We start from the raw sequence: 141,705 nt of genomic DNA, 5'->3' as shown, positions 1-141,705 counted from the left end.
AAGCCATTGACTTTGCCTTTCATCACTTGAGATCCTTGAAACATCAGCAAAACAACGGGAGATCATCGTACATCTGCACAATCCATGTAAAATTCATGTTCGGCACAGCAGAGGCCAAAATTCAACAGCAACTGAGAAGAAACAGAACAAGATTAGGCTGCTCAAAGTGAAGGTGCTTCCTCTCCTTCTTTGTGCCAATTACAATTTTATTCTGTGACAGCTGGTATGACGGCATCTGTATGAGTTGTTCATTCTTCAGGTCACGACATCGTTACCTCTTTTCAGCGTTGTTCTTTCATGCAAAGTCAGGTTTTTCAGGGGTTGCGTTTGCAACTGCAAATAGTCTTGCAGTATTCTCTATTTAGCTATGTTAATTCCTGAGTCATTATCAAGAAACCAGTCTGTGTTGTGATACTGACCACTTAAAATCTGTTTGCTTTCTCATAATTTAGATGAAAAGGTTAATATAATATTTCCCTCCTGGTCAAGGGTTTGATTAGATTAGTTTAGCACAAACACTTGTAGCAGGAGAGGCCTGAGTAATGAGATCGGAGACCTTTTTCACAGCAGACTTTTTGACTTGCTTTAATGATGCAACTGAGCGCTCGCTGGGACAGTTCGTTATAGCCACAAATACACCGAACAGTCACCTGGGCGTTTCAGTTACAATATTTAATGGCTTAAGTTAGTTTTTTTTTGTTTGTTTTTTTAGTTAAATTTTGGCATGACACCGCCACAAATTTAGATCCACTGTCAGGTCTGTATGATGTGTTACTTGTGTAAGTACCAAAATAAAAGCAGATTTGTACTTTTAAAAAATGTAATGATCGGTTAGATGCCCTTTAGCACCTGATTAATATGATGAGAACCAATTCAAGTGTTTTTCCATGATCTACCCACATAGGTGTTTCCACTTATTGTTGCTGTTTATGCTCATTTCAGGAGTGTAGTAATGAACAGATTCATTGGTTCTCATGATCCAATTTAGTGTATTTTCTGAGCTATAGTTTTTTACTTTATTACTGAGTTCACAGCGAGATTAGAGGAAATGAGGGTAGAGAGAACGAGATGCAACAAAGGTCCTCGGATAGACTCAAACTGGGCACGCTGCAGTTCACGGTTGGTGCCTTAACCCTGGGGTTCCTCTTATCTTCATTATTCTTATTAGTACATGGAGTCTGGTGGCATGGAGGACGGTATTAGATGCATGTTTTAACCACACAGAAATCCCTTTAAGTGTTACTAAGGTGCCTCAGCCAAACAAACAATAATTAACCTTTACACTCAACTAGAAACTGCGCTTTGCCCAAATTGCGATTTGCTGTCTTAATGTTTTCACTGGGCTTATTAAATGTCATATAATGATTCACGTCTCATTAAAATTGTAGCCTTTCTGATTTTCAATTTTTAATTAGCATATTTGGTCGCCACCAGGAGTCCCAGCTGCTTCTGTATTTTGATGGGCGACACCAGCTGTCCTCTGCACATGACTCTGTCTTATACACAGAGACATGAGAAACTGAAGATTCCTGCATTATGGGCCATACAGGTTTAAATAGCAACCAAATTATTTATACAGTGGATGAAGACAGCACTGTAGCTAAGACTGTGGAACAGATTTAACTGTTACCCCACAAGTCTCTCTCATCACCTTTTGGCTCATGCAAAGTTCTCTATCTTGCTTCTTGTAAGTCTGACTGATAAAACTATAGAGTAGACTGGTTAGATAAAAGCAGAGCATTCCTTTCAGCTAATGAATTCAAGGTGCTAGACGTCCAGGGCCAGACTCGCCCACAGAGCTCAGTTTGTGCCCAGCAGGTACAGACAGTGCCATTCTCAGATGTCCCGTAGAAAATGAGTAGCCAGGAGTGTTTTAGAGACTCTAGTGAATCGGCCCGTAGAGCCGCCCAGTAGCAAAAATGCAAAAGAATATCTGTCCTTCAGTGAGAAGTGTCCTCAGTGAACAACAACACCTCTTCTTCTGGGTAAACGTCACCGAATCCAGAGAAAAAGGTGTGCTAAGATGTGTTTATCAACACAAATATGCCAAGGGCTGGGCCTCTGTCCAAGTCTCCCACTCTCTTCCTCTCTCTCTCTCTCTCTCTCACACACACACACACACACACACACATACACAAACACACGCAGCCAATACCAGCTCTGCTGTTGCAGTCCAGCTGGCACTGAGAGGGATTCTTTGATGTTGGTAGAAGCCAAAAAATCTGCTGGAATTGCATGAAGGGGAGAAGTTGTGAGCAGATCTGCCTGTAGTAAACATATTTTAGCTACTGTGCTGGAGATAATGTTGAGACATTTGGAACAAAAAGATTTAAATGACTGCAAACTTTCCTAAGATCTTTTTTGTGTCTCATTTGGACCAGCACTCGGCACAGAGCAGACTGGACACAGACTGTGTGACTGACTGATTGGCACTCAGATAAAAATGAAACATTGAGGACTTCTGTGTTTCAGCCTTGTGTTTGAACACTGAGGAAAACAATAATAGTTCCAAATTCATATTTTACCTCTGAATGACTCTTAAGGTATCCAGCGAACATTTGAAAATATTTTCAACAAGCACTGTTATTATCACTACTTGCTAATTGGTAGCAATTATCTCATAAAAAGAGATTGCCATTTGTGGGAGAAATCTGTTCATCAAATGGGCAGCATGAATGAATATTGGCTTTTTCCTCCCATTTATTCAAACACATGCGTAATAGACTGTCGAATGGGTCCCAGAACTAGTCAAGTAATTCATTAACTGTATTTTCTGAAGTGGGGCAAAGTGAAAAATAACATAAAAGCTCCAAAATCTTTATACGCAAAGACCTGAAAACAAAGAAAGATTCCTGTACATCTGTCGCTCTTTGGACATTATAATTTGAGCTCACTAGCCTCCACCGAGGCTGTAACCAGGCCTGTGTCCCATTTTCACAACACCGATTATTCTTTAGCGCTGGATCAGAATGAATCAGTGATCAAAGACCAGCTGGCTTTTCACAGTTGGAACGCGGAGCTCAATCCCACATATGAAAGAGAAGTGCTCTCTGACACCTGTTGATCAAACTGAAGAACTACAGGCACTTCTAACAAGGGCCATACATACAGTAAGAGCATCAAACAGCACAGCGCCTGATCAAACATGGCAGAAAAGATGAGTATGTGAGAATGAGAGCTTTTTTTTTTCCTTTTTTTTTTTTGGCTCAGGCAGCGATGTAGAAGTCTATTGTTGCGCAAAACCTCTTTGCTGTGAGATTTCAGTGAACAAGGTTGGTGTCCCGCCTGGATGCGAAAGGGTTAACTCTCTTAATGCGATATCTCCGTGATGCATTTCGGGTGTCCAAGGACCCGTGAATTCCTGCCCTGATAAGCTGTCAGGAGCATTGCCCTGTCTACAAATTGCATGCATGTGTGCGTGTGTGTGTGTGTGTGTGCGTGTGCGTGCATTATTATGTATGTGTGTGTAATTGAGAATTGAGAGAGAGCGGACAGCCTCAAGGTCATATGCCATTAAAAACAAGACTGCATAAATTCCGCCTAATAATTCATAATAATGACTCCCCTGTTTGTCGGTTGCTTGTTTATCCCACGTTCATTAACATGCCAGCCTCATGGTGCTCATACTGCAAAACGCCTTATGAGTGGGAGTGAGGAAGAGTGATTAGAGGGCATATGGAAATGATTATAACCTGCTGAAGTGAGAGTATCCCAGATCCACCGCACTCTCATAGAAACCCCTCATGAACGGAGAGGATTAAGTAAGTAGATTAGGAAGCAGAAGTCCTCTGTGGAGGTGTACAGTACATGTGTGTTGAGGGTGTGTGTGTGTGAGTGTGAGTGTGTGTCGTTATCTCTGCTTTGTCATGTTGAACTCTTTTGGCTCTCTCTCAGTCTCCTTGGCCGTCACTTCCTTGTTCGTGATATGAGATTCTCGCAGTGCCCTTGAGTGTGGAGCCTTGATTTTTCTAAGTCTTCAAGCCAAAAACGATCACTCTGGTCCTCCTAGTTCCTCCAAGTTCTTCCACTTTTGCTTTTACATTTATCACACATAGGCTGAAGTTATGAATTAATGCACAAATACACTTTTGAACGTCCACTGTGAAGTAAAATAAACTGAGGTATGGAGGGAGATGTCAGAAATGTCAACTTTATCAGCAAGTATTGTAAGTTCAGGAAGAGAGTGTAAAGTTACTCAAGGAACAAGATAAAGAAATACCAACTGAAGACAAAAGGAAGAGTGGAGTGTGCATATGTAGTCTGTAGTAGAGTACAACCAGCAGTAAAATAATTTGCCCACTTTTTCAGCTTTTTTAGAGGAACTCACAGACATGGTCAAGATGAAACTTGTTTTTGACCCTCTACTCGATAGCTGAAAAGACTGGTTGATTAATCAATTAGACAGTTGGCAAAAAAATGTATTGACAATAAATGTTATATTTGCTTAATCATCTTAAATCATTTAAAAATAGCACTAGCTTCTCAAATGTGAATATTTGCTTGTTTTCTGATAGTAAATTCAATATTTTGGGGTTTTTTGACTGGGTCAGAAAGACATATTATACACTAAATTATCAATTGATTATTAAAGAAAATATTAAGAGAGACTTATTAATGATGAAAATGATGAAGGTTGCAGAGTTACAGTACTTCTGTGATTAAGTAATAAAACCTTGTATTAATTACTTGACAGAAAAAATTCAAGCAATTTGATCAAACACAACTTCACAAAAAATTAGCACAGTAAGAACTAAAATAATTCATGTCTAAGAATGTAGAGTCAAATGAAATGGAGTAAACCTGAGCCGTTTGGGGCGAAGTTGCTCATACGGTAAAGTGCAGTGAGCTGCAGTGCAGAGTTACACCAAGTTCAATTACAGTTTAAGTTTGAGCTCATTTATATGACTTTGAGAGGTTGTTTTCTAAAACTCACTCACCTCTGACTAATTTGGACAAAATAATCATTTCAGCCAGAAGCTTATCAAGGAAATAATAGCAAAAAAAAAAAATTGGCTCTCAAAGAATCAACAATGAGGATTCTGCAGAGACAGCTAATTCTCCTCAGATCAAACTATCAATTGCAAATAAACAAAGAATTGTTTAAGTTTAATTTAAATTGGCAAAATTTACACTAATCTTTAAAGGAGTTTGCTTAGAGAACGATTTGTAAGTTTTGCTATTGCCAATAACATGCCATAAACAGCTGTTTACTCACCAGTCTAGAGGGAACATTGTGAGTTCAGCATCAAACTTCATTACTTTACTCGCCAAGTTTCTGTCTCCAGCGGGGGAAAGCAACAGTTTTGTTTTGTTTCTATTTCTGTCCCTTATTCTCTTCTACTGACATTAGCATGCTAACCAGCTAGCTCCAGCCCAGTCGATCTGTCTCGTCATTTTTTAATTAACTCACTAAAGCATCCAGTCTGACCTGAAGACGTATCGCTGCTCAAAGGACGTATTATAAAACCTCTTGTCTCGTGACGATCCAAGAATGGCTGAAGCTCTTGGCAAGACTGGTAAGTAAACAGCTGTTAATACCAACACTGGCTATTTAGCAACAGCAAAACTTACAGATGACTGTTAAGTTTGACAGATGGAAGGAAGTCGTTCACTGCTGAACAGCGGCTTCGGTGAAGAATAAAACAAAGGGACTCTCAGAACACACTAGGTGCCCCCGTTGCCAATTACCTCAAATGCCACACTGATGTGCGCTCGCTCTTGAACTCGCTCCCTGGAAAATGTCACTATATGTGGAAATAACAAGTAAACAGCATTTGACACCAATTGCTGCTTCCACCACTTTCAGTAATGACTGCAGGCCTGTTCTGACTCAGCCCCGATGTGTTTTACTGATGTCTGTGCTCCTTTTGTGTAATTCCATGTTGAGTTGTGTTTCATGTTGCGTTCCATTGTTTCATGATAGACTGTGCAGCGCTGTTTTTTATGCTGCGTGATGTCGTACTGTATCACGTCATCTTGGGTTGTGCTGTGTTTCTCACACTCTCCTTGTGTGCCCTGATAACCAGCGGGATGCTGACAGGTCAACAGCCTTCCACCCAGAGGTAAGAAGAACCTTGTCCCTAAAAAAGGAACCTCTAACGACGTACAGTTAGAAAGCAAGCGAAGGTGACAGCGTGGGGCACAATCCCACCTAAAGTCTGTTACGCCTTGTTCACACAGGTCTGAATGACACCTGTTCTCATCTGCTCCTCTGTTGCTCTAAAAAAAGATTTAGTCCATCTTCTACTAATGTGGAGTCGAGTCATTACTGTGTACATGTCAAGGGTTTTACACGTTCACCAGCATTTTCAAATAATTTTCTCTGCTGTGAACATAAAAGCACAAAAACAATAGCAAGGTCAAAACTGAGGAGAAAAAGTGTTTTAAAGTTCATCTGCAAGAAGTGTGGACATGGCCTTAGAGTAAAACTCTCTGATCCTGCTCGGTGTAAACATGACCTCAGTCCTCTTCAGCTGTACTCTATGTGTAGCTCATTAGGTCTGCGAATGTAATCTGAGCCACCGAAAGGAAACTGCACCAAAATGAGCAGGGAGACAGTGTCTGAAAACCAGACAAACTTGTGATGTGGTTTTCATCATGTATTTTTAATTTGTTGTCACCAATGTGACAACCAACACTTTGAAAGGTGCCGTTCTCACCTGCCTCAAGCTTAACTGAATGAGAAAGAAGTACAAAGAGACACAAAACAGCCACAAAGACAAATGGAAAAAAAAAAAAACAACCACAAAGAGTTGCTGCATGACCACAAAGATGAAAAACAAAAAAATAATGACCGCACAGAGTTCAAAAACGACCAAAAAGAGATGCAAAAAAAAAAAAAAAAAAAAATGAGGAAAGATAAATTGACCACAAAGAGAAGCAAAATGAGCCTTTCACATGTGTGTGTCCAGGGGCACATTGTCTCATAATCTGTCCAGAGCTGGAGGCTCGACCTCAAATACCAGCTCTTTATATTAAATATCAGAATACTTCAAGTTGTTTATTTGGCATTCATCTATTGCTGAATACTGAATAAAGAATGTGACTATTAATAATTTCTGTCTTTAAATGTGACTCTGAGAACATTTTCACTCTTTTTACAAATTTATTTAAAAAACTGTGCGATCCAAACAGCTAACGCTTAAAAAGCAGCAGTAATCCAACAATCAACTCAGCGCAGCTATTAGAATATTCTGTCAAGCAATTATGAAATTTTAATGTGTTGTTACTCGGATATTGAAATCGTGTCTTTATGCTTTTTTCTTGAACGTCTCCCCCTGCCCCCTGCTGCGCGTGACCTTCTAGGTGCGACGTGATGCACAGCGTGGTGGTTTGCGTGAAGACATTGGCTGATTCATAAGGCTCCGCTTGCATAAATTAGTCTCTCTTTCCCTGTCAGTGTGTTTTTTCTTCTACAGGGTTCAACCTACTGGAACTTGACACTGTGCTCGGCAGAGAGGCTGGCAAGGAATTCGAGAGTCTTGGTAAACAGCACTGGGCAGTAACCTCTCCAGGGAACTGAGCATGTGTGTGTGTGTGTGTGTGTGTGTGTGTGTGTGTGTGTGTGTGTGTGTGTTACTCAGCAGCAGTCAAAAGAAGGTGTTGCTGCTCTGTTGACATGGGTCACAGTGGCAGGGTGGAGGGGCAGGATAGGAAAGCTGTATAAATGGGGTCAGGGTCACTGACAGCAGAGGAGATTCAGCTCCGGATGTTGGTGAAACGATGCTTTACGTTTGACAAAGTGCTGTAAATGGGACGTAGGCTTGTTGTTGTGTTGTGTCATGTGATGTAAAGTGGTGTAAAAGTCCATGTGGTTTCACTGCAAAAAGGTTGTGCTGGATTTGTGTTGTTGCTGTTTTGAGCTGTTTTTCGTTCCCACTCTCCTTTTTCCCAGTTTGACAAGCCACCCTGTGAAAAGTGTTAACCAGTGGGAAAAACAAACAGAAGCATTTTCATCCATGGATATGGTTAAATGGGGCTCTTGCACCTGTTACTGCAGAATTGCAGATTTGGTTGTACCATTAGTTTCCACACACTCAGTGTTGCACTGACTGGGAATATTTTAATGGAACCAACCCACTCTCCTAACACTAACGAACTGCCTCCTACCAACAAAGTAAACTTTATTTCTGAAAGTCACACTTTTCAGAGTTACTCCCCATGTGAATTCATATTTTTATGAGTCAACATAAAAACACAGTTAGCTGCAGCGCACAGTAGGCCAGGCCACAAGTAAAAACACAGCTGCAGCAGCAGAGAGGTGTCGTCATGTGTTCTCTAACATCACCTTTGATTTCTGTCATTTTAAATGGTACATACAGTAGATCTTTTACATGCTTTTTTTTAAAAATAGAAATGGTGTTTTCTTTTAGGGATTTTTACATGCTCATTTATCAAGTGGGATGTGCTGCTGAGGTGCATGTGATACTATGGTGGATTCAGAAAGTGTTTCTCCCATCTCCACACAGGATCTTTGGAGCACAGCCAGGGTGACCATCAGGTCCTTGGACACCTCTCTTACCAAGGCCCTTTTCCCACAATTGCTCAGTTTGGCCAGGCAGACTCGCTCTCCTGGTTGTGCCATGTTTCTTTCATTTAAGAATTATGGAGGTCACTGTGCGCTTGGGAACCTTCAATGCAGCAGAATCTTTTTGTAGCCTTCCCCACATCTGTGCCTCAACACAATCCTGTCTCTGAGCTCTGCAGGCAGTTCCTTTGACCTCTTGGTTTTTGCTCTGATGTGCATTGTCACCTGAGAGACCTTATATAAACAAGTGTTTGTCTTTCCAAATCATGTCCAGTTAGCTGAATTGACCACAGGTGGACTCTGAAACATCTAAAAGATGATCAAGAGAAATTAGAGGCACATGAGCTACATTTCAAGTGTCACAGCAAAGGGTCTGAATATTTATGTCAAGGTGATATTTCAGTTTTTCCTTTTTGATAAATTTGCAAAAATTCCTAAAATTCTGTTTTCACATTGTCATTACAGCGTATTGAGTGTAGATTGATGAAGGGAGTTTTAGGGTAAGGCGGCAACAAAACAAAATTTGAAAAAGTTGTGCTCTTAGTGGCCACAGTGAAAGAGGCCACTAAGAGCACAGCAAGAAGCACAACTGAATAAAGTTACCCTGTACAACAGAGTCAACAAAAAAAACAAAACAAGCCACAACCAATGTATAAGGCTCCATCTCGCTAAAGCCAGACCAGTTTTTGGCTCCACGGTCGGACGGGGAAAGAAATTCAGCCTGGGACTTATCCTTTAGGACCGGCCTCACGATAGTCCGCCATGACCGGTCTTCCTGTATCCGTCTCATCTCCTTCTTTGGCAGAGGCCTTTTCAGATGCAGTGGAGGAAATTCTTGAAGGTCGCTTTCACCTGAAACACTGCACTGTGCCATCTCACCTGTGGGCGGTCCCACGCTCACATGCACTCACGCGCACATGTACATGCATTGATGTGCACGCTCTGCCAGACCGCCTACCAAAACATAAAACAGAGAAACTCAGATTACAACACATAGAGAGGGGTGTGACCTCTGCTCAGGACACCATTACTCCACTATATAACACACAAGATAGTTATTTTCTGCTACATTATTGTTTAAAATCTCACATACAAAACTTTTAAATAGTAGGAAGAGCACATCCTTAAATGTAAAAATGTACAGCATGCAATGGTAAATGGTCAGGAAAAAAAAGGAGCAAACCCATTGTTACGGTCCTTTAACAATTAAAACAGGGGAATTAATTGTTATTTTTATGTTTTAATGATGGAGCTAATAAGTAGCCTACTACAAGATTTAACCCTCAAAGCTATCAAACACAAAATAGCACCACCATAATTGTGAATGCAAAAAAAAAAGTTAGTCTCCACCCTTGGAAAGTGATTTATTACACACAAAAGTGAGTGACAGCGTGACTTCACCACATCACTTTTAACACCAGAGCTTTCATGATCTCCACCCACTAAACGTCACACCTCTGGGGCTCAGCTGTCAAAGGCAATTCCGCCTGTGTTTCACTGTGTTAGATCTCCCGAACAGAGAGCAGAGTCGCAATTACGGCAGCACGTGAAGGCAGCACTGCGCAGGTGGGGGGGAAAAAAAGCCCATGACATTATTTAGCCTTTTGCCTTTGGCTTAGCATGTGTTTCCCAGAGTAGTTTTTTTTTTTTTTTTTTATCTTCAACTTTGAGGAGACTCCGAGTTTTTTTTTCTTTATATACTTATTTTAATTCCGTAGTGAGTGGCCCGGTGTCACACATGGCTCCCCAGGCGGTCTGGCTCCTGGTCGCGCTGTCCGGTGTTCTGAATGTGCGCTCCTGCTGGGCTTATACCTGTCCGGCCATCTGCCGCTGCAGCGCCGACACTTTTCAGTGCAGCAGAGACACTCAGCTGGCCTCTCGGGCAGGGACAACATCCGTGTCTCGACTGTAAGTGAAACAGCTTTCTAGCTCTCGTCTGTAATCCTCCTGTGAATGATCTGTGACACTTTATTCACTACTGAACCCATCAGCGCCCTTCTGCTACTTCATGAACTTTTTTTCTTCTTCTGGGACTTATTATATCTGACTTCTCACTAAGTTACTTTTAGTCATTTTTATTATGTGACTTATCATAAATGTAATTTTGATGGATAAGCTGAAGAGACATGTTATGTATCTTTTTTTTTTTTCTTTTTTACCCTGTGTGTTAATGTGGAGTCAACAAGTTAAATTCTGGCTGTTACAGAAGGCTCACTCATCTTCCCTTGAAAGAAGTCCCCACTCATGCCTTCAAGGAGCTGATCAACATCACAATAATGTAAGTCAAATTTACAGTGGATGAATTAATGTTGCATCAAAGCTGGGGCTAAGGACACACACTGTTGATAGACACTTCATGAAACCTTGATGAAACACACAAGCAAAGGCGAATGCTGACTATTCAAAATATGTTAATTATGCATTTAATCTTATTAATACAGTTAAATGTATGTTATATGCCTGCCTTGAAATGTGACAGAATTAGGGCATGAAACGTAACCACAAGTGCATTTGAGCAACTCTAAATAAATATACATACACATTTACAGCAATATTATCAGTAATATTATCATGTGCTTTGGGTGAACTTACTGCAAACGGCACCACTGTAAGGAAATGTGATGTATTGCATAATAGGGGGAAAAAAAATTATCTTTTGAGTCTGTTGCAAATTAACTTCCAAATACAGTTATTAACACTTTCCCTGTAGCGCCGTCTATTGGCCTGTGTGTGTGTGCAGAGTATCCACAATATCCATTTTGGATGAAACAACAGAACAGTATTGAAAGTGTTCAATCAAGTAATTTATCCAAACATGTGGGAGCATATTACAGCAGCAGTAAGAAATCGAGCAGTAGTGTTTGTTTGCCACATGTACACACACCCGCCTGCCTCTCACACCTCACCACAGAAGCCTGGAGATTGTACAACATAATGAGAGTCATATTTTACAAGATTAAACAAAACATTAGTACAGTAGTGTATGATATGCTGTATGTGTATAATGAAGTGTTGTAGAATGCTGGAAGACTTTATGTCCTTTAAAAGGATTAAATATTGTAGTTTCTTATGTTATATTATTAGACACATATCTCTCGAGCTGTGAAAATGAGAAATATGTAATTTTCAGAAATCAGACTTAGAAATAAAAGTGCAGTCAGTACAAAATGATGTCCCATAATTATGAAAAAAAATTATATATACTGTATATGTATTTGTCATGACCCAATGAATTACTACTAAAGACTCCACTGTTACATCAGGTATTCACGAGATGCTCGTATCTTGACATTTGTTTATGACTCTTCATTATTTGCTGACGTAACTGCACTTATAACTGGGGTTACTGAAAAAGGCCATGTTATCTCAGTTGAAAGAAGTTTCACCCACATGCTTATGTCATCATGTTCCCAACATGTGCTATGTTTATGATGACGCATGACTGCCATTTTCTTCTTACTTTATTCTGTATTATCAGCTATTAGGTTTCATTCATTCAGCAATCAAAAAAAAAAAACGTTTCTAAATATACGTAGATGTGGCTGTTATGTATGACATAAGAATCAACAAAAAAAGTGAATTCATGGATATTCTCTGTCCAACATGATCTATTGAAAAGAAGGAAGCTGTAGAAATAAAACTGCTGTGAAACAGTGAAGGCCACGTACGTCAAAGCAAGACAGATTTCAAAGCGCAGTCGTTTCATAACCAGCTGGCTTGCGAGTCTCAGTAGCTGGACTGTTCGACAGCACAAGTGCATACACAATGCAGCGGTAAAAACTACAAATTGTCTGAGGACAGGATTACCAGACCAGAAATATCATTGCCTAAATGTAATCAGTTGTTCCTTGGTTCAAATGGCGATCAGGTCAATAAATTTCACCTAAATCCAATTACAACAGAATGAGATGTCTTACTGAAAACATACCCTCTTTTCATCTGAATTTCTGAATAATTACTTCTCATCTTTATCATGTTTACAGCTACTAAATACTCAGTCCTAAAGCCATGACATTATCCACCATTTAATTGATATACCACTAAGAGTTTGATGAGCGCATATGAAATGTTTGTTACCCTGTGGTAAAACCATTTTCAATTTGAGCTGAGTGCATTCGACTCTGTTCTGCTCCTCAGGGACGAGTCTTATCAGTCTCAGATACTCACAGTCACAGTATTTACACAGGTTTGTTTTGTTCAAATTATGTCTCCATCAAAAAGTTTAAATGAAGTTATAGATTTTTTTTTTAAATCTTTTTTAGCCTAGAGCAAGTTAACCAGTAAAACCTGTGTCAAGGTGGAATGACACAAGGAGCTGCATGTGGTTTGTCATTGATGACGCAAGCTGGAAATCACAGCGCCGCTTCATCTAGATGATCATGTGAAAAAGCTTTTCATGAGCTGTAAGTGGTAATTATGACACTATACGCAATGCAATCAGAGGAGGGGATAAAATGGAAAAAAAAAATGCAAGCAGTGCAGATGGAGTCATTTAATTGTTTCTTAGTGTGAAATGGAAGCAGAACGACATTAACCCTAAGAAAAGTGTCTGCTAATTACAGCAGAGTGGGAGTCTGAAACGATGATTACAAAAAAGAAGATGGAGAGGAGAGTCATCAGAAAACAAACTGTTCAAGGACAAATCAAGAAGTCTTGTTGACTTTGTTTGTCTCCGAAAATGTCTTTGTTCAGTACTCCTTTTTAAACGTCTTCACTTAGTCTTCTTGGCCCAGATGCATCCAAGATGTAAGTTTGGAATTTTTCCAAACATGAGGTGAAGACGTGCATGTGTGTGTGTGTGTGTGTTTGTGTGTGTGCGTGTGTTGCGCCCTAGAAGTATGAATCGTTGGCGGTGGTATTTTAATATTTCCCTTGTGGTTTGTATCCCTGTATCAATCAACTCTGCCCTATTTCTCAAAGAAAGTAAGTGAGTGTGGAAATAAATCTATAATAAGCACTTGTGTCACTCTCAATATTTGTTTGACTAAAATTGCTTATTTGCTGGCTGAATCTGAGACGTTTCAGGAGTAATTTGTTTACAGTCTCTTGTTAATCTGTTGACTGATGTGGAGCCATTTCTTTGTGTCACAGTGAGATTTCCCAGAGCGACTGCATCACACAGATACAGAGACATGCCTTCCTCTCCCTCCACAGCCTGGCGCAAATGTAAGCGACACTTACCTTCCCATCACACATCATATTCAAAGGTGATGAAAGCAATTATTCATTTGAACAGCTGCTATGTGTTCGGCATTTCATTTAAGTTCCGCAGGATTAGTCTCTCAATTACAAAGCAGCGTGTTTAATCCTTGACTTCCAGAGCGGCTGATGAATTCATGGGTTTTACTGTGTTTGTTTGTTGAAGGTGACTGACAACAATTGTTGTAATTACTGATATTTTTGCTCATTTCTGTTCCCGCAGTTCCGTGCAGAATATCAACAGTCTGAGGGCTATTGAAAAAGGGGCCTTCACCGACCTGCCCAGACTGGAATATTTGTAAGTCGTTCTGTTTTATATTATTTGTTATTATTCCCCTATTTAAACCCCTGCGATGAGCCGGTGGGTCAATCATTACAACCTCATTCTCTGAGCATCGTGCAAATGTTACTTTATATTAAATTTAGTGGCCATCCCAAATTTGTTTGTTTTTTAAAAGGCATCAGTACGTATTACAAATTTACTTGCACATTTTAGAAGCTTAATCGATTTGAATGTTTATGAGTATGGTCCCACGCTAACATGCTAAAATGAGATGATGAACATTATACCTGCCAATCATCTTCATGTTAGCATGGTGACATTAGCAGTAATGCTCAAGGCTTTAGCCTCACAGAGCTGCTGGTGTGACTGTAGACTATTAGTCTTGGTATTGTATTATTGTTTGTGTGTCTTTTCTTCACTCTGGTTGTGTTATCCTTGCTGTGTGTATTTGTATAAAGGCACATCTACTGTCTGACACTGAGAACTAGCTAAAGCTAAAAACGCTGCAGTATGTGGCACTGGTCCATGTTATGTCCCTATAGAGATAAACATCAAATTAATAGAAATGATGAGTTGAAACAAGCCCATACAGAGTATGTATGACACTGTCAGACAGGGTTGAAAAAGATATAGTGTGAACGTGGAGCTAAAAGGAGGGAAAGTGGATGTTAAGAGGTTACCAGCTGAGATAATCGGCGACTCTCTTGTGGACATTTTAAAGATTTGTCCTTAAATGCCTGTGATCATCTGTCTCTGCTGCTTGTCTTCACAGGAGCATCACTAACACAGGAATGGTAAACTTCCCAGACTTCACAACTATCTCTTCCTTGGCACCAAATGTTATCCTGTAAGTAATCCTATTTCAAAAATAGTGTGTTTCCAAACCGGATTAGTGTCTTTCTGCTTGTTGCAAAACTGCACGTTCTTCATGTTCTAACTCTTAAGTAGAACCCAGTTTTACTTTTATCTGTCAATGTCACGATGCCACCAACCCTGCTGCATAAACTGCAACTGGGTCACAGTTCATCAAACCGCTCTTTTTTATATTCCGTATGTATATACATAATTTTGTCTAACTGATAATTTAGCCAAACCGCCTGAGTGAGTGGTGAATGTTATCTCTTCCATGTGCAGAGAAATGGCAGACAACATGAGGATCGACTTCATTCCTGCCAATTCTTTCCAGGGTATCGCAGAGGAGTTTGTTGACATGTGAGTACAGGAACCAGATTCTTTTTGTTACAATATTATCGGAGCTGGGAGCAACAATTTGTCACCATTCGTTAAGAATGTTTTTTGATGTGTCTCGATATGCTTATGTAATTGAATGTTCAGTTCTGACCTTGGTGATAGGTGCGTTTGAGAGCAAACTAAAATTTATAACATTGTGTCCTTCACAGGAACCTCTTTAGAAACGGCTTCAAGGAAATTAAATCTCATGCATTCAATGGAACCAAGCTCAACACACTGTAAGCATTTTGATTATTAACATTTTTCCCTCATACAGTACTAACCTAACAACAACATAACAGGTCAATACAGTATGTTGCTGTTAAGTATGTTGTTCACAGTTAAGGCTTTTTTTTTTTTTTTTCTAATCATAAAAACTGAGTGTACCAGTAAACAAACGTTATGTAAGACTAAACAAAGATTGGATGCCCTGTTGTTTTCTTGCTCTGCCCTGTACTGCTGAATGTTGATGGGGACGAGATATGTGCAGACACCCTGCAGTCTAAAAATAATGCTCATCTTCTTCAGTGTCAAATTGAGAAAACAAAAAGCAGATGAAAAATGCTTTTGGGCACTGTTGAACAGTAACGTGTCATTTATAATTTTCTTTCATGTTGTATGGTAGCTGCAAAACTACAGTTAGGAGCGGAGGTCACTTGTGTTACAGTTGTGTGTGTGTGGTTTTTTTTATGTCTTTTGTAGAATTTTGAGAGACAACAAGTATCTCAGTTACATTCAAGAAGATGCTTTTGAAGGAGCCACAGGTCCGAGTTCTCTGTAAGTGACACTAATTCAAGTTAATAATATCAATAAAACCAAAGGAAATGTTGTGACAGTTTTCCAGGAGTCAGCTTAAAAATCAGTGGTGGAAGACCAGTTCAGATCCTTCATTTAAAGCTGCCATAGTCAATATTTTCACATTAACAGTGGATCACATGACTACTTGTATGTGAAAGGGGTCGTTCGTAGTGACAAACTTACAGTGAATTATCAACCATGTCTGCAGTTCTAGGGAGCTTTAAAGCGTCTTTCATCTAATTGTTTTGGTTTTATGGCCGACAACTTAACTGTTTTGGGTCACGCCCACTGTTTTCAACTGTGTCGTTTTAAGCCACAGCAGACACCTAATCATCGATAGACAAAGTTAGCTTCTAGCTAATGAATAGAGTGGAGCATTTAGCAGCTGAAGAGACAGATAATTTTCTCAGAAGTTGGGGGAGAACAAAACAGCCAGGAACATGGCTACAAATAAATGCTAACATCGCTACGTAGCTGTTATAATGCATGTAAAGGGAACTGATTGCTAACATGTTAGCTGCGTCATCTTAAAAGGTGATATGACAGCTGCAGTTCCTTACTTAAAGTACTACATGTCATGTCAAAGTTTTTTTTTTTTTTTTTTTTGCCTCTTAAAATAATAATAATAATAAATAATGTAGAGTAGAGATCATGACAGGAAATTACAGTTAATATTTAACATGTAAATTTCAGATTGTATGAAAGTCAAATATGACCGAGGACATTCATACATTCTCTATCTATTGTTGTTTAAATCAACAGCATTGTGGCGATCATTTGAACTGGGTCAGTGAAGCAAGATTAATATTCATAACAATGTTTATCATTTTATTGTATAAACACTAGGGCAGTGACAGTCAGTCTGTGTAAACAACCAACAAGGCAGCCAGGACTGCTGAATGCTGATTATAGCGAGCAAACAGCCAAGTCCGAGGAGCATACAGCTCACAAGGTCTCTGAGTGCAAGCAACCCCATTTTGTAGATGTGAAATTTCCTCTTATCTTGGTTATGAATTAGTGTCTGTGGTATTCACTGACATGCAAGAAATGCCAAAGGTCATCCTTTTGCTTGTGTGGGGTCCAATGTGCTACCTCTATGTAATGTCAGGTTACAAGTATCCAATCAAATGAGGGAGCAGAGTAGCTCCCAAATATTATTTTCGCTTGATGATGAAATGAATTCAGTCGTGAATGTCATTGTAATTTCGATTTCCATTCTGTGATGAAGCTTTTTTGTTGTCAATGTGCATCTCTTTAGAAAAACAGCATGATCTGCTCACTGGTTTGATGAATATGAAAACACTGTAAATTAGAGCTTGGCTGCCGCAGTCACTAGAACTCAATTAACACCTGTGGGAGGTTCAGCAGCATTTGCCTGAAGCAGCATTTGCCTGAAACAGCATTTCTTAGCGCCATCAACAAAACACCAAAATGATGGGTCCTGTCATGGGAAAACCTGGCTATGTATGCCTCCAACAGAGTTTAAATTACACATGAAATTCAAGTTGAGATAGACCAAAGCTGTTCTAGTGGCTTGTTGTAGTCCAATGCCTCATGAAAACACTATTTTATTGGTAGGTACTTCACTAATCTCCACTGAAATGTATGTCTACGTTCTCTGCGTGTGTGATTCAGGGATGTTTCCTCCACAGCTCTGAGTTCCCTCCCACCTAAAGGGTTGAGGCAGGTGCGGTTCCTGAAAGCCAGCTCTGCCTTTGCTCTGAAGAGCCTCCCTCCTCTGGAAAGCCTGGCTGAACTGGTGGAAGCCGAGCTCACGTACCCCAGCCACTGCTGTGCCTTCCACACGTGGCGTCGAAAACAAAGGTAGCCGACGACCGCTCCCAGAGATGTAACAAATCCATTCACATCTGCATAAAGAACAAAAGCTCTGTGTAATGAATGCAGATCATCAGGAGTTCGGCAATTAGCAGTTGAGTTTATTGACATTTTGTGTGGTCTAACCTTTTCCTTTCCTTTCTTATATTTATTTAAAGGGAAAGTGCCTTAAAGAACTTCACAAAGTTTTGTGATCTCAGCGAAACAGAAACGTAAGTTACTTCACTGCACACTTAGGAACTGTACAACACTTTTTTTTTTAAATTAAGACCTTATTAACATTATAAATATTTCCTCTGGACCTTCCCCTTACAAAGATATGTAATACACTCCCCAACCCTATTGAATCGATGCAATTCATTTTGGCATTAATAACTAAAAGTGTACAAAGAATTTGAGGTGTACCATAACTAGCAATTAACAAAATCATGGATGAAAGTAACAAAATGCCCCGTTTACTAAATATTATATGTATTTTTGAAGTAAGAGCTGTCACTTTATGACACATTTAACTTTATTTTAATTAGCTTTAATCACTAATAAACATCCACCTCTATTCTGTTTCTCAAACTTGTTAATGAGAAATGAACTCTAATAAGCAGACAGGATTAACATAATCCATTGATGAAAATATATATATTTTTTTAAATACAATGTTACTCTGGGATGAGAACAAGTTAAAGGGCCTTTCCCTGCTCTCCTCAAATATGTAAATTCCACGTCCCCTCACCTCAGTAATTTCCATACTGTCCCTTAAGCTGATAGTTTTTCTTGATCAATTGCTCTGCAATGTTTATGGTAATCTCAACCATCTGTATTCTTCTGCATTTAGAGAGCCCAGTGCAGACAGCCTGAATCTTATTGATGACATCAACTTTCAGTACCCAGACCTGGAATTTGATTGTCTTAAAAGCCCCTTCGTCAAGTGCACCCCAGAGCCAGATGCTTTTAACCCCTGTGAGGACCTGCTGGGCTTTCCCTTCCTGCGCTGTCTCACCTGGATAATTACAGCTTTCGCTGTAACCGGTAACCTGGCTGTTCTGGTTATCCTGCTCATAAGCCACCATAAGCTAACCATCTCCAGATTCCTCATGTGTAACCTTGCTTTTGCTGACCTGTGCATGGGGCTCTACCTGATGCTCATTGCCTTCATGGACCACTACTCCCGTCACGAGTACTACAACCACGCCACGGACTGGCAGACTGGGCCCGGGTGTGGCATAGCAGGGTTTTTGACAGTGTTTGCCAGTGAGCTATCAGTTTACACACTGACTGTGATTAGCCTTGAACGCTGGCACACCATCACCAATGCCATGCATGTCAACAAGAGACTGCGGATGCACCATGTGGCAGCCATCATGGGGGCAGGCTGGGGCTTCTCTCTGCTGGTTGCCCTGCTCCCTCTTGTGGGGGTCAGCAGTTACAGCAAAGTGAGCATCTGTCTGCCCATGGACATCAACACACTGGGCTCCCAGGTTTACGTGGTGGCTGTGCTCATTCTCAATGTTGTCGCTTTCATTGTGGTCTGTTACTGTTACATATGCATTTACCTGAGTGTTCACAACCCAGAGCACTCCACTCGTCATGGAGACACCAAGCTTGCCAAACGCATGGCTGTGCTCATTTTCACTGACTTTATATGTATGGCGCCAATTTCCTTCTTCGCCATCTCTGCAGCCCTGCGTATGCCCCTCATAACTGTGTCTCACTCAAAGATCCTACTCATCCTTTTCTATCCCATCAACTCCCTCTGCAACCCTTTCTTGTACACCATCTTCACCAGGGCTTTCAGGAAGGATGTGTGTGTGCTGCTGAGTCGCTGCAGCAGCTGCCACGCCAACGCCGACTTCTACAGGTCACAGATTCTGGCTTCACACCTCACCTGTACCCAAAAAAAGTCCGCCAGAAAACCTCACTCGCTTAGCTTCTATACCCATCACATTAAGAGGAAAGGTTGCTTTCTAAACAAGGGAACTACATGACCATCAATGTATAGAATGTTACTAGGAACATATTGGCAGCATCTGCTGTCTTGCAAAAAATGTGGCATTTCTTCAAAAATTTAGGTCAGGGTGACGAGATTGTCAGTCTTGTACGTGGTCCAGGTTATATTACAAAATGAGAATTTCATCAGTCAGGACCAAGAGACCTAAAATTGAAGACAACAGGTGCTGCATCCTCCGTTCCTCCACAGGTAATGTGGTACAAAGAAGCAGTTTCATGGAGCAGGAATGTGGAACAAATGAAACAGGCCACTTTATTTGCAAAGTTATCCTAAAGCTTATCATTGATGGTCCTTTATTAAGATCAAGCTCTATGAAACAGCAGGTGAGTAAGATGTCATTTCTAGCAGTGACATTTAGTTCTATTAAAGATCAAAAAGAGGAAAATATTTATTATTCTGACCTTATAGAGGTTGAAATTTTAAGTTTGAATATAATGAATTTTAAGTTTGAATATAATGAAGTAAATGTAAGTTTGTTGTTTTAGAGTTTTAGTGCCATCTATTGGATTGTTGTACTCAGGAGACTTAAAGACTGCAGACAGGCCGGGGCACCCACATAAACTTAATGAGAAATATTACTGCTGTTTTAAAATGTCCTGGATTTTTGCAATAAGATGTTTAATTAAAAATAAAAGTATGTTCAACTACTTCTGCCAAACATCTTTTTTCCATTTTCCCCTATTTAGAAACAGCTGTTGAGTCTTAGATCCCATAATATATAAAGAGACACTTGGCAAACCTCCACTTCTAAGGATTTGCTGGAGCTGTCACACGACACTCCACATTTTCTTTTCAAGCTGTAACTCCTTTAGCATCAAAACCACAGTCAAAAATGTAAAATCTGTTTTAGTGTGCATGCTGGCATTTATAAGCCACTGGGATCTTTTTGGTTTGAAGTATAAAAAACTACTGTAACAATGAGGCAACACTTGCTTTGTACGGGGTTGCACTAAAAGAAAAAGAGCCCACTGCAGCACAACAGTACAATTCAGTGTATTTGATACGTGATTAAAAGGGAAAACGTTACAATGCTAGAAAATCAAACAGCAGTAAACACCTTCAAAGAAACAGGTCAAATAATGTTTTGCTCTTCTAATGAAGAAATCCATTTAACAAAACATTATACAACATAAATTCATGCTGTTTGTCGCAGTAAATTGAATTCACAAGCAACACTGTAAGTAATCAGTTGTGAGATCGTAAATGACTTGCAGGATTGCTCTGATAATTGCATTACAAAAAAAAACAAAAAAACTAAAGTATCAGTGATTTTGCTCGGTGGCGTTTTAACTTCCTGCCCTGTGAGCCAAATTACACCACCAAGTGGTCTAAATGCACTAATTGTTTTTCCCTTTTAAATCATTGTTTCCCCTGTTTCAACATGATTATCTGATCTTTTCAGGAGAGCTAAAGCTCATTACCACTCAGCTTCCCCAACAGCTTTAGAGAACACGTAGTCCCTCCCTGCGTAACACATCACTCCGTCTTTCAAATGAAACTTCCAGCGGTTCTTACTGCGGTGAATCTGCAATAAAGAACATTTTACAATATTAACAGTCAGCATTCAGCACTGGGCTTTATTAAGAGGTAAATAATGGCGAGTTTAGAGCTGAAATGTTCTTACTTTGTCGTACTGGCAAACGATAACATTGTCGGTGTCAAAAAGATCGGGGATGTCCTGCTCAATCACATCATCACCTGAATTCAAAGGATCCTTATCAACACAAAGTGTTATGGGAAAACAAGCCGTTAAAATGTGCAATCAAAGAAATGCTGTTGGAAAAAAAAATCTGTGCTGCCTGCCTCTAAAGCGTGACACTCCAGAGCTTCTTCAGTGTTAAAAAAAAGTAAAACATCAGAATCTCTCTCTCACCTCTTCCTCTACATTACCGAGTTCATCTGCTCCCTCACTGTCGCTGCTGGAGGAGATGCTGTTGCCGTCACTGCTTCCATCTCCTTCCTGCAGGGCCTTTATGGCCTCTGCGTTGATTATACCCAGATAGTCGTTCTCTTCCAGGGGAACTCCATTTTCCTCCTCGATGTCAGAGTTGTCTGCAGGACCATCCAGCTGAACAATGTCCGACAGTTCACTGTAGCTGTAGCCCTGGTCCATAGCAGGAACGGCAAGAAGAAACATAACGGTTATGTGTAAGATGACAGCACAGCAGTCTGTGTAGTCAAAAATACTTTAATGGGACAAAGTTTGATTACATGAATGCTAATTTTTATCACAAATGGAAACATCCATTTCAGACGAATTAAAGGGGCATTTAGAGAGGGGTTTAGTACTGAACTTCTAAACATTGGGGGATACATGGAAATGTTGTCTTGACTTTTACCATAGGCTGTATGTAAAGATGGACGCAGCCTCTGTGACCCATAGGTTTCTGAAGAGTCGGTGTCTGACTCCCTGCTAATCTCAAAATAGGCAAAGAGGTGGGGTGTGCGTGGAGCCGGTTTGTGGCAAGCATACTCTCACCCACCTGTCACTCAAAGCTGCTGCACACCATCAATTATGCAGAACTTTAAGCATTAATAAAATTTAAACAGGTGAATTTTGTAAAAATTCCCTCCCAGTACTGTTGTCATGAAGGGGGGAATTAGCTGTAGAGACAGAAAAAACATTTTTTGTAACAGGCTGTAAACATGTTTATTTCTGTTGTGAAGTTGGGCATTTTAACATGGGAGTCTATGGGGATTGACTGGCTTCGACTCGTCAGCCTCAAGTGGGCATTTGAGGAAGTGTAGCTTTTGGTACTTGAGTGTTACTTCATTTTCCTGGAGGTTGCTGTTCGACTTTTACTTGCTAGTATGGGTAAAACTCCAAAAATACTGGATCCTAAACTTCCCACAATGCAAATGAATGTCTTTCCTTGTAGCCTCTCTATCTAATAAACACCCATGTCTTTTAAAACACACATTTTTTAACACTGGCTGAGCACCCCTTCAAGAGGGACATTTTAGGAAATACACAAATGTTTTCTTGCCGCAAGTTAGGTGAAAGGATCAATACCACTTTATGTTGATCCAGTCAATATAAAGCTAGAGCAAGCCGCTGGTGATCTTAGCTTAGCATAAAGGATTAAACTAACTGACATGTTTATTAATGAGCTTTAGAGTTGCTGGAAGGCAGATTTTATTGAAATCAGACAAAGTCAGTCTTGCTGTTTCCCCATTTCCAGTCTTTATGCTAAGCTAAGCTACCCAGCTGCTGGCTCCAGCTACACATTTAGCATACAAATATGAAAGTTGTGTCGATTTTCTCATGTAACTAAGCAGGAAAGTGAATAAGTGTATTTCCCAAATGTGTAATTATTCATTCATTCTAGTCTTTTCCTATTTCTTGTATTTGCTTAAAAAGGGAATATTCTCATTAAAATTACCCAGAGAAAAGCCACAGACTGGTCTTTAGCCTTTGCAGACACTAGTTTCCTCACCTTTTCCGCTTTCTCCCTCTCCTCCTCGATCACTTTTTTCAGGATGTCATCAATGTCTCTGGTCTTTAACTGTGCTGTCTGTGTCAAAGCCTCCTCTGTGCTGAGCTGGAAGTCTAACGCCTGACCGCTGGGTGAGGCGCTCATACTTAAGTTCACAGGTTCAGCTTGTGGACTCGGCTCATTTTCTCCCAGCGTGACCTCCGGCGATGGAGAGGGGACCCCCTGAAGCTGCGAGGTGTCAGCAGCAGCGGGAACCTGTGGCTGCTGGGGGAGGCTGTTCTCCTGACTGGGGAGTAAAGCAGTCTTTGGATGTGGCGGCTGTGAGACAGGGGGAGCTAGGAGAGGGGGTGGCTCCACCTCCTGAGGATGAATGGTATTTGTTGGGATTGCAGCTGACTGAGGGGCAGGAGCTTTCTGTGTGGAGTGAGATACAGGTTGCTGACCTGCTGGGGCCTGAGTAACCACAACAGGAACGTTGACCTTGTAAAGTTGACCTTAGTGAGGCGAAAGAGAGGAGTGAAATGTTATTTCCAACCGACGGTCCAGGCTAAAAACAGGAACAAATGTAGGCCCATAACATGTGAAGTCATGGCGTACCGGAGGCTGTTTGTAGAGTGACTCCTGCTGGTATCTGCACAGGGTAAGCTAACCCAGCAGGGAGAGAGAAGGTAGTCATCGTCTCTGAGTTGTTCTGCAATTAAACATTACGCAAAGGAGAAATATTTTTGCTATGGCAACCATCTAGCTGAGTTTATGTGGTCACTTAATATGGTGCCACTTAATATGGTGCAATTTCAAAAACGTTTTTCAGTTTTTAATTCCACATATAGAAAATTCAAGTCTTCAGTATTTTCAAATACAATATCCAGTGAAGTTCTGATATAAAAATTCTGGTGAAAACAATACCTCACACACATCTGGGCTACGAAGCATGTAATCATCAATGAATCAGACAGGTTAGTCATATGATCCAAGTGTGTAATCTAGTTTTAAAAAATCCTTGTTCAAGTCTAAATTTTTTCCCACTTTTAGTTTGGTGTCTGCAATTTACAAATTCAATTTAAGCAACCAGATTATATTATTATTATTTTACTTTGCTTTTAGATAAGAATCTGATGAAATCTGATTTTGTCGGCTCTGAAAAATTACTTCAAATCAATATTCAAAAAAGGAGGAGATATACTGTAAATGTAGATGATACTTGCCTTGACTGGGAAGCCGGGGATATTCTGACTTGCAGGGATCACAACTGATGCTGATGACAGAAACCAGATAACAGCAGGTGATACAAACACCTGAAGAATGGGCTTTCTTCTCTCTAAATCACTTCAGTTACATTAGTTTGTACCCTTTATGCACAAACTCGCACCAAAAATGTCTAAATCCAAAAAGGTAATCCGCTGTAACGTTGCACACACTGGTATATTTTCCTTTCATGGTGCATTTAAAGTGAACAGCTTTAAAATACTCTTAGTTTGACCATCTGCATTACTTGTCTTCGGATAAGTTAAAATGTATCTGAAGATGTTTAGTTTTGTTGGTAAGCAGTTGAGTTTTTCTAGCGGCACTGTGTTACCTGCCAGTTCTTGATCAGTCTGACTGTAGCTGGCGGGGAGCTGGAGCACAAAGTTGGATGAGTTAATGTTGTTTTTCCTGAAGTCTTCCATTGCTTTAGACTGCATCATCTTTGACTCCCAAAGCTGCACAGCAGAAGACACAGCAGTATGTCTCCCTGCTCTGGTGCATACTTCCTCAGTAGATGATCTAACTTTGCTGTAACTGACAACTTCAGTCAAGATGCTCATTAAAGTTTGTATGTAGCTTTTAAAAAAATATAAATAAATAAAAATAAAATAAAAAAGTTAAACAGGGTTATGTAGACTATGACTCACACGTCTTAAGTCGTCAAGAACGCAGTCTTCAAGCCCTTCATCCAAGAAGAGCTCCCTCATACTCTCAATCACATCATCAATTATGGACAAGTAGAGTTTGGCCTGCAGTCGGTTACAGAAAGTGTAAGTCAGAAGCTGTTGAGCTGCTTGTGAGGATTAAATGATCACAACCAGTCTGTTTATGTTTAATAAGCTACAAACCAAAGTCCATTCAAACATCTGCTTTTTCTATGTTGCCGACTGATGTACAAAAAACAGAATCATGCCAAAATATAACTGAGGACATTTTCTGAACATATCAAAGTCACTTTTCATTTCGGGTTACGTATAATCCGCCAGTAGACGGTAATTGTACTTTTGTAAGTACAATTTTTATTTTCAGAATAAGTCTCCCCACTCTGCATTTCCATCAATTTAAATAGTCCCAGATAAAACGTTACTGGCATAAAATATTTCTAGGCAGATTTATTGAAGCGCCAAACACTGACCACACTGAGTTTACATGTGGCGATATAGAAAGCCATCTTAGACATAATTAATAGCTTTCTGAATAAAATTTGGTTTGAAAACATGATGAATTAAACTGCACGGAGCTATTCCAAATAAACAGTTTGAGACTCACAATAAATAACCTATATCTGAAGAGAACTGTGCACAGTCATTAGGCTACTTCACGGCCTACACACAATTCAATAGTTTTGCTATTATTAGTTAGCGTGTAGCAAAACTAACTAAAAAAGCAGCGCTGCTTACCACTGGGCCTGTGTTGGTCAGCATGATTCAAGGCAGAAACAACTGCTGAAAGGTGACAATGGACTTCCATCAAATTGGACACATAACACACGAATTTAACGCTGATAAAGTCAACGTTTTGCCCGCAGCAGCTTGATAGAAAGTGCACACACAGGTGACTGTAATCAGGCTCCACAGAAAGGCGTGGCTGGAGGCGTTCACTTGTTTGGATGGAGAGTGTGTAAAAACAGCGATAGTTGGTACCGCTGCAGAGCAACTTAAATTTACCCACAGTTGAGATTTCCAATACTTTCTCATAGCAGTGAAACCTATAGAGACAAAAACACTACTAATGCTGAATATGGCTTCATGACCTTAGTGGTGGCTTATCTCAGACGTGCAGTTTCAGAGTAACTGTGGTTATCCAATCCCTCAAATATTCTTGTTCTGCAGAACCTTTCCATCTCTCCTTTTCTGGTTACTTTCAACAGAAAGGTTACACTGTTCCACATTTTTTCCACAGAGCTGGGAGCTCAGTACAGTTTCAGATCCCAGGAGTGCAGAATGCCAGGAGTTAAAAATATTTCACCCTTTACAAAACACTTCATTTTGAACTTGGCGTTCAATAGATTTGTAGCAACAGCAAGGAGCCGTGACCCCTGCTTCCTCCAAGCATCCGTTTGGCAATGCTGGCTCTCTTTCAACACTGTAGGTTGACTCCTCAGAGGAAGGATGAGAGTGCTACGGCTGAAAAGCAGCAACATGAGACACCTCTGTAGATACTGCAGTTGGAGAAACTAGCAGGCACTTAGCTGTCACATGACTATAAAGCAACTCTGGACTCAGATATAAGTTCTCCTTGAATTATAAGAAGATGAATTTAAAACATTATCCTTTGTAGGCTTCCTCAGAGCCATAACCACAGTCAATTTACAGCCACAAACAAAGCCCGCTGTGATGATCAACCAGAACAAACAACTTGAAAATCATCCAAAACCTGTCATAGTTAATCATACAATGTTTGAAACACAGTTAAACATGAAAGAAGTATTCCTTCATCACTGGGTAATAGTTTAATAAATTGGGTATAGGGTCAAGATCTCTCATTTCTGTGAGTTTGAAGTGCGTTATTGTGGTGTTTCAGCATGCGCAGTTTCTCCAGGTTTGTGTGACCACAAACAAAAGCTTTGTGTGGGAGATGTCATCCAGAGATTTTTATGCATTCTGACACTGCAGTGTTGCTTTCAGGGCAAAAATAACACAACGTACCATGCCTACATACCGTATGTATCAACCACATGCCAAAACACAATTATCATTAAGTGGTTTGGGACTTAGTTTAACGAGGTATAAACTATAAAATGTGTTTTTACTTTATCTAAAGTTTTAATAGAGTGTGTACAATAGAGCACGATACTTTATTTCAGTCTTAACAACATATGTGAAAAGGTACCAGTCACTCAGGTTTAATTCAATTTTTACTCATGATGTACATAATATCCAGCTTAAGCCAGGTACCTCATACATACAAATCATCATTTAGGGCCTTGTTCACTACAAAGCTTCACCACTCTATTTCTTTCATTCAACCTACTCACAACCCAGAGGCAGAAAGATCACATAATAAAGATTTGATTTGTTTAAATAACAATACAGTCCTCCAGAATACAACCTCGGTAGAAAGTAAAAGGTCAGCTCGAGGTAAGCAACCAAAGTAATGAGTTGTATAAATGTGAAAAAACATTAGAAAATTAATATCTCACTTTATATAAGAGTATTAACACCCTATGTTGCGCAGTCATTTCTTTTACAAGGAAAGGTTTGTGTAAAGCTGCTACTATAGTACAACTTCAAAAACCACTCCAAGCATTGGACACACTGTATTAGGCTGCAGTCAATCAGTCATATAACCGCTACTGCTGTTTCACTTTGTAAGTGCACTGTGTCTGTATTTGGCAGAAGGCAAGACAGTTACCGTTCAAAATATTAACGTTTTAACATTGTTTTGTCTGACACTTACTGATGTCACCTACCTACTGAGATTCTTAGAGCACAATATAAAACAAACAAAACAGTAATGCCACTGCCAAATAACATTTAATTTAAATGTGGAGGAGTCGTACCTAAGTGAGTCAATTTGGAAATATGTGAAGTTTAAAAATCGCAGGGCAACAACAGGGTCTGATGCTAAACATCTACTGATAATTAGTTTTCCTCAAACACAGTGAATGTTGCTCATTACTTAAGCTGTTTATCTCATGCAGCCTGTCCGGCGTACGTTTATTAAAGCTGCCAATCATTCTGGAGGGCAGTGCAGATGATGCAAATGCAAGCTTATATACAATACTCATATAAACTGTAATCTTACAATTAATAAATCTATTAAATGTAAAGTGCTAGGCAAAAAGACCATGTTAATTTTTTTGATTAGGTCTAGAATAATTCAGTCTCAGTTAAAGGATATAAAATCGGTTACCAGGCTATGTGTTATTAGATGAATTTGACACCGGATATATAAGCAGAAAAGTCCCTCGTCACCCTTGTTTTTGTTCATTTTCTCTCATCCATTTTCACTACTAAGAAGATTTTGGCAAATGTCTTGGACCAAAGAGGATAAGGTCCTCCTTAATCATCACTGTGTCATACAGCCGGACTGCCTCTGTGATTCCGTTTCAATCCATTTCTTCTCCACTTCCACCTAAAAAAAACACAACATTAGGTTACATGCACTAATAAATGAAGGTGTTTCCTCCATCTACATTAAAGCTTGTGCATGCATTGAGCACAATACTGTTATTGATGAAACATCTTACCTGACAATGATAGCGTGTCCAACTGGTCAAATGTTTCTGCGGCTGGATGTCGTTCGTGGTGCCCAGTGACTTCACCCTGGTCTGCGACACAACTGCGCCCATTATTTCACATTCCATCGTGACAAAAGGGTACCAGTCATTTGGGATCTCCTGATCAGATCCCAGCTCTAGCTTGCAGGAAAATGAATGGGGATGATCCACTGCTACAAAAAGAGAAAACAATGGTCACTTGTAGTTAGAGTGTTACTCTACTGAGTAGCAAACATACTGTGCACATGCACAAGAAGCCAAGCCAAAGAAGCTAATGAGAGCATGATATGTAAATGTGTTTACCTGTATTTTTCGCTGGCAGTCTGTCGATCCTCCACACGACGGCTGAATACACATTCTCATATTTGACAGTGCCAATTGACACCTGCATGACAGGCTGTGAATCTGCATTTCCGACAGAGCCCAAGCAGGCATTTCTGTTCATACGGGCCTTCAGTGACCTCTGTCGCAGCAAGGCCACTGTCTGTGTCACTTTGACCCAGTCGCCTGGCACCGGCACACGGATCACTACATTCTCACACAGTGGGTGCCTGTCAGACCCCCCCATGGAGGAAAGGAAGGTGGCTGACATGTTAAGAAAGGTCTGCAGCTCCACATAGGCACCTTGAACTGTGACCACAGCTTTGATTGAGAAAGGAATATCTGTGCAAGCCAGACTTGTTGTCTTGTACCGCATCAGCTCTACCCTGCAGGCGTCAGGAGGAGAGAACTTAATCAGCCGGGACCTCTGAAACTCTGTCTCATTCACACATTTGTGAAAATGGCAGTCAGCAATCTCCATCCAGAGTTCACTGCCCTCCTCGGACCCGTAGCTGGAGTCGAAGCGCAGCAGCCCGAGATCATTTAGGGCAAGAAAACAATCCCCTAGTCCGTTCAGAAAAGCCAGACAGTGAATCTGGGTGAAAGCTGTCCGCTCCACGACTCCTCCAGACTTATCCAGTTGTACCCAGATATGATCAGTGATCTGCAGCGACAGCTCCTGCTCCTCATAGTGCCGCCTCTGCTGATGGGGCATACACAGTTTGAAGATTTCCTCTTCCATGGATACTACTAAGTCCTCCATGTCGTCATGCACTGTGGAGCCAAACTTGAGCAGCTGGTCTACCTCTGCATCATGACTAACCTCCAACTTTGGGTGATAGCGTTTCTTCTCAATGTAGGAGAAGTGTTCCACCTTGACTGCGAGGACCTTGCGAGGCTCTCCGTAGCTTTCCAGTTTAAGATCCGAGAGCCGACATTGAGGGAGAAGCTGGAACTCCTTGAACGGCTTCTCCAGCCCTTTCTCGTAGTACATCTGCAGCACACCTCCCGGCAACAAGCGGAGGTAGATCGGCCCCCACTGTCGAGAAGACATGCGGTTCTTTTTTTCAGGAATCCTGAGCATGACAGGCCAGCCGTCTCTCTTCTGGCTACGAAACAGACCCCGAGGAACGAACTGAGTTGAATCTTCACTTAGCACTTCATTTTTGCAACTTTGCTGCCTCTCCCCATCTTTTTCTGTCTCCACTTCAGGGTCTGTTTCTGTTCGTAGGCCTTCCAACCTGTGGCAAACGTAGGAGAAGGAGCTCTGGAGATGGTCACGTGGAGGTTCACTGCCGTCTTTGGTCCGAATAAAGAAACGTGGTAGGCTGTTGTCACATTCTGAGTCTGAGGAGGAGCTGCCCACATCTGCGCTGTGTCTAGATCCATCCCAGAAGGGGTTATAGTGTCCTGAGTTCCCCTGGAAAGAAGGGAAAGGGCTTGGTCCATCTGAGGTTTGATTCAAGGCCTCTGGTGCAGGAGAGGGAGCAGAAGTGGTCGATGTGCTGGACAAACTCTGGAAGAAGTCGTTCTTTTCCCACGTGTTGGAATGAAATGGGGATGCGCTGCTAGGACCCCCACTAACAGGAGTGCAAAAGGGTGTGTTACATGGTACACAGGAACTTCCACTAAGGCTTGAGTGGCTTTGAGGGGATTCCAAGGAACGACTGAAGCTCCAGGAAGTATCTCTGATTGGAGGAAGCACTAATTTCAGACCATTGGGACGCGGTACCGATGCTTTGATAAGCCCTGGTGACTGTAGAGGCTTCTGAGGTGATGAGAGGGGTGTGTTGTCATCTTCAAATGTGACCCAGTTTGAGTGATTAGTAGAACACATGGCTGCAGATGAATGATGTCCAGTCCAAAAAACAGTTCCTCCTCTTTTGGATTAATTGTCCCCCACTTCAGACCTTCTCCTCTGCAAGAGAACACATTAGAAGAATTAGAAAACAATTAAATAACTAAAGATATTCCAGAGGTGACACATTTTGAACAGATCAGCTCTCAATCTGAAAGTAGGAATGAGTCCACTTATCCTTGGGGACATAAATAAAACATATTTCCTTAATGTCCTCCATTAAAGCTTAATGAAAGGCTGACCTTGACAACCTGGAACAAGTTCATATCTGTTAACACCACAATTAACTGAGGTTCATTTGATGTAAAAGGTGAAGTAAGCGTTCTGCAGTTCAGAGACACAGCAGGAGAGTTTCTCTCAGTGACACCACAAATTAGATCTTTTGTTAATATTTTAGTTTTTGACTAAAATATCTTTCATGGTGATAGAGGGCTCCTGGGAATTCTTAAACATTCACATTTTGATTTTGCTGCAGTTATTTAATACAGTGATTTGTTCTGTCAGGTTGAAGCGAGGAGTATCACTCTTGATATCTTGATACATGGTTAGGCTGATAAAGCAGTAGCGAGATGCACTACAAAATCTATTCTTCTATTCAAACTTTGAAAAACAAGGATTAGTAAGGACAACTCTCTAGAGAGTTGGTAATCTAAACCAAATCCACATAACAGTTGAAAAATCTGGAAAATTGACACTGGGGTTTCTCTCAGGATTGTGATGAAGGTTTTCAGAAACTTCTACTGGAACAGAGGAGTATTTAAAAAAGCAGGGGGGATCAAGAAAAAAGGTTTAGGGAGAAGGAAATGTTGCTGTTTTCAAAAGGAGTTAAAGTTCAGAAGTTTTGGACGTTCAAAGGTTTTGTAATGCAAATTGATGAGGTAAAGTGTAGTATTTTAGACATACTGTGCTTTGAAATGAGCAAAGTCTAAATATTTCATAGCAAGCCTGCTCTAAAATGCGTGTGAGAAGTTCGCCATGGCGGCAAAGATCCTGCCTCATTAAGCAGCATGAAGTCAGCTGTGAGAAGCAGGTATAATGTGGCACAGCAGCTGGTGCTGCATGAAGCTTCTGAAAAGGAACAAAGCTGGTAATGGGTAAAGCAGCTCTGGAAAATGAATGTTTCATCCCATCTGATATTAGATCTACAGAATATGTTTCAATGTAGGTATTAAATGTTGAAAAAGTGTGGGAATATTACTTGAGCAAAAAGTAAACTACTAAAATAGTAATCTATGTACAAACTCATAGTTAATTTTCCAGCTACTCAATCGCAATCTGTCTTTTGACGTGCTGGCTGCTCTGCTCTCACCAATATCCGGCTCTGAGGGCACAGAGAAGCCACTTTCAAAATACTGAAGCCTCATATCCCCATAAAAATCTTGAAAAACATAATTGAAAGCAGAAAGCCTCAATTATAGCCTTGCTCCTCCCTTCAAGATCACAGCCATGACTTGCATGAAGGAGACATCCAGTGGCAAGTTCCTCTAAGCTATAAATAAACAGGGAAGTGGGGGCTCTGGTTCAGTAGTGGATTGACAAGTCTTCAGTCAAACACTGAAGAACATCTTTCTAATGAGAGGATGTTTGCAGGGGCACACAGACATTTCCACAAGTTCATCCCCTCCTCTCCGACTTATAGAAGCTTTGGTTCAAAGAGACGGGCACAGAGAAGGACGAGTTCTCCACGGGGGTTACTGACAGTCTTTCAGACTCATTTCCAGTCTGTCGTCTCTCCCCGGGCTCTCTAGCAGGCAGTACAGAAATGAGACTGCTGCTAAATCTACAGAGGACAAAAGAATACATTCCACACATTCCTCTGGGACAAGCAGCTTTGCACACAGGAAATACCAGCCTGCTATATCCGTGTGAACTGACAACAAATATTATCTTAATGTCAATTTACCACATTTCAAAAACGCACTAGATTTACAGGTCATACCTTCTGCTTCGTCTGGTTATTTATCACTGCCAAAAATGACAAGGAAGGAGCCTGGGAATTAGGATGTGCTTATTATAGTATTTAGGTACTGTATAAACAAGAAGCCTGAAGAATTAACTAATTAATCTTACAAATATTGTGCAAGTAAGTTCCCGGTTTCATTGCAGATCTGCAACAGAGGCAAAGAGTAGGCTAATCCCATGCAGTACCTCAGGTTTATCATCGCTGATTATTACTATACTTAAACAAATTACTACACTTGCTAAACCCGGGGAAGGAAAAATACCATTCACGCCTCATGGACAAACGCTTAAAGTCTGAAGTCACTTAATCATAACTATTGGGTCAAACTGCGTCATAATATGTTGCCAAATAACAGCATTTGTCGGCTTTAGAAGAGGCCAGTCAGCACTTTGATATGGCAGCCCACGAAAACTGCACTGTGAATGAGTCTAGTGGGAGATCATGAGAACTTATTACAAACATAGAGAAACTGCAATCCACAAAGAGGAACTGCAATCACGAGCTGAAACCATCTCATCAGGATATGAGAAAAACAAATTATATTATTTTAATATGACCTTGACAGATTAATGGACCAATTTCTTTTTTTGGGGGGGTGGGGGTGGGGGGTGTCATTCACTGACAAATGGTGACTGAAAGAAAACTATTGTGGTTTAAGAATAAAACTGCTGAATTAAAAGAAAAACAATTTGAACTTTAACTCAGAAGACAGATGCTTCCTGAAGAAACGAGATAAGTTCCTGTTGGATTCTCTGGATATTTACTGTACACACACACACACTATTGAGTACATTATTTATATACTTCTCCAAGGCAAGCAAAAACAAGACATTTTCTCAGTTTAATTTGACTGGAGAGTACTACTGTTGTGACCACAATGACTGTGTAATCTAGTGCAGAGCTGAAAATGGGATGACCCATTTCCAGTGGCACTGCCTGCAAAGTGAGCTCTGTCCTCCAGTCAAGCAAAGCAGAGGAGGTGCCGCTCCGGTTTTGTTTTGATTCCTCACACCTTGAACAAACGGAATAAATCAATGTTATGTTAGGTATATGCTGTTATTACAGGGTTCACTGCATTTATTATAGAGATTTGTTCCACTTCAGAAAAGCAAGACTAGAGGAAAAAAAACATGAGCAGGAATGAATGGGGGATGTTTGTGTCAGTAGCTCAATCAAGCACTTACTGTGCTTTTCCACTGTTGCACTGCAGTTTTCTCAAGTAGTAGTGATTCATTTTGATCCCATTCATTTAGGGACAAACTAATAATAAACTTCACATGTATTTTATAGTACTCCTACAGTGCCACTTTAACTTTTGAGACAAGTACAAACACAAAAGTGGAAAAGTTGCTCAATTCAAAACACTCAGGGGGTTTTACTGGTACAGCCTTACTAACTCCGTCTGCTAGCTTTTGGTTGCTAAAAGTTAGCTAATGTTAACAAACTTTAGCTAGATATTGCTTTATAGCTGACATTACTGAGCCAGTTTGCTGACTCTCCTCCACCCTTGCTATTGTTACACTACGTTGTATCATTTACCATTAACCCATAACTGTCATTTGGACTAACACTGTTCAACAAACATTACATTTTGAAAGTTATGACATTATCAATGTTGAAAACAGACTAAAAAAACTGTTGTTTCGTGCCAAACTCAGTTAAGAAAAGGGACACATTTGCATTTTTTCACAGGTAGCACATGAAAATGTCCATATATAAAGTTGCATTTCCAATAAATGTCTACATGTGCAAATAAAGAGCATCCCTCTTAATGAACCACATCTTGATTCACTGTTGCACTATTGTTAGGACGCATTCTTGCAGCATGGGGTCACAAACACACGAGTTACCGGTAAACAACATAATTTTTTTGCCGCCCATGGCAACTGGAGAAAGAAAACAGTACCAGCGTGCTGTCATCCACAACAGAGCCAGGCCCATGTCCCGGACACGGAGGCCCGCTTCTGGGATCACTTCTACGCCATTGTTTTGATGTGAAGTCTGAGTAAAGTTGTCACCCAGCGTTGCTTTAGTCGTACTCTACTTTGCACACGTTTCAGGGAGCACAACATGCGCCATTCAGTCACAACCGAGCCACGACTGACAACAGACTGAGTCAACATTTAACAAAAAGAGTTCTTAGATGGTTTCTAATGTGAGCTGAACTATCGCGGCTCACTTAAAAACAGACGCGAGTGCAACCAAAAGAAAGTAGTACTCACAAACTCACAGTGGTGGTTCACTAATTCAGGTCATGGCCTCTGTTTGATGGACGCGTCTGAACTCTGATGTCGACCGGTTTTGCTCAAAATGGCAGAGTGTAAATCCTGGGAGTTTTAACAGCGCTGCGATTCCCCTCCCGAGTTCAGACAGACTGTCCTCCAACGGGACACTGCAGGAATGAACAGAGCGGTGCTGCGTTCATGACTACAGGAAATGTCTCTATCGCGATATGCGCGCGCACATCACAACTAGTAGCGTAAACACACAAGCACACACCTTTGAGGTAAATAATTAAGATAATAGGCCTGTTGTTTATATTCCCATGGTTGGAAATAAGGGAAATACACATGCGTTGATTTAAAGTTCCCGTGTTTTCAAATATGAATGCTCTTGTGCTGAATTTAGTTAATTTCAGACTTCATGTTTTGTATGGTATCTATCAAAAACTACAATTGTGAACATTACATGTAATACAAACTATATCCAGTTTTCAGTTACATCTTAGGCCTAATGGCAGAGCTGCAAGTCCACAGATTTGGAAAAGCATGGATGTGAATAAAGGGTGGATCACAGTACCTCCAATAAAACATGAAGCAGGCTATATGGCTCATGAAGATTAAAATGTGTTTTACAGGAACCACTAGATTGTCCCTTTATTATATTGACTTAAGTTGTACAAAACTACTTAAAACTTTTTCTTAACTTGAGAAGTATATAACAATATACTATTTATTTTGGTGGGCCACTGTTCCACCACCCTGCTTGTTATGCATATGGATATATATGAATTTTTTGGCCACTGTTCCTCTGCTTCCTGGATTTAAGAAAAATGAAAAATTTTCAAGGTTTATTTTTCGTTATTCCTGGCCATAAGCTCTTGAATTAACAAACAAGTGATGGTTATTATACTTTAACTACTTTGACCTCTGGAGTACCAAGAGTTCATGAAAGCAACACAAATTCAACTAAAATGACACAACATGTTTTTCCTTCCAAAACAAGGTGACGGCATCAAACAGTAATCTTCCAGTTCTCATATGTCCAGTTTAATGGAGCTGCCTCATTCCCAGTGGTTAGGGTGTGTTACAGGCTGTTATAAAAAATAAAAAAAAAGTTATAGGCAATTTAAAATCCCAGTCTCCTCCATCTCCCAGAAATGCAGCACTAAAAGTTTAAGGATCATTACGGACCAGATTTAAGTGTTGAGCAAGCTCTTTATTTTGTTTCACATATTTATATGTGCTTTTGAACAGGTTACACTGTGAGAATACAAGTATTTTTTTTATCAGTTCAGGGGGCGTTGGCAAATCCTTGTGATCAAAGGTTTGCTGGCAGGTGTATACTGGAAAACAGGATGTTTAAATGCTCACAATCACTTCTAGGCTTTTCTTTCAGTTATTCGTGTCACTACTAGCCAGAGAGGTTCTATTTTACTGTAAACTTTAACTGTGCTCTGTCATGACTAATGAATCAGGTTGTCTAAGCACCAGTTACAGTATGTGCCAACCCCTCTATGACATCTCCCAGGAATCTGGTCTTATACGAGACACAAAAAAACTAGCTGCAGATTCAGTTTTCCAAATTTTGTGGAAAATAAAGATTTGTAACCTCTAAATAAATGCCTTTTTGTATATATATATTTTTTTTTAGAAATTATATAGTACAATTACATCATGATTTGAAATGAGTGTATATTCATATTAACCCTTTTTATCCATACATATTACAACAAGAATTTAGAGACTTGTGTGCCACACAAGTGCACATCCACAATTACTTTGGTGATAAAAAGGACTTGTTACAGAGTAACTTCACAGAGACAGACTGACACCATTCTACGAGCTCCGACTTGTCCATCCTACCCTTTTTGTCTTGGCGAACACAGTTAATCAGTGCTTCAAGGCAGATTTCTTTTCCTTTCTTTTCTCCACTCCCAGAGGATTGAAAATTTTCCAAAATGAGGAATGAATTCAAGTGTGTCTTTGTTAGTTGTTCATTCAGGTTTTAAAGCCCTTCATTACAGAAGCTTGTGATATATGCATGTGTTAAAAGTGGTGTTATGCTGTATGTAGACATACAGGCCCCTTGGAACCACTTGCACAAATAATATCAAATTTGACCTAAAAAAAAAACTAAAAAAAAACTTCAAGCGTAAAACAATACACGCATGTTGTAAAGCCTGGTGCCAAAGTCACACAATGACACAACACTCTGTACACATACAGCCACACCAACATTTGCTCTGTTCACCTGCTCCCACAGATAAGCAGTGAGAATGCAGCTTCATTTTCTCTCACATGTATGCTAAGCAGGAAAAGTACACACACTGATCAACAGGGTTTGGTCTTCAAGTCTTGACTTCAGTGAGTTTTACCAACTTCAACTGTCGTCAGCTGTTTATCTTCCTCTGTCCCTTTTGAGGGAAAAGTTGTTTCTCTCCCACCCAGCTTGGACCAAAAGGTCAAGCAGCAGCTTCCGCGACAGTTTCAGAAAGCATTTTTAGCAAATCATATTAATCATTAACTGGTGCTGTGACAAGGAAAAGGGGGTAAAAAAGAAGCTTCTTCAGACAAACATGTTACAGCCTCCATGCGGTTCATTTGTACTGCCACTGTCTGTCAGGGGAGGAATCTGAGGCTCATGTAGCCATCCTGTGGTTTGGTGACAGTGGTAGTGTTGGTACCAGGACGCTGCTGGGAGGCTCCACAGTCCAGCTCATCTCTGAAGGTGCCCTTTGTGATGCCAAATGGAGCCAGTGTTTTCAGGGCAGCTCTAGCGACCTTTGTTCTTTTTGGCATTCCCCTAAAGGAAACAAAAAAACATACGTCTCAGTTCAACAAAAATTTATATCAAGTCATGTCCAGGATTGGTACAAAATTAAAAGCACCAAGTTGCATTTAAGTGCAGTAAGCTGAGACAGCTCAGATTCGATTTGCATTCTATTTCAAAATCTGCAAACGTGCTGAGGCTGGTTTCTGGCCTTCAAGAGGAAATCATCACCTTAAGATCACCAGACGTGTTCTGTCCTGCAACTTCCCAACATGCAGTCAAGTGTGCGCATACATGCAGGAACATGTGCGCTTAAAACAAGTCTCTGCACTTCTGTGGCTTCAACTTTATGACTTTTTCAGATGGTTCCAGCAGGTGCTTTTCTCATCAGACCCAGCAGCAACCACAACACCACAGATGACCTCCAGGTTCACCTCATAACTGACAGAAACTTTACAATGTCACATTTCACTGCCAGGCCAGAATTGATTCTTCACACTCCCCGAAGCCAGTGGATCTTTATCACTGATGGTGAGCTTTTAGATTTATTTACATGGAGAGACTGACAGTATGTGACAGCTGAAAAACAAACCTGAGAGCAAGAGGGTTCAACGAAAAAAGAAAAAAAAGAGGAGACGCAACAGAAATCTGTCTCAAGTCTTGTACCTTGCTGCCAAGTTTAAGCGTGTCGATTTCCTCTCTCTGCTTGCTCAAAGTCTCATTCATGCTACACAGGTGGTCGCTCATCATGCTGAGCTGGTCCTCGTAGCTCCTCTTAGTGGTAGCCAGCTCATCCTGTATGACAAAAAAAAAAAAAAAAAAACACAGTTCCAATATGAGATCGGAGGAGGCTGATGTCTACACTTAGATCGGAAGAGCTCTTTGGTAAAGAGACTGCATTTTACCTGCAAACGTGTGATGTTCTGATTGGCCAGTTTGACCTCCTCACTCAGGGTCTCCCGTGATTTTTCTGCAATGGCTAATCTCTTGGCCAAAGCTCGACACTAGAAAAGTAAAAAGGAAAGTAAACAACTGCTTCCCCTGATAGGTTTAATGTATGTCTATCACAGTTCTAAAATCTGTTTCAAAAGCTGCAACAAAGGGAGATATTTCCTTGAGCAATTTTAGGACAACATTAAAAGGTAAATACACACTTTGAAATATCTGAGATACTGTATTCCTGTTGCTACTTCTGTTTCAGTTTCTATCCTCTGTAGCAAATTTAAGAAGCAGACAAAAAATGGTTACGGTATGATTATAGGAAGAAATACTGGAGGGAACTATGCAAGTGACTGTTCTGTGCTAAATGTATTTGGCCGTCTAGTCGCGGTCAGAAGAGTTTCCATATCTGTTCCCAGATGACATGTTAGAGAGGCTGTGTGCTCTGAAAAAGGTTTTTGCTGTAAGACAGTTAGTGAGATAAACATTCTAGTAAGGGTTTCACCTCAGAGTGAAAGTGCACAGCTTTGCTGTCTGAAATCTGGAGCTGGGTGGTGAGTTCTCCTACTCTGGTCATGTAGTGAGTCTTTATCAGCTGCTCCCTAGACTCCTCGTCTCCCACCTGAAGACACAGACACAACATCCAGCTAGATAAGATTTTCCTCTCATTCTGCGAGGCATTATAATTTCAAATGTTTTTAAAAAATATATTTTTAACTCTTTTTTTAAATATGCCAATTGGTTAAGTCTATGGCAACTCACATGTTCAACTGTAGGTGTGGTGCACAACATGCCAACCTGGAAACAACAATACAGATCAGAGAAACATGTCAGAGAGTGAATCATAGAACAGATGTTATAAAATCCACTTCAAGCACAGACAGGCCTCCAATACTACTAGGTAAAGCTAGCCATACAAAAGATAACAACAATAAAACCTAATACGCAAGTTGTACAGAGACTAATGAGACAAACAGCCCTGGGTTGTGACTACGTTGTGGACTCTGTACTGACTTGCAGAAACAACAATATTCTTCTATTCTGCCTCATCAGCACATTGGAAGTCTGTGTTTTATCAAGCAAAAACTTATTAAGCAGGGGAGCTACAAGAAAAGAATGATAATACTCCTTTTGTTGAGGCAAATCAGACACCGGTGCTATGGGCTAAAATTTTTCTCTGCAAGCAAAAAACAAACAGCAGCCAGTAGAGTGACTGTACCAGGCTGGTGCACAAAGTAGTCTCTTTCCCTGCAGTTTTCTGCTCTGCGTCCGCTTCCTCATGGTTCTGTGCGAGTGTGCCGGCTGCAGCTGTTTGCAAGCTCGGACTTCCCCCTAGAGCTGCCGCAAGCTGCGCTTCCAGGTCCGCAATGCGCTGGTTCTCCTTTTCCAACCGCACCTTCCCCAGCTGGGCCTCCAGGAGCCAGTGCTCCTTCTCCTGCTCCAGCCGAGCGATCTTCTCCTGGCTCTGCTGCACCTGCGGGAGGCCAGTGGGGAGAGGAGAGGAGTGGACAGTGAGCTTATGGGAAGAGGGCTGAGCAGAGGTTGGAAGATGAAAGGGCAACAGTGTTTAGGAAGAAATGGGGAAACTATATGACAAAGAACAAAAATATTTCACAAGCTTAATCTGAAAAATAATTTACGGGCCAATATGAAAGATGGGTATGATTCTGCTATCCCAGGCTCTTTAGATTGTTCCAAAACCTGGAGGCTCAAATGGCAAAAGCCCAATAAGCTTGACCTTTATAGATCCATTTTATGACTTTGTACTTATAACAGTAAACTTGGTGCTGAAATGACAAACTTAAGAAGGTTAATATGGACCAAAGGACACAATTAAAAAAAAAAAAAAAAAAAAAAAAAAAGACATTTCAATCTTGCTCAGGATAGAAAAAGCACAGCCTCAAGTGCCAAGATTCTCAATTTTTCACACCTTGTCCCTAAAGAACAGCTGTTTGCACTTCACACGAAATATCACATGACTGCATTGTATCATATTGAGAGACGGATTTCTGCACTTCTGTACAGTTCTGTACTTCTATGACCAACTTCTCCAATTCCTCTATATTTTTTCAGCAACTATTTACACTGTTGTTGTGCTGTTTCTACTTCTCCTGCATTTTCAGTTTGGTCTTTAATTGTAATGTGCCCCAAAAAACACAAAGCCACAATAAACATAATTGCATGTGGAACCATTTTGACTTTATCTCTGTTATTACACCACTGAGTTTAGGGCTGGCACACTGACTCATTCATGGTTATATTGTCCACATAACATTTACAGCCTGGTTGTTGGTCAGAAGTAAGCCGTTTCAAACTGAAAAGCAAAATATTCAAATGAATCAATTCAAAGGAAATAGTTTATAGAAAGAGTGTCTCCGTCGAGGGTCGTACCTGTTGCGTAAGTCCCTCCCTGCTCTCAGTGGAACTGGTTAGTATACGACGGTTGGACAGGGCTTCTCTGTATGGAACAGACTGTGGCCTGGGCTGAAATGAAAAACAAAACAAGCAGTAAAGTCAGTCATTTATTAACATTTATCAATAATTCATGAACATAAAATAGCAGGGAGATAAAACCAGATGGAACATATGAAATATTCACAAAGACTTCCTCATAAAAGAATGTTTTAAGAAGCGATTTGAAAGACGTTACTGATGTTTTCTTTATAGGCAGAGAGATCCGAACTCTGGGGGCTTTAACTGCAAAAGAATGGTCACCTTTTGTCACCAGCTGAGACCTGGGTAAACCCAGCAGATTTAAGATGATACTCACCTTTTTGATGGCATGGATATAGGCGGCTGCTTTCTTTTTGTTGGCCAGCATACTCTCTGCTTGCAAGGGGTTGAGGGCGACTGCGCCGCCTCTTGGACTGTAGCCTGAGGATGTGAAGAAGTCCAAGTTGTTGCTGAAGAAAGTAGCAATCTGCAACAAAACAGTGATATAATTATCTCGTATCATTCAAGGGACAGCGAACAAAACACTAATTAACGCTTACATTTCTCAACGATGATTCTCTGCTTTCTGTTTCACCACAAATTAATCAGTGTGTTTACAGCAGAGAGATGACTCCACCACAAAGTGTCTATGGTAATAAATGTCTGACAAATTAAGCTTTTGCCTGGAGAGATGATCACTCTCACAATACAGCTCACTCCACACTATGCATGCCAGCATGTTATTCGATGCTGCAACCCACCGGACTGTGCCTCCAATCAGCGTACACATCTCAGCCAATGGTTCACTTGACTCACAAAGAGAAATCATTTATCCTTTTACTCTGCCTGGGGAGCAGCTGTACAAACTGTGATTTGGACATCATCTTTGAACATTTAACCGCTGCCCACCTGAGTCCTGCCGTTCAGTGCTATCACGTTAGAGGCAAATTACCAACATGATCCAGTTGCAGTGAAACCTCACTGCTACTCACAATTAAGCCTTTACTCATTACAGCTAACAAACAACACAAACTGCTTGGACACACGATATACTGTATAAACCTGACTGCTGCCTGCCCTCTGTTGGTTGTACCTTGCCAGTGCTGCTGGTGAGCGAGCCCAGAGATCCCAGCAGGCACTCTGTGGTGGTACAGAGCTTCTGGGTGATGGTGGGCAGCTCCTGCTCTAAGCCAGCCTTCTGGTTGTAGTGCTTTGACATCTCTGGACACACAGGGAGAAAACAGCAGAGCAGGAGAGGCATTTAAAGCATCTGGCCCTTTTTTTGAGCTACAGTATTTTCATAGTGTAAAACAGCAAGTACAGCTTACATTTGCTCACAATCACAAACAGAAAAAAGTATTCACCATATGTTTTGGCTGTACAAATGTTATAAAACGTTACAAAAATTGAGGAGGTGGTGCATTGTTATGGAAACAGAAAATGAGAATGACTTTTATGAATGGCAACAGTAGTTATGTGGTTAAACGAGGGACTAGTCTTGCTGTGTCACACTGGTCATTAATGGTTGTGGGTCAAAAGTAGCTCACAGTGCTGCTCACCTTTAACGGCATCGTGAAGACTATGTAGGCAGGCAGCCAGCTGGGTGAAGACAGCTGAGGTGCTGCTCTGTGGCATGGCATCCTGCCGAACACCTGAGTAAACATTGCACCAATTAAAAAAAAAGCATACCTTATCATGACTTAATGAGTCTTTCGGTCTTTTCAAATTCCATATTTCTTAGAGAAAAAAATTATTATTTATGTGCATTTGTAAAATAATCATTCCAATCTAGCATTAACTGGGATAAGTGACAGAGCTTTCAGGCAAAAAGAGCTTAAAAGTTAACATACTGGGTAAGGCCAAAAGGTTAATGTAGTTCTGCAGTTTCTCAAACACAGAAGTTACTCTCTTCATGTCACTCTGCAGCTCCTGGTTTTTCGCAGTAAGGGCAGCAGTACAAAGAGTCGCCTCACACTCTTCTTCCAAGCTGAAAGGAAAAGTGGAGATACTCATCAGCCTCCTCCACTCCATTTCTCTATCAAAATCACTCACACACACACACACACACACACTGACCTTTTCAGCTGGTAGGGAAGAATCTTTTGCAGAAAGTGAGTGTATGAGGAGAAATTATCAGCAAAGCTCTTCAGCTTGACCACAGTCTCCTTCGATTCAACAAAAAACAAAAAAACAAAACACAATCAGTGGTTAATTTCAAACACGTAACCAAATATGCCTGTCTAAAAACCACTCACCAGCACTGTGACCGTGTCCTCTGTGATGCTTTGGTGTAACTGCAAAAAGCTGTCCTCCAGGGGGCGCACATAGGCTGCATTCTCATGAAGGTACTGAGAGAACTGGGTTAAGAGAAGAATTATGCTTCTGAGTTTGTACAGTAAATAATACTCCACATGCAGGACCAGTACTGACATCATATTTGACAGACTGTCTTTCCGGTGTTGTGTGGTGTTGTTGCCTTACCTTCTGGTTAAGAGGGGAGATGGGCTCAATGGAGGAGTCCCGGGGATAGATGTGGACTCTCTGCTCTGTGTAGGAGTGGAAGTTCAACAGAGCAGCAACCAAATCCTGAATAAAGCTCAGAGCCTGACCTGCCACGTCCCGGGCCTTAAGCTGAATCCACAGAGAGAACACACAATCCACAGAGCACTGTATTATTACTCTTGCTAAGACATAAAGCTGTATGAATTAATCTGTGACATATGGCATGTATCTAAGACATTATCACTACATTTATGAATACTAAGTGTCCTTGGATATTCAAAAAAAGGATTATGAATGCTAAAAAGTTTAAAAAAAAAAAAAATTTTTTTCAAGCTGGGTATGGCACTGAAAATTCAAACAAGAAGAATAAATGTTATAATTACTGGGGAAACAAAGACATGGGGCTGTAAATCCATTTTAACAATATACCCATTAACACGTGGGTTTGTTTTCTTACTCACCTGGTGCCTTCGATTGTGTGGTGGTACATTCAGGCTGTTGTAGTCACTAAATTCTGCAGGATCAAACAAACAGAAGTTAAACCACCACTGAACTATACTGACTCAAAAAAACACAGCTTAAATGGTTTAGCCTCCTGCCTCCTTGCGCGCAATATTACGGCGTGGTGTAGCATTACACTATTTACTCCTGGGCAGAATGTTGTTACAGTATCAGTGGCACAGACATTGGTTGCTCTCAAATAGATGTCTGCTCCGCAGCAGATTGTTTTTGTCCGAGTGATACTCACTGGTGTCATTGAAGGGCACTTTCTCCTGGATTACACTGCTGCTTTGTTTCACTTGTCTGTTCAGCTCTGACTGACACCGCCTCAACTGCTGCTGACTGCATAGACAGAGAGAACAGGAGATAAATAGATTAAAAGATGTATTTCAATGAATAAAACATAATATATTAAGTTTGAATTAAGTCTAAGAGTCAAAACTACAATGTGCAAAAGTGTGTAACCAAGGTTTGCATCAGAAACATTTCAGTTACACATTTCTATGTAGCTAACGTATATGACAGTAAATCATAATCCAGTTCACCAAGATGAAGGATGCTGATATCTTTTTTTAACAGATATAAAGAAATATTTTTGCGTCTTTCTTCTACCAGTAACATGTACATGAACTATACTGTAACTCTATATCAATATGCACTTCCTGTAAAAGTCCCTCCATCACAATGGTGGATTAAATTATTCTCAAACGGTGAATAAAAACTAGATTTACCACTCCTCTGTTCGCATTCTGCACTCTTTTGCTTCCCTCTCCAGAGTCTGTGCTTTCACCTATCAGACAAAATGAAAGTACACATTTTAATGAGCTCTAAATTAAAACTGACAATCACATAATGTTCTTCATCCTCCTCCTGATAATCCTCACCTCTAAGCGTGCCTTGTCGCTCTGCAGCCGCTCAATCGTTTCCATGTACTTAGTGGTGAGTCCATCCACAACAGCCTGGTGCTGCTCGGAGTCTTTCTCCAGCTCCTCAAGTCGTGCCCTCAGCTCGGCCTCCTGCCTCCTGTGCTGCTCATCTGCTTCGTAGAACTAACAAAGACACGTCAGAGAACAGAGCCATCCGCCACTGCATTAACTTTAAATACTGTGTATGCAGAACAATGACAGGCTGGTATAAACATGACGTGGCTGCTTACTTGGATATGAAGTCGCTCATTCTCTTCTATCTTTTTCTGCAGGTCCTCATCAAAAACACTCTGGGTCTGCAGGCCATGCTGTGAGGGAGAATCCACTTTAGTCTGGAGGAAGTGGAGATAGAAGAAGGGTTGTTAATCGTGATCGTTTGGCACCACAAACATTAGTGTTTAATTCTAATCTTTACTGAGTTTGCAAATTCTATAATCACTCTTAAAAGTAATATTTTTGCTATCAAATTATATTTATGTCCATTACAAAAATTACATAATACATCCTGTACATCCTCCACACAACCGAGTAGCCACTCCCTTGTATTTCCCCCCCTCATGATCACCTTCCCCTTTTTGCCCTTGGCTTCACTAACAGCTAGCTCCTCTTGCAGCAGCTCCACTCTCTTGGCCAGCTGTTGGTTCCTGAAGCTAAGACTGTCCATCTCCTGCTCCTGCTTCCTCAGGCTCTGGTCCCTCTGCTTCAGCTGCTCCTGTAGAGGGAAAAATGGGTACAGTGACAAACACATGTCGTGCATAACATCGCTGTAAATGTCTTCCTGCAAACCAACACATCAAGTAAATCACTACCTCGAAATCATGATGAAATAATTCTGTGCTTTGATTGAAAAGGCACCATAACTAATAGAAACAAGTACTAGTCAGAATTTGAATTTGTTTTGCAGATATGAAAATGTAGATGGCTCTTATCATAATCACAGTGGAAACCACTTATTGTGACCACTGTAACAGTGGTGTGGATGGATCAAAACCCTGAGGCAGAATCATTCCTTTACAAAGCTTCATTTTGGGTCTTTTCATACATGACAACATATGGGGAAAAAAACTGTAGTACTGTTGTAGCCTACTACTGCAAGCTGTCATATGTTTAGGCTCTCCTCTAACTCATTTGGACTTGTTTTTTTAAGGGCAAATGTGTAATGACAGGTAACAACTATTCCTGCCTGCTTGCCCAACACATGTTCTCCGTGGGTGTGTCTCTCTTATTTTGCCCTCCCATTCCAGCTCTGCTCCCATTTTTGGATTTTTACAGTGCGTAATTATCATCCCTACTCTCTCAGAGCAGCAGGTATGTTATATGAGTGGAGTGTAATACTTTCACCCAAACCATTCAGACTTGGATCAGGAGAGTGCAACATGGCAATTTATGTTATTCCATCTTTAAATAAATAAATCGCGAAGCTGTCCATTTCATTCCTTTATATTCATGTAATAAATATACAAATGTCAATTAGATGGTAATATGCATGAGAAATAAAGAAAAAGAAAAAAAATTTGGTTATAATAAACATCCACTTACAGTGATCAATTTGACCCCAGACAGATGTGATCACTGCAAGCAGTTTCCAATGTATTGTACTGTATTGTATTTTGCAATGTATTGTATTGTATTGTTTTCAATGTATGCTTTTAGACATGACTTTACCTTTAGGGAGGCAGAGTTGGCCTGTTCATCCACGACTCCCTTCTTCAACACCTGATTCTGGGCACGGAGCTGTGAAAAATGTTGAGACATAACACATAACATAAAAAATGATCACTGGTCAGGACTGCGATGCAAACATGTATCTATGTATGCCACATCTTCAGCTGTTTTTACATTTGCCTTTACACAAAAAATCTGTCATATGCTTCTGTATGGTTACTATTTTTACATCCTATTCTACACCAAAATATTTATAACTCAAAGCTCTTTATTCTGTGGTTAACGACCTGTAAGAAAATTGTATATTAACCACAATGTCAGTGTGTGTGACAGTTACGCAGTCAGCACTTTCTGAGCAGGATATGGTTCTTGGCTAACGGCAAGATCAGAGTTGAACAGGAAACAGCACATGCTCCCCGTGATGTCAGCTGACACAGAAACAAAGGGCACATACAGCTTACAAGAGAAAACACAGGCTTTACTGTCACTTTACTGTCTCTCAATAAAAAATTGCCATTATAGCACTTGAACACAGGGTGTTCATTGGCAACTTGAAATGTCAAAATGTGGCAACTGCCATGTATCACCAGAGGTACACCTGCCTGATATTTTCATAATCAAAACAATGGTAAATTGCAGCATGAACCACAATCCCACGAAATATCAAGTCTTATATCACAATGTTAATATCATATGACTATACTCAAACAAACTTAAACCTTTGGATCAAAAATGAGACATTATAACCTTATCAATAGTAGAATTTATTTATTAGTTATGGCTAGGTGCACCCCAACGACTGAGTATATTTCTTTGCTCTAATATGTCTGAAAAATATCTGTCACTGGTTTTAGATGCATGAATCATTAAAAGATGGCTAACGCTAACTACACATCTGCAGCTTCTGTCTCTTTCCCCCTCGTCATAACTGTATGTGTATCATTGACAACCAACTTTAATATATCCACATAAAACTGAGCAGAAATGGTCGAGTGTTTTACCTTTGAGTACTCCTGAGCCAGCTTGCTGTATTTTGTTTGCAGGTCTGTAACGTTAGCCATTGTCGTTGGAAACGTTATCCCGTCGCTAACCGTTGATGCTAGATAACGTTATCCTAGCTAGCCCGGTTGTCCGGTTAGCTTGTCCAAACCCTGGCTTCACACTGTCCGCTGCTTGAAATGTTGACGGTTGACACGGTGAGCTATACGCAACTCAGGTGGGCTAGCTCGCTGTCACGCTGTCCGTTACTTGGTACAACCGACCACGGATACATTGTGACAGATGAACTGTCACGAGTCCCGGGGGAAGAAGCACTTGCTAGTCATCTGATTTACAATGATTTCTGAAGCAGGATGTTACTCCGAGTTGACAGCGATGCTTTCTTTACATTAGCACTGCTAGCTGTGACAGAGCCGGCTAGCTAGCTCACTAGCCGAGAGCTAACTAGCTATGTAGCAAAACAAATCCCGACACCGACCAACACATGTAGGCTAGGTCAGTGTATGTGACAGCAGTCGTGGAACCGCTGCCTCCGCAAATGGTATCAGAGAGGGAGTGTAGCTGCTGCTAAGCTACTGAAACAGCTTTAATAATCAATTCACCTAAACGAATACTTTCATTTTCTAACACGCAAAATCCTCCCCCTCGAATGAGCTCTAACCACAGACTCAAGTACAGAGGTCAGAGTTCAGAAAACAGAAAAGTGGTGAGCTGCTGTAAAGAGGGCGCCGTCTAGTGTTTGACTGTCTCGAAAGGTAGGAAGGTAGATAGATAGATAGATAGATAGATAGATAGATAGATAGATAGATAGATAGATAGATAGATAGATAGATAGATAGATAGATAGATAGATAGATAGATAGATAGATAGATAGATAGATAGATAGATAGATCTGCATAAAGACCTCTTATATTATTTTAATACTTTGCATATATTTTGCAGTGTATTTTTACACTGAATACTTCTACCACCACTGTAGATAACAATAATTCATTAATGAGGGGGGATCAAATTAAAAGGAAAAAAATAAACAAGATGTGTACATTTTACACTGGTGATATATACTGTAACCTAAAAATATACTGTAATATATTTTACATTTGTATTGTACGGGCAGTTATAGGGAGGTCTGGATGTGATTTTAGTATGACGCAAAATGATATTACTGTTATTCATCCTTTCCTCTCCTTATGTTTTCCAGTAAGAGACTTAATGCCATTTACAATTAAGAGATGTGATGTCACTGATAAATTATTTACTGCTGAGTTTGAGTCTGGTAAGGGTGGCATTAACAAAAACCAGGTCAAAAAATAACAAGTGGGTTGCAGCACTGTCAAGGATAGTCTCAGTGAGTTCCCTTTAAAACGCACATGACCTCGTTTAGACTAGAAGTGAAACGACATGTTGCTAATGCAGCCATCACTGCTCAAATCCGACACGATTAATTTCACCTAATCCATAATAATCTCTTTATACTTTCACCAGAGTATTGCTATCTCTTTAAAGAAATCATAACTGAGGAGTTCCTATTCTACCAGCTGTTAAATTTGTAACATGTTAAGTATTCACAAAAGGGTTGAATGTTTTGTACCAAAGAAAGACATTTCCTCTGCTGCTGTCTCTCTATTCCTGATCTTAAATGCATACAGGCAAAACACAAACTCTCTCACACGCACATCACAGCCAGTGGCTCCAGCATTGTCTGGTTGCCTGGCAACTGTCGGCGTGGCGTGGTTGCTAGGGCCGTGTGGGAGGGGGGGAGGTGATGCTGCTCTGATTTCCAGCTGAATTGAGGCAGTCAGTAGGGAGAAGCCCCCCTCTTCCAGTCGACACACAGGACTCTATTGAACAATAGAGCTGTGCCAATGGGCCTGAGGCTAGTCAGACAAGCCCTTGTTCAGGGTCACACTGTGTTCATCCCACAGTCCTCCATGACTAATTAACTTACAGCGAAGAGTGTCGTAGAGGACATCTGATGATGCATCCATCACTGGCACAGCCCTGGAATCTACATTAATGTGAGGTGCATTTCTGGCAGCCTGCCATGTTGGTGCATTCAAAAAGACACGCAGTAGAAAAAGGAAAAGTGTGGTGAAGCCGCCACACGTGGTGCTGAGCACAGCTTGTGCAGTCAAAGTGGCAGTGAACTGCTGGACATGGTGGGAAATATTTGCCAGCTGTAATGTGGTTATGTGAAAACTGAGAAACCGGCCACATGGAGAGGTAGCTATTCTAAAGAACAGGCATTATACACCAGAATGTGGCCTTCACAGCAGGTGGCAATGTTGATCAAAAATTTTGCCAGTGTAGGCTACTAATGTAAAGTGATGGCATTCTTCTGTTGTGGAGGAGAGTTTGGAGGGCAAAAAACATGTCAAGTCTTATTTGCGGTGATAAAACGATAAAGTTGAGCTGCAGCTCAGACGAGAACAAAAAGATTCTCACAGTAATAACAAGAACAGGTTTTTATTAATATTTTGTAATACCATATATAATGCAATTGCATATCTTTGGCGAAAATAAATCTTATAAACATTTTATCAACAGAGGTTAGCATACAAAAACCAAAAGGTGTGTCGGTCTAAGAGACATGGCAGACAACTGACACAAACTGATACTGGGTTGGCAGCTTTGTCAAATGCAACAATGTTCATCATACCCATAGGAACTGCAACAGAATTTAGAGAATCACATAATCAGTATTCAATCACAGCTGCTAAGTGATGAAGCAACTGGGTTTTAAGTCCTGGGACCCCGACATGTTTAGGTAGCTCGTCCACAAATCAACTTGCTGACTCAGTGTCACTTTGAGACCAATATAACATTTCTTTTGCAAGTGCTACAGAAAGAATGAGTGAGATTTTCCTCTACAAGTCTCTCCATAATTTCTCCGCAAATGTTAGGTCTAAAACTAAACAGCAGCAGCCTGGGGAATGGCTTAGTCTGATCCAGTTTTCCAGTAATATTCAAAACATCTCAACATCCCATAACGATACCTGGAAGCTTCAGTTATGAGCGGCAGTCTTTTTTTTTTTTAAGAATCTTATCCGTGATGAGATTGAGAGCTAATCTTCAATTTGCCACTACTTAGTCATAATATCTAAAAATAAACAATACATGTGACAAATGTAAAAATAATTAAATTAGGTTCAAAAGAACTTCTACAGTACGTGGGGAATGTGTCCGTCTTAAATTTTATACCCCAGCTGTACATCAATTTTGGCAACAAAAGGTTTCAGGATCAATGTTAATAACTGTCTTCTAACAAAAAGCAAAACAAAACATCAAGAAAACCTGGCAGTCATGGTTAAAATGAAAAAAACAAAACAAAACAAAAAAAAAACACCCGCTCTAAAGACAATAGATATTGGCATACTTAATCACTATAACATAGTGAAAGGAAAAAAATGTATTGCTGTAAAATAAACAAGGAGGAAAACAAAAATACTTATTAAGAGGAGTTCACAGAGGGAGAAAAATAAATGTGCCCAGTCACTTCTTTCAAATGACCAGTGTTTGATAGAGTATGCATTCAATAATCCCATAAATTAATGTCATAAATAAGATGATGATTAATGAACAATAATTTGTTCTTTTTTTTCACAGCTAAACAAGACCAGTGTATGCAAGTATTACTTCTGAGAACTGAAGCTTACTCTGGTAAGAACAGTTCCCGCTCTAAAGATAGACCAAAATGATTGGTTAAGTCACTGTACTGACCAGAGTCCTCTCCCATTTCCTGTTAGGGATGATTCAGAAAACTAGGGCATTGTCGCTCTAAATCACATTTACATTGTGGCAGCAGGGGAATATAGTGACTATGGCCCTTTGCAGTTTTACATCAGTGGCACAAGAAAATGTTTGGCACTGAGCATGCGTGCTATACTAACAGTCACTGTGACACAATGTGATCTAGTACAGTGGGAAGAAATTATATCATTTTCAGTTTGTTAGCCTTGTGCGGTTCCATGCTACGTTGTATTGTGCGCTGCGAGTGTGCAGCCTTTTTAAAAGTTCAAATGAGAATATTGGCCTTTTTACACAAGTGGCTCGCAACTTCCCCTCAGTGAACTGCATGCAATCAACTGGCAATAAACACTCCATTTCACAGCTTGAGAAGAGATCGTGCACTTCCTGATTTTGTTCTAGAAGGAAGAACAAAAAACACCAGTGGCCAGCCAGAACCGAGGGCACGACATATGAGCGGCAGCACAGGTCTTCACCATCTCGCCTGTGAGCGCTTACACATACAAAGTTCACTTCTCTCTGGCCATTACTGTCTTGTTCCCTTCTCCTTCTTTGCACTTGAATATGCTCTAAGCTCTGGATCTTTCATTTATTTGAACCAAAACAGACACACCTTCCCTCAAATTGTTAGTGAACTAGGCCACAGGATCAGCCAGCAGGAAATTAGCTAAAACTTAAAAAAAACAAAAAAACAAAAGACTTTTAAAATCAAGGAGAACACACAGAGGTATAATCAAACTGAAAACCCAAATAATGGAGCAAGAAGCTGTTGTAATTAACTGTCCACTCCTGCTTCTGACCATTAACCAGCTCTGCATTCAAAAGGACCAGAAGCAAGCAGATTACAAAGCAGCCCAACACTAACAGCTGTAGCGAGGAGATCTGTCAGTACACCAATCGTATTCAAGAGTAGAATGACTACTTTGTCAGCAGAAGAAAGTAGTCTCACCATTTCAAAGTCTTTTTTTTTTTTTTTTGTCGTGACCGTCATCTCAGGTTCAGGCTGAAGTCGACATGCACTATGATACACACACACACACACACACACACGCGCGCGCGCACGCACACACACGCACACACACACACCCCCACAAAAATAAAATAAAAATCTATGGAGGATTACCTATGAACACACAGTGAACATCTGGCAATACATGGCAGATGTTCACTTTGCATAGGCCGTCATCAAACATGTGAATATATGTTCTGTATCTGCACAATAAATGTCAAAAAACACACTGATGAATGAAGGGGACTGACAGGATGAGCAGTGGATTAAAAAAAGAAAAAAGAAAAGTAATGAAAACAGCTTTCATTCATATGGCACAGTAATGGCCATACAGATGTGAGCAAAGTAGTATAGCTAACTTTGCAACTAAATTTGGCAGTGGCAGAGTAATACTATTTCCACATCTTGCTAATCCTGAAATAGAGTCAGAGCTCGTGTGTAATAAGTTTATCGCAAAACAAGATCATAATACTACTCCATTCATTCTCTTAATTGTAAAGTTTAACTAGCATACTCAACTCTGAAAAACGCCACCATGAAATAAATGTCTAAAGGTTGTGGATTAATTATTGCATCTCTCTTACAAGAGGATTAATGGAGCAAGAATTCCTTTCAAAACAGTGGCATTTTCTTCTTTAGCACAAAAAGGAGAACTGATAACACCAGGAGGTTAGATTTTGTCTGTTACAAACATGCACTCATTCGCTTCATAAATAGATTCACTTGGAAGAGGATACAGGTTTGAGGAGGAAGCATGCAACGCTTTGAGTTATAAAACCTTCAGCTTTTCCCATTTTGTCTTTCAGAGAAAAAAAAAAAAAAATTCTTGAATCATAATCTCCCAATCCAACAGAAGCAGGCAGGTCATTTTGGATAGGTATCTTAATGGTTCTCCATAGCCCAAACACCCACCCCCAGCAGTTACCCCCGAGTTACAAAAGTCTCTATATGGCTTTGTTCTCCTGTGTGAACGATACTATTGCCATTTGTGTTGTTGGACAGGGATATTCCCAAACAAAAAGAAAAGGCTCAAAATGGCCAATGAACGATCAGATAAGGAGAAGGAGGCACACTGGGACAGACGATCAGGGGTCAGAGGTTAGGGTTCACAGGGTCCGGAGTCTGATGGGGGACAAAAAAAAAAAAAAATCTTCATTTCCTGTTAAGTTTTGTGCTCTTGACAGTACGTTTGGAGCCCTCCGTGCAGCTGCGTATACCAGCAAGGTGCAGCAAGGAGCCAGCGGCTTCCTTCAGCTCCTCATCCAACTCTGGCTTGACCTCACGTCGCGCCCTCTTGCCTGCGGGCCACTTGATGGCGGGTGGACGTCTAGAAGTCTGGTGGACGCCCCTTTCGTCCCAGAGGTCGGAGTCCTCGTCGCTGTGGAAGCCCTCGCTGCCGGCACGGCGGGACTGCCTGCGGTCGCAGCCTCCTTCGTCCAGGGAGGAAAGAGACGAGGAGGACGAGCGGGAAGAGCAGCGTTGTAGAGCTACGCTGCTGTAATTGTGGTCCTGCTTTGGATCACTGCTCACCAGAACGGAGTCAGGTCTGGAGAGGTCCAGTGGGCTGTCAGAATTGCCTGAGGAGAGCAGAAGATGGACAGAGTTATTAATCCGCATTCAAATGTAAAAGTTTTCTTCGAGGCTTGTTAGTGCATGACCAATATAGTCAAAACAAAACAAATTTAGCAGACTAAAGCGGGGTAAGTGTCTTACTTTAATTGCCCTAAAGCAGGTTGTGACTGACAGTAGGTGAATCCTAATGTAACTGCACAGTAAACTATTGTTTTGCTCCTGCAGAAAAAGCAGAAATCAGACACAGTGCGCTACACACTGTGGCTTTAGCCTGTTTTGTTTATAGTATAAAGCAGAACTAAGATCAGCCTTGGCCCAAATGGGAAAACCTGATTTAAAAATATCTTGCTGCATGCATGTTAAAGCAGAATCCACACAGATGAGGAAAGTACAAATATTAGCAGAACCCACTCACACTAAATGGTCTTCAGGGGGCTTCTGCAGACAATGAAGCAAATGAACTAAGTACAGGCTAAATAAAGTCTAATCTCATCTGAAGTGTAAGCGATAACAGCAATAACATAACTTTGATTTAAAAAACATCTTAAGTCTAAAAACACATGAAATTAACGATTTACCATGTAGAAAGATCATGCACTTTCACAACACTCTCTGAGACTGCCTTTAGCTGCCGTAATATTCTCTAAAAACATTTTAGAATCAATCACAGGGTAAAGTTCAGCATGTTGCGATATACTTAGTTAGATGAGATTTTTTGGACAAGTAACTTCCTGTCAGGCAAGTAACCCCGCCCCCGTAAAACAGAGAATTGTCGTAATACTTCAGGTTTTGTACGGATTTAAAAAAAACACCATATGACATGTAGTGAGCTTTACAGCTAGGTGGATTTGCTCACCTTTGCACAGAGCCAGGCAAGCTGTTTCCCTATCTCCTTCTTTGTGCTAAGATAAGCTAACCAGCTGCTAAATCTAGTATTTCCCAAATGTCAAACTACTCCTTCAATACGTGTTTGAAAGAATTTATACAGGAAAAATTGTTTGCAATCAAGTGCAAGTAATGTTCTTGAAACTTTTCCTGCTCAAGAACCAAGGTTTTGCTTATAAGGACGGGTGACGTAGACATAACAAATAAAAGCACACCAAATAAAAGAAGATTTAAGCAATGACAGGGTGGTATGTCAGGGGTAGGACACAAAAAGGTGGAAGAACAGGTGAAAGAATGGCTGCTTGTGGATTCTCTTACATGGGTCAACGTGGTGCCCGGGGGCAGAGTTTAAGAGCATCATGGTAGTGGCAGCATCAATGTCAGACTCTGGAAGAGGAGAGAACATGCACGATGGTCAGTCCTAAGGTGTGAAAGCATGGTAGCATGGCATCTATATTAGGACTGGGAGGACAGGGCTCCTTCAGTAATTTTAAACTAGAGACAGTGTTTACTGAATGGACTGGGTATGCAGATTCACCAAAACAAACCAGAGGATCATTTCTAGCCACTGATATTGAGAGTGCATCCGATCTTTTCAGACCTGACAAAGTGTCTAAAAGCCTCATAGCTCACTTCTGGGGCTCTAAATTATTAATGATTACAGTGCGACTGAGTGCACGACACTCAGCACCGGCAGAACCTCTGCCTGTCGTCAAGGTTACAAATCCAAGAGGCAGAGGGGGGAGAGAGGAGGCTGAGACGTCAACTGGGAGTTTTCAACATTATGGTCTACATGAGGCATCAATGACTTGAAAGCAACAAATCAAACCAAGAGTTGAAGGTAAAAAGCACAGTGATGCTGAATGTTCTGGGACTGAAATGTGCAACGGCAACACAATCAAAATACTGCACAAACACAAGCTAAAAAAAAACTGCACTGATTGGATTTTCTAGACATCTGCAGATTCTTGCACGGCAGGCAGCTTTTATTGTACATCCAAATTTAAAAACAGACATGTCTCACCTTTGAATGAGCACTCTTGTAGAAAGAGATGGCGAGGGGGTGAGGAGGCACTGTGGAAGGTAAACAAAAGACAAGAAGGGTCAGATGTCGCGTTCTCAAAGGAAGAGTAAAGAAAATCCAGATCTTTCAGTTATTTCAAGGAATTAAATGTCAAATTAAGAGAAACACAGGCCACCAGAATAAAACAGAAACCCTTTTCACTAAAATTTAAATACAAAAATAAAAATGTAAATACAATAATAATATTTGAACACAGACAGAGCTGATGTGCCAATACAAGTTCATAATTCACTGACTGATGGGGGTTTACCTGGGTGGGGAGGCGGGTGGTGTGCAGAAGGCATGTGCGGCAGGGAAGTGCTGCTTCTTAAGGGCTTGGATCAGGTTGGGGCGGTATTCGGGGTCCACACACCACAGAGAACCTTTTCCATTGGCCTGTGGGAAAGAGGGACAGTTAAACGTCTGCACCCAAAGTAAGAAACTTGTGGCAACAAAATTTGATTTACATTAAATCTAGAAGTTCGTATATCCCTTTCTTGATTCCTGATCATTAAACAAATGTGTTAAAAAACAGCCATAAATTCAACCAGAATTTATTCTCATTGGTTCTCTGATTATATTTAAACAAAATCCCTGTGGAGTTTTCTTGTAAACAAACAAAAGTCATGTTTAAATACAGTGTTTATAACATATAATACAATGGCAAAGCAGAATTTCCGATTATGTTGAATCCTGCATTGTTTATATTCACACTGCTGGCTTGCAATTTTTCTCACTATCTTTTGAGTGCACTCCTACACTTCTCACCTCTATGCAAACTCTTTCTCAACAATAAGCTTCACAGCACCTTTTACACAAGATATTCTCATTGTTTTAATATTTAAAAAAAAAATAAATAAAATCCTTGTGGCAAAATTCTATTTTTAAATCCGTCAAAATGATGCACAGATGGTTTTGGGTTTTTTTTGTGGAAGGGCTTGCATTCAGAAAATTCTCTCCGCTGACAAAATCTGTGACGCACTGAAGTCAGCATAGTGATGTGTCACATTTCATTAATGCAAGTCGTTCTCATTCATTTTGCACAAAAAGGAAAAACTTCAAAGAAATAGTTGTGAGAGGATCACTATGTCGTAAACAAAACAGTGGAAAATAGCAAATGCATATGAAAGAATTCCTTAACAGCTTCAACTGAAGAAGGAAATAATTGCTCCACCGCACTGTGCGACGAATGAATTTGTCTGTTGGTGATGTGTGCGGGAGTGTGTTAACTGTCACTTTATCTGATGGCGGCGTATTCTTGCCCAGTCTGGGAGGAGAACAGAGTGAGGGAGTGAGGGAGTGCGGGAGGGAGGGAGGGAGGGAGGGGAGGAGAATAACCTTGACTCAGATTACCAACCAGCCCTGATGCAGGAAGAAGGAAATGTCTCCATGGTAACGGAAACCACCAGCCAGTGTGTCATGTGAAACTGGTGCTGGTCTCTCAGCAGACGAAGGGCTCACGCTGTGCACCTGCACGCTGAGCGGCCTGCACCGCACCATGTTGCCGCTCGCCGAGTGCTAACCACCATCCCCTCCCGTTGTGGCAAAATATCGGGTCTTCGCCAGGCACAGCCTTGGCACCACGGGCTCTGCCGGTCACAAGTCTGAACTCACACTGAAGCTCAATATGGCTACCATCGTGTCACTCCCTGGATCAGTTATAGTAACATGCAAATTAGGTTGCTGTGTAGGTCTGACACAGGTACTCCTGGAGGGGTTTGTTTATGATACTATCACTCAAATATCATCAAACCACACCCCCCCGTCCTGAAAAAGCAGATTAGCTGAGTATTAAACTCTTCATTAAAAAAAAGAAAAAAAAAAGGTTTAACTTTGAGTGTTATCTTATTCAATCATGAATAGAAATGTTAAATAGAAATACATAACATCTGAAACCAGGGGCTTTAAAGTCAGTCATGTCTTCAAACAAGCACCTCCTCCCTTTTCTGCTCCTCACCACATTGTTTCCACACAAAAGGGCTGGAAAGCTACATGGAAATGCAACCATAAGAAAGTAAATTCACAATTTCACAACAAACGTTTTACTCATATCCTATTTATTTCACAAGAATGTTTGTGCAGGATATGCAGGATGTGTTTAACCATTAGTCGCAAAGCATGTGCATATGAGAAGGCCAACTTCTCCATTTTGTTTTCCTTTCTATAAAAAGGAACACAAATACAATTGAGCATGTGTAAAACATAATTCTGGCAGAACTAGACTGACAAAGATTCCCCCTACAAACTCATGTCTGTACTTTATGTCATGTTTGCTTCCTTCTCGCTGCATGACATTGAGGTTTCAAACTGTGGGATGCATCTCTCCCCGGCTAAAACAGTTGCACTACCTTGTAGTGGTTCAGGAGATAAAGTCCTATCTTAGTGTGCTGTGTTTGCATTTCCTCTGACGGAGTATCTGTGACCTTGACTGGATTCCACCCTTATCGCAGCAGAGTCAGAGGTTCCTGCAGTGGTGTTACAGTCCTGGCCACTGTCACATGAGCCACACTGCAGCTTCACACTCTTACACTGTTACTGTTTTGCTAAACAAAGCAGACAAATTTTGACCTATGGAAATTTGCATATCATATCTTCAATGCATACTGATGACAACAGTTTCAAGAGGCATACTTTTCAACTGTGCAGTTAAGTGTATGAAAGTTAGGACACAGTTTGCAAACCTACCTTTCCCAAACTCCTTTCAACCTTGCGGAAGCATTTGTTCAGGGACAAGTTGTGACGAACTGAGTTCTTCCATCCAGTGGGAGCATTGGAGAAATAAGGGAAGTGCTCAAGAATCCAGCCATAGATTTCTTTAACAGGCAAAGACTTGCTGGGAGACTGCTCAATGGCCATGTAGATGAGCAGAGAAAATGAGAAAGGGGGCTTAGACTTCAACGAGTCCCGCTCCCTGCCTCTGCTGTGCGACGAGGATGAGGAGGAGGATGAGGGGCCCTGGCCGGGCCCGTAGTCTCCCTCTATGTCGAAAAGGGGGCTGCCACTGGGCTGAGCTTCAGGACCCCCCAAGGTGAAGTTCTGAAGCAGGTTCTCGTGGAGCCAGTTGAGGTTGGTGAGCTCCTCATCTTCTGTACCTCCAGTGCGATCCACGCTGGTTGCCAGCGGACTGGACGCACACTCCGCCTCAGGCAGTGTTCCTACTCCACAAACACCTCTGAGCCCCGTCCGCTCCTCTTGCATACCCGGAATTTCCGTTTTCTTATCTGGTGACATCCCAATGATTGGACCCATTAAATCAAAGAGGTCTGGAGAGAGAGAGAGGGGGAGAAAGAGAGGTTGTTAATGTTGAGCAGTTTATGCACAGAGATAAAATCACAGTTTTGATGTCGACTTGATTTCAAAACAAAGTTGTAATGAAATAACTGGATGTGGCACATTGGAATGATGTGCTCTTCCAAGCGTTGGCCTTGTTTTCTTAAGTTTTCCCTGAGGGCACACCCCCTGTAGCTGTGCCTGTCTGCCTCTATTGCATTTCCTGACCTGCTCATTGCCCCTCTCCTCCACGCCTGGCGAGCACAGAGAGGCTCTCCCACCCCCCCTCTTGACTCCAGCCAAGGAGTTTTGAGGAGGTCCTCTCAAGCAACTGAACCGACTTAAGGCTCCACTCCTCGACGCCCACCTCGTTTGAGACAAGACCCAGCTGCTCGTTATGTGTAAATGAGCATGAAACCATCCAACAACTGCAGGAATGAGTGGAAGGCCTCCGTCTTACAGAGTGGATGGCTCTTACTGACTGATCTGCATTCAGCCAGGATCAAGACTCATTTGTCACACACAAAGTAGAGTGAAGAGGCTACAGCCCCTGAACTTGTCATTTAACAGCACTAGGAAATTCAATATTGCCAGCAGCCCTGTATCATTAACCAATTCCACCCAAGTACCCTTTTTAATAAGACAATGGCACTTTTTTTTTTTTTTTTTTTTTACATGAGCTCAGGTGGAGCATGTCATCTTATACAACAGCACTGATGGAGAAGTTTTAGTTCCACCTAATGTACCAAGTTATACAAAGAGAAATGATTCTAAATACTGGCACAGACAGAAAGGGAGATATGTCCAGGTATCAGCTGAAATTGCCAAAGACACCTGCATTATTACAGCTTTTTTGCTATGGTCTTGCACAGTACTTTGTGAGGCCAAAAGCACAAAGAGATCACTCTTTGGCTCAGCTCACAACGAGCTTTATGTCCTGGGTGTCACCATGACAACCATGCGGTCCCTTCAATTAAGAGCAGAAATCCCACAAACAAGAGTCAGTAGGAAAATAAGTAATCCATGCTGGCTGGGCCGCTGGGCAGCCTCCCCGTAACGGAATACTCCTACTGCACCCGTGTGTGGACACCAGATGTCCCGGGTTCTGGGGTGGTCCTGGATTCTCTGGATCCAGACTGAGAAGAGAGTAAGGGTTTGGTAGGTTGGATAGGTATAGGTGCAGAGAGTGTGGTAGATAGGCATATCTTTTTATTTCTGGGATAAGATAAGAATTGGGTCAAACTCGTGAGTGTTTGCACGGTGGGCAAGACAGGAGAGGGAGTGCGCACACACACACAGACACGCACAGACACGCACAGACATGCACAGACACACACACACAGACACAGACACAGACACACACACACCACAAATCAGTTTGTCAAAGCCAGTCAGCGAGGACAGGAGGGGGATTTACAAAATGACCAAGTCTCAATGAGGGGGAGACGCATACAGCAGACCAACAGAGTGACTTCTAAATCTAGGGTCATGATCACTTCAGCCTTAAATGCATACGTTCTGCCTGTTCTTAGGTGACATGGTGTTCTCCCATTCAATCCTCTAATTGTCTGTGTTTCAATTTGTCAGCGCACCATTGAAATGTCCTTGTCTACCACATGTAGGTCTGTAATTCTGATCACCAGTGAAAAGAAAGTAAGTCAAAGAGCTTTCCAGGCCAAATGCAAAGGGACAGGCACAGCGAACATAGGAAGACATATAACAATAGGGAAATCCTTTTCACGGAAGGAGAGCAAGACAAAAACACTGAAAGAGAAACCAAGAGACTGAGAGGAAGACAGAGAGAGATAGTGAGACAGCTGAGACTCAATAGGTAGTGAGGTAGGCTATGTAAGTTATCCTTAGTCTAGGATGAATCACAGCTCTCAGCAAAGTGGAGCAATGAGAAATGTCAGGCAGCAAGAGAACTGCCCATTTGTGTTTAAAGAAAATCTCTGCTCAAGAGACCAAAACACAAAAAGATATTCCTTGACAGCTTCATACTCTGAATGAATTTACAAATAGAGAGGGGACCAAGCAGAAAGACAAGTCTACAGTTTTGAAATTGTCATTTATCCTTCCGAAAACCATTTCGGACTATATGTAGCTGTGTGTGCCCTTTTGATAATTCCATGTTTAGGTACAGTTAGCAGCAGATTTTTACAAAGCGTTAATATATTATACTGATGGGAGAAAGACAGACAGGGTGAGCGAAGGTGGGTGGGCTCGTTCAAGATATAGTTAAATGGAAGATAATGTAGCTGACAGACAGACTATGAAGCCCTAATTTGGGCTGTTCTTTGTGAGATTGTGAGTCAAGTCTAGATCCATCACTGTGTTACCCAATGCATCCCCATGACGAACATGTAACTCACAATGAACCACAAGCTAACACAGGTGTGGCCTTAACTGAATCAAGTCTTCATTTGACTAAAAGGTGTGGTCATATGACTGCCTGTGAACTTTTGAGGCTGGGCAATGAAAAGAGGTCATGGCCCGGGTAAAGAGTCAGACTACTGATTAACCTCGAAAGCACAAGAGAGCTTCACCTTAGTCCATCTCCACAGTCCTGACCTCTCAGCTGGGCCCTTGGGTGCCAGAGAGCGCTTATCCTCTTTTGAGTAGTTCCTCCAGAAGACCCATCATTTGAATATCAACAGAGGCGGGGTGGACGGATGAGAGAGCTGCCTTGCATCAAGCCAAACACAGGAAGTGTTTTACCATGATTGCAGCTGGTCAATTACCACTGCTGTTGCAATGATCGCAGTTATCATTGCTCTTATGAAAAGGCATCAAAGAGAGGCGGCTGGGAATGCGATGAATAATGGGACGCTAGTGTGCAAAGAGAGGAGCGGGGAGAGGGAGCTAATAAGCCGGACTGGCCTGTTGACTGCAACTCATCCTTGAAAATACACCAAAGCTGCAATGGTACTGACCTGATGGCTCATCTGCAAGTTAAAATAGCCCAGCGCACCGCCAGCCTCATCATATTCATGTGCAAACAGGCAGGCACTAACAGCAGGTGCCAAGGCACATTTCCCCCCCTTTCAAACTGCTCTTTTATCCTGTTAAGCACTTAGCCTATTCAAAAATACACAAAGACATATGGAGATAGCTTTAAGTGGCAAATCAAGCCGTTGATGTGTCATATTTGTACGGGGGAATGTAAAGGAGATGATAGCGGCATCAAAATGAAGAGGTTCTGGTTTGAGATGTTTTCTGGGAGCGAATCTCACGATCAGGACTCAGTTGCCACGGCAGCCAATGTTGTAAGGGAAGCAATTGTGCTCATGTCTGTGCATGAAGAGAGAGCTAATGTGGGGAGATCAATACAGGCGGAAAATGCTGAGGCCAGCAGTCTGCTGCTGTTCTCCACAAACCTGTCTGACAAAGAGCAGTGAGAAAGGCCACAGCCAACCTGGACGTCATGGCACGACTGAATGAGTGCCATTAAGGCATACTTTTATGATACGTGCCCCAGGCACCAAAAACCTTTTTTATCAAGCAAAATTAAAAAGATTACACCATTTCCATGTAATAAACACAACAAGATTTCAGAACAAAACTCTAGACATAATTTATGCAACTGCCTTGACGTACTCACACCACACCCTCCTCACAAGAAATAAACCAGTTGACACAAACCAGTTACACCTCTGTAATAGATACACAAAGGTGTGTCGCACAGCCCCATGGCAAGGGCTGTTATTTGAAACCCTAACTGATATTTAGGTGACTACCCAGTCTGGCTGGAGCTCTAAAACTGTGAATGAGACAAAGGGGGGCTGAGTTAGAGTGGGAGAGACAGGGAGAGAGAGAAAGAGGCTGTTCCAGAGCAAGGTAGCCAAGTAGCAGTCTTTTATTTTATGGGAGGGCCAAATTATGCCATAACAAATAAAGCAGCCATTATTGTGAAGGCTAATCAGGCTACTGTTAAAGCTCATCCAAAGGATTCATTTTTAAATAAAACTACTCAATGGATTAAAACGACCTACTCGGTGTCCAAGGTGAAAGCAAAAGAAAAAGCTCGCACAAAGCATCACAATTGGCCTCACACTCAGCTCGTACAAAGGAGCAGTTGTTTTTGCTCTAGTCATGTTTCAGAAGTGCTCAGTATTCACCTCACAGTTTCAAACAGAGGACCGGGAGGGAAGGAAACACCTCCTGCCTGTTGAGGAAGTTCATTCTCAGAAAACAAATTCAGACTTCACACAGAGACAGTTAGGCTCGTTCTACACCAAAACAGTGGACTCGAGCAGCGAGGTGGCATTTATTGAAGCGGCAGTATTTACTTTGGCAATCTATGAATTCCACCAGCATGTAGCTTATAGACTGCTGACAAACACCCAAGCTGATGCAATCACCTAACAGTTAGGGAAAACAAGCAAACAAAACAATGGGTAATGATTGCGGTGTTCATCGGAGACATTAGCTTCACACAGAGTTTTCAAACTCAGGCACACAGTACTGCACTTTGACTGTCAACAGAGGTGAGGCCTTCCAAAGTACATGCCTTCCCCCAGCCAACACTGAAACCTTATCTCTTGGGTCATGTGGCTGTAAGTTTAGTGTACAAACAAACACCGCCAATCAACATAAGCAAAAACCTCATATACTTTCAAATACCAAAGATCAGCCCTAATTGCCAATTTGCTTCTGTACACTACTGTCCAAATAAATCCTAATAAATGAATAATATATATTTCTGGAGCTTAGTTGAAGTTTCAACATAAGCCCTTACAGGAATGTGCTCTTTGAGAGATTACATTCCATGTAGATACTACAAGAAACACAGGAACCACCAGTGAGGCTCTGCATCCTGAATTATAGCAAACTCTAAATGGAGTCCGTCGTAAGTATTTTTGTCCAACATCTTTCACAAAAACCTAGAGAGAGAGCAGCATAAAGACAGGGGGAAGTACTTTGCTTTGTGAAAATGGGGTGAAATATTTACTGAGGCTTCTGAAGTGAGTAAAAATCAACAAAAATGCATACATGCAGTAAGTAGCAGTGATATAATGTGAGGACAGGCAACAGGTCTTCCTCTGGCAGCAGTGAAGGGTTGGCTATGTATTTTGGTCATGCAAAATGAGCAGTTTCAATATATATTAATTTTTTTGGATAACAAGATACAAAAAGCTTGTTGGTGTAAATCTCTTACAGTGTTATTAGGATTGTGTACAATTTATTTTTTTCTTATTTAGTGCGAATATAAAACCAGAATGCTGCCTTATATTAGTACCTCAGTTTTTTGAGTATAAACATATTTTTTCTACAAAATCCTTTTTTTCATATAAACAAATAGGTCCCTGAAAAGCATTACTGTGCAGTGCTACAAAAAAGTGGGATCAGATACCCACTATAAACTTTAATCATACAACATTCTATAAATTAGTTGCAATAAATACAGCAACTGGGTGAAATCAGAGGAACCACCCAATTTATTTAACTTATAAAGAATGAATTCACATTTTTGGTGCCATACAAGTGCATGACATCTGTTACAGCCTCAGCTCAAATTAAGTTTACTTTCATTTTAGCTTAATTTCTCAACAAACTCTTTTTTTGTCAATAAATCACCATGGTGATGGTGATTTTAAAAATACCAAAGCTTGAGACATGTTCTAGTAAATGGAGTTTTGTACTTTTGAGCTGTACAGAGCCCAGTATTAAACTCTCATTCAAATAACAGAGTATGATACATGAGTTTATGTTTACATTTCACTTTGGCCGAACTCCTAACCAGTGCTGTTCTAACGACGATATTGTTTTAGAATTGAACACTCAGTTGGTTGCGTTCCGTGGCACCTCAGACGACGCTGGTTCTAAAATTTTGGTAAACTGACAACACAATCCTCCTCCATATCTAAGAAGATCCTGATCATTTGCACACAAGCTGGTAGTTGTTGTCATTCTGTCGTCAATTAAATAAATCCTGTTAATTCAGCCAGGGGTGACAAGACAAAGACCCATTGTGTCACAGGACACACAGCCGTGCTTCCCTCTTCCTTTCTCTCAATCAAGGAAACGGTCACATCAATGTTGCTTTCAATGAGGCGGGTCCTAATGGGCTGCGTCTTGAGTCCACCCCATTAGAAATGAGGCAGGCACAGGGACAGTCAGGGGGTTAGAGTGGGGCAGGGAAGAGAAGGAGGGGGTAGTGCACACCCACTGTGACCAATCAAGAAATGTAAAACAATAACTGGAGTAGAGGGAGAGGCGTCACAACAGGAATATACACATTGTCCATATGCAACTTCTCGCACACACACACAGGGGCAGGCTTAAAGAGGAAAAAACTGAGATAGAAGCTCAAAGCATTCACAGTCACAGTACATAATCACTGTGACCAATCAAGAGATAAAAAACAATAACTGGAAACTGGGTATTTTTAGATTTGCAGAACCAAATCTCAACCAGTTCTGTCTCTTTATTGATGTCATGACATTAACTACAATAAGTTCACCCCAGTTTGTAAAATAGTGACAGCTGTTAAGTGGAAAGCTTATGGGTTAAAAATAGATGCCATTTAGTTCTGCCCTGATCTCTCGGGAGATGCTAAATGATGTGAAACATCACAAAAAAACAGATAAGTTGATCATGTGAACAGGACAGGAAAACAAAATCATGACCAGAGAACACTAAAGAAGGGAGGCAGCAACTTGTCTCTACGGGCGTTTTACATTTGCATCTCAAATTCACAGTCACCACCTCTGTTTGATCAGCAGAATGTCACAGAACCGAGACAACAGAAGATCACGTACTCCTGGGGACGTCCCTCCTTCAAAAACACACATGGGCTGTGAGCAGGTGATGAAACACAAAACTGCATGAGGGAGTCACCTCCACAAGCTAGACTCGCCAACATTAGCCGTGAGAGCTGAAGCTCACTGACTGGTGACTGCGATTGTTCAATTTAGCAACCTAGGCCGTCATAATTCGAGGTAGAAGGAAATAAGCATCTTCTTATAAAAACAACAGAATATAAAGACTTTCTTTGGCTGATCATTTAAAAAATATATACTATTTAAATGAGAGTAGCAAAGCTTGTTTACTTTAATTTCCTTCACAACATATGTTGTTTAAACTATTTTCAACTTTGAAACACTACAATTCACACAAAACAACATAATAATGAGAAAACAGTTACCTCAAATGAACGAACACTGTCAACTTCCCTCTTCTGACAATCATCGAATTATTCAACCTCTACACTAATCCAACCATTTAAACCAGTAAGTAAAATCAAAGTCACAAATGACTTGGTAATTATTGGGTTTTCAGAGAATAACAAGTTATAAATCTCTGAGCTTTTCTGTTCAGCCAATCCATGAGAAACCAGGTTTTGACTGTGTTAAGCAATCACAGAGGTTTCCACATGGGTCAGCTTTTGTAATGAATTTAAAACCACAGTCACTCAGATATCTACAGACAACATGGTGGATTTTAGAGGACGCAACTTATCCTTTACTCTGGGTCAGAGTACACAATTCTGTGATAAGACTGATTACATGGCAACACCACCATTTTCAACTGCAGTTTCTGTGCCACTCTCGCCAAGCCGCTGCCTTATTAAAATGTTTACACATTATATTCAGGGTGTTGTGATGACTGAACAGGAAAACGTAGGATATAAAATGTTGAAATACACTTGATAAAAGTGCTTGGTGCTCTGGTGGTCTCTTTTGTCACATTGCTTCATTGTTATCATGCATCCTCCCGTTCTGTCACCAGTACAGTACAAAAGAGCAGCTTCTCAGAAAAGTGACACCAGTGTGTTTACCAACTTGTAAAAATGAAGAGTGGCACTCTCAAGAGTTTAAGAGAAGCTCAAGATGTATTTGATACTTTTGTGTCTACTACTGTGCTCAGCTGGTGTAAAATATGCCAATAATGTGAAATAAAATCTCTATTATTATAGTCACAACACTAAAGTGTGTAACTACATGGGCATTACTCATTTGAAAAATGTTAAATAAGAAGAAAAAAGTCAAGTTGATCTTATCTAATGAAATTACTGAATGAAATGAACAAGCAGGCCAATATCTCAGGGTTTACCATCAGGATTATGACAAAAACAACAAATGATACTATGACTCATGTAAGCAATTGAAATGTCGATTGGTTGAAAATTTCATTTTCAAGTTATCATCAGTTAAAGCATTTGACTCATTTGACTCTGAGCAGAGCATGAGAAAAGAACAGAATATTCACAAACACTTGGCAGTCTGCCTCCTATTTCACCTGGACTTCACCTCTTACTGAGGTACAAAAGAACATCAAACCATAGAGTACAGCTACCTGTGGTAACAACAGTGTCTTAGAGGCCTATTCCAGCAATTCAAATAACCTTATGACAACTAAAGATAATTCAACACAACTAAAAATATTTCAGTTCCTTGTAGTTATTCAAGCCATTTCACGTCAGCAATAACTGTATCACTGGCTTACGACAAGTCTTATTTATAGAAATGAATGTCAGTAAAGTTAACAGACCCTCGTCTATTCTGGGAGGCAAAAGTACTTACCCTTCAGAGCCTTCTGTACATACCAACATGTACAGGAGTGGATACATGCTATGACCACAAACAACAGCAAAGACAACAGATGGTTTGACCTACAATATGACCAGGGAGATCCTGGCAATAAAATAATGGCAAACTGACAACATCTGTTTCTTTTTGTCTGTTTCTGTCCCTTAAGCTCCTGTTGTCTTTGTCGTCTATTTACCACCAGGGCTTTAACAACTGTCAAGTAGAAAGAAAGAAAAGAATGTCAGACTATATTAATGTCATAACCTCAAAAAAGGAAAATACATTTTTCCATCACTTTTTCCAAACATACACAGAAACCTCAGTGCACACAACTGAAATTTAGATGAGGACTGTCCTGCCCAGTAAACACCACACTGACAGGTAGCAGGTACAGAGACTACAAGGGCAGACACGTGGAATAACAAAGTACATGAAGATGTACTCAATAACAACAACACACAAACTCTATCCAACTGGATTAAACAGAGATATTTTTCCTACACTCTGACATTGTTTGTAGAGCACTCTGTATCTGGGACAATCTTGTGATAATCCATTACATCATGTGCTCAGCTAGCCAGTGTAGCCTCCCAACCTCTGGTATCGCCAATATATACCATGAAATATTCAACTATTTATACGTAAGAGGGGAAGATGTGTGTCTTGAACGAACACCAACAAAAATTGATTTAATATCGTTGTCTACTACGACTTGAGAAACCACGCGATGACCAAAGACATTAAATGAAACACTGGGACTTAGCGAGTGGAAAAGATAAACTGAAAGCGCTGTTAGCAAAGAAAACTAATATGCTCTGTAGCTAATGCTACAGATACTGTGGCATTAAAACACCACGGTCTCAAGACTACATTCACAAGCAAGCACAACCAGCAACACAATGAGGAATACAAAGTTACACGTAACGACGTAGAGAATTGCACAACACTTCCCGACACACAGGATTCGTTACGAAGTATCTCATGTCCGCTTAGTTCGTTACATTTTGTTTAGCTTTTAATTGGAGTAAGTTCACTATCTGTAACGTTACCTACGTTAGCTCACCCAGCACAAGCGTGAGACAAAGTAGCGTTAGCGTTCGCTCGGTGGGTCAGTGAAGGTAAATCTACTGCTAGCGTTAGCATAACATTTTAACTATCTAGAATATTACAGCAGGTCTATTTTCATATATCTAACGATAACCATCCGTCGGTGCTGTAAATATCCCTCTCCACTCTTCGAGCTTCGAGTCCGGAGAACAGAGAGAAGTAACGTTAACATTAGCTAGCTGTGGCCACATGCTGTCGCTTGATCTGCCATGCTGGCTGCTCTAAGCAAAGTCACTTGACCACATTTACTTTTAGCTTGTTCCGAAACACAACCCGTGTCTGCCGAACACAATTTCATTGCTGTGAATTAAAAAACAAAATAAAAGAAAACGATCAAATACTTACAATCATGCACGGCGTGCCTCGGTGCGGTATGTTTAAAGACACGTCTGTGCGCAGTTTATTCAGATGTCTGTCTCACACAATGTCAGAGATCAGATCAGCAGCTGCTTCCTCCATACACGCAGCGCGCAGATCACACACCGCACGGCAACGCTACCAAACCCCTTGCCGTCGTCATGGCAACAGGCCCACTTCAACCAATCAAAACCCCTCCCCTCCTATCTCCCCTGGCAACTGCCGCAGCGCAGGAGCTCCGCGAACGCGCACGCCATCCTATTTTGCATCGTGCAATGTGCTTTCACTTCTATCGCCAGCTGCTTGTAACGTAATCTGGAGGAGGGTTGTGGGTTTTTTTTATTGTTTTTAACAGATTGATTGAATAATAAGGTATCACTGATAGTGAAATAGTATTGGGATTAATTATAAATTAATACAATTTGTGAATGATGAAACAGGACGGTTCCCAAACACATACATTCCCGCGTTATTTGGGCTACACAAACACCTCGGGGCGGAGAGAAAGGATGTGTCACCACACCCAGCATCGTGACGATAGTGGACCCTCACACAGGGCCCCTCCTAGAGTAAACGATGATTGAAGGAGCAAACGTGACATGTAGATACACAACAGACACATGCTGTGTGATGCCTGAGCATTTGGACAAAGCAAAGAAAAAAATGGGAAGGGAAAGAAAAGCACAATTATGTTATTTTCCCAATAGATACAATTCATTCCATGTGCATGAGTGAAAAGTAAAAATTGCACATTTCTGTTATTTACATGAGTGTACGGATGTGTTTTTTTTTTTAAGCCAAAAGTGTACTCTAGGAAAGCCAGCAGGTTGGTTTGGTGTCTCTTCCAGACTATCTGTTGAGTGCAGCTTTACTGGCCAACTGACTTCACACCAAACTGCAACTTTCACATAATGGTGATACCTTACTCATCTCAGCCACTCCATTTCATAAGCGTACACTGAGTAGCTCTCTGTGGACTGATCTAATAGCCTCTGTGTTTGCTTTTATTGTGTATAAACCCAGATACCTGCCACGCAGCAGTGCTCTAGTAAATACTTCTGCACTGGTGTTGATGCACACCCTCTTGTTTTTTCCTGTCTTTCAACTTGACAAACAGGCTTTACAGTGGCGTAGTGGCAGTTTTGTGTCAGAGTCTACTTTGTGTCAAGTATATTTGTTAATCTGTGGCATTGAATTTTAACATTAATGTTACTTCATGGAGTCCCTTGTTTTTCTTGTGTCAGTTTGTTTTGGTACATTGTGAAGTATTTTGTGTTTTATGCCTACACGTAGTAATATTAATTTATCAAACAAGGGAATGTTTAAAGTGATTTATGGTAGCAGAGCACTCTAGATACCATTTAATTCATTCATTCATTCATTCATTCATTCATTCATTCATGTTTTTTTGGGCCTTTGCTCAGATTGCTGTGGCATGGTTTTCATGAACAGTGAGCTATTCTTAGGGACAGCAAGCAGCATAGACTCTGCCCCATTTTTCCTTCCAGTATCACTCCCAGGGATGATTAAGTTGCAAAGCTAGCAAATGAGAGAGAGGAGAACAAGATGCATTAATCACCAGGGAAACAGCTGATTGAAGATGCCTTGAAAATACAGACCCATTAGTCTGTGTGCCTGCAATGGTGCTAATCTGATTGTAAAACTGTTAGGCTAAAACAACATGCCCCACTGACCACCATCAGAGATGTTCATAATGGTACTGGAGCATTTCCTGGACCATATAAAATGTTGTCTGCCTAAGGTGCTGATGAGGGACTTTAGGGGTTATCCTTTCAGTAACATGAAAGAATAACAAAAAAGTCTTTGTGACAACTGTGTTAACGTAACAATGGGTGGGAATAGTTACAGTAAACAGCTCGCTTTGTATCAAAGGGAGTGAGGTGAAGAATAGTAGGATTACAGACTATGAGAGGAGTTCATGTGAGGCAGTAAAAGTGGTACTGATGAAGGGATGAACAATGAGGAAGCTAGCCTGTGATGGAGAGTAGTGACCAAGCATGAATGAGGGTGCAGTATGTCTTCGCAGCCAGCCTATGGTGGCATAGTGGTCAGGAGGCCTGCTGCTTTAATGGGACATAAATCTGTGTGGACTGACTGGTCTGATGCCGCCCCAGTGAGACCCTCTCATGTGGAAAATGAATCAGACCATTTTTACAGAGCACAAGTGTGGAAGCTCTCACCCGCCCTTACTGCCAGCGAGCCGATAAGAGCTGCCGCACACGCTCGCCACTCCATTTCAGCAGGTCTGGAGCTCATAAAAGTCTCTATTAGTGACAATGCTTGTTTGTATGCTGCTCTTCATTCAATCTGTCCTCTTGGTGTTGTTGTTCTCACTCTGTTTCCTTTTTTCTCATTTCACCTATAGCTTTGGTTTCTGGAGTGGGAACACAAACGCTGACACTTTGATACCCAGGTGAAAAAATGTAAAGATGAATCACATTCCATAAGAAACGCGCCATCAAAGCACTGAGCGGGATAACAGGTATAGTCTAGGTTCAAAATAGTCTGTCTTTTTATCTCTATTTCTCTGTCACACAAACATGCACTGAATAATAAATTTAGCATATTCGTTAGAAACATTCAGGTGCTGTATCTCTACCTCTTCCTTTGTCCTGCTTTCTCTCTCACACACATTTAGAACAAGGGGCTGTTGTAAAGATGATAACAATGCATTCTGGGCTTCCTCATGACATAAAGGACTATGATGGTCCCCAAAATATTTAACAGTATGCACACTTTGGCGCTTTGGTTAGTTCCACTTTATGTAGCTACCTTGGATAGGTGAGGACATTATAGAGTGTACTACATACCGTCACTGATGTTGAAACAATCACCTGAGGTTGTTATGGGACGAACAGACAAGCACCACCCTGAGCTAATTAGTTTGAACCTCCTTTGAAATGCGAAGTGGAAGAGGAGCCATCGAGAGAATTGTGACATAAAGTGTCCTAACACACATGCATAGATATACTTGCAGAAACACACACAGACGCATGCGCACACACACGCACTGAGAATTGAAATTTCATTTTCCTAGATAAGTATGGTCAGGGTGGTTGTTGGTTAAACAGGTAGTATTTGCATTCTCTCCAGGAGGAGAATGCAGCTGTCTGTGAAGCTGCCAGAGGCTGCCTGCTGTGTAAAGACCAGTCCAGACTTAATTGCTCTAGAAGGACCAAACCACTGTTTAAGGAGAGAGCATAAAACAAGCTCCACAGACATCCTATTTTTTTTTACCTTTAAGTATTCCTTATTATATACTCACAGGCTAACTTTACATCTTTGCAGTGAAAATAGTGTAACTGTTAAGCGTATATGCCCTCTAACTGTCAGCAGAGCAACCAGGCGTGGTCAGCTTCTTTCAAATGCAACACTTTCTTTGTTCTTCAGGTTTCTTTTCCCGAGAGGTTGTCCCAGATTTTGCCTACAGTTATCCTCGGCTGAAGAGTGTGTTTGCCTACAGGAGCCTTTGTTTGACAGTCCTTTCTGCTAACCGGGTCTCATGAATTGTGTCAGCAGTGTGCTGATTGTCTGTTATCTGTCAGCTGATAAGTGCCTCCTTTAATGCACAGGCAATAAAATGCTCAACATGTAGGGCAGAGGAATGATCTTTTCAACAGTCAAGCAAATATCCTGTAATTCTGTATTGATTCAGTCTATTTGTTCAGGTTAGATTGGGCAAACGCTTGTATAAACAGGCCCAAGTGTCAATTTGTTCCAGCGAAGGATTAAGCTTACCAGCATGAACTAAGGACAGTAAATTAAATTTTACTAAGGCGTAATGAAAAAGAACTCAACTGTTTAATGAGACAGGACTGTGTAACTAACTGCTTAGCAATTATTTTTTTGTTTTTATTTGTCTTCATCTGTAATCTGCACTCAGTAAACAATGAATTGTCATTGTAATTAAGATAAAACCCATTCACTCAGCAACACAGATATTAGCAAAAGGGCTGGTTTTAATCATTTCAAAGGGCCAATCCAGGGGCGTAGCTAGACATGCTTGCCCACTTTGCAAGATGTGACACTGGGCCCCCCAAATGTCTGCGCACAGTTAGTAAGAGAGCGTCTCTTCTTGAGTCACTCTTGCTTTAAGCCTCCACTACACCACAGAAATTGATAAACATGAATTATAAATGGGCTGGGTAATGGACTACTTACAATGTACCTGATGTAACCTGTCATAAACAAATGATGATGCATTGTTACAGTGTCTTCAAAGCTCTTACTGACTACAATGACAGCAGTTTGACTGTAACAAGTCAAGGGCAGACTTCCTTTTCACTCATCTGTAACTTAGTTGTCACCAAACACACAGCACTGAACTTTGGTCTTTTTTTATTTCATTGCTTTCGGTAGTGCTCCTTTCTCTCTTTATGGACCAATATCCATGCTATCTCTTTGCACTTTTAAGCACACTAAAACTGCATGACTCCCTCATAAAGGCCTTCAAATGGCCCTGCTATACAATACACCACATGCAGGGGCAATTGAATTAACCTATTGATCCCTGACTGTTCTATTGCCAAGCTAAATTTTGTTATTCAACCTTAATGACTGCTCCTCTCAGGCAAATGAACACTTGTAGTCAATTAACTCTGAAGCAGGAAGAAGATAGAGGGAAGACATCCCACTCTGACATTTACCTACGATATAAAATGCTCCATCAGCGATGCGCAGTCGTGACGTCTGTAGAAACATTTGACTGATGAATTCACTGTAAACAACAACACAACACCAAAAGCTTTGTTCTTTGACACTCCCTTATCTTTTCACAGCATCTGGTCCTCCCCGCCTTGCCTTGGTCACAAGCGCACTTTATCTTGTGGGACAATGGTGGTCTTGTGCCCAGCAGTGTTGTCTGGCACTACCAGCTCCGTAGTGGGCTATGACACGTATGAGGGATTGCTAGTGTTCTCCAGCAGTGTGAATAAGTGTGTGTTCTGCTTTCTCATGTGTTTACAGCACATTAATGATTCTGGCTGCTGTTTGGTAATATGAGTTATAATTTTAAACTTCTCTGTACAGTATAGAAATGATCATAGCCAGATGAAAAGTAATATGAACTCAAATTCACAATCTGACAGAGCTATGAACTTCCACAAAACCACATGTTGGTGTAGGGTTACTTAAAGTATTACTGATTTCCAACCTGGGGTGCACTGATTTGACAAAAATGTAATTTACAATTTGATTCATATGAACATTTATATCCACATATTGAGTCAGTTATAATATCTGAACAATGTTAACCACCTAGGCCAATAGTGCAAGTGAGCAGAAAAGTGTAGTTAGCTTAAAGCTAACAGTTAGCTAAAAGTAATGCATATGCCTATATGGTTGAAATAGCCAAAAGTAAAGGATAAATGTTTGAAATAGTTAACTAAAAGTAAGGGATAAATGGTTTAAATTGTTAGCTGAAAGTAAATGGCTGAAATGTCCAGCTTCTGCCTGTACTGGCAGTGCCAATCCAAATGTAACAAAACTGACCTAAATATTGACAGTACAGTATGAGAAAACATTGTAACATCCATAATTATATCCACAACAAACACACATTTGGAACATGATGGGTGGCATCAATGAAGGGTATGGGTTCATGTAACAGGACTGTGGGGATATGTCTGACATAAAAAAAAAAGGTTGGGCCCCACTGCTTACATGATACATGTAGAGACCTCCCAGTGTTGTTTCTCCACTATGCATATAAAGTGACTGTGACCCGGTGCCTGAGGGGCAGTGTATACCCTGCCCTGGTCTGTGGGGAGCCTGGCTGCTGGGCTGTGAGCGGGCACACGGCCGTAGTGTTAAGAAAGTGGTGCAGTGCCTCTCTGTGCCTGGCTGAGCACTGGGTAATGAAGTGTGTCAGAGGAGAGAGGAAAAGGAGTGTGTCTGCAGGGTAGGCATGGCCCTCGTGTTCCTATGCAACCAGGGCGGATGGCTAGGTGATGCAGGACCGCCTCTATTCTGCTTAGTTGTCATGCTGCTGCCACGCTTTCTTTCCTTCATTGTGGTTAGTCGTCCTTTTCTCCCTCCTTTCCCATCCCTCTTTTGTCTTGCAACACATTAAGGTGATGCTGTCAAACATCCTGCCCCAGTTTGCTCAGTGGTTGTTCCCCATTGGACAATATGCAAAAGATCTCAAACCTTATCAGCCAACATGAACTATTATGGCAAATGAGAGAAAATTCACACATTTCTGAGTCTAGCTTCAAATCAGATCAAAGGAACCATTCAATAATTACCACACTGAAGTATTTATAGCTAACATTTTTCATTTATTTAAATTAGTTTTCTCAATTGATCTCTCCTCCTTCCTGTCTGTGAGACAGTTGGCTGCACTTGCCCTTTCGACCAGAGGTCTAGTGAGAGCAGATGTGCTATTGTTTCAGAGGTGGTGTCTTGACTGAGATACTTTCCATAGGAAGAAGTGCTTCACCTCACCCCACCTTCCCCCTATTTTAGGGCACTTTTTTTTATTTACATATGGCTGAATACATTTAGCTCACAAAACAGTCAAAAACAAGTGCAATGACTCAAATGGGGGTGTTCAGATTAGCGAGAAGATAGAGATTTCAAATAACAGAGGTGTGGCTGAAAAAAAAAACAACAGAGTTCTATTCACATCAGAGTCATAGCGGGATTTTGTGTGTGTTTGTATAAGGTAGGTGTATCATTTCAGAACTTCCCGATACAGGCATTGACTAAATCATTGCCATTAAGTGTTTACAAACTAAATAGCAACAATAGAGAAGCAAGATACAACCTGTGATTATCCTCAGTGAATGATTTTCATCCTAGAGAGAGCATTGCACTACTACAAAGACAAATTCTTAACATATTATCATCTATTGTGCAGCCACACATTTCCCGTGGGCAACAAGTGTGGATCTATTCTTAGCTGATGGCCTGGGCTTCAGCACTTTCTGCTCCTGCTTCTGATACGTTGGACAGGATGAGGTGTGATTCAGTCCTGCCAGGTCCAACTGTGTCGGTGCAGCCTGTGTCCAGCTGTAGAGACAGTGGGGCCCATCGACCATCTGTCCCCGACCAGCAGATTCAAGGCTCTGTCCCCAGAGCAGGGAACGAGGGGGCGGGAGCAATACGAGGTCGGATGGGGGAATCAGCTTTGTGTTGCCATAAAGCTGTCTTTCCTCTCTCCTAGCAACGGCCTCCCATTTCCTTGGTTTTGGGCGGCATGGTCCTGTTGGTCGGTGCGCAAGGCCCCCTCACTCACTCTCTCTCTCTGTCCTATTTATGGTAATGAGCCATCTGCCCTCTCTGTAACAGCCGCCCAAATAGAGGAGAGGCTGGGAGGGGGGGGTAGTGGGGTGGTGGTGGTGGTGGTGGTGGTGGTGGTGGTGGAGGGGGTCTCTGACAGACAGGAGTCTGAGACAAAGACGCTTATCCTGTTGTGTCTGCCTCTGCCCCAGTGGATGCCTTCAGATGTGGATAGGACTCAATGATGACCAAGAACAGAGACAATCCTGAAACATGTCCAGTCTTTTCATGATGGAGTATTTCATGTTAAGGATGGTGGGTCTTTGAAATAAGGACTTAAACATGTGAGTGTGTGTGTGTTTGTGTGTGTGAATGCATCTGATAAAGAGACAGAGAAAGTGACGGAGACAGTGAGTGCTTCCACCTGCAGGTCAGTACATTAAGTTGTTCAACACAAAGAGCATTTGTAATATCAGCGCTAGGATGACCCCTCCCCAATCACACTCACACACAATATTGACTCCTCAGCTGAATATTACACAACCCTACCATTATTCAGAGCTGCTATATGGATGTGCGTCTGTGACTTTGTGACACAGGAGAGTGGTGGGCACACCAGCCAATACAGAGCCACCCAGCATTCAATAGACCTCTGTTGCCACTGGATACTAGATTGGTTACCAAGCCAACACATGTGCCTCACTGTCATATCTCCAACAGATTAGTGTCGAAAACAACAGATCTTGACAGTTAAGCTCTCTGTGTTTCAGGCTAAAGTAAAGAGGTATGTTTCACAATATTTTTCTAAGAGGACCGGTGATTCAGTTTGAAAAATACAAGTAGAAAGACTAAATGGAGAGATTATGTTAGACGGGACGAAAAATGTTCCTTCTGGCCATCGCAACACTGAGTCCACCCATTTTATCATCAGATGACCACAGATAGTGCATCATGAACACAAATGTCATTAGTTTGTCATTTACAATGCCACAGACAAAACAAGTCCATTCAGAAAATGTGATCAAGTTGATCAAATCTTTGATAACTAACCACATAACTGCAGATTTAACAACAAAAGACACATGACAAAAACTACAACAAGAACTCTTTCATTTCATAGTATCATGGCTGCTGATGTTAGCAAAGGGTTTTGGGTGACACAGTGTCCGACACAAGACTCTCAGCTGACTCCTCTCCTGAGGTCAATCAACATTAACCTCATCAGACAGACAGACAAACTCACAGATGGGTCAATGACCACGAAGCAACAAATCACAGATGGTCCTGCTGATAGGCCTGGGGTTGATTGAAAGCACTAAAAAAACAATATGAAAGAAAACATATGCATTAATGGAAAATATAAATACTATAAATGTGTATAAAAACGTACAATATTGCATCAGTTGTGAGGACGCCACCACGTAAAGGAGGATTGTTTTACAGTTCATTGTGGCTCATTTACTGTAGGTAGTTAATTAGTCAGTGGAACAGTATTCATTTAGACCAGCCAAAATATATGCTAATTAATTACCATGTTGTCACCACAGGCACATATTGATATCCTACAAGCAAATATTTACAAAGCTCAGCATTGCTGCAAAAAAAAAAAGGGCTGGGGTTTCAGTCTACCAGAGAGGAGATAATTCATTAATGTATTTGGCAATTTGACACAATCAGTATAACAAACAACATTGTTGTCATGGCAGCATCCTTGGGTAAGGTGTCTGGAAATAAATTATAACTTACAGTGATTGCCAGGAGTGAACACTCAAGATGTATGTGAAACAAAGAAAGTGATATTTTAGCATCAGTGAGAAAAAAAAAGAGCAAGGAGAGGCATCACTCAGACAATAGAGACAAAAAGACAGATAGAGGTAAAGTATCATGTGATGCTCATCTTACAAACAGCATGTAGTGAATACTCAGAGGTAGAGATGAGGAGACATCTAGTGGACAAAGGCTACTGTGCAGGTAAGTAAGTGACAGAATACTCTATCAATTGTCTATTGAGTAAACTGAGGAGAAAGACAATAAGCCCACACTTGTGAACGAAAAACGAATGTTTGAAATTAAACTGTACATCATATTTTGCAATATTACTTTTTCTCTTTTTCCTCTGTCAACCTAAAATACATTTTTCACAGATTACATTTTATATGTCATATGGAGAAAAATACATGTGTAAATAATAAAATGACTATGGCTGAGTTCTGCAAAATTTCTCATGTATTGTGTTTAATCTGGACTAAGATCTGTATGCAAGACCCTTTCATTGTTCTCATTTGGTCATGCCGAATAGCACCACCATCAGACAAAGTACCAGAATCTCAAATTGCAATATGTCAAACACCATTTCACCTGCATTTGTTGGGGATTGTTTGGGAATCCTATGATGTATAGAATATTAGAAATAAGTTAGATTCTTTGCATAAAAATAATTTGTGCAAAGTTTTTATTCTTGCTGCTTTATTACTATTTTCTTATTTACATAATAGCATTTGTTCAGTAATATTAAGTAGGAATGCATTTGCTGTACAATGTGGAAGCCAAGGCTGTATCACATCACAAGGACTGTGAATAACACTGAGGGAAAATCCGTGTTTATTGGATTTGAGGGATTGGATGTGGCTCACAGAGTTCAGTAACAAACTGAACAAAGACTCAGTAAAGATGTTTTGTGATACTGTTTCAACAATTACATAGAGAAAGTGACGATTCTTTGAATTTACATAACACTTAGCCATGAGACAACATTCTGAGCATCCAGCTTTCATTGAAAGACTTTAAAATGGCCCACAAGCTGGAATTATTAAGGACATGATAAGTCTGTAAACTGGTGTCCACTCAGTTAGAGCCCTTGCATGTCTATCAATGGATTCCACTCAGTCATAATATTTGCAACAGGATACAACACCCAGATTTTGTGTACTGGGCTGTGCATGGTTTTGAATGTATGTGTAAACAGGTTGGAAACAGAGCAGAGGAAAATGACAGCATATCTGCACTGGATGAATAATGCTCCTTGCAGCAGAACCTGTGAAGACTGGAGTATGTTTTGACTGAACCTGTTTGACATAGAATAATAAATCATCCGCTCATCTTATTACTTATCCAGGTCAGTGTGACAGTTGTAACATGGCAAGCAGCCAGCATGAAGCAGCCATCCTTAACATATACCAAAACTATCTTAATGGGATACTCTAAATGTGAAGGAACAGTGGCTCACTACTAAGTTGTCCCCAAAACACTGACTCTCACTGCTCTCACTTCATACAACATCTACATAATCATGACACATTTTGATTCCTGTGGAGAAATTATCTATTTTTCTCAGATTTCAAGCAATTTTCCACAGCCAGAATGGATTCCTGCCAATCGCCAAGGACAGCGAGGTTGAATTAGGAGTAGTAGGACACTTTTTCAATTGGCACAACACAATAGACAATCCACACCCAATAACAAACACATATTTTGTCATGCTATGATGGAGTTGGCCACCTGTTATACCAAAGATAAATGATTTTGAACAGGGTTCTGATTTTGTCTGACAAAATTTAGACCTTAGTAAACTATGGATGTGCAGCTTGGTCAGGAATAAAGTTAGAGTAAGTTGAATAATCTGCTGAAATAATTTTTAATCAAGCATTGATCTGTGATTGGTCCCTCAGTGATAAGAGTTAAAATCACATTATCACAATCAGACAAAATATATTGTGTGTTATAGGGTGTTTTGATGTCACATGCAAGAATAATAACTGATAGCAGTTTGTTAGATTGAAGGATGTTGGAAGATTTGGATTCCTTGATGCTTGTACTCCACCTATAGGGGCTGCACTCATCTCCAGTATGTAGGTAGACCACTGCTGAGACAAACTGCAGCTTCTCCCATGGTGGATGCTCGGGTAGTACAAGTGAAATCACTATTGAATAGACCGCCGAGAACGGGGAAAGCGACGAGAAGGCGAGAAGTCCTCCCATGTGATGTGACTGAGGCCTGACGGACTGTGCTTGTCTGTTATGGCTCCTCCTGCTACAGTAGAACGGGGCTAGACGTAACACCAGTGCAGGGGAACGGGAATAACACACCGCGATACGTTTTCCAGGAGCCACGGCTAGACATGGCAGATCGTGCAATGCTGAAGAAAAATACATAGATGATGAGCTTTGCGTCGCCTCTTCTGCTGTGAAGGCTTCGACATTTCTTCAAGATTAACAACACCCCAAATGAACTCCGTCAGAGCAAGTAACGTTAGCAGAAGACCTAGGCGAGTATCGAGGCCGCGCCCGGTGCAGCCGGAGAGGAACCACCAGGAAAGAGGTAACGTTAGCTAGCATTACTGAACGGTTTGTCAAACAGCTAGCATTAGAGTTGAACTGTTTGTTTTATGATTGCACGGATTTAAGTGTTGTTTACGGCCATATGTAGTACGTACATTAGGGCAACATTGGCTGTTGAGATAAAACAGTGGGGAGCAAATAGCAGTCTCAAAGGGTCGCCGTGCAGCTAGGAAACACCGAGGCTTTTGTGTGTGTACCTAGCATTCAGGCCGCGCTTTGTTTTGCTTGATTTTTGCACCGAGTCGGCCTTTCTTTTGCTTGCCTGGCCTCGTATCGCTGCTGAATTTTGCTTTTTATCAGCTAACGTTACAATCGTGGTGAAACTGACAAGCTGTAGACAATGGTTTTGTCCGTTCATGGGTGACAAACGCAGAGAAGGATACACAAAGTGGTTTTGCCAGTTGTCGTAGCATGCTAACTGGACTTAGCCTGTGCTAGTTAGCTGTTATTATTAGCATGTTTGGCTATCTATCTGCGTCCTGGTGTTTTCAAAAAAGCATGTCTTCATAACCTCTACAACGTTAAAATGTCAGCGCAGGGGCATAATGCTTGTAACCAGTGTAGTAACGTTACTGTTGCAATTCAGGCATATAATGTTTTGTTTTTTCTCCAGTAACGTTGTGTGATAACAGACGCTGTAATGTAAACGAATATTAACTGCATTTTTCAAAGTAAACATTAGCTAGAGATGCTCTCAAATCATAGTTGCTATGGCTGAAAGCCAGTGCGAGAGGCCCAGTCAATTTATAAACAGTAGAGGTTGGTTGCTGAACCTGGTTAAACGTTGTCATGTGGACTAGTGAAATGTTGTGATATTGGATCTCATAGCATCACTTGAATGGCAATCAGCAGCAGAGGGTTAACTCTTACTTGTTGTTTCTCGTAAGAGTAATTGTAAACACATAACACTAAAGTAATAACTTGATAATACTGACAAAACAATCGCCAAACGCATCCTAATAATTAATTAGCAGATTGTAGATTTGTAGTGCTTCTCCCTTTCTCAGTTCATTTATCAAGGCATGATTTAACATGGTACTTATTTCTCTCTGTCCAGATGTTAACAGCATAGCTCAGTTGTCATTTTAACGTGACAGTGAATGAGTAAATGATAGTGTGGTTGGTAGTAGTATCTTAGCCTTTTTCATGTAATAGCTTATATTTACTGTGAAATGAAATGTGTCTGTTTCAGTCGAACAAGGCAGGAGAGCTTTTACATTATTTCAGTTTACATCTGCAGAGAATTTGCTGTAATTGGCCCAGTCTGTTTCATAGATGGTGTTTGTAGTGGTTACTGGCCCAGTAGCCGGGGAGAGTTATCCTTGCAACCAGAGCAACAAGCAGACAGTTTGCATCTCCCATCTGGGGTAGCTATCAACTCATCATGCCATGGTGAATAGGCTTACAAATAGATGTCTGGTTTAGCTCAGGGGTGATGTTATGGTTGTTTTGTTTTTCTGATAATTGAATCCTCTCTTGATAGGATCTGTAATCAATCTATAGCATACAGAGCAGGTAATGAACAAAACTGTTTTGTTTTTTCTTGGTTTTGTCCTGTGACCTGTGTGATAAATACTGTTTAGGCAATTACCTCGGCTAATCTGATTTTACAATGTATTGCTTATTACAGTCAAATTGTTGCTTGAAAGCTCCAATTTTAATAGTTTGTGTGATTAACAATTAAAGGTTGATATTCACGATTATTGTTCAAGGAAAGAACTGAAAAATACATCCATTGTTGCATATGAGGCTACACATTCTTGAGGGCTATTCAGGACAACAAGTGAATGCATACTATACTAGTATTATTTATTCGTGTTGCTTACTATTGACAGACAACTCAAATTCTTAATAAGCATATTTAAAGTGCTACATCATGAATATGCTGTTGAAAATACATCAGAAACACATTTTCTTGGATTTCCTTCTCTTGCATATCATACAGTATTTTGTATTTGTTTAATTGATAACATTGTAATTATTCAATTTTTTATGTTTTCCACCTTTTGTAGATGAGGACGTTCCTGCAGATATGGTCGCAGAAGAATCCGGTCCAGGAGCTCAGAATAGTCCCTACCAGCTTAGAAGAAAGTCTCTACCCAAGAGAACAGTGTGTCCGACAAAGACCAACATGGAGGTATATTTACCAGACATCGTTAAAAGATTGTAGAAATGCCTACAAGATAAAGGTTTGATTTAAAGAAACACTAATTAACAGTAAAAATTTTCCTCTGACTTTTTTAATCCACAGGGTGCTTCCACTTCAACCACAGACAACTTTGGACACCGACCTAAGCGTCCCAGAGTTTCAGGAAAGTGCCAAGATTTACCAGGTAATTAGGAGCACATTACTTGACTTGAAATGTATCTTCCACAAAGTTGCATTCATCATCGTGTTTCCTATAGGCTGTGAGGGGTGATTGTGGGGGTAATTTATGATGGATGAACTACCGGTACTTTTCCTTCAATACAATGAAAGCACTATTAGGGCAAAATGTACAGTTTGTCTCTCATGTTAACTAGTAGTGGGCAGTTAATGCATCACACAAAGTGTCATGTTGCTGGTGCAAAATCTGTTATGAATACATGCATTTTTTTCATATTGTAAAATTTGAAGTTTTACTTTCATTTTCATAATGGGAGATCTGTGTATTGCATAGACCTTGTTTATACAATATGATTTGTATGTATGGTATCAATCTCCTGTGAGATCATCTCTTTAAAGACCTCTTTGGTAAAGACATGAAGCAGCACCATGAATTTTACCAAGTGGAAATTATAACTCTGTTATTTGTGGCATTTGGACTTTTTCTCATACTGTGTAGTTCTAGCCAAAGCAGCCATTGCATGGCATTTGGTTCTGGCTTTGCGCTTAACATACATGGCTTTGTGGTGTCGAAGTACATGGTCAAAAAATTGGTCATGTTCCCTCATGCTGTGCTTACAGTTGCGCCACATAATTTGTTTTAAAACCAAAGTGATGTTCATGAAGAAAATGTGACATTTTTCTTCAGAATTCATTTTTTTGTTCAATGTCCTTCTTCTTACTTTAAAGTTAGATACTAAAAGAAGAGATCTCACGTGATCTGGATATAACTATACTAGTATGCACACTGCTGTCTAACCCCACCCAAAACCCTGTCCTTTCCTATTTAAATCTAATTCTGTGGTCATCCTCCTCCCAGCAGCTCCAGCAGAGCAGTATTTGCAGGAGAAGCTTCCAGACGAGGTGGTGCTAAAGATCTTCTCGTACCTGTTGGAGCAGGACTTGTGCCGTGCTGCGTGTGTCTGCAAACGCTTCAGTGAACTGGCCAATGACCCCATCCTCTGGTGAGACATGTTAAAATAGATTGGTAGTGTTGGGTACGCTTCTCTTGATCAGTATATTATGATATTTATTTTTCCCCTTTGTGTGTGTTTAGTGAAAATAGGAGCTTTAACTTTTGTATCTTATAAATATTCTTATCAGAACTTAGTTCAAATGTCCTGAGGGCAGTTACAGTAACAGTCCCATTTAGCTACTTGTTTGACTTAAGTCTGTTGACAAAAGCTTGTGTATTGGAGACTGAGAAAATCTACCACAAATTAGAAGAGGATGGTGTTAATCATTATTGTGCCTTTGTGTTTCAGGAAGAGGCTGTACATGGAAGTTTTTGAATACACGCGACCCATGATGCACCCTGAGGCAGGGAAGTTCTATCAGATCAACCCAGAAGAGTATGAGCAGCCAAACCCGTGGAAAGAAAGTTTTCAGCAGCTGGTATGGAACCTCCTGTGGGCCCTCTGATTCACTGTGATCTTACAAAAGTCTTGCTTGATATATCTTTGCTTTTTCTCTCAATCAACAAATATTTTTCACCATCATAAAACCATCTGATTTCATATTTTACCATGAAGCAAATGAGACACTGGCAGACAGCTGTTGGTACAGAGCACTACTCTTCATGGTTATTATGGCCTTTAAGGTAGATATATGTAGTGGCACTAACTTTGCCGTTCCCATCTGTGTGACTTTAAATCCTCCTGTGTACAGGCAGCTAATGTCATGTGAAAGGGCAGCACCACAGGCCATAATGGTGACATTCAGTAAGCAGGGCGTAGAAGAAAACTATGTGTTTAAATTGTATTCCTTTGCGATATATTGACCTTTAGGATCGTTTTCACGGGACGAAAAATGCCCCCCCCCCCCCATCTTGTTCAAAATGCAATGTCAGTGCAATATCTCTGTAGTCTGAATTTGTTCATGGTGAATTATTCATTTCTTAAGCGTGTGAATAATCATTTGAATATTTTCTTACAGTATAAAGGAGCACATGTTAAGCCAGGCTTCGCAGAACACTTCTACAGTAATCCTGCCAGATACAAAGGGAGAGATAACATGTTTGTAAGTGAACTGTTTCCAGTATTAAGTATTAGTATTAAGTCCCCCTGCCTGTCATTCACCTGACTTATGATGTTTTCTCCAGTACTATGACACCATTGAGGATGCTCTTGGAGGGGGTCAGGAGCCTCACTTCGACGGCCTGATATTCGTCCACTCTGGTATTTATACAGACGAATGGATCTACATCGAGTCACCTATCACAATGATCGGAGCTGGTATGTGTGTGTCTGAAGTCACGGTTACTCTTCTGTTTGATTGTACATTTGTTTACTCTTGTCTCTAATTCAACCTTTCTGATCAATGTGTAGCTCCTGGAAAAGTAGCAGAGAAAGTCATCATTGAGAATACCAGAGACTCTACATTTGTATTCATGGAAGGCTCAGAAGATGCTTACGTTGGATACATGACCATTAGGGTGAGATGACCCTTAAAGGTTAATATGCACACTTGCTCGAGAAGTTATAGCTTTTGCTAACAGATTTTGTGTCCGCTGCAGTTCAATCCTGATGATAAATCCGCCCAGCACCATAATGCACACCACTGCTTGGAGATTACAGTCAACTGCAGCCCCATCATCGACCACTGCATCATACGCAGCACATGCACAGGTAAATGATCTTTGATCCGACGACTGGATATGTTTGTGCTGAAATTGCACTTTTTGTTATATTTTGACACGGATATTAGTGTACTAATAAATTTCTGTCCTGCTTGTTTCAGTGGGCTCCGCTGTCTGTGTCAGCGGTCAGGGTGCTTGTCCCACAATCAAGCACTGTAACATCAGTGACTGTGAAAATGTTGGTCTTTACATCACCGACCACGCACAGGTAACGCACGTCTTTCACCCATGTTGATAAAGTATTATGTTGAGACGTGAAGGCATGTGTCAGCGTCCCTATTATTGTACCGTTGGGTGTCTAGGCTTGCCATTGAAATTGAACAACAGTGAAAGGACCCATCTTTCTCAATTCTTATATGCCCCTGGCATGTGAGGTTAAAATAATAGTATGATAAAATACAACAAACTGATGAAAATAACTTTAAAGTGGACATGAAAATGTGTAAAGCGTTAACGTCAACATCGTTCATTTTTCAGGGAATATATGAAGACAATGAGATCTCAAACAACGCTCTGGCTGGGATCTGGGTGAAAAACCATGGAAATCCAATCATCAGACGGAATCACATCCACCACGGCAGAGACGTGGGTGTTTTTACGTTTGACCACGGCATGGTAAGATACAACTTACTCGTGTTTGGTTATTGTTTCAAAAAGTGTTGTTGACTTGTTCATGGGCAGTTGTAGTTTTTCTTAACTGTTACAGTAAGTAAACGTTTTTCAAGAACTTCCTTAGTTGTGGTGTCACTGCAGTTGTATGCTCTCATGTGTATAGGAATGTGTTAACATGGTACATGTATACAGTGTATGCAGTGTGGTTATTGTGGAAGTGTAAAGGGTTGGTTACACAAAGTTCTTGACCATGGATTGAACAGTGTTTCCATGGGACACACAGTAATTTCGATATCTGTCCCTTTCCAGGGTTACTTTGAGAGCTGTAACATCCATAGGAACCGCATAGCCGGCTTTGAGGTGAAGGCGTACGCCAATCCAACAGTGGTTCGCTGCGAGATTCATCATGGTCAGACGGGGGGCATCTATGTCCACGAAAAGGGCCGCGGCCAGTTCATCGAAAACAAGATCTATGCAAATAACTTTGCTGGGGTGTGGATCACGTCTAACAGTGACCCCACAATAAGGTCAGTGTGGCCTGGCTGCCAAATGTCGAATATTAAATTGAAACACAGTTTTATCATGTCCTGAAATGTGTTGTTTTGTGTAAACACAGGGGCAATGCCATTTTTAATGGCAATCAAGGTGGCGTTTACATTTTTGGTGATGGCCGAGGCCTCATTGAAGGAAATGACATCTACGGTAACGCCCTGGCAGGAATCCAGATCAGGACGAACAGCTGCCCAATTGTCAGACACAACAAGATCCATGATGGCCAGCATGGCGGCATATACGTGGTAAATAATTTAAAAAACATATGCTGCCGTGAAACCCATAAAGTTACAACTGCAGTGTTTTTTAACAAAATAGTCTTACATCTTGGTATGTTTTCATTTCTTCAGCTTTCTTATGCTATAATGTTGGAAACATAGCAGTAATGTATGGTGGTTCTGTATCACGCAGCATGAAAAAGGACAAGGCGTCATAGAGGAGAATGAGGTGTACAGCAACACGCTGGCAGGAGTGTGGGTGACAACAGGCAGCACGCCAGTACTGAGGAGGAACAGGATACACAGCGGGAAGCAGGTAAGATTACAGGACAATTACAAGTTTAATATTGAGAAATACATGTAAAATCACAAGCCAGAAACAAACACAAGTCCTATGCATAACCTTGATGATACTGTTTCCTGATGTGATGTAGTTAAACTGATATGAATAATGAATAAATGAGACCTTATATGTTTTCACTGTTATTTTAACAGGTTGGGGTCTACTTCTATGACAATGGCCATGGTGTGCTGGAAGACAATGATATCTACAATCACATGTACTCTGGAGTTCAAATCAGGTGTGTGGAAAATAACAATGACAAAAAATTTGTCTGGATATGTTCATAACAGATGAATATCCCAGTAAAGTCAGTTGTCCTGATGTTAAGAGGGCTCAGTGGGGAAGGAAATGCATTTAGCATAAGTGAAGCGGTGGATCATCTGTCCCTCGTGTGTCCTCTGTTTCTTTGACAGGACTGGCAGCAATCCCAAGATCAGGCGGAACAAGATCTGGGGAGGCCAGAACGGAGGCATTTTGGTTTACAACTCAGGTGAGGAGCAAAGAAGTCTTTTCTGTGGTCATCACTCATCAGCTCGTGAGTGTGACAACAGTTCTCTTCCTGTTCACTGTTTTGATGAAACATAAAAGCCTGTTGTTTTTTTTTTTTTCAGGCCTAGGCTTTATCGAGGACAATGAGATCTTTGACAACGCTATGGCAGGAGTGTGGATCAAGACAGACAGCAACCCCACACTGCGGAGGAATAAGATCCATGACGGGAGAGACGGTGGGATCTGTATATTCAATGGAGGAAGAGGTAACTAATCAATTTATTTTATGAAAGTGGCAAAAGTCTCAACATAGATCGACTTGATCCTTACAAAAGATTTAATTTAGGCACCTTTTATCACTTAAATTTTCATGTCAGCGGTTTGTGTAATCAGCAGTCTCATTACTGTCTTCAGGTTTGTTAGAGGAAAATGACATCTTCAGAAATGCCCAAGCAGGAGTTTTGATCAGCACCAACAGCCACCCCGTCCTGCGGAAAAACAGGATATTTGACGGCTTCGCTGCAGGTGGGTCACATGTGCACAAGCTGTAATCTGTCATCATTCAAAATTGTAAAGAGGTGTTTGAGTTCAGTTATTATGGCCTTTTAACATCCTTACAAATATGCCTGTAAACATACAGTTTTCAGTGAGGTTCAGTATGCTCACTAATGGGAAGCAGGAGCACTGTAATATTAACCGCATGTTTTTGTTTTTAACTGCTAGGTATTGAGATCACCAATCATGCCACAGCAACCCTAGAGGGCAATCAGATCTTCAACAATCGCTTTGGGGGATTGTTTCTTGCATCTGGTGTCAACGTTACTATGAAAGGTATGTTCACAGGTCAAAGATTTTGACACTTTTTCTTGACAAACCCTGAAATGCCAGATCCAAATGTGAGTAACCTGTAGGCTACAAATTCTGCTATCTTTCTTCCAGATAATAAAATAATGAACAATCAAGATGCAATTGAAAAGGCTGTGAGCAGAGGTCAGTGCCTGTACAAGATTTCAAGTTACACCAGCTACCCAATGCACGATTTTTACAGGTAATTTACATTACACTCAGTTACAGTGATTAGAATATCCTTAACTGTCCATGTGTTTTGTGGTTGTTAACGAACACAATTTGGGTTCCCACAGGTGTCACACCTGTAACACAACAGACCGCAACGCCATCTGCGTGAACTGCATCAAGAAGTGTCACCAAGGACACGATGTGGAGTTCATCAGACACGATAGGTCAGTCTTACAACAAATGAATGCTGTGACCCTGAATGACCAAAATAAACCCTGGCCATTTCCTTACACTCTGACACGTGTTGCATGAAACCACATTTTTGTTTCATTACTGGTTCCACTTGTTGATGTATAAGAGCGTGGTCTAACAGAGTTCAGAGAGGGCATCATCTTGAGTGTCAAAAAAAACGACTGTATACAAAGGTGGATGATGCATTTTCACTCCTCATCCAACCCAATCGGGATTCAGTCACAGCTGTTACACTTTTTTGTGGAGCTGTAATGTCGTCCATCTTTATATACAGTCATTGGTCAGAAGAGCAGGTTTGAGCACTGTGCTGCTTCTCAAAGTCAGAACTCAAATTATGTTAATGAGCAGAATTACAGGTGTACAGCCGGAACAAAAGACACCCCATCAACACATTGTATTGGAGACAGTGAGGAAATCAGGCAATAACAAATGATCTCAGGCCCTCCTACTCACAGACATATTTTACCACTTGTCACTTGTATTTGATGGAAGTGAGACACCATCTGTGAAACTTTGGCTGCCACCCTAAGACAGTGGGAGTGAAGGAAATTTTTTCGGTGCTGCTCAAAGCATTGACATCCTCCACCAATCATCCAGGAATGATTGAAGCATTCAGGCCAAATGTTAATAACATGACCACCACAATCCTCAGATATCAGTCCCATTGCACATCATTGAAAACACTGAGCTTTACACCAAACGCAAACCTGTTCTTTCGCAGGCATTAGTTGTCAACTAATATATACACCTAACTGACTGGACAAACTGACAGATTTATGTATCTAATAAATGACCTGTGAGTATTAGAGGTTACATGGAATACAAATGATAAATCTAACCTGAAATTTGATCAAAATTAAGTTATTAAATTGCATATCAAAGAATCGCACAAAATTCCTCAATTTACAAACCCTTATCTCAGTAACTGAAGATAAGGTACTGAGTAACACAACAGCAGTAAGTTGTGTTACCAGCTCCCCTCCCACTTTAAACTGCATGAATACTAATTCCTCAACATATTTCTCGTTGTACACATATATTACTAAAACAACATGTATATTTACAAAGGATTGCCAGTTAAGTTTATACATCAGTTGGTCCCCAGACATGTTTTTTTTTTCTGAAGTTTATTGATGCAACATATTGTGCCAACTGTATTTTCTTCTTTGTACCTTAATAAATGTAATAATTTCTCCTCTTTCCTCTCTACCTGCAGATTCTTCTGTGACTGTGGTGCAGGGACGCTGTCAAATCCTTGCACGTTAGCTGGAGAACCGACTCACGACACAGACACACTGTATGACTCGGCTCCTCCTATAGAGTCCAATACACTGCAGCACAACTGAGCTGGAGACCCAAGGTCTTTTTGTGCTTCAGCAGTAATGGACATAAGACACTTTGAGTCGTGCATTGGAGGAGTAAATCCAAACTAAAATACAGATTCACTTTGACAGAGCATATACAGTGACTTTAAAAAAAAAAAAGAAAAAAAAGACTTGGACAAGAATATGGTAAAAGGAGACATTTAGAAAAAAAAAAGTCTGATTATGGATGCCTCGCTTTTTCTTTTCTTCAATTATTTGACAAAAAAGATGACATCAGTGGGACAGAGCAGAAGAGCAGCTGACTCAGGGTTTGTGGGTGCATTGCTTCAGTCAAGTAAGTGAAACTGATGAGAGATGGACAAAGAGCCACAGGCTCATCTGCTATTAAGAAGAGGAACAACGAGATACTGCAGTCATGTACAGCCCCATGGTGGACAGATGCTCAGTCAAAAGAGGCACAACTTTTCTCATGTGGAGGCAAAGGCCCCAAATACAACAATGCTTCCATCACTGGGCAACCGACGTGCTCGTATGATATGTACGGGAAAAATGACCTAGCACTTCAGCTTTTTTTTTTCACCCCCTCAAGACAACTGTTGAGATTTGATTTTAATGCTTTTTGTGTAGTTTTGTATTTTCATGCAAAAATCTTACTGTACTTGAATGTCTTTATTTTATTAAATGTGTTAATTTTTTTGGTTATTATACCCTAGAATTGCTGTAATTATACTCATGTCGCAGTATCTAACTTCTTTCTGTGAAAGAGATCAGAGAAAAGAGAGGAAAACACTAAACATTTTCTCCAGCAATGTTGACTCATTTTACATTTGCAATACAGAAAAATAGATGCTGAAATGTGATTTCACAAGACTTGTGTAGCATCGTTGATGTTTGTCTTTGTAAGGAAGCTGAACTATTATATTTCAGTCTGTTTTACATAATCTATGCATATTTTCAGTTTGTCACGTGAGATCCAACTTAAAAGGAGAAAGCAATGGGGGAAAATTAAGCATTTATATTCAAGGCTGAAGTTGTATAACAATTTAGTGGTGTAGTTTCTAAGTAAGATACAGCCTCCTCTTTACTTATTTATCAAATAAAACATTGCTGGTTTGGGTCAGGGTATTATACATCTGCAAGGAAATTATCTAAGGACATGTAGATCGTTGTACCCTCTGTGGTACATTGAGAAATTGTCATTGATTCATCGGTCAAGTAGATTACATAATCTATAGACATCTTACCCTGTATTAGAATCAGTATACGGGCACAAATGCTGCTTCTTGGCCTGTTAAGATATAGAATTTCTTTTATATGACAGATTTAATTTTTTACTTGGATTAGGGTTAAAAAAAAAAAACAAGTCTTGTGAAAGCACCGTTAATTTTGATGTTCTTTCCCTTGTTTGCCAATGTTGCTGGAGAATTTAAAAGGCTTTTACTCTACTGAAGCTGAGACAAGTATCTATATACAGCGCTATATGGTTTCATTGCCCCCAGTCCTCCCACCCCTCCCAATTCATGTGTACTGGTGATTGTGGGTTCTCATACAGACTGAAATGTATGCATGTATCATAACATCTAGACTTAATATATTGTGAAGTATTCAATAACCGTTATGTAGGCGCTAGCGTGAATTAAAAGGGTTTAATTTCCTAGATGAAACATTGTCATTTTTTTAAAGAATAAACTTTATTAGATCATTACAGTAGTGTTTTTTCAAGTGCTCACAAAACAAAAATTCAGCAAGAACAAATCATGTTTTACTAACTACATGTTGTCGAGCATCAGAACAAGTGAAGCAAAGTGTGTGTTGTCCAGTGTGGCATCTTCAGCAAACTGGCAGAGTTTCCTGCAAGAGAAAAGGGGAGAGGAAATCACAACAGAGCTTTGGTGCTACAAACACCAGGGTGTTACTGCAGTCACATGAGGGGGCAACAGGATGCATTAACTGATCTATAAATACATACTTGAACAGTCTGAGGCTGATGGTGTTCTTCTCAAACTCTCTGGCCTTCCTGTGTCCTGATTGGATGACCTCCTCTGGCAGGCTGGCGAGTCGAGCTGCATTGAAGCCGTAACTCTTTGGACAAGCACCTGTGATGAACTTGTAGAGGAATGTGATGGTTTCTTGACTTGGATCCTCACATTCATTCTCCACCATGCACGCCTGAAAAAGAACAAAACAGACAATCTAATTAATACCAGGGCATTGCACATGATCCAGAATACACAAAAACGGTCGGACACATGGCACTTTACTGCACATTGTGAGAGTTCAGTGGGGGAGACTACAGAACCTGCCCAGCACAAGCGGGAAATTATTCATTTGGGCACATACATAATCCACAAGAAATTAGTATGATGAAAACAAACAAACAACTAATGCGCACAGAATTACTTCAAATTATATGTCATGTTAGTAAAGTAACAGGAACTGAAGTTACACGTGGTTAGAAGAGTCCCCACAATGATAACAGCAAGGAAACAGCTGCATTGTAGAGTTTCTGTTCTGTTGACTTGAGGGATTCGTTTCAGAGTTTATACGCACAAATAACTGTGGAAAGAAATGCACCCAATACCCTCCAGGCTCTCTGTGAAACCAACCAACATGACTTCCAAGAGTTTATTTTCCTGTACCAAAGGATTAAGTGACAGAAAAAAGTAAAGTAATACCCTGTACGAAGGGTGGAACAGATAACCAGGTTGTCTGCACAGAAATTTGACTCTGGCTCCACCACATATTAAGTACAATAGACAGGATGCAATAAGCGAATACAATTTAGAAGATATTTCCCTGGATAATAATTTTAGTCACAGCTTTTTTCATCTCCTGCTTCTTTTGCATTGCTGTACTCACCATGTGGCCCAACCGCACAGCAGGGTTGTTGGCGTAGTCCTCCACCAGGGAGTGGTAATGTGTGGAGAAAAGGGTGCGACAGCAGATTTTCTCAGCAAGCTCCTTCACAACAGCACTGGCAATCGCTGTGCCATCATATGTGGCTGTGCCCCTTCCTGCAAACAGTTCACAGCTCAACAGTTACAGCCCACAAATGTACCACCACAGGAGGAAAACGGTGCCGAAGAGAATTCCTATGATGTTTGCTGGCATTATGAATCAGCCGTAATAAGCACCAAAGACGTACCTAATTCATCCAGGAGCACGAGCGAGTGTTTAGTGGCATGGTGCAGGATGCTGGCAGTCTCGCTTAGCTCCACAAAGAAGGTACTCTCTCCTGCAGAAGACAAGGGTTGATAGTACAAGCTTAGTGCATGAAGTGGAAGCTCAGATCATTACATAACATTTGTTAAGTGGGGTTTGTGATGTTACCAGCCATGATACGATCTGAGGCTCCCAGCCGGGTGAAGACCCTGTCAACTGGTGTGAAGCGCAGGCTCTCGGCAGGAACATAGCAACCCAGCTGAGCAATGATGATCACAAGTCCACACTGTACATAAAGAAATGCATAAGAAAATGGGCCAACAGAGATACCAAACAGACCTGCATTATTTCCGGTCCATCACTTAATCCTATCAAGTTTTTCATACACAGGGAGAAAACAATAAAACATACATCCATAAGTGCCCCACCTGTCTCATGAGAGTGGACTTTCCACCCATGTTTGGCCCTGTGACAAGGACACACAAGGCATGACCTTTATCCTCATCAGTTTCACCACTACCAGGGCAGCCAATGAAGATGTCATTAGGAATGAAGTCATCGCCAAAGAAGGTCTTGGTGACACAGGGATGTCGGGATCCAGTGAGGTCAACGAAGGTCTCTACCTGGTCGTCACCCTCAGGGAGCACCACCTGTGGCCGGGTCATCGGTCCGTCTCCACCCTGACTGTAGCGTGACAAGGCCAGCAGTACATCTGAGAAACAAAAAAACAAGACACTTAACTGGAAGTAAAAGTAAAGAGTAATTAAGCATTCAATCTGTCATCCTTTAAAACTCTATGTTAAACTCCTGTTAAAAAAGTTAAATAAATAAAACTAAACCTGTGGCTTAGGGATGGTTCAGTGATAGAAAAACACATTATAAAGAACAATATGTTAGTGCACCAGAGATCAGTAATAAACTATGCAAACTATGTGAGGAGCATACTAAATTAATGAGTATCAACTTAACCAAGTACGCCCAGACTGGTGCAACATCATCTTAAATACCGGCAGTATATCAGTAACATCTGCAGGAAAAATATTGAGAGCATACACCTGCGATGCCAGCTTGTTTTCAGAAGGAAAAAAAGAAAAAGAAAAAGGGGGTTTTCCCTCTGAGACAATTACAAATTAAAAAATTACACTGAGAATGAGAAGGACAGCACTTTGTTTTGTACTGCAGTAATTTAAAGTATTACTTCACCTATTTGATTGATGCATGCTGTAATAAAATGATGCTGATTAACAACAATAAAAAAAAAAGAAGATATAATTACCAAGCACTGCCATACACTCCACGCCAGTCTTCCAGTCGCTGTAGTTCTTGTCGAAGTTGTAGAACAGTCTCCTCATGCAGTCTTTAAGTGCAGCATCCCTCTTCTCCTCAAATCCTTGCAGCTCTGAGAACAGCCGCTCACTCTTCTTTGTTACGTAACGCTTCCAGCCTTTCTTTGTAGATTTCACTTCGTACTCCTCAGGAATATTCCTCTCTGAGACGCTGTCAGGCACCTCCATCTGGAAGCGGTTTCGCCCAGTTCCCCAGTAAGCCATGTTTTTACAGCCGAGTCTCTTCTTCTGTCTGTCCAGATAATCCTGCAGCTCTCGCTCGCAGTTCTTGACCCCAGTCAGAGCCTGGTCGTACTCGGGGTCAAAGCCGGCTTTTGGGGTGATGACACCAGTAGTGCGGGCTTTCCGGTGGTCAAAAGCCGTCTCCCAGCGCCTGAGTTCAGCTGAGAGGTCGGGAAAGAGGCCATCCTTTTCACTTTTCAGACTGATGACTTGGCGGAGCAACGTGGAGCAAAATTCGCCTGAAACTGGAGCGAGGATAGAAATGATCTCCTGCATAGTTTTGAAACCTTCCAGTGCTGAGAGGAAGTCTGCTATCTTGCGTTTGCTGTAGGTGACCTCCTCGTAGAGAACTGCTCTGCTATCAGGGTGGTCCTGGCCTTTCAGAGGAGTGCCAATGCTGTGGATTTTACTGAGGAGACGTTCCAAATCTGGAAGCTTCTTCAGCAGGTCTGAAACCTCTGTAGCCTGGGCCTGGGCTCCCATCAGGTCCTCCACCGCATCCAGTCTGTCCTTGATGGATGTGGGGTTACACAGAGGAGCACAGAGCCACTGCTTCAGCAGCCTCTTACCAAACGGGGTAGAGCACGTGTCCAAGCGCTCCAGCAGCGTCCCCTCTGTTCCTCCTGACCCATTCTGAAAGATTTCCAAGTTTGCCAGAGTCACTCCATCCAGGACCATTCGCTGACGAGTCTGGGTGAAGAAGCTGGCAGGTCCAGCAGCTTTCTCCATCTCTACATCAACAGGGACATATTCTTCAAAGTTGGCCATGGAGAGAAGCTCTTGGTCTACCAGACACTTCTTCAGGTAGAAGATGCTTCCACCCAGTGCTGACAGTGCCAGCTCATAGCCCTCCTTAGGAGTAAGGCACAGTGAATCACTCTCAGAGGTCATCTTTTTTAGAAGAGGAGGAAGAAGATTGTTTCCAGTCTCCTGCTCCTTGCCAGTGGTATCTTTAAAGTAGTCTTCCTCTGAGAGGGTTTTAAGAGTCTTCTGCGCGTCCCAGAACTGTGTCCCTGCATTAAGCCCTTCTTGCAGAGCAGAAGACAGAGAGGCCTTGAGTATCTTGCGTGTTTCAACAGATGGGTTCCCCCTTTCAAAGAGCACCTCAGCGGGGGCAAAGTGTGCTATCAGGGTGCGCAGGCGTGAGCAGTGACGATCGTCTGGGAACTGACCGACATGAAAATAACCCACTGACGTGTCTACAAAGCTGACACCGTAGGTGCGGCAGCGGCCAGAGCTTTCCTCTTCAGCCTTTTCCTTTAAACTCAGCAGGAACTTGCTCTGGCTCTCTGAAGGAGCACCGTCTAACACACTGTACGTTTGGGTACCACGTGTGATAATCCGGCACACCTCTCTTCTCACCACACGGTCAAATTTTGTGGGTTTAGCCATGGTCTTACAGCGTGCTTCCATCATATCTGGGGTCTCCGTCTGCTCCACTCGAGCCACCTTGTAGCCTTTCTGGACCAGAACGTCTGAGAAACGCGCAAAGCCGATCTCTGGAAAGCCCGAGTGCGCCCAGGTCCCCTTCATGAAAGTCAGTGCCACTTCGTTGACTCCAATCACAGCATCCATGTGGTAGAGCTCATAAAACTTCCCCACCTTGTAGAATATCACTGTATCAAACATCTGCGATTTGAGCTGCCACCACCGACGCATACCAGGAGTGACTCTGTTTAGAAAATCCTCAGGCACATACAGTGTGGAAGGATCGTAGTTATCATCTGTCTGTCGCCGCCTTCTGCTGTCTTTCCTCCTGCCATCCTGCAACCACTCCAGCTTCTCATGGTCCCAAACTGTTGTACCTCCACTGGTGCCTGAACCATTTGCCTGGCTCTCAAAGCTGTCAGGGGCGGAGAAGGCTGAGAGGCGAGACTTTGTGTCAGCTGCGACAGGTACTTGAGGTCGTTTCGGTGCAGCAGGCGGTGTGGTGGATACTTTAGCTTTTGCATTAGCAGGCTTTTCTTCAGGGCGTTTGCGCTTTGCAGGCTTGACTGGGCTTTCTACTTCTGACTCTTGTGTGCTCTCCTCTTCCTCCTCTTCACTACTGACCGTTCCTTCTTCCTCTTCATCCTCACTGCTGGACGCAGCCTGTTCTGGTTTGAATTCCTCATCTGAGCCGTCACTGTCCGAGGCTACAATAATGCGACGGCGCTTGGCCTTGTTGCTCTTTTCTGTTGACGCACGGGATGAACGGCGACTGACTTTGGATGACTTCACTTCCTCATTTTTCTGGAGATCCTCATCAGTGAGCTCTTCATCAGTCAGTGTCGACTTGTCAAGCTGACAGAGCACAAATAAGGAAGAGTAATGACGGTATGTAACATGTGTTGTTGACCTGATTAGATCTAAGACATTTACTCTGAACTACTCTGAGTAGTGATATATGTATTACTACTTTAGTAACAAGAAAATCTTATCAAACATTTTAGTTCAAATGTGGGCTTTTTAATTTACACATCGTCAACATACTATCTGCACATAAACACAAAGTCACCTCCATTTCTTCATCTTCCTCTTCCTCGTCTGATGGGTCTGTGCAGAGAGGTATCTTTAATCTTTTTTCTGGGCTGTCAAACATGACTCCATCAGCAAGCTCCATTGCTCGGCGGATTACAGGCTTGCCGCTGAAGAACACCCCGCCGGTTTTAGCATCGCTGCTGTCGGAGCCTGAACCAACAGAGTACAAACTTATCATTCAACAGCAACAGACAAAGAAAGACGTAACACATTAATGTTCTAATATTCCTATTCTTCTTCTTTTATCATTATTATGGGAATAATGTTACCAACCTCGGTACTCTCTGATATATTTGGTGCTGACCCATCCCCTAGTAGGAGGTTCATCAAAGAAATGGACATGTATGCGTTGGTCTCGACCGCGGCCTCTCATCTGCTGTCCAGTCAGAGGTTGGGGTACCACCATGCATGGCCACCAGGGGTGTCCCTCCAGTTTTGCCCACACAAGGGCACCGGCACTGAATGGCAGTGAAGATGTGAGATTGCTGGAGGTAATTAAAACAAAGACACATTATAGGAAATAATCTACTGACCCAGAGCAATACAGGCATCTGTTATCTCAAAGTATAACTACAAGTAGGCATTATCCTGTGAGTATTACAGCCCTTTATGACAGGACGGAGTTAAGCCACAATTAATGACTATTACCATTAAAAATGATAATAATTCTAATTCCCGATGATTGACCAACTGCCAAAAAATATGGAAATGCCATGAAATACACATACGTTTATTTGATTAGTCTGAGCAACAGCCCAAGTTTATAATGACATTAAAACAGAGAGAAATAGCCAATTCTCAGAGCTGAGAAACTGAAACCACAGAATCTTCCACGATATAGTTTGGAAAGTAATTTACACAATTAATAAAGAGAAAAAAGGTAGACTAATAATTTTCAGCTCTAGAGTGAGTTACAGTATTTTTGGTCATCTAATCCACCATGGCATGGCTACCAGCCATTAAAAATACATCTTAGATTACAGGGCAGATTGTACTAACACTGCAGCACTGAAAACCTGTTACAGTCATTTTGAATTTTGTCATTTATCCACACAACTGGAAAAAACATCCCACCACATGTGCTGCAAAGTAAACAAGGTACTTACTCATATTTGGCTTAAAACTCTTGGGAGCTAATGTGAGAGGGCGTTTGCCCTGAAACAGTTCATGCTCATGTCTCGATTTATCCAATGTTTTCTTAAAAGGCACTCAATATTCATGCCAAAATTCTGAATAACAGATGTGATAATTTGATAAAGGTATTACTGTCTCTGTAATTCAACTGCAGCGAGAGTTACTAATTATTTTCTCTGATTTTAGATTTGTTCCGACTGGAGACACAACATGTTACCTGCCATCTAGTGGATACAGATCCAAGCTACACACATTTTTATTGAGGCGAGAGTACGGAGGAGGGGGTAAGGAGGCGGGGGTGAAGCAGAGCCAATACCACAATAATCACCAAACAAGGCACACATGGTATGGTGTCAACTAAAGATAATCTACACAGTTTCAACTATGACATTAGTAATCATTAGGAAAACTCCCTTTTAATCTCTGCAATCCATGTTGATACAATTAAATGCATGAAATGAACATGAGAAAAGTAACTCATTAGCAATAGAAACAGTAGGTTTTCAAAGTCAACAAAGTCATTGTTCTCTTTTTTTATATTATTAATAAAATGCATCGGATGATTTCGTTTGTTCTTGCATTACCTCGTTTACAATTGGAGAAACAGGTTAAGTCTTTGTGGGGCCTTGCAGAAAGTCTTCAGCAGGAAGAAGGAAAACGGTACCTAACGTGGCTCCAGCAACTACACCACCCCCAACATAATCAGCGCTAACTCACCTCTCTTTGGTTGTCGGAGCCTTGTCGCCAAACAGTTTCTTGAACCCCCCTTTGACGGACTTGGAGTCACTTTTTGGCTTTACTTTGCTGGTCTTGGCCGGTTTTTGTTGTGGTGTTTGTTTAGCTTGCTCTTTCGGAGAAGAGTTGGACTTCTCCACGGAGGACGGCAGGTCTGCCTCGGTCGGAGAGGGACTAGGCTTCGGTTTGGAGACCGGCGGCGGAGACTTGGTGAAGAAATTGAAAAGAGAGCTTTGCTTCTTCATATTTTCGAGTTTTGAAGGCTGTTGTCGTTGAATTTAGCTATATAAACCTTACGACAGTGATTCTGCATCACCTAGCATCCAGCTACACAGCGTCACAGCATGAGCCTAATGCGTCTTGTTCGCGGGAAAGACACGCACTAGATGTGGTGGGCGTGGACACAAGCCTCCACCAATGACAGGCGAGTGGAGAACTCACGTGGTCAAACATGACTTCCTTTGGCGCCCACAAGACTGTTTTTACTTCCCGTTCTTCCTGTCAACTTTATTTCTAACACAGAGGCCACACACTGGTACTCATAAAGGTACTAATACCACACATAAAAAGTATACAAAAAGATACTACACAGTAAAAACACTCAAGTGACAGTGCTGAATTGCAAGTCTTAGTTTGGTATATAAGTATAAGCTGGAAAAACTCTACTTTTAAACTATATTAAAAGTAAAAGTACGCTCCAGAAAAATGGTCCATGTGACTGGTTTTATTATTATATATCATAGTATTGCATATTATGCCATTACATTGTTATTACTCATGCATTCGCGTAAAAGCAGGATTTTACTGTTGTATTTGATCATGGTAATTTTTAAACTATTTTTGTATGGGGCTGCAACTAATTATTATTTTTTATTATGGATTGATCTTTTGATTATCTTTCGATAAACTGATTGATTGTTTGGTTTGTAAAAATTCAGAGAATAGTGAGAAAAGCCATCAAAGCCCAAAGTGACACCTTGACAATGGTTGTTTTGTCCAACCAGCAGTCCAAACTTCAAAATGATTACAAATGATAAACAATTAATGATAATAATAAGATGGAAAAGCAGTGAACCCTCACATTTGTGAACCTGGAACCATTTAATGTTTGCTGTCTTTGTATTGAAAAATTATGTTATGGTGTGAATGATTTTAAAATAGTTGTCAATTGATTCCCTGTCAGTAAACTAATTAATTAACTAATCATTGCAGCTGTGCTTGTGTACTGTTGGGGAGGGTTGATTTATAACAAAAAACAAAAAAGTTCTTCATATGTTTTGTGCTAAAATCTTAATTTTTAAAGTAACAAGTAACTGATATGTAGTGGAATAGCAGCAGAAAGTGACATTAAAATAAGTGAATAGATATCAGTAAATATGAATAAATGTACTTAGTTTTATTCCACCAGGTAAAAGAGCAACACAGACTGTACAAGTGCATCATCCACTTCCTCTGTAATCTGTGCTATTTCTTTACCACCAGCAGAGTGCAGCAGAATACTGGAAGCGCCATGAGTAATAATATTCACCAAATATTTTTATGTTCATGTGACAAGTAGTCACACTCAATAATTTGAAAAATTTGTAACAAGAGATATAGGTCACTGGACTTGTTTGAAAATGCTATTGTCAAGGGGGCATACAACTCATCACCCCTCCCTCCACTGGGCAGATCTGACCACAACCTGGTTCACCTCTTGCCTGTGTACAGACCTACAGTACACAGTCTACTGGCAACAACATGTACAGTGAGACAATGGTCTGATGAGTCTCATGAGGCTCTGAAGGACTGTTTTGACTCACCCAAATGGGATGTTCTCTGTGAGCTTGACGATGAGGACAATAACAGTCTCACACACTATATCGCAGGCAACATCAGATGTAGAGAACACTGTACCCACCAAGGCAATACAGTTGTTTTCTAACACAAAGCCCTGGCTTCTCCAGATCTAAAGGCCCTGCTGAACTAGAAGTTTACATGATACATACTAATAAAGTCCCCCGTAGGCTTCTATAATGATTTTAACATTTATTATTTTAGTCTGTTATTTTTCTGCACCAGAAAAATAACAGACAATCCATAATCATGGATTGTACATTTAAAGTAGAACCCATCCTTTTTTAAGAATTCACATTTCTTATTCCTGTGCCCCAGAGCAGCTTGGTCAATATTTGTGAACATGCAACACTCTAGAAACTAAAGGAGAACCTTCAAATGTGCAATGTCACCCCAGGTTGCTCTATAACAATGAATGGGGCTCTGACACTGTCAGGTCATAAACTGTTTGTGTGAGTTCTTCCACCAAAATGAATTTTTCAAATCTTAAACTTTATATCCGGTTCAAACTCTGGATGTGACCTGTTAGGGGGTGCACTACACAGCTACTGTAGATTATGGTCTTAGGGAGGTCATTTCTGTCATCAGTGGTTCAAAGTATTTTCAGCTATATAACTTCAGTAGCCTGACTGATGAAAGCAAGCCTTCAACTTCTTGAGACATTGACACAGAATTCTATACTTCCAGAGTATTTTTTTTAATGCAGTATCATGTATGTAAATGTGACATAAAGTCAGCATAGTTTTGATAGGGCTGAGAGAAAAAAAATATTTTCATAGTTCATAATTTTGTAGTTTTTTTGTGTGCAATTTGCTTTCAATAAACTTTTAAGTTGAGTGAGCGAATTGAGATTTACAGTGTATGCAAGCATTAAAGCATAAGTCAGCAGTGCATATATGCAGTGTCCTCATTTCAGCAGAAATCCTCAGATGAAAATATTATACTACCTGGTAATGCTCTCAGCTGTGATGTATAAAAACTTAAAAATGACTAACTGCATATGTTTATGTTATACTGTCAAAGTGTAGTGTAAATAAATACGACTAAACACCAGAGAAAAGATGGCCTTAAATATTCAAAACAACCAAACATCCACCCACATATGACTTTTTGGCATATGGTGTGTGGGTGATAGAAAACATCTAATTAAGACAGCATTATGAAACCTTACACAGCAGACATTATGAGGAGCTGTTTTAGTTTTCCATCACTAATCAATGAGTAAACCTAAACTTTATCTATCATGCCATCGCAAGCATCCAGAGGGTATATGTATTAGACAAACAATACAAGTCCTATCTTTTATACAAAACCACAATTAAAAGAGTGACTTTCAGCAGAATGAATACAGCTTGTTGTTGTACATAGATAATTAAATGTCTTTTACAATGGGGACAATGAGGAAATTCATTTCCTTGGTAACTCGCAACAGGTTTTTCTAGGAGTTTCTAAGTCATCTGAAAAGCAGGCAGATAATTAAAAAGGCCAAAATTTCCTGACGCAAATAGACAGCAGGAATTTTGACTTATCTTTGTTGGAGAAGTGCAGCTGTCACTAATAACATTAACAGTGGCTCAGTTCTATTCAAGAGTCCAATAAGCCATGACAGTGTGACAGTGAGGCAGCATGAACAATACCAGGACCCTGAAACTGAAGCAGCTGATGGCATTCAGACCTGTTAATTTTATTATCAACACCTGTGCTCTTTCATACTGTGACAGGCTGAAATGTCTTGTGTAAAAAACATCTATTCAGGATGAGTATTAGCAGGACCAGCAGGGTCAAAGAGCTATCATTTATGCTTGTGCGAAAGTATCTAGCCCTTAAAATAATTGTTCATTCCTCCGTGAGACCAAAGAGATAGAAAAATAATCATATGCAAGGTGGTGAAAATGTGGCCTGAAGTATTATTTTTTTAAACAAAAAAATATGTCTAATTATATTAAGCAACAAATTTTCTTTTTCCGCAACTAGACGCTGGTGAGATGACATCAATCTTAGCAAACAAAGACAGGCTAAATCTCCTCATATTAATGATGTAAAAACAGGAGCGAGGACATGAATATTCAGTGTTCAGCACCATCTCTTCATTATGGTTGACAAAGTCCAAAGACAATTTTTCTGACTAATTAAATTCTGTCTTCAAACAACCATCTTCATCCTTTCATCCTTTACTGCATTTTCCTGTATTGCACACAAATCTTTATTTCCTGTATCTGCAGTGTCCATGATGGTGGTTCAGCCAGCAGGCACTCTAATAAGGCTGAAGCAACAGCGTCGGCTTGATGTGGTGAGTTTCTTTAATCAGTGCTAACCTGTGTTTTACAATGTCAAGCATTTCCTCACCTCTCACCCTTTTTAGTACACTGCCCTGAGAGGAGTACGGCTACAAGCCAGAGAGCACTATACACCAAACTCATTAAATATTTATATTCCAAGCACAGAAATCCTCTTGAAATACTCCATCCCAATGACAGGCATTTTCACAAACATAATTATGCTGGTTTGAGCCGTGTCAAGTGCTTTATGAAATAAGGTGGACAAGAAGTCTGAGGTGCAGCCTTGGATAACATTATGAAACGTTACATTTTGGCACTACCCTCCCTGAGGCCATCGCCTGCCCCAAGCATGATTTATGAGTAAAAACACACACAGCTCATTCACTTAAATCATGAATTGGGGTTAAAGAAGAGAACGCCTGTACATCCCAGCTGACTGAGAGCTGCAGATTAAAAGTCGTGCACTGGGAATGTCTTTTTTTGTAGATAGAAAATTGAACCTTGAGAGCAGCAAAAAATATTTTCTCACAAACAGCATCAACCGGGCTGGACTGTGGTAGATAAACCTGCCTCTCAAGGAATCTCTTTTCATCCTTTCCATCCCTACCAGCTACCAAACAGGGGTTTTTTAAGTCATGTAGCTGATGTTGAAATACATCAAATTTTTATTGTCCTTCAAGACTGTTATCCTCTGCTGTCTGCTGGGGCCACCAAATTGCAAAGCTGTGTAGTACAGCTGAAATTACTGCACATTGTCTTCATCTTTTTTTGGCCTTTTCCAAAGTCAGAGGGACTCAGACATTTGTGGGGAAAAAATAGCATCTTACAAAAATTGATTGTCATGTGCTGCATAGTTATAAGCTCAGAAACCACACAGTAAGCCTACATCAGAGACAAGTTATTAACATAGTATTGAATCAGCTTTTATTACCTGTACTCCCATTGGGAATTTAAAATACTGCCTTCGCTGCCAGGAGGTGAGTGGCAGCTCAGCAGGCACCGGTTTATCATGGCTTTGGTGTAGCCTACAAGTAAGGATGAGGATATCTGTCAAAATGATTCAACATCTGGCAGCGTTTGGACCCTGTGAGTTAGACTGCACCAGTGCCATCAGTTTAGGAAAGGTGGGAAAGAACTGATAAGAAACCTCCTCAAAACAGTATTAATATTATACTTAAATCTCTGTGGAGATATGTTTGGGGAACAGAACAAGGCAATAAAGCTGATGAGAGAGTAGAGAGTCTTTACATCCCTCTTTATCTTTTTCCTTTGATGAGCTGCATCAGCATCATCTTACCTGTTCTTCTTTTTCTTCTTCTTCTTCCTTTTATTATTATTATTATTATTATTATTATTAAAAATACCCTTTTTTTCCCTCCTGGGTACCTTTCTTCCTCTACAACCACTCCTGAAGTGGTGGTATTCGAAAGCAGCCTCTTTGGGACTCCTCTTCGCATAATGAGGACTGCACATCAGGCTCATGTAGGGAGTGAGTCCCTGTGCACTGCTGGGACTGTATAGTGAGAGAAAACATGAAATAACAGCTCAGCCTTTCCTCTCTCCCTCTCCTCCTTCCTTCCTACCCCCCCCCCATCTTTTCTTCCGCTGCTCCGCTGCTTAATAGGGTGGCCAGATAATCATAGGTTCTTTCTTTGTTGTTGCTCTCACTTTACACGACATAAGACAGATTTTATGATCACAGGGTCTCATTTTTTTACTTTCATTTCTTCACAGTAAAACAGAGAACAGAGAAAGTCCAAATGCAAATGACTAATGGCAGTTTGCCTCTTCACAGCGATGAGCTCGGCTCTCTTCTGTCACGGAGCCTTATTGAAATACCATAACTATGTAAGGTTCAGTCACATCTTAATTGAGCCGCCTCTGGGGGAGCCGAGGTGGAGGCAGTCACTAATAGTGGAGTGATAGCGCAGTCAGCAGATTTAACACCAGCTGCAGTATCTCTCGGTTTCTCTGTCTAGAGAGAAAGAGAGAGCAGAGAGAAGAGATATGAAAAAAGATATTAAAATGAACAGTATGTAGTCTTCTCTATGGTGCAGTAGGAACAGTTTTCTCTATATTTAGACACATTTAGTTGCTGAGTCTTTGCAAACAAGGTTATTTAATCCACCCACGCAAAGAAAACATGCAAAATTTGACCATAAAAAAAAACCACCTGGTGTTATTTTGTTTTCTATCCCTGAGATGCGCCAAAGCTGTACACACACTGATTTGCAATTCAAAAGTAATTTAACCACCCTCATTTTTTTCTTTCTCTTTTTTTGCAACAGAATATAGCTTTCTGATTTAGACATGCTTTCATGTCCATCACCACGTAGGGAAATTTCTGCTGGAACTGAAAATATACTAGGGCTATAGTTGATAACTGTATTCATGAATTAGTTATAATCAGAGTGTGAATTATAAAATGACAATCAGGGGGGTCAACTTTTTCACCAGGGCAAAAGGAAACTGCTTCAGTGAACTGAAGTGTTACAGTGATTACAGTATCTTGGTTGTTTAACTAAAGCTGTCAAATACATGTGGAGTAGAAAGTACGTTCTTTCTGAAATGTAGTGGAGTGGAAGTAAGAAGTAGCATTAAATGGAAATACTCAAGTAAAGTACAAGTACCTCAAAATTATACTTAAGTACAGTACTTGGAGTAAATGTATTTAATTACTTCCCACCACTGCTAATACACTTACTCGGCCTTCAGCACACATGGATTTTAATATTGTTCAATTACCCAACCAGCTTGAACTGTTGAATTCCTGACTGAAAACAAAGGCGGTGCCTATTGAAAGGCTAATATCGCAAAGGTAAAAGACTAACTAAACTACCACAGCCACACAAAAAACTATTAAACTGACATAATAAACTCTACATTGATGTAGAGTGTATCTCTACAACAACTAATCGTCCATTGTCTCACTTCACATAACTGAGCACCAGTGTTTGCTAAAATTAGATGGCATTTTATATTAGCAATGAAACTCTAAGCAAAAACTGGAAATGAAAAGGCACGCTATCAGCAACTTAGCTAAACTGTAACTGAAGTTAGTGATTATAACAAAAGTTAGAAACTAGCTAACATTGGCCTCGCCCCCCCGAACTGTTGTTTTTACCTCTTTTTTTTTTTTGGGGGGGGGGGTCCAAGTCTTTATTAGGGGGTTCAATCCCCGCCATAATTCGAACCCTGGTTATAATTGTATTCCAAATAAATTGTAATCCTTTATGTAGAGTGGATGGGTCTGAAAAATAATGAAAGACCATTTAAAGTTTGCTTTTTATCTCCACTTGATCTGAGTCACTGAAGTGCTCAAAGCTGAAAGGTTTTCTCCTCACCTCCAGCTTGATTACTATTCATCTAACTTTATCTGCTGTGAACTGTCTGCTTTATTGCATTTAAGCACGCTGACACTGAAGAATAGTAAACACCGCTGTATTCTAATCTGAGGAAGAGATCATATTAAACTTCATTAGCTGAATTGGGGAGTTTCTCTTATCTATTAACCCCTCTCTTCCTCTGTCTCCCCTCCCATGGTAATTGAAAGAGCAGATGTAATAAGGTAATTGACTCATCACTCAGACTGCTCAGCCCCTCTACATATAAATATCCGGTTTCCACAATGACTTTTGATTTTCACACTCCAACTTAAATTCAGATACGCTCACGGTCTCTTCAGATACCATTAGAGCGCTCCAGGCTGTTTCAACCTACTTCCCCATGTGCATCCCGAATAGATTAATAAAATTGTGACCACTTTCACAGCACATGAAAGGCATGTGTGAAAAGAGGTTGCTGAGTTGAAAGTGATCCTTAACGTGACTAAACGTATTACTGCCCTGGGTTAAGACATGGGTATAAGGAGTATAGAGCCTGAGGATATCGAAATCAACTAAAGCAATTAACCCCATTAGTAAATGTCTAAATTCCTACAGTCGACAGGTTTATCCTTTAGAGTCGTAGGTCAGTCCCTTAATGTTTCAAGAGTCCTTTGTTTATCCTTCCCTCATTTCAAAGGGTAAAGAGCTATTTTACAAAACATTATTTTGGTGCACCAGTATGCCTAATCTCAGCTCTAATATTTGAACATGGGGAGGGTAAATTAATTCCTGGAACATATACTGCAGCCACAGCTTGATATTTCTTTTTATCTCCTAAGATCTGAATCTAGAAGTAAATTCTGAGAAAATGTTTAAATACTTTAGCTGAGCGCCAACCAAATTTATTTGCTGCCTTATTTCTGACCAAAGGAAATGGTTGGTGATATTCCATGTTTTCTTACTGTCAGTGAATCCTATGATAAGTCCAAAACTAACAATGCATTATACAGTTGGATAATACTCTCTGATTTCCCTGACCTGTCAGTCAGCTCATTCATTCCTACTTAAGATGTATATCTTTAAAAACTGGTCAAGAATATATACTTTCAATTTTAAAAGAGATTAAATGATGTTCCAAAACAAATTTTGCTCAAACAGGAGGAAATAGCTTTCTGTTGAGGACTATTTTAAGGTGTGGATTAATACACATTTGGTGTACAAGTGAGAATTTATGGCAATAGTATAGGTTTATGTGTAATTGATTCACAATAAACTGTAATGACCATGCAATCAAAGGAAATGGTATGGCTCACTGATGTGTTTTTAATAGCATCTGGATGACGAATGAGAATAGACCATATCAGGCTTTGGCTACACAAGAAATAGCCTACATCAATTCATTGGTTCATTTGGTCTATTTATGGTATTTGATGACAGTTAGAAAAACATCACCAGCTGCATTCTGTAACGTACATAAAGAAATTCAACACACTAAAATTCAAGTTTTATGTCATTTATTTTATTTGAAAAAGGCCAAAATTCCGTCCTGTTTTTATTATATCCTCAAAGTCAATAAACGTTTCTGTTGACCATTAATTGTAAAAATCTAAACTTATATAAGGAAACAAAGTGGTTCCAAATTACATCCTTTAATCTTCAAGACTACAATGTTAAATGGTCCTTTTCCACAAACCTTACAGTCACTTTAACTGTATTAATGTGTCACTATTCTCAAGACTGATTGGAAAATGTATTCAGTTTGACACAGTTGTAAGAAGATTTGATTCTCAACAGCTTGCCATCCAAATCACTTGAGACGATCTTAAAATGAAGATAAATGACATTTTACCAGAGTGTGTGCATATGTGATGGAGTCCATTTTTTCCATCCTACACATATATTTAGGTATATCTATTCACAGAAAGAAGTAAGAGTATATCTGATTGCAGCTGTAAAAGGAGTGTTCATATTTTTTTATCTAAGGTGGGGAAGAAACAGAGAAAAGATGCAGAGAAACAGTGTCAGCAGCCTTTGACAAATGGCCAGGAATCAGGGGTTTCTGCTGCAGTGAAGGAATTGAGGCACATGTCTCTGACGCCTGCACCCAGAGGAAACACTTCAGCCTGCTGCTGGAGGTTTAACTGCAGTCCCGTCTCCCTGTGGGATAATCCTGCTGTTCACACCGTACCAGTGTGACATAAAGGTTTATCTGTATGCCAAACAAGTGAAAACAAAGAAAAGATACAATGATTGGTATTATTTCAACCCGCAACTGTTTAAAATCAGGGATCTCTTGGGTGTTAAAGCTGAATTGGATGTGTTGCAGTACAGATTGATTTATTTTTGTGTAATTTCTTGTGGGAAAAAGAGGCAGGTATTTTGCACACAAGCCTGGAAACATGCAGATATTCCAGCAAAACATAAACTGGTGATCAAATGTGGTCCAGCAAGCAGAGGGAAAGCTGCAGTCATTCTAGGTGGGTGTTAATTCCTCTAACAACAATACCGGACTGTTTAATGTCTCTGCTAACAGTAGAAACCAGGCTTCTTGCTAAACAGAAAATTACTGATTAGTACAGACATTGTGGCACATTTCCTCTACACAGACTCCTTTTAACCCCTGTGCAGTGAGATAATGTATGTTGTTTTTCTGCATAATTTACTGGGATCAGACTCATTTCAGTAATGAATGCAATTACAGGTTCCCCTTTATGACTAACATCCTGATTGACCCATTACTGAAGAACCATACTGTTTCAAGGTCCTTTCAGCAGGCTGTATGTGTTCGGGTAGAATAACGTCTCAAAGAAATACAGTGAAGCGTACAGCAAAGCTCATTTATCAGAGTGACATACTGAAAGCCAACAGAGCATTTTATGAACACACAATCAAATATAGAGCTTTTATTAAAATGCTAAATAAATCTGTTGTCTCTCTTCACATGGAAATGTGATGCTGAGACACAGCAGGTCGAACATTTGATGGTGAAATTAACTCAGTAGTTTATTTCAGACTGCAGTTACTCAGCTTTTCTGTTATTGTCAGTTATGCAGCTCAACAGCAACACTGCTCTAGCAACATGTAATTATACATTTAGTACATGGTCTGAACATGTTATCAAGTTTAATCTAACTATGGTGTCCCTTTCTGATAAGACACCCTTTATAAAGGGGTTTTTAACTTCTGACTAGTGACATTTTTTTTGCCAGGGGTTAGATGGAAAAATTGATACCATTCTCATATGGTATCATTTTAAGAAATATGAAGCTACAGATAGTAGGCAATTAGCTTAGCATAAAGAGAGGAAATAACTAGCTTGGCTCCAAAGGTGTTAAACCTACCAGCACCCGTGAAGCTCAAGAATGAACACTTCTCTGTTTAAAACAAGTTTAAAACTGCTGTTTTACAGGGTTTATGTGCTGGACTATTAGGTTATAGGTTGCTAGTCATTAAAGGGGCTATTTGTAAATTTTGTCTGCTGCCGAACGTGGTTTCTTGCTATGAGCAGGTGGTGGTGATTGTCACTAGACAAAAGTTTTGGCCATCGTTGCGTTTACAAGACAAGTGGTTATAATTCACTCTCTGAGCAGCGCTATGTCTTCAGGGCACATTGGAGGATAAAGTGAGTCGCAATCGGTTAGCGGGCTAACTTCTGTAGAGTTAACACTGTTGTTGCCTTCCACTGCTGCAGGTTTGATGCTGAACTCACAATGTGTCTTCTAGACTGGTAAGTAAACAGCTGTTAATGCTAACACTAGCTATGTAGCAATGGCAAAACTTACAAGTAGCTCCTTTAATGAACTTTATGCTGCTGCTGTCATGTTGGAGTTATCAAGTTCCTGTCTCATAAAAAACTTTCATCATCCAAGTAATAACTACAACTGGGAACCTCAGACCTATCTGAAATTTTCACTATACCATCAGTTAAACAAGAGTGGCTAAGAAGTGAAGCAAATAGGGATGTCTCACTTTCAAAGTCAGTCATTCAATGTTTGAATGTTGTGGATATAGTGTAATATTGACCATAAACATAATGCCATTATTTGACAATAACAATTAGGAAAATCAAGGGAACATCAGTAAATATCAGTGTTTAATGGAACCCCCTCTTGTTTCATGTAGGTTTTACTTTTAATTACATAAATATAAAAGTACAATCATTGGTATAAATGTGCAACTTGCAAACAGAATTAATTTGCATACATTAACTGGATGTTACACCACAATGCAAGCAACATGAGATACACACCAAGGTGTAGCTGTAGATGTTGATAGAGGCAAAGCTCAACATAACTGTGGATTACAGACACCTGAAGCAGCTTTTGAATTGAGATCTCTGTAGTTTGTGGCTCCATATCATCCGTCTTCATATATATATAATGAAAAACACCAGGCACATATGTCCTGCGGTTTCGGAAATCAAGATCCAGATCAAAGCCAACAATGTGACTCTTGTTAAAGATCAGAAGCAGCCAAGCACAGCTGTAATACATCATCCTGTTACCGAGCCACTCAGCTGTTTACCTGCCCGCTGGTAACAGCCATTTCCAGTTTGCTCCAGCCAAATTAGTATAAATATATTTTGTTCCTGAAACGAGCAGTGTTAACAATGTCAAAATACAAAAGAGTTCACGCACTCTTCCTCAGAGGAAAGTGGAGAGCAAGCACAGTGTTGTGAATCATACTGTGATCACAAAATAATAATAGCATTGCTGAATAAATGATAATGCCATTAGCACCATCAACAGCCTTCGAGATCACCACTAACAACATCTCCAGTCTCTGCTTATTTCAAACAAATTGTTTTATTATGGGGCTTGTAACAGCTATGGAGCATGACATTTTAATGGAGCTATTTTACAGTCAAAGTGCTGTTGACTACAGAGCAGAATTTCCAGTGTGAATACAGTAGAATATGTGTTGAGTGGAATAAACACTGGCAGTGTTGATTTTAACAATTTAAGATTAAATGAATGCTGACAACTTTACACAGTGCTGTGATCCAAGTCTGCTATGTTCACCCTTATTATGTACAAATAGTGTGGGCTATAAATTTTGCATCACTTCAGTCTAATTTTGTGTTGGATGAGAACATGAGAGCAATTAATTACACTAAAAAGAAAAATCAGTGATATCACATCAAAGAGGCATTTCTGCTGATAACACAAACATACAGGGAATCCTAAGACCGCCTATCTCCTCTTACAGAAGACACAGAGGACAGTGGAGCAGTTAAAACCATTGCAATCAATGGAGATCAATTTTGCAAAATGCAAAAGGATTGTATAGTACAACACACAAGCTCTAATCACTATAATCTTTTCAATAAGGAACCTTTTTGTAATATGCAAGGACTAAAGTAAGGCAATTGATTTCAAGACACGCATGCATTTTAGGTGAGCAAACATTACTCTAAATACTATATTCAATGTCTTAAAAGCTTGATGTATTTCAGGCTTAAGGAAAATACATTTTAATGGATATTATACTGAGTCAAATAACTTCTGGGGGACCTATGTTTAGGGAAGCATTTAAGATAACATTCACAGTCCCTTAATTCTCATTATCAGTCTTTTACACACTGGTTTGGACACACATATGCATACACACACACACATGCTCCTTGTCAAAAGTAAGGTTGAGGATATGATGCAGCTGATGGCAGGAGGGGCTTTTAAAAATCAGTAAGCAATCCTGAAACCTCTGCCACTGTCACCTTAAGCCTCAGAGGGAAAATGAAGGTTCACATATAACGCCATTCAAGAATCATTATTGTAGAGATGTGCCAGCAAAACTCCCTCCCTTCGTGAAATACTACAGCAGGGAAACACCACTGAATTCAAACTACAGTATGTCATTTGCTACAGCAAGCCCATACTCCTCCTCAAATGTCTCAGGGTTTGACACTTTTCTATGGCTGCAATGTCACAGATAAAAACAGTGTGGCAACACATGACCCCCCCCCCCCCCCCCGGCGATGCCAGCTTCATATCATCATTGCCAATATACGCTCACTCTGCTGCTCATGAGCTTCTCTGTTGGGAATTGTTGAAGGAATAAATTGACATTTTAGGAAATACACATAGGCTATTATTGAAGCTACAGCCAGCAGCCGGTTAGCTTAGCTTTGCATAAAGACAGAAAACTGGGGCAACAGCTGGATAGTCATAAAACTAGACATTGAGGTATAATGTGTTGATTAGTGAGCTTCAGATGTGCTGCTAGGCAGATTGTATTATCTAAGCACATAGCCAGGAAGTTAGCATAGCATAAAGACAGGAAACTGGAGGAAACCGCAACACATTACATCTCCACAATTCGCTGTTTTACGAGGGGGGGTTAGGGGGTGGGGGATGTCACCAGTTGCTAGGTAACCAGCGGAGACTCCAGGAGGTTACTGTCAGGAAAGTGTAGCTAGTTTTTCCATAGCATAAATACCCTAAACTGGGGGAAACAGCCTAACCCTAACCTGGCTCTGTCCAAAGATAATCTGCCGACCATTTAATCTAATGATAACAAATCATCACAGTATATCTCGTCTGTTCAAACTGTACAAACAGCAAAGAGTAAAAAACACTCAATGTGGGTTTACGACTAAATAGCTCCCATCTTTATGCTAAGCTAACCAGCTCCTACTCCATATTTACCACACTGATATGAGAGTGGTATCAATCCTCTCATCTAGCTGTCTGCAACAAAGCGAATATGAGTATTTCCAAAACTCTCAAAATATTCTTTCACACCTGAAAAACCTTGTGTTCACTTTGTGACTCTAATATCCGTATTTGTAGAGTTTAGTCAAGCTCTAAATGCTGCATCTCATCAATCTGTTGACTGATTGTGTAAGAGACATGACAGTGAGACTTTGTCAGTCTTCCACGTGTAGATATCTGAAAGCTGTATGTAGAAAAATAGACTTTAAAGAGTCCTCTGTTTTATATACATCTATCTTGTATGGCTTTACCATAATGGCATGCAGGAAAAACTAAGACAAGCCTGAAGATTTAACTACCTGAGTCATTTTCTCTATTCCTCTTGGTGAGACTGGGGAGTAAAGGAAATTATTCAGCTCTATGCTCTGAAATGATGAAAATCAACAAAGTAAAGACCCAGATCCAGTCAAGCCTTATTGTAAAAGCGCTTTTTAAGATGTTCCAGCGCTATATTTATATATAAATATACATATATATATATACATATATATATGTATATATATATACACACATTTATGACATGTCTGATATTCACAGTGTAAGGGTGATGAGCGTGAGGAGAGAGCCAAGATCTGCAAGTAAAAGGAAGCAGGCGGGTTTTGGTGCAGTGTGTGTGAAATGAATGCAGAGATGACAGGAAAAAAAGAAGTGAGCGACCTGGGATGATATTAGATGCTGAAGATAGATGCCAGGAAAAGTTGAGCCCTTGGCTGCGAGAGGCTGTTGATTTATAATGGGTATGAATTTGGAACTGAAGGGAGTCGATTAACACACCTCCTCTTCTACCTCTGCTGCTGTCACCAGCCCCCCTCTCTAGTTCTCTTCTTTCATCACCGTCTCCCTGACGGTTTGACTACCAGCGTCTTCTTCTCTGTCTTGCTGTTTACGAACATCAAACACCATCACGCGGCTTTAAATCACAGATGCCTTGGAAGAGATAGTTACTGGCAACATGGACATTGATCGTGAAGCCTGACAGGGCAGCACTGTATCCTCCGCATACACCCTCCATCCGTTAAACCTTGGCTACACATTTACGCTGAAATCAGCCTCTGCAGAATTTTTGATCAAGCTTTGTTTTACAGTGAGAGCCACGCGTCTGCAAAGAAGTCTGAGGAAAACAAAAAAAAAATTCCACAAGAGATAATTCAATGCAAGTGAGAGAATCCTTTAGGGTTTTGTTTTCCACTGCAGCATCTGAGATTGACCCAGCTACTTTCAATCTGCATCATTTAACATAATGTGCCTGCGGGATGAAACTATCCGTATTTTGCTTCCTTCTCCATCTCCCCCCACTCCCTCATATTTCACTACAAACAAACATTAACTAACTTTTCATTTATTCTGTTTTACAAATACATAAGTCTACATTCTGCATTCAAAGTGTAATTAATACATTGAAAGCCTTTATCATTTGTTTTCCTTGCAGATGGCTATAAACTTGAAAAAGAACATAGAGAAAGAGTTGGACGGTGCCTTCAAGTCAACGGTTTAAAACCAGCAAAGCAGTTCTCAACTGAGTAAAAAAGGCCAGTTCCTTTCTCGTGACGAATGGATTTTCATTCTTCAACACTGCTCTTATCTCCATCTCGAGGAATCTGAAACTACTCTTTGTAGCCCCTTATTGTGGTGCAATTTAAAACCTCCCCTCACTACAGCCCTGTCGAAATCAGCTACATCACGGCCACACTTAGAAACTCCTCTTTCCACACTTGCCCCCAGAAATGACATTAATCACCTGAGGGAAAAAACTTGACCCATGTCAAGAAGGAATGGGATTTGCCAAATCGATAGAAGGTCTATACATGGTGCAAAGAAATGCATGAGAAGTATAATGCATAGATCAGTATGTGCTATATCATTCAGTGATTACGCTTGTCATGTTTCTATCAGCATTCAATATGTACATTCAAATAAACTGGCAAAACCCCCCAAACAGTAAAGGTTACACTGTATGCTTCCCTTGGCTCTTTTACAGTACAACATTTCAGTCCGATATATTGAGCGTGTATAACAGACTATTTCCTCTGCAGACTAACACTGATATTTAAGAGATATTCAGTGGTTTTGTTCTGGGTTGGGTTTGAGGTTAATGAAATGGGCGATGGGTGGTCCCCACGCTTCCACATCAACTTAAGTTTTTTTTTTTTTTTAGTCGACTCTGAGGTTCTCTCTTCATGCCATCATCATCACCAAAACCATCACCATCACCATCATTTACCTGTATTATCACCACAGGCTTGTAATTCCACAAGTATCCAAAAAAAATCATGCATAACAAGGTACACTGGCAATCCAATATTTTTTCTATGGCGATAAACCTCTGGGTTTGTTACACAGTATGAGAATAAAGAGCTCCCATGATTTGTTTCCTATCTCACTAGGTCCTCTACCCTCTACCTGGAGTTACTTGTCTCTGCCAGCCTGTTGTTCATGATACCGAGGGCGCCAACCCCCCCAGAGAAACCATTATGGCGTGAGCTGCCACAGACTGTCCTGGGATATCCGTTGGCCGACTCAGACAGCTGCTTCTGCATGAGGGCCAGCGACACCTTGTTGGAGGCTGCCAGGTCTTTCATAGAGATCATCTCCCCCGATAGTCTGCGCCCCTCAGTGTCACTGTCACAAGGTCCATCAGAGTCGGGCGGCTTGCCAAGCCGACCCTTGCGACGCTTGGAGCCCGGGCGGATGGCATTGCGTCTGCCCAGGAAGGCGTTGGCCTTATTGCAGCGCTGGCAAAACAAGCAGCTCATTTTCTCCAGCATCCAGTTGAGCACCTGCTTGATGACAATAGAGATGACGTTAAAGAGCGAGTAGATGCAACACACACCCATTAGCATGAAGAGGAAGTTGGCGACCCTGTAGAGGCTTTGGTATTCGTAAGCCGCGGTCTGGCTGCTGACGAAGTCCCCAAAGCCGATGGTGCTGAAGGTGACAAAGCAGAAGTAGAGCGAGTCCAAGTACGCCCAACCCTCCACGGGGGTGTACATGGCTGATGCACAGCAGGAGATAGTGATGGCTGACAGGCCAAGAATCAGCATCACATGGTACACAGACGGCTTCCAGCCTGGGAGGGAGTAGGCTGAGAAATCATGGCGGATGCCTGGTGGAAGGATACCACTGTTCCTGATTCGCCGCTCCCTCACAGCCTTCATCACCACGGCCAGCAGTGTGATGATGCGCTCCAGGAAAAGGTTAAAGAAGAGGATGGTGGCAGCACAGCCCAGAAGCCCGTAAAAGATCAGGAACACCTTGCCTGCAACTGTCACAGGTGTTGTCATCCCAAAACCTGCAGAGACAGAGGAGGTATATCAGACAGTTAGTCCCTTAAGTGAGGCCAAAAACAGATTTTCACCTACAAGATGTCTTCAGTTTCCTTACATAGGAAATCTCTGGTTTGAGACGAGGGAAGTGGTGCATGAAAGACAAAACAGCCTCAAATCCAAATGAGGGTTTTAAATGAGGCTTAAACCTTACTTGTAAACATTTGTGCCAGTAATGAAAAAATACATAAAAGCAGGGATTGAGTGGAGTGCATACAAGTAATATGCTGGATAATCATTTGTGCTGATGCTGATACAAGACTGTAAGCTTTCTCTGGAATATGAGTTAATGTAAAGTCATAGTAATGAGAGGATGATAAAAAGTGACTAAGGGATAATTAAAAAAAAAAATGTTTTGCACTGCAAATGAAGATGTGTGTGGTGAAGTGAGAGAGAATGAGGGGAGAATAGCAAAATGGGCCCAAAGGTGAAGCTGGTATTACAGTTATTAGAAGTATATTAGAAGTAGAACAAAATAAAAAACAATGTTTACCACCTGGAAGGACCTCTGTGCGGACCTTACATGATTCAAGAGAAGAGTAATATCAACAAGCTAACACTTCATATTTTACCGAACGTTATGAGCATTCATTCAGGAACTATAAATACTACTCTGACATACAGTGAGTTAGATGATATTTGGATTGTGGAAAATCACATGATATTGCAAGTACAGCCTGTATGTCTATATACAGTATTTGCTGTTATTGTTGCTGCTCGTGGGCCTTTAAAATCAAGGACATAGGGGCTATACTGAGGGGAGGAGAATGCCGGCAATAAGTTTAGGTAAGCCCTCTGAATATATATATATATATTTTCAGTACTATGTGATTTGGCTTCCTGCTATCTTCTGATTTCTTAGTCAATTACATTGAGTGTTCAAGCTGAGGAAGGGGATATGAGAGAGAGGAGAGGAGAGGAGAGGAGAGGAGAGGAGAGGATGTTTATGGATTCTGCTTCGTGTTGAAGGAGCACTTCTCAATCTCGAGGAGTGTCACAGATGCGGCTCTGGCTTTACAGCTGCAGCCCATAATGTTACATTTGCTGTTGAGTGTCTCAGTCTGAGTGCATTATTCTTTCCTGTGAGGTCAAGTAATAATATAAATTCTTCCAGCACTCCACTACCATCAAAGAGGAGGTGTAGCTATAAATGAAAGTCTGTACCAAATTTCATGCCAATCCATCCAATAGTTGTTGAAGCATTTCAGACCAACCGACTGTCAGTGGTGGACTGTCAGATTGTGTAATATAAATATTGTTGTTCTTTGTTGTCCCTTTCATAGTCTTGTGTCTGTGACCATTCTCCTATTTGCTGGGTCCACTTCCAGGTTGGGAAACTCTGGTTTGAATAATTGATTGTATCAGCACAAAATGACAATGTTTAATGTAAAACATGTCATATGTAGAAAATACTTCATAGAGGCAGCAAGTGCACATATAAGCATCTGCTAGTACGAGACTAGTCACACATCTCCACTACATTTACCGGTGTTTGATTTTTCATGTGCAAATTCACTGCTCTTATTTGTATGCACACATTCAGCACTCATTCTTCTATCCCAGAGCCAATGTGAGCACACACACACACACTTAAACACACACACGGTGTCGTGCCCCTTATCCACAGAACAGCAGATGGTATATTTGTCAACAAATAAAATCGTGCTGAAAGATCAAGCAGTTCACTTCCAGGCCAAGGTTAATTGATTCTTCCATCATGGCTATCCTCCATTTCAGTCTGCTCGGAGCATTAGGGCAGCGCTTTTCCCCCCTTTTCCACCAGCCCGACTGTAACCATCCTTGTCAGGTAATAAATGACATCAATATCTAGCCAATATGTCCTTTATGATACCCAAAATGGCTTTTTTGACCTTATCTCTCGCACTGAAAACCACTCTCATGAAGGTTTGCTGTTGACACGCCGGGTCATTTAGATCAACACTGATTGATACAGATTGTTTTTTAGAGACAAGCGGAAATATAACCCCACATGTCCACACAAGAACACACACCTTATGGCCTCACACACACACACACACACACACACACACACACACACACACACACACACACACACACACACACACACACACACACACACAGAGATAGACTCCTGCAGGTTTTATACATTACATCAGACAGCAGATTATCTGGTTTTGTCAAAGATGGTGACATACAGTAGTTCACGTGAGGCGCCGTCGACCGTCGGCTTACTGGAAGGTGAGGGGCAGCGACTACCCAAATTAAGCCCTTCGGTGAAATCCTATTTTCCTGTTTCATAGTTAATTAATTAGCAGCCCAAGCCTGTGTAACCCAACTGGATCATAGGGAAAACAGATTACATCTTCTCAGCATGCGCAGAGACAGTCTTCTGCACCGTCTCTCATTACCAAGTAAATTACCTAAGAGAGGGAAAGACACCAGGCATCGATTCAGTGTAGCATTTCAGAGCCATTACTCCAGACTACTGTGTCAAGACGCATTAGGGAAAACAGAAAAATAATATAAAGGACAGGCGAGCTGAAACCAAAGATGTAAACACTGTGTGACATCATTCACAAAGGCTTCTTCTTTTGTATGTTAAAACTCTACGACTGAAGTCACCAGTCCAGACCAGTGATCCTGCTGCTGACCTCAGTGAACACCTCAGTCTTTCCACTGTCACTGTCTTTCCACAGCCAGGACGACTCATTTAATTCAGCAGAACTTGATAAAGCAGGAAATCATATGTGTACTAATCCAATTCAATCAGAGCCCTGGGAGAGTATTTACCCATTAACATTAAATAAAGTATGCTCAACTCAAAATAGAAATTGATGTTATGCTCTAATGGCTAATGATGCTTACACAGGTAATTACACACTAGAGATCTAACCAGAAGGAGAGTGATGGAAATGGTGCCATTAGAATCCATTAATTACCATTTGACAGTTTTAAGGGAAGAAGATGCTCTAATGGTTATCAAACTGCGGGGAAATGAAATGCGGGAAAGACCTAAATAGTCTGTTAGATGACTGTGGTGATTTCACTGTTTAGGTCCGTTTTCATCACCAGTGGTCGAGTTTAAATCACAAGTGCTCAGGAGCAATCGGAGAGCTGACACAATTTAGACTGAGCAGCTCCCATTAAAGACCAATGGTAAGTTACAATGGCTCATTAAGTCGTGTACTAAAGTCAGGACTTAAATAGCACAAATTACCCAGAGCGTTGCTAATAGAATTATTGATGGACTTCATGAATGCTCTGCATTTCATTTACTACACTTAGTAGACCTCTCGCCTCCAAACAGTAATCAATCATTACAGTTTTGCACCAAAGAGCCACTCTGAGTGAAGGAGAACTGTACAAAATCTATAAAACTCAACAAGTATTTCATTATCTGGAGAGCCCATGGCACAAAGGAGCTCACAGTGGTCTATTAAATAATCTAAAGTGCACTGTTCAAACGCCCCTCAGCTCAGGGAGTGAAATTTGCCCTGGTAAGATGTTGAACTGTGTTATTCTACAGCAGGTCTTACTGTTCAAAAACATGACAAAGATTCCTCTTCAACGACCACATGTGTGTCTAAGTCACTTAATTGCAAGAGCTGAGTTTGAACTGTGAGAACTGAATGTGGAAGTATATACAGAGTTGAATTCTCAGTGAGGGTCACAAACTGTTTCAGAGCAAATTAATTCAATTTCAAATGGTTCATTTAAAAAAAAAAAAATGCAGTTATTTAAGTTCAGCAGTTCAAATGCAGGACAGTTATCTTCATGTTTTGGTGTGGAAAGTTAACAACACATAGGGTCCATCCTCCAGTAAACAAGTAATCACAGTAATTCACTCATTATATTTTGCGCTATCTTACAAATATAGTCAGTCTTTGAGTCTCGCCACATTAAAGGACAAGTTGTCAACTGAGTTACAATAAGTTCCCTGCGGAGCACCATTTTGCTCAGCGGATGTTATGATGATCCTTCGTGTATATTTTGGGATATTTTGTGTACAAAGTTAACGATCTGGTTTTGAAGCTGTCTGATTGGTGCTTGATAGAAGGCAGGTGCAGCGAGTAGACGTTTTGCAGGTGCAGATCATTATGGGAAGGTATTATGCTGTATTGCTTTTTTTACACACACAATCACACTTTTTTTCCAGTCCTATCCAGTTCTTCTACACCAACCTCTTGAGCATTGATCCACGTTGAAACGGGACATGCTGTCATGCAGTCTCCATTGGCACAAAGTTGGAAGCAAACTATTGTCTAAAATATACCATAAAAAAAGCCCCAAACCAGAAGAAGACATGTGGGAGATTGGAAGACCAAAGGTGGAAGTTTTTTTCTAAAATAGTGAAGGCAGATGATTCAGGTGTTACCATTAGTGATAGCGCTGTTTTAATCATCCAAATCGTCCATATTATATTCTATTTTTGACCCTCTCTGTTGTCTGAGTAAACCATGCCAAACCAGCTCTCTTTTAGGGCATTAAGACTAATTTGATCATCGCCATGGTTCCTGTATCTGAATTCAGAGAGGCAAACACAGACAGATTCACTTAAGGGGTGGGAGAGAAGGGGGCATTGGTGGATAAAGGGGTGGAATGGGGAAGGGGGGAAATGTGCAGTGGGTAAAGTATCTACTTAGTTGTAATTAACCCCTGTCTTCTTTTTCTTCCTCCTCTTCTTTGGTTTCTTCTTTTTTCCCCCCTCTCATTCATTTACCTTCACTGCTCTGTGTCTCCTCCTCCACCTCCTGTTCTCCATCTTTTTCCTGCTTTTGAATCTTGTTCTCCTCTTGCTTGTTTTGAATCTTGTTTTTCTCTGGCTCCATTTGATTTCAGTTTTTCTTCAGCTGCTTTTTTTAAATCTTGCTCTCCTCCAGCTCCTCCCCCTACACTTTCCTCCTCCAGCTTTCCTGTCTCAGAGTCAGCTCCTGTTGCCTCCAGTGTGTCACATCTGTTCTTCCACTGCTCTTCACTGTTCTTTAGCTCTGTGTCTTTCTGAACAAGCAAAGCCAGACAATCTATGTAGGCTTTGAAGCGACCCTGCCTTTTCCTGGTGATCCCTCTGAGGATCTTTTTGTCTGAGCTCCTCTTGGAACTGGCCTTTCCATGTGCCTCCGTCCAATTTTCACCAGGTGGACTTGCTCCTTTAGAGTCTTATTTTCTTCTTTGAGAGACTTTATCTCTGTGACTGCAGAGTAGAGGGCATCTGAGGCCCTGAACAGTGGGCCTGCTGTTCTTCTGCTGCAATGCACAGATGTACTGCTGTGGCCTGGAAAGGGCAGAACTAAACTACTGTGGCATTACTGGATATGAGAAAATTGTGATGCATTATACATATGCATCATATGCGTTATATATATATATATATATATATATATATATATACACACACAAACACACACACATTGTACGACACACATATATGACAATGTATTGAAGCTTTAGATATAAATAACAGGCAACAGTAGGCTTGCCTAGAGAGGCACAGGGCTGAAAAAGAAAGTTTCTCCAGGTCAAGAAAAGATCTCCCCTGGGTTCTTTGTCTGAGACACTGAGAGAGAAGTTGTACTTTGCAGTTGAAGCTCAACTTTCAACTGTAGTGTAGTTTCAGAGTTGTAGAACTTTCTGATACAGTTAATGCTGAAGTTACTGCAGGTAAAATTGTAGATGTGGATATAGATTGTTGCGGTTTGTGCAACAGATGACAATTTATTTTCTCCTGGTCCGCATCACCCCCAGTCGGTATCTTGTATTGCTACTTACACATCCTGGGCCCTAACTGTCAAAGACATTCAACAAATCAGTGTAGACAAAACCTCCAAAAGGTGTTAAGACTACCCAGGGGCCCTTGCTGTTGCCCATTTAACAACGCTGTAAAACTAGCCCATGATTGAACTGAAATGCTGACTCCTGGGAAGTGAAGGAAGAAAGGTAAAAAGTAAATCTGAGATCACTGATTAATAGTATCTCAGTCTCACTCAAATTACACACTCAGTACATATCGTATGTCACAATTCTTTATGAATCATATTTATTGGAAGATGAAGAATAAAGATTTATGTTGAATTGAGTTTATGTTGAATATGTGTGTTTAAAAAACAAGTACATATATCAAACATCAGAGAATCAGATTCTCAAGTATCGATATCAGTTGATATTGGGTGGGCTTTAATTGCATACATAACCTATACATAAGGTCGACTCAGTGTTTACTGTTACTGAATACATATTCAAGCCAGTTTCAATTTCTTTAAGTTGATTTTCATAATAACACTTTTTACATATTTGCACACATAATGTTTGTTAATGGCCTGTAAACCTTCACCTCCAAAATATGTTTTTATTGTTAGTTCTCGAATGTTCAATTGTCACTGTGCAGAATGCAAAGAGTTTGATACTAAGGGACTATTTTCTGATTCAGGGGGAAAATTCCAATCTCAGTTTCATTTGAGCCATTTCTCAATGTGCACTCATGCAACTATTCGTAAGAGGATTTTTGTTGCTTTTTCAATCCTCAGAAGCTTTTGATAGTGTAAAGTATGATCTCCTTAGCTTCAAATTACTGAAATCTGGCATTGGTGGGGAATGTAATAAAGCTGTGAAAGCTCTCTATTGAGTCTCAGTTGCATGTGCAAATTAATGACTAAAACAGGTTGGCTGAAATTAAGCAGCAGGTGTTGGGGTGAGAGTTTGTGAAAGTTGGAACTTTTCTTTATGCAGATGTAGAAATAAAGATAAAACTCAGATCATGTATTACAGAGAAAAGCGGATACCTAAGTCTGTATTTCATATTGATTCAGTTCTTTTGTCATGTGGTTTTCATGGTTTTAGATGTTCATCTTACTTACTTTCCAATTTTGCACTGCATTGCACTGCAGGGACCTGGTGCTGTAGACAAACAAAAAGTGCAACAAAGAGCTATGTGTTGCTTTTTGGGGTTTGCATAACATGGTCCCAAAACTGTCCACATGCGGTGACATAGGAATGGAGTCATGATTAAACAAATTTTTCATTGAGATGTGTTGTTGTGTGTTCTCTCTAAATTCAGCTCACAGTATACAGTAGATATTCAGAAATGAGTTGCCTTGTTGTGTCACTTATTTTAAATATCTGCTATTTGAAAAAAATGTAATGAAAAATGTTCAGAAGAAGAAATGCTTTTATGCCATTTTTTTTTAGTCCCAGAGAAGGACAAAAGGTGTATGCGCAGAAGTATGTGTCACTAGAAGCTGAATTTGAATCATTTATAATTGTGATTTTGAATTGCTCAACTTGAATAATTGCATTAAAGGAGCTAGCTGGTTAGCATGCTAACTTCAGTATAGGAAAGTGGTGATAGAAGTGATAGAAATAGAAGCAAAACAAGAGTTGCTTTCCACCACTGGAGACAGCTCTTGGCAAGTAAATGAATGAGATTTGATGCTTCAATTGTAACGTTTCGTCTCAGACTGGTAAAAATACAGATTATCAGACACCACATCACCAGAGGACACATCCGACAGACGACATGGCAGATAGGATACCTTGTTGAGTTGTCAGTTTAAAAGAAAGTAGTCTTTTTAATACTTGATATGTGTAGAAGAGTTATTCTTGTTCACCCTGGAGTTTATGGTTTATTTGCTCGGGTCCCGCTTGACACATTTTACAAAACAAAATATCCTGATAAAGGCATATTGATTCAGTTTACTGGAAAATAGCCTCACAAGGCCAACCATCAGAAAGCCGAGCACATTTCAGTCTCATGTGAGAGAAGTCTGCATTAAGTGTGAGCTGACAATTGAGAGAATACAAGGACAGTCAGAAATAATCTGCAAAAGCTAAAGAAGTACACAGTGCAGCAGAAATATACAATAGAGCCAGCCAGAGTGGGCAAATGCTCCTAATGGACATGAGAAAAAAGACTAACGAAAAGCACTCACAGCCATGTTTATGTGTTTGGCGCAAGGACATGTACTGTACTGTATTCACTTGTCTCTCTAAGTAGCAATGAGTCTGAAGGTCACTGTGTATCCTCGAGGACAACATCCCCCCACACAGCTCCCTGCAGGCCTGAAAACGGACCCAAAGACTCATTATGTGACTGTTTTGAAAACCGAAAATCCAATCTCTGCCTCCTATTGCCTCCCCATGTCCCCAATTAATGAGCTTAAAAACAAGCTCCCAGTCAAACCAACTGAGTCCCACTGGTGGGAATAGTCGTAAATTGGCCTGATAAGAGCAGCAGCAGAAAACGCCACGCACGCCCGTCCCTCTGATGACTGTATTTCGGTGACGAACAGGAAATCATTAGTCACGGGGCGGCGTGGCGGGGGGCTGCAGAGAGGACAGAGGGCCGAGGAAGCAGCAACATGGCCAGACCCAAGACATCATCACCACGCCATCTGCTGAGGAGCTGCCAGGATAACTGGCAGACTGGGTAATAATAGGAACATTCACACTATGCTGAGAGGTCTACAAAAAGCAGATGAAAGAATAGATCACCTACTGTACATGCCAAGTCTAGTTAGAGATCTGTGCGCTGCATGCCCAAATTAAATAAAGGCTACAAAAATACTAACAAAACACACAAAGCCCACACACACTACAATATATTCTAAGGGGCCCTGAAGCAAAACAATGTGGCTTTGAATTTCAAACCCAGCTCACCCACACACACAGTAAAGGCGATACATTAATGTTCTGCATGTCAAAGCATTGATAATGAGTGTTTTGTGCTATACATGGCTGTGCAATAATTAGAAATAATGGACTGAGGGGATCATAATGAAATATTGTATATAGCTAAGAGGCATTAAAGCTGGTCGATACGGATATAAATTATCAGAGCAGCAGCTCAGATGGATACACACTGTTAGAAGTAACAAGGTAAAGCAAACCTGGTCAATCAGACACTTTCTGATTTTGTGATTCGTTTTGCACCTTCTTCACTGAATCGGGCGATTCGTGTTTTAAATTGTATCTCACTGGCAAAGAGAGCGAGGAGGATTGATGAGTCCACCGTTGCCCGTATTGATTTATTGTCAAAAAAATATGCTGCACTGACTTTGGATCTGCACCAACATTTATTCTTTCGTTTCTTCATTTTTTGATTTATTTTACATCTTCACAGAAAAAAAAATAATGTGAGTTAATATGTGGTTTTGCATAGAAAAGAAGACAGGGCCTAAATAAGTAAAATTAAGATTAAAAGTCATGAGGCTTCAGGGGAACAGAGACTCTGTCCTTTCATTCGACTGAGGAGTCATTCTCTCGACAGATTAACAGCTTCTCCCTGATGGATCTAAGAGCTATGTCCTTGTGTTTCCTATTATCTTGTATTGTATGCACAGTCAATGTTTGAATAAAGGCGTAGCTACATAAGGCCCTCTTGTATTATTCCCCAAAGTCAACACACCTGTTCAGGTGAAGCTGTTGAAACACTATCTCCCCCTCAGATCAGTGTGATAAGCCTCCATGTTCACCATAATAGATCATACAGATCATACAGGATCATGGTAACGCTACATTACATGTACTATATGTCTGTGGCTTCTTCAGTTTTGGAGGCATCTCACATGAAAACAGTCAGATCAGATGCCGGCCGGGAATGAATGCTTGAGGTTTTGCAGATTTTCGATTTAATAGTTTTTCATTAACACTAATGTGAAATCACAAGTCCTTGAAATTTAAGGCAGGGCTAAAGCCTGATTCCTGTCAGGGACTGCTAAGTTACTGACAACTGCAATAATGATCTTGGATCATAGACAGAGAAACCACAGCAAGGTGCCTCAGAGAAATGATGAGACAATGCTCTATTGCTCATAATTAAATGACGTTTTACTTTCTATTAACAGAGAGGGCCCGCTACGAGTCTGAGACCGTCTGACTCGAAGGCAAAGGCTGTCGGCCTGGAAGTAACGGAATAATATGTGAATGCTGGCATAAGGATGAAATATATGCCACGCATCCGGCTCTGTATGATCCTGGTGTTTTCCATGGATACGAGCGGATTCAGTGAGAAGCTCACATGGTTTTACTGAAAGAACATTATTCTCTAAGGATCAGAAGCGCTGTTTCCTCTAATTCAAACACATTACATGGAAATATTGCAGGAGCGGCTCACACTACACGTATACAGTTACCTATTTTTAACCAGCTCTATTGTTTGGATTGCATGTAATTTCTCTCCATAGTAGATGTACTATAACTGTGTAACATGCAATATCTCCCAACAATATGCAGCCCATGACCTCAAGCTCCAGGGATGACACAGTACTCTGTCAATTCTTTTATCTAGTAATCTAATCATCGTGATGAACCATGTCACTGATTCAAGGTCACACTCAAAATTCATGTGTGCCTCTTCTCTCATGAGTTCCACTGTTTTTGTGTTTGGGAGATTTTTTGAGTAATCTCAAATCTGACAACCAATCCATCTATTTTACATTTCATACTATTCCAGTGTGTTTGCATTTAGCCATTTGGAAAATGCACTATCGCAGCATGTCCTCCTGTCTCTCTCTCTCTCTCTCTCTCTGCTCTCATACAAGCAGCCCCTCCTTCACACAAAGAGACAGATGGACGGCTGACAAATCACGCTTTTTGCCAACTTGCTGTTATCTTATTAACATTGATAACTATTTATATACATGACCCCAAGATGCAGATAAATGTTCCGCCGGTGAAGAAGTGGATTGCAATGCAGGCTTTCTGTAACATGGCGGCATTTTACCACTGCAAGTGTGTGTCTGCTTTTACTGCCTTGAAAAGGTGCCAACCGTCCAAAAGTTTCTACAGACGGACTTTTCTTGTTATGGGGAAAGTTTAAAATCTCACAGCTGCAAGTCAGCATTGATATCAGCACCAGTGCAAATTGGGTTGTCAGTGGAACTGATGATGGTCAAACTATTAACATCATGAAAAAATTAAAATGTTGATGGAAAGCAGGTCAGAGTACTGCGCAGTGCAAAGAGCACAAAGAGTTTATCCTGTCTTTGCCTTGCCAGTGCAAAGAGCAGAATCAGTGAAATGCTAATCAGTTTGAGGAGGAGGAAGTCCAGCAAATCTGCTGTGTCCTCTAAAATGATCTTGGAATCACTCGGCCATGATGATTTGAGTCTGTGAGTTACTGTATGTGGGCGAGTGCACGCCTTAGCAAGTCAGGGTAGATTTATGACCCACTGTGACACTTCGAGCGCAGAGGTGTATATAGCTATTCTGTAGAGCAGCAGTGAACTAAGATGAATCCTCTGCTTCTCCGTAAGTTTGCCTTACACACACAGGATGAATCATGATCACTTTGATGGCCCCTTCAGTTTTTATCTAGTTTTATAATCAGGTTGAAATTTTATTTGTCTACTAATACTTTGGTTTATGGCCAAATACCTGCAAAACGAAATTCCCCTCGGGCTCAGCTATTCTTTGCGTTTGTCGGTAACTAGCAAATGTTCGCATAACATACTAAACTAACATGGTGAACATGGACATTATTCCTGCTTAACATCGGCATGATAGCATTTACACTGTTGGCACATTAGCGTGATGACATTAGCATCTAGCTCAAAGCATCGGTGTTCCTATAGCCTCACAGAAGCGCTAATGTGGCTGTAGACTTGACTGTAGAAAAAAGAGAAGTGTACTACAGTTATTATTGGTTATTTCCAATATTTGGAAATTTACTTCAATTGTAAAACACATTTTCGCATCACAAGCTGTTTCCAGGCGTTGTGGAGTCCCACTGCATGTGTGAAAAAAAGTTGTATAAAGCTGTTTGCAAGTGACACCTTTCACATAATGCATTGTAATTTTTTCCAGTGTTATCATGAAAATATTGATTAGTGCAGCTTTAAGGCAGAAATTGCATTACACAACCAACTAGACACAAAGACACAGTCTTATGGATCTCCTGTGCAGAAGTGGAGCAATTCAGCTCCATTAACTCATTGGGATTGGGGACAGACTTGTTGTGGACTGCACACAATCTAAAGAGACCCCCACCACCACCACCATGCAGTTCATACCGTACATTTCCTCTGAGACTGGGATTTCACAGACCAGCCCAGCAGGAGATCTAAAGAGAAGAGAGGAGGAAAAGACAGCAGCAGACACTAGGTAGAGAATAGAGAGTCACACTGACCCGCCTCAGATGGTTTTGTAAAGTGATCTTCATCTCATTATAAAAATGTACCCCTTGTGCAATATGAGCAGCTTCTATTGTGTAACACAATTACACTGTTGTCCCACAGATACACACAGTATAAGGTGAACGGGAGATTACAAACGACTTAATGAATGAATCCAAATAAATTAGTGTGCTGTGGTAGTTATGAGCATAGGAGTAAAGTCGTTAGATTTGAGATTGATGCGAGACAGGAGTCAACAATGTGTGGGACAGTCTAGCAACAGTGCTGACGTGAGAGACAGAAGGCAAGAAAAAGTCTGAAACATCGCTGTGCACCAGTGAATCTGCTCTCACAGATTGCGAGACTTTCCCACCCACCTCCTGAAAGCACATTCATAACATACACAGTAGCAACAACACAGATGGTTTTGTCCCAGCGAGGCAGCAACGAGCAGTTAATCTAAATAAGAACACCACATCAAAACAAAAACACAGACTGCCTTCAGGAATCCACTTCAGTCTATTATGTGACATTTCACAATACCTAAATGCCAAATGCACGCTCTGCCAGTCTGGGGTGACATTGTCTTGTAACCTCAGAGACACGTGAATTACAAGGCGCAGTACCGTACAGTACAAAGAACAAATTTGGTTTGCGGTTCTCCATCAGACACGGTGGCCCTGGTCAGACAGGCGTGTAATAGTCGCACAAACCTCACAAGTAGACATCAATGAGACCCTGCAGCCAAATCAGCACCTTTTAAATTGGCACAAGAATACGAGGAGGATAACACTCACTAACCCACCGGGTAGAACTGTTCACTCACACTGCTGAGTACTAATCGTGGGAGTGGACATGGGTAATCTCAATTTTTCTAAATCTTTCCATCATGACATAAACAAGCTTGTAGTCATCTTGAGTCAACACCATTACGATTTCATTATCACAACATACTTGTTTTAGGAACTGAATGTAATGTCACAATGTGTTTGTGTCCAGTTATTACTTTTTGATCACAGCAAATCAACTCTTTTTATATATGATTACAAGATAATTCATTTGAAATACCTAAAATACAAAACCTGATAAATAATTATATGCATGTCACAGGAACAGGAATCTGTAGTCTCCCTGCTGAACACGTAACATCTGTTTCTCAGACACTATATGGTGTTCAGTCTCACTACATTGGGCAGGGTGCATCTTCACATAGTCTTCCACAGGGTGATTTGCCTGATGTAGAGCTATAAGATTAAACCAAACTTTGCACATAAATCTGACATCCCAAACACAGCCGGACAAAAAAAAAATAGTCCAAGTCTGCAAAGTTGGATGAATTATGCACTTAGGCACTGGCTGGGCATTGAATTTAAAACCTTAATACGCAATATTTCAAAGTGACTCGCCCTCATTGTAAAAAAAAAAACAAAAAAAAACATGCAAATAGACCAAACACAAACAAATTCGGGAAACATCTTCATCTATTTGACAAAACATGTGCTGTAAAGGCTTACAACCCAAACAAATACACAAACGCGCTTACAAATACTCACAGCGGAAGAGTTTCACGCCATGGTGGCTCACCTGGTAGAGCATGTGCCATGATGGCGTAGTTCTAACTGCAGGGGCCTGGGTCCGAGTACAATCCATGGCCCTTTGATGCATATCATCCCCCCTCTCTCTCTCTCTCTTTCGCTATCTGAATTAAGCCCAAAAATAACTAGTGATGAACTCGGCTGGTACGCACTTGCGTACTTATTGCTCAATGCTTTTAACGTCAAAAGTCACAAGATACTGAACAACAAGTGCGTCCCAGCCAGGTTCATCGCTTTTTAGTGTCCCCTGGAAAAACTTCCGTTGTGTTGTCATTATTTGCAGCACGTGTTAACAAAGTGATGAAGATGTTTTCTGAATTTGTTAAGTGTTTTGTCAATTTGCATATGTATTCTTAGTTTGCACTGCATGAGCTCTCAGGGCCACCGTAGATGAAGGATCTGGCATTGTCTGCTCGCATTCATCTTGTAATTTACTGCCATCTTGGGGCCACAGAAGGCCATTGTCTCTGGAAGCTAGGTTGACTACTCGGTGCTGCGTCTATTGTTTTTTGTCATTTTCATGGGCGTGGTCGCGTTCCGTTGACAAAGGCTGGGGCTTCTCAAGCAGAGAGGGGAGAAGCATTTTGTTGGACGTTTGCACATGTGCATTGAAAATAAACCTGGGATCTTTGACGGGTGACTAGCTACAACTAGCCACACACAAGTGTGCTTGTCAAGCTGTGCGTTATAAAATTACTACGTCTTTTCTTCCTTAGCATTAAGAGGTAGCAGTAGCAAGTAAACAAGGAACTTTTGGTCTCCACTAAATCCTGAGAAAAAAAAGTCAGGCTCTCTAGCTGCTAAATGCTCTGTGTTTGCCAGCTAGTCACTAACTTTGTTTGACTGTTGTTTGGTGCTGGGCAGGTAGTAGACAGGGTGAGAGTGAACAAAAACAGCAAAGTTGTGGGCTGTAAAACCACTCTGATGCAACACTACAAACATGCAACACCTCTTTTACAGTGTCAACCTAAACTATACATAATCGCATAAGCTGATGTCATAAGACTAATGAGGCTACTTTGGTTTAAGGATCACATTTCAGTCAGTGGTCTGTGATGCCTGTCCTGGTGAGGGAAGAGCGCTCTGTCATGTTGCTGCAGCACAGTACAAGGGTTTAGCAGGATTTCATCTTCTCTTAACTCCACCCACCTCTGGCATTTCTCCTCATTTTGCACGTTGTGGACTGCATTGAGGTTAAATCAGGCCTCATTAAAGAGAAGAACTGCATGCGTGTCTGTTTTCTGCTGTTTGTTAAACTGTCCTATTTGGCTGGTTTGCCTTTGTGACTTCTCTGAGTGGGTGGATATGAGTGTGATGGAGCTAGAAGCTGCAGTGGCTGCCAGGGGCAAGAAGAGACAGGACAGAGTCTATATCCCCAGCAATAAATAGCCCAGAACACAATCCAAACCTGCGGCAGATTATCATGTGGAAAACTGCCAAACAACTAACTGTCAACTTAGTACACTTGATTTTCAGACAAGTATCACCCTATTAGCACTTCAAAACTGACAAACTATTTCTCCAAATTGTCATTGTGGCAACTTACGAGATGTATAGGCCCACAAACAGTCACAGAGTGCTGTCCTAATTGGCCGTCATTAGCTATCAATCGGCCTTGAGGGTTATGAATAACTTTTGTTATTAATAGAAGTTCTGTTTACAGAGCAGACTCCATTCCCTCTTTAATGAGACTGCAGACAGTAAAGCTGTGTCTGAGTATGTAGGGCAGGACAACACAACCAAGTTGGATGCCGACAAAAACAAACTCTTCAAACCAGTGTGTCAACAAGATCAAACAAAGGGGGAAAAAAAACAAGAGTCTACAGCCGTGCTAGCGGCTCTGAGAGGCTGTACTTCAGCACAGAAGTGTTTTGAAGTATATGCTAGCATCAACATGCTAACGTGCACAAAATAAAGAATATTATAGGAACTGGGAACTGGACTGAAAAAAGCGCCCATTAACTTGCATGAAAACTGTTTGCAGAGCACAAAAGCCTCTGGGTTTGTTTCCATGCTACGCAGCCCACTGCTCCTGTGCATTAGTGTTTTCACATGTTCCCACACACCCACTACACTACACAAGACGATAAGGTCACGCAAAGAAAGATAGCTTTTCTAGAACTATGAAACCAGACTGAAAACTAATAACTGACCTTGTCTGCAGCTCCAGGTGCTCTGTGAAAAGTTTCGCATAGGTCTCTTTTATAATGGTGGTCTATGGGGAAAATACTTCTTGAGCTGCAGGGTATTTTTTCATTGCAATACCATGAGTGGCCACTGGGGAAAACCGGCATCAATTTATTGCTCTATTTGCTAATATATATACATATATACATATACATATATAAGCCCTCTAAGTACTCAGAAAAACTGGAAATTTTCGAAATCTACAGTTTTATGACAACATCTGCCGAGTGACAGCACGATGTGATACGGTCAGAAGTTCCTCAGAGCTGCGAGTGATCTTAATTTAATATTTTTTTCAGGAATAAAACTGTAATCAACTTGAGAACAAACATTACATAGCTGTATTGTTTGTATACGTTTTCATATTTAAGAAAAAGTTGCTATCCTATTCATTATGTTTCCCGCAATATTTCCTGAAATTGAGCAACGACACACCAAGTGCAGCAGTAATGGCCAGTGAACCTGGCTGAAACACTGTGCCTCAAGTGGCCACAGCTTCACTTTCATTCTTCAAAGCGATATTGTGGAGGCACATCAAGGGGACCAAAGTGTCACTGCTGATTTGAAGCTTTTGCCACAGCAGAGTCAGATGTGGGAAGTGTTTGGGAGGAGTGTGCTGAACGCGCAGGGGGATGCCGCTCTGATAAAGAGTTGTGTGGGGAGGCCCCCAAATCCCTTTTATATCACCAGCTCACAAGCATGCAGAAAAAGTAGCACAGAAGCCCAAGGGGTGGGGGGAGTGGAGATCAAAGCCAGATGGAAATCCAGACAGAAATACATGTGTGCAAATGAAAAAGACAAATACTGTAGAGAAAATCTCAACATCACCCTTTTTTCCCCGAAGCAGCTGAGTCAGTTTATATGATCTGCTTGCTGGGAGAAGACTGCGCTGCTGCATGACAAGTGAAGCACAAAGGATTTCAACCTACCACAGATATGTACACAAGCACAGCTGCTGTGCCCCCCCCCCCCGTGACTGTGTGAGCTGAGTGCACGGACTCCCTGAGAGCTCTGCGTTTGTGCACCTATATATGTGAGAGCAGTAGACAGCGGATGAGCCAGTGAAGCTTTCCTGCAGGTCTGAAGTAAATAAAGTTCTGACAGGTTCTCTGCTCATGTGGATCCAATTCTCGCTGTGCAACCACACACACAGTCATTAGTTTTCCTTATCACTCCACTCCCTACAGTTTTCAATTAATAGGAGGCGCCGGGGGTATCACAGTGTATATATGTGTCTTTGTGTGTTGAGGGCAAGGTCAGAGATAGACAGCTGCTGTCAGATCAAATTATTACCTGGAGTGTGTTCATTTGCTCGTTCATCCATTCACACTCACTCCCTCACTGTATACTGTGGGACCTCTCTAGCAATCGGGGAGGGAGGGGGGGGCATAGAGTGAGCTTCGGAGCCATCAGGCATGCAGTGCACCACACCACTGGCCCCCGGGATACCCTGCGAGGGACACTTGCTCTTTTCTGACCTATTGCATGGCAAATGTTAAACGAGGGGGAGCAGACGGGGCTTCTCATTGACATTCCTGTTGGTTTGAATGGAAATGTAGCAAAAAAGACTGCACCCATGGGTGCTGTCCTATAGCCAGGGATGAGTGTGCCATTCCAAATGGCAGGCCAGTCAGATGTCACCCCCATTGCCAAAGTCCCTCACAGCCAAAATGTAACACATGACTAGGAAAAAAACAAAAAAACAAAAATGTTAATCTGTTATTCTGTACATAAGCCAGAGGAAAGAAAGCAGCCTGGAGGGAAGGCAGCTCCAGTGCTTTAGACACCCAGACTGTCTGTAATGATATGATTATTTACCAAACAGAAGCCACTTTAATGTTAACCATTCTCCAACATATTTGTCTTGAATGTGGCTTCATCAGGTCATGAGGTCCCACATTTAACCATTATTTAGACTCATTCCTTCTAAAATAAAAGACCTGTCTTAATGGTGTGAACTGGGCATTCTTGGAGTTTATTTTTATAAGGCTGCTTGTGGGCTTGGCTACATGGAATAATGCATGTTTTTCAACAAGTATTTAGAGGACACCATTGCTGATACCAAATGGACACAAAGGTCAGGAAAATCAGTGAATGCTGTATAGATCACCCACCTATAGTCGACACCACAGTTCCAACAAAATAAAAAGCCCCTGTAAAATCCCATCGTGGCCTCAGAGCATCAGCCCGGATCCCGGCGGCGATGGCAGCCTCGTACTCCCGCAGGAAGGAGTTGAGGTCTTGCAGGCTGATGTTGAAGGTCTCGCTGAAGTTGAGGAGCGTCCCGTTCCAGCGGCCGTGAGCCCGCAGCTCCGAGGGCCTCTCTATGGCCGAGAAGACCGCAGCGCCGCACAGCAGGTACAGTATGATGAGGACGGCGAGCAGCACGAAGCGGCCGTTGTCCTCGTTGAAGTGCAGGGAGCGGCAGCCTTGCAGTCGCTGGCCAGGCATCATCCAAATTTCAGCACCACTCGCGCGTCGGACAGCGACAAGCTCCACATCAGAGACGGCATTCACTCGTTTGCAGGTTTCCTCTGGAAGTCACTGTCCTGCTCTCTCACTGCACTTCTACAGGCAACATTTGCTCTAGTTAGCCCACCACGTTGTCTCATTGTAGTTGTGAAGTGATATTATCTGTGGCTGAAAGACAGGGGTGGTGGGGGGTGGGGGGGTTAAAAAAAGGCTCCACTTGTGGATGTAAGTCTGCAGGTCCGCAACAGAGTTCATGAGAAAAGCAGTCGGCGCATAGTTTCATGATGGATACATCTTCTCTTACAGTTGTGCCAATGCAGTTAGTGTGAAGTAGACTGCAGCTTAAATCCAAGCAGACGCGCTTCTTTGTGCAAATGCAAGCAGTGGTAGTAGGCTGGTAGTAGTATCCTCTGGGTGCCCTGCACCAAAATGTTTCTCCACAAAAGACCACAGTTACAGATGCATGTGTCGCAGGAAAAGCCCGTTCCCGTGCTCACATAAAGTCATTTCTCCTCAGCCTTGCTTGTTCTAGGGAAGTGCGGAGCTGCAGCCTTCATGTAGATGTTGCATCCTCTCAGCGCTTATGGTGAGAGGAGTCTGCGCTGTGAATCAGGACAGCAGAGCAAACAAGACGTTTTGGTTGTGCAGTTGGGTAAAAAAAAAAAGAAAAGAGAATCCCCGTGCGTCCTTACTTGAGGTAGTCCTCAGAAAACAGAGGGATTTAGATTTTCACTTGAGTGCAGCCGTGTTACCTTGTGTCATGCGCACTGAGGGCACTGTACTCACTGGAAACCCCGTTACTCACTTTCTGCACCGTGGGCACTAATGCACAATCCAAAGGTACACTCCCGAGCTCAGCTGCTTGAAAAGTTTCTGAAAGCTTCAACACGGGGTCAAGAACACAATAAATAAAAAATAATGCTGATCGAAAATGAATAAATAGTCAGTGGCGGTGGCAGAAGTCTATTTAGATTAGATCCTGTTGTAAAACAAAAAGCAACAGTGTAAAAAATATCATTAGATGTAAAAGCCATTCACTTAAGTATTATCAGCAAATTATACTTAAAATCTTAATAGTAAATGTGCAGAATGGCTCCTGTTGGATTTATATTCTATTATTTTTATAATGGATTATCGTTACAGATATAAACGTGTAATAGCCTATGTAACGTTGTGGCTCACAGGTTGAGCTAATTTCAATCATCTGACACTTATGAGCAATTTGAATAATCTAACCAATGCATCCTATTTGAGGCGATGATTATTTTAATTTCCATTGATTTTCGCGATGATCTTTCAGTTTAATCAATGAACTGGTTGATCTATTAGATGTAAAAAAAAAAATCTAACTTAGTGGAAAAGGCCCATTGCAGCGACCTACAGTGTAAAACCGAAGGATATTCAGTTTGCAGTGATATAGAAAAAGGGGGGAGACACTGAACTGAGAAATAGAAGAATACAGTAGCAGAAAATGAAAAATATTTGAGTAAACGCACTCTCACATTACTTTCCACCACTGGAAATTAGCAAGTAAACCAGAACACAATCTACTGAGCATGTCCTAAGCATTTTGTGTGTGTGACTGTTGCACATGTGCTTTCCCCAGTAACATTGAGAAAATGGTTGAAGACAGTGAGACATGATCTCACCCTGCTGTCACTGTCTCACTTGATTTAAATTAATAACGACCCACTCTGCTCCTGCTTTTTAGACCCAGGAGAAGACTAATCGGTGAGATGGAGACTTTTGCAAAGCACTGATACTTTTTGGGGAGTTCTGTGCCAAGATTTAAATTAACAAAAAGATAACAGAGGCATTGTCACGTTATCCGGCAGATGAGGACTTCCTATTCACAATCTTCTGAATAATAGGACACAGATGACTGGATTCTTACAAGGCACACAACAAGGCTCAAATGACCGCTCAGGGAGGAAAAAGAGGAGCAATATCCCTTTGAGTTGGTGGATACACAGTGGGGATTCTAACAAAATCAATGAGAACCTGGAGCTGCTGATCCATAAAAATACCCATGAAACTATCGACTGATGCCTGAAAAAGACACGTTATCCAACTGAAGAGGAAGCTGTAATTCTGTGTCACAAAACTGTCACTTTAGAGTCCAGACATGGTGTTTAGTTGATGTAAAATAAAGAATAGTTAGTTTAATAGTATTCCACAAATGCCCAAGCAAGAGTGAAACTTTAGGAGAGAAGACACCAAAGCCCAAAACTGTGTCCACATTGCAGTGACAGGCAGTAGCCGTTTTTCTGAGGACAAGACAGTGGGCTTGCTTAAGGCTGCTGTATTGATTATGCTTTTTAATCTAGCTAATTGGCTTACAAATATCAAGGCAGACTGCAGAACAAGGGCAAACTCAGCACAGTTATCTCTGCTACACACTGACTGTCCTTGTCAATTTTAATGCTTCTTTAGCATCCATAAGCAGACTACACACTTAATAATAACACGATAACAAATGGTATGTAGTTGTGAACAAATATTAAGGCATTTATCAGTGTTTTTTTAAAAGATTCATTCTTAAATAGCTGTAATCATTTGGAGTAATGTGTTATTAGTTATTACACGTCATAATTCACGATAGCCGAAAACTGCAGAGAAGTGTCCTGTGATCTGTCTGTGAAAGTTCTCATTCGTCCAGGTCATTGTTATCTCTTTCTCAAATTAAATCGAAGGCAACTGGACTTGTATTTGTCTGTGGAAGACGTTTCGCCTCTTATCCAAGCGGCTTCATCTTGGGTTGGCTGTCCTGTGATGTTTTTGAGGCTAAAGTTTATTAAAGGAACCTTATGCTGTGTGCAGCCACTGTGGTCACAAGATAATGCAAAAGCATGGTGTAACAGTATAGCACAAGTAGAGGAGTCATAAATATGGTAAACTGACTCAATTTACAATAAAACTTATCTAAAATGTGTTAATATTTACTACCATTAGCCCTCATAAGCCGATGGTTATACCAGACCAAATGAGTCTGTAGCTGTAAAACTCCTGAGTGTAAAGCAAGGTTGTGCTTTATTGAAACTGAAACATGACATTGAAATTTTATTAGTGAGATGAAGAATGGGTCATTGCTTATTTCTAAAGCCGCACAGTCTATCTTTAAAGGTGTTTAGAGCGTTAAAAGAAAAATAAATTATACTTGCATGCCATAATTCCCTTTAGATGATAAGCTCAGATGCAGCCGCCATTTTACAGTAGTGCGGGTTAAGTGTTAAAAGGCAAACACTCTCCAGCTGTAGCTAAGCAGACACCTTAACTGGCCTATTACGGGAGATGCAGAGGGCATGTGGGAAAGACAGAGGAGAGACAATCCTTCACAGTGCAGCTACGAGGGCTCCTGCAGTGAATAAAGATGAGGAGACAAGGGAGGACACACATCCTCTTACAGTGAGAAATGAAACGGGGAGGGAAGCAAGTGAGGGATTTCCTCTCACCCCGCTGTGGAAGAGCTTCTCCCAATGATTGAGAACATATGGTCAAATCAATCATTTTGTCATTCTCAAAGCACAACACACAGGGCCGCTTAATGGGTAAATGTCATCTGATGCATCCCGTACGTTCTAGCCTGTAAGGTTGACGTGAGTGGTAAAGAGCACATACGACAGTTTTGTAAAGAGTGAGCACATATTGATTTAAATCTGGGATGACACGACCAATTTGCCTAACAGTCCTCCTGAGATTTGAGAAGAACCCTTCAGAAACCTAATTTGTCATGGGACCCTGAGAGCGAATGATGTAGTGGAGCAACACCTGCACACTGTGTCAAGGTTCAGTACATTTGTGTCCATAATTGGTTTATTTCGCACATATAATTCAAATATAGAAAAGAATCAAAATGAAGTACATAAAACAAGCCAAAAAGTGGAAATCCCATCGTCACCTAGTAGCTCAGCCCATAGTGCTGATCTCACTACACAAGCTGAAACGCTGTTTACTGTATCTCTGCAGCTTTAAAATGACATCTTTGTCTGTCAATAGGAAATGTACTTTTATGCCAAAAAAATAATGTGTATAAGTAAAAGCAATATGCAGAATTTAAGCTGCATGTAGCTGTTTGTCAGTCTCCCATTATGAATCAGAGGTTTTCTTTTTAAAGAAACCCCTGTTGTAATCTCTGACACAAGCACTGACACAAGTGCAAGTCAATCAGTACGTCTGTCACACAACTTTAATCCAGTTCTTTTGTGCTTGTGCGATTTTGTGTGCGTGTGTCTGCATGCATTTGCTTAAAATGAAAACCATTTCCCCACACTTCCCGCCCAGAAGGATTTGCCATCAAGAATCCAATTAGATTTACAGTCCAACGACAATAGTTCTCCTAGAAAATCCTGCAAAGGTAAATTATTTGGGGGTGGGGGGGGGGGGTGGAGGTAGGTTTAAGGTGGTTCATCATTCAGGTGTGGAACCTGCATTTCATTTTGCTAAAGAAATAAGTACATCCACCCTGCTACTTAGCTTCTCAGCTGTGGATTGAGCTGAACCCTTTCCAACAATATACTATTTTCCACTCTATAGGTTTCTTGTCGTCTTTTTGAAACTGTAAAGCTGTTTGGTTGTGATACCTCAGTTCAAGGATCTACAAGGCTGCTAGAAATACTAGAAAAAACAGAATTGTGCTTACATTGTCCTTGAACATTTATCCTGTGGTAATGATTGTCTCACCTTTTCCAACCTTGTGTGCACATCCATGTACTGGCCCTTTCATCAATACCTGCATTATTCTTCAACCTACTTAAAGCCTTTATGCAACAGATACATTTTAGTCATTCTGAGAGTGAGATCGGCTTTTTGTAGGCCGTGTCCTCTAAATCGTAGCCTTTTGAGAGGATCCTCTCATGTAGAGCATTTTTCTCTCGGCGAGACACTTGTGAGTCCAACCCAGTCAAAACCTGGAGGTGGTCCACAGTAAGAGCTCTAGATGGGTTTAGTTAACTGCAGTTGTCGTGCATTATTATACCTTTCAGATCCACTCACCTTGCAGCCTGCAAAGGTAGAGGAATGGAATTACAAACTAACATATCATAACTTTCCGACAAGCTAAATGGCACGAGGAGGAGGGAAGCAGACTTTTAAGCATCTCGGGGGTTTTTGAGCTAACATACTGCCAGTTCTTTTACAGTCATAATCTTTTTATCAAACGCCACTTCAGACTGGAAAGATAATATGCACAAGGCGTGCCTGACGGTGGATAAGCCTGCTTTGGATGCTTATCTTCCTAAAACATGCTCATGTTAGTGTCAGCTGCACTCTAGTGCTGCACTGTTGACTTTTTATATTCAACACATGTATCGTCATGTTTAACTTTGTGGTATGTGTTTATGAATTAAGTAAAACTAATTATAGCAAGTGAGTGACAGCCCCTTGTGACACTGTTTTCCTTTTCAGATTGTCTGTATTCCTTAAAGACCACGAAACACAATCGCAAAACTTACAACAACCGATAAAATGTAGCGAGGCTCTGTTAATTACTGGGAAAAAGCTGATTGGACAGCTTTACATCCCACAGGCTGCATCCCTGGTTGCTGTGAATCCCTTAAAGCAGCAAAAGTCATGGTCTAATAGTTTTGCTGTAAACCTGGAGCTCTGGGATAAATCCAGGAGTCACACTCCACATCTTTACTCTATGTTTATTTACCAACAAAATGCCAATTCTCAACATGCCAGAAAGAAAAGAACTTAGTTATGAATACAGCAATAACACTTAAGACTGCTCTCATTTATCGCAAGATGCTTAAGCATGACCAACAGAAAAAAGTTATCAGTTGATCTCATAATATAGATTCCTGTTCAGGTTGTGCAGGTAGAGTTCCTCCCTACCAGAATCTTCTTTGGCGCACTGAGGCTTTGAACTGAACAGTAAAGGAAACCTGACTGGCTCCAAGATTCATTAATCATGGTGACAGCTGCCTAGGTTTTCTCTTCCTCCATAGGGTCTGT

At 41.0% G+C, this 141,705-nt stretch overlaps 8 protein-coding genes across 18 annotated transcripts; 2 read left to right on the top strand and 6 right to left on the bottom strand.

Annotated features, from left to right (window-relative positions):
* The first annotated feature begins 8,980 nt into the window (after positions 1-8,980).
* Positions 8,981-20,053, top strand: LOC130180934 (lutropin-choriogonadotropic hormone receptor-like). The gene is given in 12 exon segments (XM_056394597.1): positions 8,981-10,435; positions 10,734-10,805; positions 13,619-13,693; positions 13,950-14,024; positions 14,782-14,856; positions 15,144-15,221; positions 15,410-15,478; positions 15,942-16,016; positions 17,673-17,861; positions 18,032-18,085; positions 18,706-19,774; positions 19,776-20,053. Coding segments are annotated over 12 exon segments (2,064 nt in total). The 5' UTR covers positions 8,981-10,265; the 3' UTR covers positions 19,839-20,053.
* Positions 20,054-20,865: 812 nt separating this feature from the next.
* gtf2a1l (general transcription factor IIA, 1-like) lies at positions 20,866-26,431 on the bottom strand. 3 transcript variants are annotated; one of them, XM_056394599.1, is made up of 9 exons: positions 25,961-26,420; positions 25,208-25,309; positions 24,892-24,931; positions 24,521-24,570; positions 23,913-24,006; positions 23,316-23,809; positions 21,752-21,982; positions 21,503-21,592; positions 20,866-21,403 (listed from the first exon to the last, which is right to left on the bottom strand). In XM_056394599.1, exons 1-9 carry the CDS (start codon positions 25,982-25,984, stop codon positions 21,296-21,298), a joined length of 1,233 nt encoding a protein of 410 aa, XP_056250574.1. In that variant the 5' UTR covers positions 25,985-26,420; the 3' UTR covers positions 20,866-21,295. The 3 variants fall into 3 exon arrangements, 2 of the variants coding, with proteins under 2 accessions (XP_056250574.1, XP_056250573.1); XM_056394598.1 differs by having other exon boundaries at positions 20,868-21,403; positions 24,892-25,015; positions 25,961-26,416; XR_008829496.1 differs by having other exon boundaries at positions 21,347-21,403; positions 21,503-21,576; positions 24,892-25,015; positions 25,961-26,431.
* Positions 26,432-27,338: 907 nt separating this feature from the next.
* LOC130180933 (stonin-1) lies at positions 27,339-35,337 on the bottom strand. 2 transcript variants are annotated; one of them, XM_056394595.1, is made up of 4 exons: positions 35,147-35,337; positions 29,086-31,021; positions 28,753-28,955; positions 27,339-28,637 (listed from the first exon to the last, which is right to left on the bottom strand). In XM_056394595.1, exons 2-4 carry the CDS (start codon positions 30,938-30,940, stop codon positions 28,572-28,574), a joined length of 2,124 nt encoding a protein of 707 aa, XP_056250570.1. In that variant the 5' UTR covers positions 30,941-31,021; positions 35,147-35,337; the 3' UTR covers positions 27,339-28,571. The 2 variants fall into 2 exon arrangements, with proteins under 2 accessions (XP_056250570.1, XP_056250571.1); XM_056394596.1 differs by having other exon boundaries at positions 35,155-35,337.
* A 1,004-nt stretch (positions 35,338-36,341) lies between these two features.
* Positions 36,342-48,548, bottom strand: ppp1r21 (protein phosphatase 1, regulatory subunit 21). 2 transcript variants are annotated; one of them, XM_056394593.1, is made up of 22 exons: positions 47,884-48,548; positions 46,883-46,951; positions 45,783-45,929; positions 45,448-45,549; positions 45,176-45,340; positions 45,023-45,081; positions 44,539-44,633; positions 44,252-44,304; positions 43,770-43,919; positions 43,544-43,645; positions 43,365-43,453; positions 43,139-43,275; positions 42,848-42,940; positions 42,382-42,509; positions 41,626-41,775; positions 41,247-41,339; positions 40,075-40,329; positions 39,618-39,653; positions 39,361-39,477; positions 38,822-38,920; positions 38,583-38,711; positions 36,342-37,949 (listed from the first exon to the last, which is right to left on the bottom strand). In XM_056394593.1, exons 1-22 carry the CDS (start codon positions 47,941-47,943, stop codon positions 37,920-37,922), a joined length of 2,358 nt encoding a protein of 785 aa, XP_056250568.1. In that variant the 5' UTR covers positions 47,944-48,548; the 3' UTR covers positions 36,342-37,919. The 2 variants fall into 2 exon arrangements, with proteins under 2 accessions (XP_056250568.1, XP_056250569.1); XM_056394594.1 differs by having other exon boundaries at positions 45,813-45,929.
* A 1,784-nt stretch (positions 48,549-50,332) lies between these two features.
* On the bottom strand, positions 50,333-69,580 carry foxn2a (forkhead box N2a). 5 transcript variants are annotated; one of them, XM_056395616.1, is made up of 6 exons: positions 69,412-69,578; positions 58,844-59,421; positions 56,430-56,554; positions 56,120-56,169; positions 55,414-55,482; positions 50,333-54,215 (listed from the first exon to the last, which is right to left on the bottom strand). In XM_056395616.1, the coding sequence occupies exons 2-6, from the start codon at positions 59,405-59,407 to the stop codon at positions 53,791-53,793; spliced, it is 1,233 nt and encodes a 410-aa protein (XP_056251591.1). In that variant the 5' UTR covers positions 59,408-59,421; positions 69,412-69,578; the 3' UTR covers positions 50,333-53,790. The 5 variants fall into 5 exon arrangements, with proteins under 5 accessions (XP_056251591.1, XP_056251594.1, XP_056251593.1 ...); XM_056395619.1 differs by lacking the exon at positions 69,412-69,578 and adding an exon at positions 69,013-69,252; XM_056395618.1 differs by lacking the exon at positions 69,412-69,578 and adding an exon at positions 67,954-68,118.
* Positions 69,581-80,547: 10,967 nt separating this feature from the next.
* Positions 80,548-92,516, top strand: fbxo11a (F-box protein 11a). 2 transcript variants are annotated; one of them, XM_056395085.1, is made up of 22 exons: positions 80,548-80,983; positions 83,016-83,140; positions 83,255-83,336; positions 84,192-84,333; positions 84,634-84,763; positions 85,304-85,387; positions 85,470-85,602; positions 85,696-85,802; positions 85,884-85,995; positions 86,108-86,214; positions 86,484-86,621; positions 86,928-87,145; positions 87,235-87,415; positions 87,582-87,704; positions 87,884-87,969; positions 88,145-88,221; positions 88,343-88,486; positions 88,635-88,745; positions 88,944-89,051; positions 89,160-89,268; positions 89,363-89,461; positions 90,706-92,516. In XM_056395085.1, the coding sequence occupies exons 1-22, from the start codon at positions 80,890-80,892 to the stop codon at positions 90,833-90,835; spliced, it is 2,640 nt and encodes an 879-aa protein (XP_056251060.1). In that variant the 5' UTR covers positions 80,548-80,889; the 3' UTR covers positions 90,836-92,516. The 2 variants fall into 2 exon arrangements, with proteins under 2 accessions (XP_056251060.1, XP_056251059.1); XM_056395084.1 differs by having other exon boundaries at positions 80,549-80,983; positions 84,189-84,333.
* On the bottom strand, positions 92,447-100,301 carry msh6 (mutS homolog 6 (E. coli)). The gene is made up of 10 exons (XM_056395083.1): positions 99,916-100,301; positions 98,338-98,549; positions 98,042-98,214; positions 95,253-97,827; positions 94,405-94,688; positions 94,145-94,262; positions 93,960-94,049; positions 93,674-93,828; positions 92,784-92,983; positions 92,447-92,665 (listed from the first exon to the last, which is right to left on the bottom strand). The coding sequence occupies exons 1-10, from the start codon at positions 100,176-100,178 to the stop codon at positions 92,584-92,586; spliced, it is 4,152 nt and encodes a 1,383-aa protein (XP_056251058.1). The 5' UTR covers positions 100,179-100,301; the 3' UTR covers positions 92,447-92,583.
* Positions 100,302-111,449: 11,148 nt separating this feature from the next.
* kcnk12 (potassium channel, subfamily K, member 12) lies at positions 111,450-136,477 on the bottom strand. 2 transcript variants are annotated; one of them, XM_056396321.1, is made up of 2 exons: positions 135,393-136,477; positions 111,450-117,376 (listed from the first exon to the last, which is right to left on the bottom strand). In XM_056396321.1, exons 1-2 carry the CDS (start codon positions 135,730-135,732, stop codon positions 116,484-116,486), a joined length of 1,233 nt encoding a protein of 410 aa, XP_056252296.1. In that variant the 5' UTR covers positions 135,733-136,477; the 3' UTR covers positions 111,450-116,483. The 2 variants fall into 2 exon arrangements, with proteins under 2 accessions (XP_056252296.1, XP_056252298.1); XM_056396323.1 differs by lacking the exon at positions 135,393-136,477 and adding an exon at positions 131,050-131,268.
* Positions 136,478-141,705: the final 5,228 nt, after the last annotated feature.

Source organism: Seriola aureovittata, chromosome 14 (genome assembly GCF_021018895.1).
Source record: "Seriola aureovittata isolate HTS-2021-v1 ecotype China chromosome 14, ASM2101889v1, whole genome shotgun sequence".
Taxonomy (NCBI): domain Eukaryota; kingdom Metazoa; phylum Chordata; class Actinopteri; order Carangiformes; family Carangidae; genus Seriola; species Seriola aureovittata.
This window is presented reverse-complemented; position numbering and strand designations above follow the sequence as displayed.

What these genes read in the sequence shown, in the direction of transcription:
- ppp1r21 (XM_056394593.1), bottom strand. Translation starts at nt 47,943, where the DNA reads ATGGCTAACGTTACAGACCTGCAAACAAAATACAGCAAGCTGGCTCAG. An exon ending in AGAATGCGAACAGAGGAGTG is followed by an intron (nt 44,634 to 45,022) that starts GTAAATCTAGTT and finishes CTGTCTATGCAG; the next exon opens with TCAGCAGCAGTTGAGGCGGT. An exon ending in TCTTCACGATGCCGTTAAAG is followed by an intron (nt 42,510 to 42,847) that starts GTGAGCAGCACT and finishes CTGTGTGTCCAG; the next exon opens with AGATGTCAAAGCACTACAAC.
- gtf2a1l (XM_056394598.1), bottom strand. Translation starts at nt 25,984, where the DNA reads ATGCTGACCAACACAGGCCCAGTG. An exon ending in TTCTTGACGACTTAAGACGT is followed by an intron (nt 25,016 to 25,207) that starts GTGAGTCATAGT and finishes TCTGCTGTGCAG; the next exon opens with CTTTGGGAGTCAAAGATGAT. An exon ending in TCGGTAATGTAGAGGAAGAG is followed by an intron (nt 21,593 to 21,751) that starts GTGAGAGAGAGA and finishes TGTGTTGATAAG; the next exon opens with GATCCTTTGAATTCAGGTGA.
- LOC130180933 (XM_056394595.1), bottom strand. Translation starts at nt 30,940, where the DNA reads ATGTGTTCTACTAATCACTCAAACTGGGTCACATTTGAAGATGACAAC. An exon ending in ACTGCCAGCGAAAAATACAG is followed by an intron (nt 28,956 to 29,085) that starts GTAAACACATTT and finishes CTCTTTTTGTAG; the next exon opens with CAGTGGATCATCCCCATTCA. An exon ending in GGACACGCTATCATTGTCAG is followed by an intron (nt 28,638 to 28,752) that starts GTAAGATGTTTC and finishes TGTTTTTTTTAG; the next exon opens with GTGGAAGTGGAGAAGAAATG.
- fbxo11a (XM_056395084.1), top strand. Translation starts at nt 80,890, where the DNA reads ATGAACTCCGTCAGAGCAAGTAACGTTAGCAGAAGACCTAGGCGAGTA. An exon ending in TACTCTGGAGTTCAAATCAG is followed by an intron (nt 87,970 to 88,144) that starts GTGTGTGGAAAA and finishes TTTCTTTGACAG; the next exon opens with GACTGGCAGCAATCCCAAGA. An exon ending in CCAATGCACGATTTTTACAG is followed by an intron (nt 89,269 to 89,362) that starts GTAATTTACATT and finishes GGGTTCCCACAG; the next exon opens with GTGTCACACCTGTAACACAA.
- foxn2a (XM_056395616.1), bottom strand. Translation starts at nt 59,407, where the DNA reads ATGGGTCCAATCATTGGGATGTCACCAGATAAGAAAACGGAAATTCCG. An exon ending in TTGAAAGGAGTTTGGGAAAG is followed by an intron (nt 56,555 to 58,843) that starts GTAGGTTTGCAA and finishes TCTTTCCCACAG; the next exon opens with GCCAATGGAAAAGGTTCTCT. An exon ending in CGGGCACCACGTTGACCCAT is followed by an intron (nt 54,216 to 55,413) that starts GTAAGAGAATCC and finishes TGCTCTCCTCAG; the next exon opens with GCAATTCTGACAGCCCACTG.
- kcnk12 (XM_056396321.1), bottom strand. Translation starts at nt 135,732, where the DNA reads ATGATGCCTGGCCAGCGACTGCAAGGCTGCCGCTCCCTGCACTTCAAC. An exon ending in AACTGTGGTGTCGACTATAG is followed by an intron (nt 117,377 to 135,392) that starts GTGGGTGATCTA and finishes CTGTCTCTGCAG; the next exon opens with GTTTTGGGATGACAACACCT.
- msh6 (XM_056395083.1), bottom strand. Translation starts at nt 100,178, where the DNA reads ATGAAGAAGCAAAGCTCTCTTTTCAATTTCTTCACCAAGTCTCCGCCG. An exon ending in GGAGTGTATGGCAGTGCTTG is followed by an intron (nt 94,689 to 95,252) that starts GTAATTATATCT and finishes TTTGTTTCTCAG; the next exon opens with ATGTACTGCTGGCCTTGTCA. An exon ending in AGTCCACTCTCATGAGACAG is followed by an intron (nt 94,263 to 94,404) that starts GTGGGGCACTTA and finishes CTTTATGTACAG; the next exon opens with TGTGGACTTGTGATCATCAT.